This window comes from Somniosus microcephalus, unplaced genomic scaffold (genome assembly GCF_052327205.1).
Source record: "Somniosus microcephalus isolate GS21.2 unplaced genomic scaffold, FLI_Smic_1.0 scaffold719, whole genome shotgun sequence".
In the NCBI taxonomy this organism is placed as follows: Eukaryota; Metazoa; Chordata; class Chondrichthyes; order Squaliformes; family Somniosidae; genus Somniosus; species Somniosus microcephalus.
Window position 1 is genome coordinate 1 of NW_028225906.1, and position 117,614 is coordinate 117,614.

At 52.6% G+C, this 117,614-nt stretch overlaps 2 protein-coding genes across 2 annotated transcripts; one reads left to right on the forward strand and one right to left on the reverse strand.

Annotated features, from left to right (window-relative positions):
- Positions 1 to 1,045: 1,045 nt before the first annotated feature.
- Positions 1,046 to 65,822, reverse strand: LOC147081171 (uncharacterized; the record flags this gene model as incomplete). The annotated part of the gene is made up of 15 exons (XM_085980914.1): positions 65,753 to 65,822; positions 61,148 to 61,232; positions 58,583 to 58,918; positions 55,701 to 55,960; positions 44,776 to 44,928; positions 43,114 to 43,266; positions 40,953 to 41,099; positions 39,467 to 39,604; positions 34,146 to 34,269; positions 30,773 to 30,936; positions 20,303 to 20,527; positions 17,847 to 17,933; positions 13,490 to 13,607; positions 7,176 to 7,220; positions 1,046 to 1,150 (listed from the first exon to the last, which is right to left on the reverse strand). Coding segments are annotated over exons 1-15 (2,161 nt in total), but the record flags the coding sequence as incomplete, so codon positions are not given.
- Positions 65,823 to 75,784: 9,962 nt separating this feature from the next.
- Positions 75,785 to 77,790, forward strand: LOC147081172 (zinc finger and BTB domain-containing protein 12-like). The gene has a single exon (XM_085980916.1). The coding sequence runs from the start codon at positions 75,789 to 75,791 to the stop codon at positions 77,250 to 77,252; it is 1,464 nt and encodes a 487-aa protein (XP_085837042.1). The 5' UTR covers positions 75,785 to 75,788; the 3' UTR covers positions 77,253 to 77,790.
- Positions 77,791 to 117,614: the final 39,824 nt, after the last annotated feature.

The window sequence follows — 117,614 nt, forward strand, 5'->3', positions numbered from 1 at the left end:
AGGGGAAGGGAGAGAGAGGGGAGAGGAGAGAGAGGGAGGGGAGGGTTGGAGGGGCAGGGAGGGGGAGGGAGGGGAGAGGGGGGGAGGGAGGGGAGAGGGGGGGAGGGAGGGGAGAGGGGGGGAGGGAGGGGAGGGAGGAGGGGGGGAGGGAGGGAGGGGGGAGGAGGGCAGGGAGGGGGAGGGAGGGGAGAGGAAGGGGAGGGGAGAGAGAGGGGAGGGGACAGGGGAGGGGAGAGAGGAGGGGAGAGAGAGGGGAGGGGAGAGAGAGGGGAGGGGGAGAGAGGGGAGGGGAGAGAGAGGGGAGGGGGAGAGAGGGGAGGGGAGAGAGAGGGGAGGGGAGAGTGGAGGGGAGGGGGAGAGTGGAGGGGAGGGGAGAGTGGAGGGGAGGGGGGAGGGGAGAGGGGAGGGGAGGGGAGAGGGGAGGGGAGGGGAGAGGGGAGAGGGGAGGGGAGGGGAGGGAGAGGGGAGGGGAGAGAGGGAGAGGGAGGGAGAGAGAGGGGAGGGGAGAGAGAGGGGAGGGGAGGGGAGAGGGGAGGGGGAGAAAGAGGAGATGGGAGAGAGAGTGGGGAGGGGGAGAGAGTGGGGAGGGGAGAGGGAGAGAGGGGGAGAGGGAGCAGGAGAGGGAGTGGGAGTGGGAGAGGGATGTGAGGGGAAGGGAGAGAGTGCGGAGGGGAGAGGGAGAGAGTTGGAAGAAAGAAAATGCTGGCTCTTTGTGAGAACTATTTTTTGCTTCGCGTGGTGGAGTTCAGCTGGTTTCTTGCTCTGATGTTGGAGCCAGGTTGCCAAATGCAAAAGACGGTATAACAGCAGAAACAGAGCAGAGGAACAGGCTGTCCAGCAACTCTTTGGAGGCCGGGATTCAAGGAGCCTGGTCTTGCTGGTTTAACCTGCAACTCTGTTGAGATTTTCCAGTCCAATTTGCTGGCTTGTAGTTTTGACCCTAGAGGTCAAAGGACAGTGTGCCACCCCCTTCACAATCCCCCAAGGAGCAACGTTAAAAGAGGAGGGCGAGAGGTCTGAAAGGATGTTTGAACGAGGCACATACCTGTAGGTTGTGGGGAAAGGCTGCCTTCATTGGGAAGCTCCAGGGACCCCAAGGGGACCTCTGTGTACTCGCTCTGCATCTGGATCCCTCCTGTAGAATTCATCACTGTCCGAGCGAAGAGAAACAGAAGACACACTCTTCAGATCGAGGCCATCGGTAAATGCCCCAGCCTCCTCCCTGGCTGCTTCACTCAACAACAAGGGGGCTCAACACTGGTGTCCCGGTCAACCCTGAACTCAAATCCCACCTCCGGAGCCAATCACCAAAGCCAATCTGCTCCCACAACACTGCGCCCGTCTACCTCATTTCCCCCACACCCACCCCGCTGAAACCCCTACCCACTCATTGCCCCAACACTCAACTGCCCAAACAATCTTCACAAGCCAGCCTCCCTCCCTGTGCTGTGTACCGTTCTGGGCACCGTACCTTAGAAAGGATATACTGGCCTTGGAAGGAGTGCAGCGGAGATCCACCAGAATGTTACCAGGGCTCCAAGGGTCAGATTAGGAGGAGTGATTACATAAACTAGGCTTGGGTTCCCCGGAATATAGACGGTTAAGGAGTGATTTGATTGAGGTTTTTTAGGATTTTGAACGTAATTGATCGGGAACAGACAGAAAGAAACATTTTCCGCTGGTGGGGGGAGTCCAGGACAAGGGGGCAGAACCTTAAAATCAGTGCCAGGCCATTCAGGAGAGATGTTAGAAAACGTTTCTTCACACAAAGGGTGGTTGAAGTGTGGAACTCTCTCCCCACAAAAAGCAGTAGATGCTAGTTCAATTATCTGAGGAAGGATGTTCTTGCCATGGAGGGAGTGCAGCGAAGATTCACCAGACTGATACCTGGGATGGCAGGAATGACGTATGAGGAGAGATTGGGTCGATTGGGCTTATACTCGCTGGAGTTTAGAAGAATGAGAGAGGATCTCATTGAAACTTATAAAATTCTAACAGGACTGGATAGACTAGATGCAGGAAGGATGTTCCCGATGGTCGGGGGAGTCCAGAACCAGGGGTCACAATCTAAGGATAAGGGGAAAGCCATTTAGGACTGAGATGAGGAGGAATTTCTTCACCCAGAGAGTGGTGAACCTGTGGAATTCTCTACCACAGAAGGCAGTAGAGGCCAATTCATTAAATATATTCAAGAAGGAGTTAGATATATTTCTTAAGGTTAAAGGGATCAAGGGATATGGGGAGAAAGCAGGGACAGGGTACTGAATTTGGATGATCAGCCATGATCTCATTGAATGGCGGAGCGCGCTCGAGGGGCCGAATGGCCTACTCCTGCTCCTATCTTCTGTGTTTCTAATTAATCATTTTAAATCGGAGTGCGACAGATTTTGCTAGACAAGGGTATAATGGGATGTGGAGCCAAGGCGTGGATGGAGTTAGGATACAGATCAGCCATGATCTCATTGAATGGCAGAACAGGCTTGTGGGGCTGAATGTCCTCCTCCTGTTCCCATACAATCGTGAGCTTGGCCAAAACTTCCCGCCCGCCACTCAGGTCTCTCTCACCCCCGTCCTCCGCTGCCCCTCCGTCTTCCAACCCACCAGATTCAAAATCCCTCCGTGGCCTTCTCCCAAACTGCTTCTGCGACCTTCACCGGCCCTTCGTCCCTGGGCTACTGCAGGTCGCTCCTGGCTATCCTCACTTGCTGAAGACCTTTTGTCTTGACCCCCACCATCTGAGACCCCCACCATCTGAAACCCCCCCCAGTCACCTTCCCTAAATTCTTCACCACTTGTTCGGTCCTCTCCCACTTCATCCCTCTCGCTCCCAAAGCCTCACCCGCCTGGCGCCTCGCTCGGATAAATCGTTTCTCCTTCAAATATTTATGGCAAGGCCGACGTTTATTGCCCATTCCTAGTTGCCCTACTAAGTGACTCGCTGGGCTTCTTCAGAGGGCACATAAGAGGTTAGCATGCAAAATTAAGGCACATGGGATTGGGGGCAAGGTATTGACTTGGATAGAGAACTGGTTGGTGGACAGAAAGCAAAGAGTTGGAATAAACGGGTCGTTTTCCAAGTGGCAGGCAGTGACGAGTGGGGTGCCGCAAGGATCGGTCCTAGGACCCCAGCTGTTCACAATATATATTAATGATCTGGACGAGGGAATTGGGTGTAATATCTCCAAATTTGCAGACGACACAAAGCTGGGTGGGAGGGTAAGCTGTGAGGAGGATGTCGTGAAACTCCAGTACGATTCGGACAGGTTGGGTGATTGGGCAGAAACATAGCAAATGCACTATAATGTGGATAAATGTGAGGTTATCCACTTGGTGGCAAAAACAGGAAGGCAGATTATTATTTGAATGGCAATAGATTGGGAGAAGGGGAAGTGCAAAGAGACCTGGGTGTTATTGTGCACCAGTCGCTGAAGGTAAGCATGCAGGTGCAGCAGGCGGTTAAGAAGGCAAATGGTATGTTGGCCTTCGTAGCAAGAGGGTTCGAGTACAAGAACAAGGATGTCTTGCTGCAGTTGTACAGGGCCTTGGTGAGACCACACCTTGAGTATTGTGTGCAGTTTTGGTCACCTTACCTGAGGAAGGACGTTCTTGCCATGGAGGGAGTGCAGCGAAGATTCACCAGGCTGATACCTGGGATGGCAGGAATGACGTACGAGGAGAGATTGTGTCGATTGGGCTTATACTCACTGGAGTTTAGAAGGCTGAGAGGGGATCTCATCAAAACCTATAAAATTCTGTCAGGCCTGGACAGACTAGATGCAGAAAGGGTGTTTCTGATGGCCGGGGAGTCCAGAACCAGGGGTCATAGTCTAAGGATAAGGGGTAAGCCATTTAGGACAGAAATGAGGAGGAATTTCTTCACCCAGAGAGTGGTGAACCTGTGGAATTCTCTGCCACAGAGGGCGGTGGAGGCCAATTCATTACATATATTCAAGAAAGAGTTGGATATATTTCTTGAGGCTAAAGGGATCAAGGGGTATGGGGAGAAAGCAGGGACAGGGTACTGAATTTGGAGGATCAGCCATGATCTCATCGAATGGCGGAGCAGGTTCGAGGGGCCGAATGGCCTACTCCTGCTCCTATCTTCTATGTTTCTAACCGCATTGGTGTGGGACTGGAGTCACAGGCCTGAATATAGCACATAAGACGTAGGAGCAGGAGTAGGTCATTCGGCCCTCAAGCCTGCTCCGCCATTCAATAAGATCATGACTGATCTCATCTTGGCCTCAACTCCACTTCCCTGCCCGCTCCCCGTAACCCTAGACTCCCTTATCGTTCAAAAATCTGTCTATCTCCACCTTAAATTTATTCAATGACTCTGCCTCCACAGCGCTCTGGGGAAGAGAATTCCAAAGACTCACCACCCTCAGAGAAGAAATTCCTCCTCGTTTCCGTTTTCAATGGGTGCCCCCTTATTCTGAAACTATGCCCCCTAGTTCTAGATTCCCCCACGAGGGGAAACAAACTCTCAGCATCTACCCTGTCAAGCCCCTTCAGAATCTTATATATTTCAATAAGATCCCCTCTCATTCTTCTAAACTCCAATGAGTGTCGGCCCAACCTGCTCAACCTTTCGTCATAAGACAACCCCTTCATCTCCAGAATCAACCTCGTGAACCTTCTCTGAACTGCCTCCAATGCAAGTATATCCTTCCTTAAATAAGGAGACCAAAACTGTACACAGTACTCCAGGTGTGGTCTCACCAACACCCTGTACAGTTGTAACAGGACTTCCGTACTTTTATATACTAAAGGGGCATTAGTGAACCAGTTGGATTTTGTTTTTTTTTTAAACGACAATCGGAATAGCTTCGCGGTCACTTTTAACGACACCAGCTTTGTGTTTCCAGATTTCTTCAGAAAAACGGAATTCAAATTCCCAAATTGCCATGGTGGGATATGAACTCGCGTCCTGTGGATTAGTAGTGCAGGCCTCTGGATAATAAGTCCAGTAACAAACCCGCCACACGACTGTATCCTCCAAGTACCAGCCCTTAATAATAAACTTTCAAGTCTGGCCGTTGTACGTTGGTGCAGGAACCTTAGGCTCTCTAAGGTTGTTCCCTTCATAACTGAGGGAGATTCTTGATAAGCCTACCGTTACATGACAGGCACTTCAAGTTGGCTGAGCCAAAATTCTAACAGGACTAGACAGACTAGATGCAGGAAGGATGTTCCCGATGGCGGGGGAGTCCAGAACCAGGGGTCACAGTCTAAGGATAAGGGGTAAGTCATTTAGGACTGAGATGAGGAGGAATTTCTTCACCCAGAGAGTGGTGAACCTGTGGAATTCTCTACCACAGAAGGCAGTGGAGGCCAATTCATTAAATTTATTCAAGAAGGAGTTGGATATATTTCTTAAGGCTAAAGGGATCAAGAGATATGGGGAGAAGACAGGGACAGGGTACTGAATTTGGATGATCAGCCATGATCTCATTAAATGGCGGAGCAGGCTCGAGGGGCCGAATGGCCTACTCCTGCTCCTATCTTCTATGTTTCAAAGACTCACGACCCTCTGAGAGAAAAAATTTCTCCTCATCTCTGTCTTAAATGGGCGACCGCTTATTTTTAAACAGTGATCCCTAGTTCTGGATTCTCCCACTAGAGGAAACATCCTCTTCACATCCACCCTGTCCAGACGCCTCAGGATCATATATGTTTCAATCATAGAAACACAGAAACATAGAAGATAGGAGCAGGAGTAGGCCATTCGGCCCCTCGAGCCTTAAGAAATATATCCAACTCCTTCTTGAATATATTTAATGAATTGGCCTCCACTGCCTTCTGTGGTAGAGAATTCCACAGGTTCACCACTCTCTGGGTGAAGAAATTCCTCCTCATCTCTGTCCTAAATAGCTTACCCCTTATCCTTAGACTGTGATCCCTGGTTCTGGACTCCCCGGCCATCGGGAACATCCTTCCTGCATCTAGTCTGTCCAGTCCTGTTAGAATTTTATAAGTTTCGACAAGATCCCCTCTCATTCTTCTAAACTCCAGCGAGTATAAGCCCAATCGACCCAATCTCTCCTCATACGTCATTCCTGCCATCCCAGGAATCAGCCTGGTGAATCTTCGCTGCACTCCTTCCACGGCAAGAACATCCTTCCTCAGATAAGGTGACCAAAACTGCACACAATACTCAAGATGTGGTCTCACCAAGGCCCTGTACAACTGCAGCAAGACATCCTTGTTCTTGTACTCAAACCCTCTCGCTACGAAGGCCAACATACCATTTGCCTTCTTAACCGCCTGCTGCACCTGCATGCTTACCTTCAGCGACTGGTGCACAAGGACACCCAGGTCTCGTTGCACTTCCCCTTCTCCCAATCTATTGCCATTCAGATAATAATCTGCCTTCCTGTTTTTGACACCAAAGTGGATAACCTCGCATTTATCCACGTTATATTGCATCTGCCATGTTTCTGCCCAATCACCCAACCTGTCCAAATCACACTGGAGTTTCTCGGCATCCTCCTCACAGCACACACGCCCACCCAGCTTTGTGTCGTCCTCAAACTTGGAGATATTACATCTAGTTCCCTCGTCTAGATCATTAATATATATTGTGAATAGCTGGGGTCCTAGCACCGATCCCTGCGGTACCCCATTGTGTGTTTCAATCAAGTCACCTCTTACTCTTCTAAACTCCAGCGGATACAAGCCTAGCCTGTCCAACCTTTCCTCATAAGACAACCCTTGCCTATTCCAGGTATCGATGGGTCCGTAACAGTCCAAATCATCCACTTCCCCCTTCTGGGGAGAGGGGGGGTTAGCCAAGTAATCTAATTTCAGAATGATCTAATCTCTGGCAGGTTTGGCAGGCACGGCAAACGCCGAATAGAGGGCTTTCCCAGTCCTCGATTGGGCCTCTCAGCCCTCTGCTAGAGCGAGGGTGGACCCTCACTTTGCTTCACTTCCCACAGCCCCGTCACCCATTACAGACAACTCCCTAAAGCAGGGGTTAATAAAGGGCCGAGACTCGCAGATTCTTCGCACCGAGGACAGTTACAGAGAGGAGACTCGGATCACATCAGCGGGAACACGGGTAAACAGGAAGCTCTCCCCCTCTCCAGGTTACTTGGCCCCCGAAGCTGCCAGAGCGTTCAAGAGCTGTCAGAGTGAAAGGAGGTCAAATGCCAAGCAATTGTGTTCCGTACCTTCTTTCAGTTTTGTGAAATCGGCTGTTGTCTGTCCCACTGAAACTAACGGAAAGAGGAAATCAATGAACGAAACGGACCATAAGAACATAAGAAGTAGGAGCAGGAGTAGGCCATACGGCCCCTCGGGCCTGCTCCGCCATTCAATAGGATCATGGCTGATCCGAACTTAGACTCATGTCCACTTCCCTGCCCTCTCCCCGTAACCCCTTATTCCCTTATCAGCTAGGAAACTGTCTATCTCCGTTTTAAATTTATTTAATGTCGCAGCTTCCACAGCTCTCTGAGGTAGCAAATCCCATAGATTTACTACCCTCCGAGTGAAGAAGTTTCTCCTCATCTCAGTTTTGAAAGGGCAGCCCCTTATTCTAAGATTATGCCCCCTAGTTCTAGTCTCACCCATCAGTGGAAACATTCTCCCCGCATCCACCCGATCAAGCCCCCTCACAATCTTATATGTTTTGATAAGATCGGCTCTCATTCTTCTGAATTCCAATGAGTAGAGGCCCAACCTACTCAACCTTTCCTCATAAGTCAACCCCCTCATCTCTGGAATCAACCGAGTGAACCTTCTCTGAACTGCCTCGAGAGCAAGTATATCTTTTCTTAAATATGGAAACCAAAACTGCACGCAGTATTCCGGGTGTGGCCTCACCAATACCCTGTATAACTGAAGCAAGACTTCCCTGCTTTTATACTCCATCCCCCTTGCAATAAAAGCCAAGATTCCATTGGCCTTCCTGATCACCTGCTGTACCTGCATACTAACCTTCTGTGTTTCATGCACCAGGACCCCCAGATCCCTTTGTACTGTAGCACTTTGCAGTTTCTCTCCATTTAGATAATAACTTGCTCTTTGATTTTTTCTGCCAAAGTGCATAACCTCACACTTTCCAACATTATATTCCATCTGCCAAATCTCTGCCCACTCACTTAGCCTGTCTATGTCCTTTTGCAGGTTTTTTATGTCCTCCTCACTCACTGCTTTCCCTCCCACCTTTGTATCGTCGGCAAACTTGGATAAGTTGCACTCGGTCCCCTCCTCCAAATCGTTAATATAGATTGTAAAGAGTTGGGGTCCCAGCACTGACCCCTGCGGAACACCACTAGTTACTGATTGCCAACCCGAGAATGAACCATTTATCTCAACTCTCTGTTTTCTGTTAGATAGCCAATCTTCCACCCATGCCAGTATATTGCCCCCAATCCCATGATTTTTTATCTTGTGAAGTAATCTTTTGTGTGGAACCTTGTCAAATGCCTTTTGGAAGTCCAGATACACTACATCCACTGGTTCCCCTTTATCCACCCTGTTTGTTACGTCCTCAAAGAATTCAAGCAAATTTGTCAAACATGACTTCCCCTTCGTAAAACCATGACCGAGAGATGGAAGACGAATTAAAGCGCACACGGCACCTGTACGATGGCGTGTAAGGGATGGGCACATACACGGCACCTGTATGATGGCGTGTAAGGGATGGGCACATACACCACCTGTACAATGGCGTGTAAGGGATGGGCACATACAGCACCTGTACAATGGTGTGTAAGGGATGGGCACATACGGCACCTGTACGATGGCGTGTAAGGGATGGGCACATACAGCACCTGTACAATGGCATGTAAGGGATGGGCACATACAGCACCTGTACAATGGTGTGTAAGGGATGGGCACATACAGCACCTGTACAATGGTGTGTAAGGGATGGGCACATACGGCACCTGTACAATGGCGTGTAAGGGATGGGCACATACGGCACCTGTACGATGGCGTGTAAGGGATGGGCACATACAGCACCTGTACAATGGCGTGTAAGGGATGGGCACATACGACAACTGTACGATGGCGGGTATGAGATGGGCAGCGTGCGGTAATGGTAAAATTCACCACACATATACAAGGCCATGCAGTGCGTGGAACCCCACAGCACAGCAAGCCGTTAAGTGGAAAGATGGCAGCTGCCAGCGATGATTCCAAGAGCATCGATCCCAGTCACGGCCGTGCCGCGGCGAGGCAGTGCCCCGGATTGGGGGGGGGGGGGAGGGGGCAGAGTCCGAGCACCCCAGCGCGGAGGCAGACAGTGCAGGTGACCCAGCACGTACCTACGCCATAGGTGGGTTGTCCGCAAGGCCGCTCTCTCAGCTGGTCTTCAGAGCAGTGCTGGGCCGAACCTGCCCATCTCGCCCGCACCCCCAGTGCGAGTACATGCCGTGATAAGAGAGATTGGCGAAAGCTGGTGGGGAATAATTACCTCTAGTTTTGCCAAAACAAAATACAATTTGCAAGCACGGGCTACAAGAGCACGGCGGCCGAAGGAAGTGAGAGACTGTATTTGTTTGGCATGGAGCCTTCAAGAGATTTCGTTTACAAAAGGTAAATCGTGCTTGACTAATCTACTGGAATTTTTTGAGGATGTAACTGGTAAAATAGATAAGGGAGAACCAGTGGATGTGGTGTATTTGGGCTTTCAGAAGGCTTTCGATAAGGTCCCACATAAGAGATTAGTGTGCAAAATTAAGGCACATGGGATTGGGGGCAAGGTATTGACTTGGATAGAGAACTGGTTGGCGGACAGAAAGCAAAGAGTTGGAATAAACGGGTCGTTTTCCGAGTGGCAGGCAGTGACTAGTGGGGTATCGCAAGGATCGGTCCTAGGACCCCCAGCTGTTCACAATATATATTAATGATCTGGACGAGGGAATTAGATGTAATATCTCCAAATTTGCAGACGACACAAAGCTGGGTGGGAGGGTATGCTGTGAGGAGGATGTCATGAAACTCCAGTACGATTTGGACAGGTTGGGTGATTGGGCAGAAACATGGCAAATGCACTATAATGTGGATAAATGTGAGGTTATCCACTTTGGTGGCAAAAACAGGAAGGCAGATTATTATTTGAATGGCAATAGATTGGGAGAAGGGGAAGTGCAAAGAGACCTGGGTGTTCTTGTGCACCAGTCGCTGAAGGTAAGCATGCAGGTGCAGCAGGCGGTTAAGAAGGCAAATGGTGTGTTGGCCTTCGTAGCAAGAGGATTCGAGTACAAGAACAAGGATGTCTTTCTGCAGTTGTACAGGGCCTTGGTGAGACCACACCTTGAGTATTGTGTGCAGTTTTGGTCGCCTTACCTGAGGAAGGACGTTCTTGCCATGGAAAGAGTGCAGCAAATATTCACCAGGCTGATACCTGGGATGGCAGGAATGACGTATGAGGAGAGATTGTGTCGATTGGACTTATACTCACTGGAGTTTAGAAGATTGAGAGGGGATCTCATCGAAACCTATAAAATTCTGTCAGGCCTGGACAGACTAGATGCAGGAAGGATGTTTCTGATGGCCGGGGAGTCCAGAACCAGGGGTCATAGTCTAAGGATAAGGGGTAAGCCATTTAGGACTGAAATGAGGAGGAATTTCTTCACCCAGAGAGTGGTGAACCTGTGGAATTCTCTGCCACAGAGGGCATTGGAGGCCAGTTCATTAAGTATATTCAAAAAAGAGTTGGATATATTTCTTAAGGCTAAAGGTATCAAGGGATATGGGGAGAAGGCAGGGACCGGGTACTGAAATTGGATGATCAGCCGTGATCTCATTGAATGGCGGAGCGGGCTCGAGGGGCCGAATGGCCTACTCCTGCTCCTATCTTCTATGTTTGACATTAAGAGTAACATTAACACAATTAGCTCTACCTATAAGGCACTGAAGCACCACACATCCTTTAATCTGCTTTCCTAAGCTCTAACTACAGAACATAACAGCCTGTTGAGCATAATCAGCTCATTTGGGGCAGACAGTTCCGGCGCGGATATTGAACCAAACGATCAAGCACCAAATTGCAGTTTGGCCGGTGTGCATAGAATCATTCAGCGCAGAAGGGAGGCCATTCGGCCCATCGCGCCCGCGCTGGCTCTTTTGACAGAGCTGACCAATTAGTCCCACTCCCCTCTGACCTTTCCCTATCGCCCCGCAAATTTTCCCTCTTCAACCAGAGGCGACATGAGGGAAAAACCTTTTCACGCAACGAGTGGTTAGGGTTTGGAATGCGCTGCCTGACAGGGCGGTGGAGACAGATTCAACAGTCGGGCTCCAAAGGGAATTGGATAAACGCTTGAAGGAGAGAAGATGGCTGGGATATGGGGAAAAGAGCGGGGGGGGGTGGGTGTGGGACTAACTGGATTGCTCTTCGAAAGAGCCGGCGCAGGCTCGACGGGCCGAATGGCCTCCTTCGGCGCTTTTTAGAAATAAAATTTATTTGCTCCTGGGATGCGGGCCTCGCTGGCAAGGCCAGCATTTATTGGCCATCCCTAACTGCCCTTGAGAAGGTGGCGGTGAGCCGCCTTCTTGAACCGCTGCAGTCTGTGTGGTGAAGGTACTCTAGGGTAGAGAGAAACTATTTCCTCTGGTGTGGGGGGGGGGAGTCCAGAACAAAGGGGGGGGGGGTGCATAACCTTAAAATTAGAGCTAGGCCATTCAGAGGTGATGTCAGGAAGCATTCTTCGCACAAAGGGTAGTGGGTATCTGGAACTCTCTCCCCCAAAAAGCTGTTGAGTCAATTGAAAATTTCAAGACTTGATTGAGATGGTAAGATTTTTATTGGGTAAGGGTTTTAAGGGTTACAGAACCAAGGCAGGTAGACGGAGTTAAGATACAGATCGGCCATGACTATGAAAGGTTTTGATGGAGTGGACACAGAGAGAGTGTGTCCACTTGTGGGAACGAGCAAAACTAGAGGCCATCAATATAAGACAGTCACCAAGAAATCCAATAGGGAATTGAGAAGAAACATCTTTACCCAGAGAGTGGTGAGAATGTGGAACTCGCCACCACGGGGAGTGGTTGAAGCGAATAGTATAGAGGGCATTTAAGGGGAAGCTGCATAAGGATATGTGGGAGAAGGGAATAGAGGGTTATGCTGATAGATGTAAGAAATCACACAACACCAGGTTATAGTCCAACAGCTTTATTTGAAATCACAAGCTTTCGGAGCGCTGCTCCTTCGTCACCTGACGAAGGAGCAGCGCTCCGAAAGCTTGTGATTTCAAATAAAGCTGTTGGACTATAACCTGGTGTTGTGTGACTTCTTACATTTGTCCACCCCAGTCCAACACCGGCATCTCCACACCATGCTGATAGATTTAGATGAGGAAAGACAGGAGGAGGCTCGAGTGGAGCATAAACGCCGGCACGGACTGGTTGGGCCGAATGGCCTGTTCCTGTGCTGTATATCCGATGTAACAGGCTCGAGGGGGCTGAATGGCCTCATCCTGTTCCTACATTCCTAATTTTCAGGTGAGAGGTAGGGGAATATCAGAGGAGGATAGGAGGCAAGGACATACTTGCTCTCGAGTCAGTACAAAGAAGGTTCACTCGGTTAATCCCGGGGATGAGGGGATGGACATATGAGGAGAGGTTGAGTAGATTGGGACTCTACTCATTGGAGTTCAGAAGAATGAGAGGCGATCTTATTGAAACATATAAGATTGTGAAGGGGTTGGATCGGGTGGATGCGGGGAAGATGTTCCCGATGATGGGTGAAACTAGAACGAGGGGGCATAGTCTTAGAATAAGGGGCTGCTCTTTCAAAACTGAGATGAGGAGGAACTACTTCACTCAGAGGGTGGTAGGTCCATGGAATATGCTGCCCCAAAAAGCTGTAGAAGCTACATCATTACATTAATTTAAAACAGAAATAGACAGTTTCCTAGAAGTAAAGGGAATTAAGGGTTACGGGGAGCGGGCAGGAATTTGGACATGAGTCTAGGTTCGGATCGGTCATGGCCCTGTGGGTAGCGGAGCGGGCCCAGGGGCCGTGTAGCCTGATCCTGCTCCTATTTCATGTGTCTAATTCTGTTAGATTCAGGAGATGGTTCTGTGATAGTGGATTGGCGGTTAGGATCAGATCAGCCATGATCTTATTGAATGGCGGAGCAGGCTCGAGGGGCCGATTGGCCTACTCCTGCTCCTATTTCTTATGTTCTTATGCCCTGGAGTCTCCAGGGAGTAAAGATTAATCTCCCGGACAAGCAACCCGGGGAATAAAACCAGAGGGGCATTCAAAGAAAGTGTGTGTTTATTGCATTTGCTTTGATCTCTCCTTTATTAATTATAGAAATATTGGAGGGGGAGAATTAAAATTTTGTTTGACTGACAGTCGAGAATCATCCAATCGGGTGACGGAGAATCTGCGCGTTTTCCGGTTGGCCAGGGGAAGGCGGGGCGTCGCCGGGACGGATGTGTCGGGCGACCAATGGGGGGAGCGTGTGGCGGTCATGTGACGAAACCGAGCACTATCCTACCGAAGGGCCGGGAGTCGTCCTACCTGCACCTTTGACCAGTTTCATGCGATCCTTCCTCCGGCGTTTTCGGGTCGGTTTCACCCATGGACTCTCGCTCTTCCACTTCTTCTTCCCTTTCCTTTTCAGACTGGAGCTGGAGCTCTGCGGAGATCAGACAGCGGGGTCAGTCGCCCCTTACGCAACAGTTACCCGGGGGGGGGGGGGGGGTGGGGTGCGGTCAAGTTACCGGCAGCCCCACACGGCAGCGGATAAGACGCAGGTATAACCCAGAATTCCCGCGGCCCATTTTCCAGTGATACTTGTGTCGTCAACAACAATTTGTACTTATATTGTGCCTTTAACGTGGTAAAAACGTCACAAGGCGCTTCACAGGAGCGTTATCGAACAAAATAAGGAGATATTAGGACAAGTGACCAAAAGCTTGGTCAAAGAGGCAGGTTTTAAGGAGCATCTTAAAAAAGTAGACAGAGGTCGTGAGGTTTAGGAAGGGAATTCCGGAGCTTAGGGCCTTGGCAGCTGGAGGCATAAGAACATAAGAAATAGGAGCAGGAGTAGGCCATTCGGCCCCTCGAGCCTGCTCCGCCATTCAATGAGATCATGGCTGATCATCCAAATTCAGTACCCTGTCCCTGCCTTCTCCCCATATCCCTTGATCCCTTTAGCCTTAAGAAATATATCCAACTCCTTCTTGAATATATTTAATGAATTGGCCTCAACTGCCTTCTGTGGTAAAGAATTCCACAAGTTCACCACTCTCTGAGTGAAGAAATTCCTCCTCATCTCTGTCCTAAATGGCTTACCCCTTATTCTAAGACTGAGACCCCTGGTTCTAGACTCCCCAGCCAGGGGAAACATCCTCCCTGCATCTACCCTGTCAAGCCTTGTAAGAACTTTGTATGTTTCAGTTAGATCACCTCTCAATCTTCTAAACTCTAGAGAATATCGGCCCAGTCTACTCAATCTCTCCTCATAGGACAATCCCCCCATCCCAGGAATCATTCTGGTGAACCTTCGTTGCACTCCCTCTACGGCAAGTATATCCTTCTTTGGTAAGGAGACCAAAACTGTCCACAATGCACGGCCGCCAATGGTGGAGCGATTAAAATCGAGGGTGCCAGAATTGGCGGAATGCCAAGATCTGGGATGGCTGTCAAGCTGGAGGGAGTTTACAGAGATAGGGAGGGGGGAGGGGGGGGGGGGGGGCGAGGCCATGGAGGGATTTGAAAACACGAGGATGAATTTTAAAATCGAGGCATTGCCGGACCGGGAGCCAATGTAGGGCGGCGAGCAGAGGTGGGGGCTGGGTGAACGGGACTTGGCGCGAGTTGGGACACGGGGCAGCAGGGGTTTGGATGAGCTGATGTTTAGGGAGGGTGGGAGGCCGGACAGGATAGCGTTGGAATAGTCGAGGGCCTCCACGGGCAGGCAGTGAGCGGGAAACATAGAAGATAGGAGCAGGAGTCGGTCATTCGGCCCCTCGAGCCTGCTCCGCCATTCAATGAGATCATGGCTGATCATCCAAATTCAGTACCCTGTCCCTGCCTTCTCCCCATATCCCTTGATCCCTTTAGCCTTAAGAAATATATCTAACTCCTTCTTGAATATATTTAGTGAATTGGCCTCAACTGCCTTCTGTGGTAGAGAATTCCACAGGTTCACCACTCTCTGGGTGAAGAAATTCCTCCTCATCTCTGTCCTAAATGGCTTACCCCTTATCCTTAGACTGTGACCCCTGGTTCTGGACTCCCCCACCATCGGGAACATCCTTCCTGCGTCTAGTCTGTCTAGTCCTGTTAGAATTTTAAAATAAGGGGTCGCCCATTTAAGACAGAGATGAGGAGAAATTTTTTCTCACAGAGGGTCGTGAGTCATAGAAACATAGAAGATAGAAGCAGGAGTAGACCATTCGGCCCCTCGAGCCCGCTCCGCCATTCAATGAGATCATGGCTGATCATCCAAATTCAGTACCCTGTCCCTGCTTTCTCCCCATATCCCTTGATCCCTTTAGACTGTGACCCCTGGTTCTGGACTCCCCCGCCATCGGGAACATCCTTCCTGCATCTAGTCTGTCTAGTCCTGTTAGAATTTTATAAGTTTCAATGAGATCCCCTCACTCTTCTAAACTCCAGCGAATATAAGCCCAATCGACCCAATCATAGACTTTCCTACAGGGGGGTGCAGGGGGGGGTTACAAAACATAAAGGAGGCAGAGGGGCCCCCGTTACTGCTCTCCTGCATCTCCCACCAAGCGGTCAAGGAGCCGCAGAAGCTTGGAGCAGATTCCTTGTCTGCCCCGTCAACTGAAGAAAAGAAAGATTTGCATTTATATACGGCGCCTTTTCCTGATCTCGGGGCATCCCAAAGCGCTTCACAGCCAACGAAGCGCTCTTTCAAGCGCAGCCCCAACAGGTTGTAATGTAGGAAACGCAGCCAGCTCCCGCAAACAGCAGCCAGATAAACGACCAGTGTAACACCGCACGGCATAAGGCGGAAAGGGGAATGGGGAGGGAGTATGTTGTACCCCGAGCACAAGAGAACCCGGAGACGAGGAAATCCGTGGGTTTAGAAACATAGAGGATAGAGTTATACAGCACAGAAAGGGGCCCTTCGGCCCATCGTGTCCACGCCGGCCATCAAGCCCCATCTTTGAAGAAATATATCAAGCCCTATATATAGAAGGCAGTTGAGGCCAATTCATTAAATATTTTCAAGAAGGAGTTAGATATATTTCTCAAGGCTAAAGGGAATCAAGGGATATGGGGAGAAAGCAGGGACAGGGTACTGAATTTGGATGATCAGCCATGATCTCATTGAATGGCGGAGCAGGCTCGAGGGGCCGAATGGCCTACTGCTGCTCCTATCTTCTATGTTTCTATTCTAATCCCATTTTCCAGCACTTGGTCCGTAGCCTTGTATGCTATGGCATTTCAAGTGCTCATCCAAATGCTTCTTGAATGTTGTGAGGGTTCCTGCCTCTACCACCCTTTCAGGCAGTGAGTTCCAGATTCCAACCACCCTCTGGGTGAAAAAGTTTTTCCTCAAATCCCCTCTAAACCTCCTGCCCCTTACCTTGAAACTATGCCCCCTGGTTACTGACCCCTCTACTAAGGGGAAACGTTCCTTTCTATCTACCCTATCTATGCCCCTCATAACTTTGTACACCTCAATCAGGTCCCCCCTCAACCTTCTCTGCTCTAAGGAAAACAACCCCAGCCTGTCCAGTCGCTCTTCATAGCTGAAGCGCTCCAGCCCAGGTAACATCCTGGTGAATCTCCTCTGCACCCTCTCCAATGCAATCACATCCTTCCTATATAGTGTGGCGACCAGAACTGCACACCGTATTCCAGCTGTGGCCTAACTAGCATTTTGTACAGCTCCATCATAACCTCCCTGCTCTTATATTCTATGCCTCGGCTAATGAAGGCAAGTATCCCATATGCCTTTTTAACCACCTTATCTACCTGTCCTGCTGCCTTCAGGGATCTATGTACATGCACACCAAGGTCTCTCTGATCCTCTGTCCTTCCTAGGGTCCTACCATTCATTGTGCATTCCCTTGCCTTGTTCGTCCTCCCAAAATGCATCACCTCACACTTTTCAGGATGCTCCACCAGCCCATAAAGGCAGAGTAGATGGAAAACCTGTAAAAAGGGGGCTTTTCCCGGGTGGCCCCGGTACAGCGGTGGCCGTTTCTCAGAGCTGATACCGCCCACTGGAGCTGCGGCACAGTGAGCAGGCAGCCCAGAAACTGGCCGTGTCCCGTGCTGGCAGACAGGCAGGACACGTCTGGTCGTAAAAGGCCCCAAATCAAGGAGCGCGTCTCACGAATCACCACCGCCCTGGCAGCGAAGTCAAGGGCTTGAATCTTTTGTGAGTATTGAGGCCCCACCCGGTCTGAACACAGCGGGTGCAGCTCACTGCCCCCGCCGTTGTCCATTTTCTGTCACTGTGACCTCGGGGGATTGTCAAGCGTTGGAGCGGTGAAAAGAATCACAAATACAAGAGCCACACGGGAGTTTTACATTGTTTGTTGGTTTTTTCCCCAATCCTTTCTCCAACCCGGTTTGAAACTTTCCCTTTTTAAAATCCACCTCGAACCGGACGTGCTTCTGGCATGGACGAGACACGGATTAGCAATTGGTCGGAAGTACTCGATGCGAGCGGTCCACTCGCGACGGGAACCTTTTGCGACGTTGTTTCGCCGCTCTGGAAAATTCCTCTCCGAACCCCCCTCCCCCAAGCGATCGAGAGCAGACCAGGAGCTCACGTGGGCCAAGCGTTATGTAGAATACCTGCTTATATGATGCGACCCCCCGCCCCCCAAGTCAAGAACATTGCAGACACACCCCAATGATACGCGGGAACGCAACGGGAACATACCCTGTCGGAGAGGTTTCCAGAGCCTTCTAGCTCCTCCTCCTCGTCCTCCATGTCACTCAGTCGATCCTCGGCTGCATCACCCTCGGTCTGGAAGAGGAAACATTCGTGGGTCTTTCCAGTTCCTTTGCGTCGCTTACGAAAGAGAGCTGAGGCAAGGACCCCACATACCTCCAGCAAGCTGCCCTCCCGCCCACAGTCTGCCTCTCCACTTCGCCAGTGCCAGTGCAGGGGTCCCCCCAACAACCTTTCCTCTTCTCAGGGGGCGCGGTGGGGAGAAGGAGAGTTTGCTGTGTTTCACCAGACCGATGCTGCTCTGTGCTCTGGTGTGGCTGAGGCTCACCGACTAAAATAACTAGCATTACTATATCGCCTTTCACAACCTCAGGACGTCCCAAAGCGCTTCACAGCCAATGATAGACATTGTGAAGTGCAATCATTGTTGTAATGTAGGAAACGCGGCAGGCAATTTGCGCACAGCAAGCTCCCACAAACAGCAATGTGATAATGACCAGATCATCTGTTCCTTAGTGATGTTGGTTGAGGGATAAATATTGGCACAGGATACCGGGGAGAACTCCCCCCTGCTCTTCTTCAAAATAGTGGCCGTGGGATCCTTTATGTGCATCTACTAAGAGGGCAGACGGGACTTTGGTTTAACGCCTCATCCGAAAGACAGCACCTCCGACAGTGTGGCGCTCCCTCAGTACTGCCCCGCTCCCTCAGTACTGCCCCTCTGACAGTGTGGCGCTCCCTCAGTACTGCCCCGCTCCCTCAGTACTGCACCTCCGACAGTGCGGCGCTCCCTCAGTACTGCCCCTCTGAGTGTGGCGCTCATTCAGTACTGCCCCTCTGACAGTGTGGCGCTCCCTCAGTACTGCCCCGCTCCCTCAGTACTGCCCCGCTCCCTCAGTACTGCCCCTCTGACAGTGCGGCGCTCCCTCAGTACTGCCCCTCTGACAGTGCGGCGCTCCCTCAGTACTGCCCCGCTCCCTCAGTACTGCCCCGCTCCCTCAGTACTGCCCCTCTGACAGTGCGGCGCTCCCTCAGTACTGCCCCTCTGACAGTGTGGCGCTCCCTCAGTACTGCCCCTCTGACAGTGTGGCGCTCCCTCAGTACTGCCCCTCTGACAGTGCAGCGCTCCCTCAGTACTGCCCCTCTGACAGTGCAGCGCTCCCTCAGTACTGCCCCTCTGACAGTGTGGCGCTCCCTCAGTACTGCCCCTCTGACAGTGTGGCGCTCCCTCAGTACTGCCCCTCTGACAGTGTGGCGCTCCCTCAGTACTGCCCCTCTGACAGTGTGGCGCTCCCTCAGTACTGCCCCACTCCCTCAGTACTGCCCCTCTGACAGTGTGGCGCTCCCTCAGTACTGCCCCGCTCCCTCAGTACTGCCCCGCTCCCTCAGTACTGCCCCTCTGACAGTGTGGCGCTCCCTCAGTACTGCCCCTCTGACAGTGCAGCGCTCCCTCAGAACTGCCCCTCTGACAGTGCGGCATTCCCTCATTACTGCCCCTCCAACAGTGCAGTGCTCCCTCAGTATTGACCCTGCGACCGTGCGGCGCTCCCTCAGTACTGCCCCTCCGACAGTGCGGCGCTCCCTCAGTACTGCCCCTCTGACAGTGCAGCGCTCCCTCAGTACTGCCCCTCCGACAGTGCGGCGCTCCCTCAGTACTGCCCCCTCCGACTGCGGCGCTCCCCCAGTACTGTCCCTCCGACAGTGCAGCGCTCCCCCAGTACTGTCCCTCCGACAGTGCAGCGCTCCCTCAGTACTGCCCCTCCGACAGTGCAGCGCTCCCCCAGTACTGTCCCTCCGACAGTGCAGCGCTCCCCCAGTACTGTCCCTCCGACAGTGCAGCGCTCCCTCAGTACTGCCCCTCCGACAGTGCAGCGCTCCCCCAGTACTGTCCCTCCGACAGTGCAGCGCTCCCCCAGTACTGTCCCTCCGACAGTGCAGCGCTCCCTCAGTACTGCCCCTCCGACAGTGCAGCGCACCCTCAGTACGGCCGACAGGCTAAGGCCCACAGGTTGACTTTCCGAATAACTGATGGAACTCATCGTAGGAGAGGCTGTTGAATACGGTGGTCGGGGAGATCTGGAATTGTGGCACAACCACTGCGAAGCAAAGTGCCACAGCACTAGCGGTAAGAGAGAGAGAGAGAGAGAGAGGTGGAGAGAGAAAGACAGAGAGAGAGAGGGAGAGGGAGAGAGAGAGAGAGAGGGAGAGAGAGAGAGAGGTGGAGAGAGAAAGACAGAGATGGAGATGGAGAGAGAGAGCGACAGAGAGACGGAGGGGGAGGGGGGGAGAGGGAGAGGGAGGGGGCGGGGGAGAGGGAGCGGGAGAGGGAGAAGGAGGGGGAGACAAAGAGGGAGACGGAGACAAAGAGGGAGACGGAGACAAAGAGGGAGGGAGTGAGAGAGAGGGAGACAGAGAGAGGGAGAGACATGTACGCTTAAGCCCACCTTGCTGGATTTGTCCGAGTCCGCTCTCCCATCCACCGAGTAGCTGTCATAGAAGAGGCTGAAGTCATCGCCAACCTCCGCATCCCATTCGTCCATCGCTTCCATTGGCTCCGCTTTCCGAAGCTCCGCCTCCTTCGAGAGGTCCAGTACTGGAATGGACCCGGCCACGCCGGAGACCGCTTTCGCCTCCTGGGGGTGGACCCTGCTCACTACACCGCTCAAACTCTGCAAAGCAACACGCACACATTGTTTGAATGTTGGGTTCCCCCACTTACACCTTTTTTTTTTTTTAATTCTCTTTCTCCACTGAAAAGGTTAAAAAGCAATGATGTAAATCGTGAGTGTATATTCCGGAGAAACTTCCTCACACCCCTTTATTTTTGGCGTCAATTGTCTTTTTGGCTCTTCGAGTAAGTATACCTTGGAAAACGAAACTCTCTCGTTTACAGGCAACTGAAGGTGGCATCCAGAAGTCCGGTACAGCACGAGTTACATGCAGAACAGAGGGCCCTCCACTCAGCTCTACACCCAGCCTCATAAGAGCAAAGATCCCCCTCTCTCCCAAACCTGCTTTTTACTTCCCATGCCAGCTACCCTCAAGACTTCAATTTCGTGCCAAATTGGGGGTGGGGAGGAGGAGGAGATGAAAAGGAAAAAAGGAAGACTTGCATTTATATAGCGCCTTTCACGGCCTCAGGACATCCCAAAGCGCTTCACAGCCAATGAAGTACTTTAGAAGCGTAGTCAGTTTTATGCACAGCAAGCTCACACAAACAGCAATGTGACAATCACCAGATAATGGCCCGTAATTTCCGACAGGAGGCTTCATAGAAACATAGAAGATAGGAGCGGGAGTAGGCCATTCGGCCCCTCGAGCCTGCTCCGCCATTCAATGAGATCATGGCTGATCATCCAAATTCAGTACCCTGTCCCTGCTTTCTCCCCATATCCCTTGATCCCTTTAGCCTTAAGAAATATATCTAACTCCTTCTTGAATATATTTAATGAATTGGCCTCAACTGCCTTCTGTGGTAGAGAATTCCACAGGTTCACCACTCTCTGGGTGAAGAAATTCCTCCTCATCTCTGTCCTAAATGGCTTACCCCTTATCCTTAGACTGTGAGCCCTGGTTCCGGACTCCCCGACCATCGGGAACATCCTTCCTGCATCTAGTCTGCCTGCGGGTACCTCCTATCGGAAAAAAACTACGCTCTTACCTGAGGGCTCCCGAGGTACGGACACAGTCGAAATGCGCAGAGGCCCACGTATCCCAGGGGCGCAGGCGGTTCGCAAGCGTCCCTGGGATCACGTGGGCCAGGCCAGCCAATAGGAGAAGGGAATCTCCCTTCATACTTTTGACAGAACTGTCAAAAGTATGAATGGAGATCACCCCAAAAAGACACTAAAACATTAAATACATTTTTTAAAAACCATCATATTTTTAAATTAAGTTAAAATGACATTAAAGTGAAATATTTTAAACAAAAATGTAATTTTTTGAAAAAAATAATTTACGGGACTAAAAATAAACTACCCTTTTTTAAAAGTATTTTTAAATTATAAATGAGTGAAAAAAATTATATATTTTTTAAACTTTTCAACTCTTATGCTGGTAAAAGCAGGCCTTACGCCTGTTTTTACCAGACGTAAGCTTTCTAAGGGTTTTCTGTGGGCGGAGGTTCTGCAGAAAGTGGAACTCCTCCCCCCAGCAGAGGCCTTTCTCCAGGGCAGGCGGCCGGTCTGTCAAGAGCATTCCTGACAGGTTGGAAATGCCGGCTTTCAGCGCATGCGCTTGGCATGCCTGAAACCGGCATTTCCGGTGTCCCTACAGGTGTGTACACAGCCCGTAGGCATCGGAAAATACGGGCCAATTTGTTTTTAGGTACTGGTTGAGGGATAAATATTAGCCAGGACACCAGAGAGAACTCCCCTGCTCTTCTCCGAAATAGTGCCGTGGGATCTTTTACATCCACCTCAGAGGGCAGATGTCTCTTGGTTTAACGTTTCGTCGAAAGACGGCACCTCCGACAGTGCAGCACTCCCTCAGCACTGGAGTGGTGGCATAGTGGTTAGCACTGTTGCCTCACAGCACCAGGGACCCGGGTTCGAATCCGGCCTCGGGTGACTGTCTGTGTGGAGTTTGCACATTCTCCCCGTGTTTGCGTGGGTTTCCTCCGGGTGCTCCGGTTTCCTCCCACAGTCCAAAGATGTGCGGGTTAGGTTGATTGGCTATGATAAATTGACCCTTAGTGTTAGGGGGATTAAATACGTGGGGTTACGGGGATAGGGTGGGATATGTGTCGGTGCAGGCTCGATGGGCCGAAATGGCCTCTATCTGCACTGTGGGGTTTCTGTGATTGTGGGCTCGAGTCTCTGAAGTGGGACTTGAACCCGCAACTTTCTGACACACTAGGCGAGAGTGCTACCAACTGAGCCATGGCTGACGCCTCCCTTCCAATGTACGTTCTTGCCCTTTAGGAAACTTGTTAAGATTCATCAGAAGATCCTTACTGACAACTTCCTGTTCTTGTTATCTGGGCTGGATTTGAGGCAAAAGCTCAGAGTTCAAACTCACTGATCTTCACTACCAACACATGGCCCATGGGCCAGCCTCTCTCTGCAATAATGCGGTCGTCTCTAAATGTCCCAACCCCTTCCACTCGCTGAATCAACCCACCCCCACCTCTGCTTAGCTCCCGGTCTCCAGGTAATGCAAGATTCAGGCCCCAGAGCTTCGCGTAAACCCCGCCCCCGTTCCCCGCTCAGCCTCCTTCGTACTGTGTTATCCAGATAACATACGATGCACTGTGGAGTACGTCAATATTTTTCTCTGGACTGAACCCCACTTTGATAAACTGCAGGAAGTGCGAGTGACCGGTGGCTCGAGGGGGTCAGTTCAGAGCCAGACTCCATATTCCATCACCAGCCGCGCTCCATCTCAATCAATATCCTGATGATCCGTGCAAGTTCACCATAACTGTCCACTCCTTCATTCCAGCCTCACCCCTCTCACTGTGTTGAGACCATACTGACCACGCCGCCTCCTAACCGACATTCACCTTTCTGGTGACCTTCAAGCTGCGGGACACCCGACCTCCCACGACCTTCCATTCCTCCCGCAACCTGTCGGCCTCTAAAACCCAGGCTTTACGTTGCACGCAGGAGAGCACTGGCAACATTACAACAGAAGAACACAAGAAATAGGAGCAGGAGTCGGCCATTTGGTCCCTTGAGCCTGCTCCGCCATTCAATAAGATCATGGCTGATCTTCTACCTCAACTCCACTTTCCTGCACTATCCCCATATCCCTTGATTCCTTTAATATCCAAAAATCTATCAATCTCTGTCTTGAATATACTCAACGACGGAGCCTCCACAGCCCTCTGGGGTAGAGAATTCCAAAGAATCACCACCCTCTGAGTGAAGAAATTTCTCCTCATCTCAGTCCTAAATGGCCGACTCCTTATTCTGAGACTGTGACCCCTGGTTCTAGACTCCCCAGCCAGGGGAACCACCCTCCCTGCATCTACCCTGTCAAGCCCTGTGAGAATTTTGTATGTTTCAATGAGATCACCTCTCATTCTTCTAAACTCGAGAGAATATAGGCCTAGTCTACTCAATCTCTCCTCATAGGACAATCCCCCCATCTCAGGAACCAGTCTGATGAACCTTCGTTGCACTCCCTCTATGGCAAGTATATCCTTCCTTAGGTAAGGAGACCAAAACTGTACACAATACTCCAGGTGTGGCCTCACCAGGGCCCTATATAATTGCAGTAAGACATCTTTACTCTTATACTCAAATCCTCTTGGAATAAAGGCCAACATACCCTTTGCTTTCCTAATTGCTTGCTGTATCTGCATGCTAGCTTTCAGTGACTGGTGTACAAGGACACCCAGGTCCCTCTGAACACCAACATTTCCCAATCTCTCACCATTTAAAAAATACTCTGCTTTTCTATTTTTCCGACCAAAGTGGATAACTTCACATTATATTCCATTTGCCATGTCCTTGCCCACTCACTTAGCCTGTCTACATTGCCTTTGATTCAATCATCTTCACTCGCTCACGTCTCAACTCTTGCTTGTATCTCTACAGATCTTAGCCGCTGGGTTGACCAGGCTTGTGGGAGAAACTGCAGGAGCGCGGTGCGGATCCCACTCAAGAGGACGTGTCGCCGAGTAGCTCCCCTCCAGCGTAATTGGAACTATGACCCAGAACCACGGCCCTTCACTGACAAATCCTCATGGGATTTGGGGTACGCAAGGTCACACAATGCATATTACACACAATGCACAGCACAGAAACAGGCCACTCGGCCCAACTGATCCGTGCCAGTCTTTATGCTCCACACGAGCCTCCTCCCACCTCTCTTCATCTCACCCTGTCGGCATAGCCTTCTATTCCTTTTTCCCCCTCATGTGTTTATGCAGCTTCCCCTTAAATCCATCTATGCTGTTCGCCTCAACCACTCCCCGTGGTAGCGAGTTCCACATTCTCAGCACTCTCTGGGGAAAGACGTTTCACCTGAATTCACTATTGGATTTATTAGCGACTCTTTATGACCCCTAGTTTTGGGCTCTGTGGAAACATCGAACCTATCGAACCCTTTCATCATTTTAAAGACCTCGATCATGTCACCCCTCAGTCTTTTCTATTAGAGTCATAGTGTTATACAGCACAAAAAGACACCCTTCGGCCCATCGTGTCCGCGCCGGCCATCAAGCCCTGTCTAATCTAATCCCATTTTCCAGCACTTGGTCCGTAGCCTTGTATGCTATGGCGTTTCAAGTCTCATCCAAATGCTTCTTGAATGTTGTGAGGGTTCCTGCCTCTACCACCCTTTCAGGCAGTGAGTTCCAGATTCCAACCACCCTCTGGGTGAAAAAGTTTTTCCTCAAATCCCCTCTAAACCTCCTGCCCCTTACCTTGAAACTATGCCCCCTGGTTATTGACCCCTCTACTAAGGGGAAAAGTTCCTTTCGATCTACCCTATCTATGCCCCTCATAGTTTTGTACACCTCAATCAGGTCCCTCCCTCAGCCTTCTCTGCTCCAAGGAAAACAACCCCAGCCTGTCCAGTCTCTCTTCATAGCTGAAGCGCTCCATCCCAGGTAACATCCTGGTGAATCTCCTCTGCACCCTCTCCAATGCAATCACATCCTTCCTATAGTGTGGCGACCAGAACTGCACACAGTATTCCAGCTGTGGCCTAACTAGCGTTTTGTACAGCTCCATCATAACCTCCCTGCTCTTATATTCTATGCCTCGGCTAATGAAGGCAAGTATCCCATATGCCTTCTTAACCACCTTATCTACCTGTCCTGCTGCATTCATGGATCTATGTACATGCACACCAAGGTCCCTCTGATCCTCTGTCCTTCCTAGGGTCCTACCATTCATTGTCATAGTCATAGAGTTTTACAGCGCAGAAAGAGGCCCTTCGGCCCATCGTGTCTGCGCCGTCCATCAATCCCTGTCCAGTCTAATCCCATTTTCCAGCATTTGGTCCATAGCCTTGTATGCAATGGCATTTCAAGAGCCCATCCAAATGCTTCTTGAATGTTGTGAGGGTTCCTGCCTCTACCACCCTTTCAGGCAGTGAGTTCCAGCTTCCAACCACCCTCTGGGTGAAAAAGTTCCTCCTCATGTCCCCTCTAAATCTCCTGCCCCTTACCCTGAATCTATGCCCCCTTGTTATTGACCCCCCTACTAAGGGGAAAAGTTCCTCTTTATCTACCCTATCTGTGCCCCTCATCATTTTGTACACCTCAATCAGGTCCCCCCTCAGCCTCCTTTGCTCCAAGGAAAACAACCCCAGCCTGTTTAGTCTTTCTTCATAGGTGAGGCGCTCCATCCCAGGTAACATCCTGGTGAATCTTCTCTGCACCCTCTCCAAAGCAATCACATCCTTCCTATAGTGAGGCGACCAGAACTGCACACAGTATTCCAGCTGTGGCCTTACCAGCATTTTGTACAGCTCCATCATAACCTCCCTGCTCTTATATTCTATGCCTCTGCTAATGAAGGCAAGTATCCCATATGCCTTTTTAACCACCTTATCTACCTGTTCCGCTGCCTTCAGGGACCTATGTACATGTACACCAAGGTCCCTCTGACCCTCTGTACTTCCTAGGGTCCTACCACTCATTGTGTATTCCCTTGCCTTATTTGTCCGTCCAAAATGCATCACCTCGCACTTTTCAGGGTTAAATTCCATTTGCCACTTTTCCGCCCATCTGACCAACCCGTTAATATCGTCCTGTAGCCTGAGGCTTTCCTCCTCGCAATTTACCACCCCACCAATTTTCGTGTCATCCGCGAACTTACTGATCATACCTTTTACATTCTCATCCAAATCATTAATGTAGATCACAAACAGCAAGGGACCCAGCACCGATCCCTGAGGTACCCCACTGGACACAGGCTTCCAGTCACAAAAGCAACGTTCGACCATCACCCTCTGCCTCCTGCCACTCAGCCAGTTTAGGATCCAACGCGCCAAGGCACCCTGGATCCCATGGGCTCTTACCTTCTTGACCAGTCTCCTATGCAGGACTTTGTCAAAAGCTTTACTGAAGTCCATGTAAACCACATCCACAGCATTTCCCTCATCCACACACCTAGTCACCCCCTCGAAAAATTCAATCAGATTGGTCAGACATGATTTACCATTGACAAAGCCATGCTGACTATCCCCGATTAATCCTTGCCTCTCCAAGTGGAGACTAATTTTGTCCCTCAGAATTTTTTCCAATAATTTCCCTACCACAGATGTTAGGCTCACTGGCCTGTAATTCCCTGGTTTATCCCTGCTACCCTTCTTGAATAATGGTACTACGTTAGCTGTTCTCCAGTCCTCTGGTACATCCCCTGTGGCCAGAGAGGTTCTGAAAATTTGTGTCAGAGCCCCTGCAATCTCCTCCTTTGCCTCACACAACAGCCTGGGATACATCTCGTCCGGGCCTGGGGATTTATCCACTTTTTGGCCTGCTAAAACCGCTAGTACCTCCTCCCTCTCGATGCTAATATGTTCAAGTATGTCACAGTCCCCTTGCCCGATTTCTATGTCTACATCGTCTTTCTCCATAGTGAACACAGATGCAAAAAATTCATTTAAAACCCCACCTACTTCATCTGGCTCTACACACAGCTTGCCACTTTGGTCCCTAATGGGCCCTACCCTTTCCCTGGTTATCCTCTTGCCCTTAATATACTTATAAAACATCTTAGGATTTTCCTTTATTTTGCTCGCCAGTGTTATTTCATGGCCCCTCCTCGCCCTCCTAATTTCCTTTTTAAGTATGCCCCTGCACCTTTTATACTCCTCTAGGGCTTCCTCCGTCTTTTGTCTTTTGTAACTGCCAAAAGCCCCCCTTTTTTTCCTAATGCATTTTTGTATATCCCTTGTCATCCAAGGTTCCCTTTGCTTGTTGGTCCCACCCTTGACCTTTACAGGAACATGTTGGTGTTGTACTCTCTCTATTTCCCTTCTGAAAGCCTCCCACTGTTTTGATGTGGATTTTCCTATAAGTAGCTGCTCCCAGTCCACTTTGGCCAGATCCTGCCTTATCTTATTCAAATCGGCCTTCCCCCAATTTAGAACCCTTATTTCCGGGCCGTCTTTGTCTTTTTCCATGACCACCTTAAATCTCACCGAATTATGGTCACTATCGCCAAAATGCTCTCCTACAGACACTTCCACCACCTGCCCGGCTACATTCCCTAGAATTAGGTCCAGTACCGCCCCCTATCTTGTAGGACTTTCTACATGTTGGCTCAAAAAGCTCTCCTGGGTGCACTTTAAGAATTTTGCACCCTCTAAGCCTTTCACACTCTGACTATCCCAATTTATATTGGGGAAGTTGAAATCCCCCACGATTATTACCCTATTATTTTCACACTTTTCTGAGATTTGCCTACATATCTGTTCCTCTATCTCCCCCTGACTGTTTGGGGGCCTATAGTACACTCCCAGCAAAGTGCTTGCCCCCTTTTTGTCTTTAAGTTCTACCCATATGGCCTCATTAGAGGAACCCGCTAATATATCATCCCTCCTTACAGCAGTAATTGACTCCTTAATTAATATTGCAACACCCCCTCCCCTTTTACACCCCCCTCTGTCTCGCCTGACGATTCTATACCCCGGAATATTGAGCTGCCAGTCCTGACCCTCCCTCAACCATGTCTCCGTGATAGCAACAATATCGTACTCCCATGTGTTCAACAACACCTTCAGTTCATCCACCTTATTTGCAAGACTCCTTGCATTAAAATAAATGCCTTCCAGCCCTGCCATATTCCCTTTTGCCTTCACATATTTGCTCTGCCTTCCCTGCTGACTTGTTTTTTCCTCCGTATTTGGCTGTACATCACCCCCTACTATAGCTCCACTCTGTATCCCATCCCCCTGCCGAGTTAGTTTAAACGCCCCCCAGCAGTGCTAGCAAACCTCCCCGCAAGGATATTAGTTCCCCTCTGGTTCAGGTGTAAACCGTCCGACTTGTACAAGTCCCACCTTTCCCAGAAGCAGGCCCAGTGATCCAGGAAAGTAAAACCCTCCCCCCTACATCAACTCTTTAGCCACGCATTCATCTGCTCTATCCTCCCATTCCTATACTCACTAGCACGTGGCACTGGGAGTAATCCAGAGATTACAACCTTCGAGGTCCTGCTCTTTAATCTGTTACCTAGCTCCCTAAATTCTTGATGCAGGACCTCATCCCCCTTCCTTCCTATGTCGTTGGTCCCAATGTGGACCACGACCTCTGCCTGCTCACCCTCCCCCTTAAGAATGCCCTGTAGCCGCTCAGTGACATCCTTGACCCTGGCACCAGGGAGGCAACAAACCATCCTGGATTCACGTCTACGGCCACAGAAACGCCTATCTGTTCCCCTGACTATAGAATCCCCTGCCACTATTGCTCTCCCACTCTTTTTCCTCCCTTCCTGGGCAGCAGGAGCACCCCCAGTGCCAGGAAGCTGGCTGCTGCTGCCTTCCCCTGGTGAGTCATCCCCCTCAACAGTATCCAAATCGGTATACCTGTTTGAGAGGGGAATGGTCACAGGGGTTTTCTGCACTACCTGCCTACTTCTATTGCTCCGCCTGATGGTCACCCCTTTCCTTTCTTCCTGTGCAACCCTTCCCTGCGGTGTGACCAACTCACTAAACGTGCTATCCACGAACTTCTCAGCATCGTGAATGCTCCACAACCCATCCACCCGCATCTCCAGCGCCTCAATGCGGTCTGCTAGTAGCTGCAGATGGATGCATTTCCTGCACACGTGGTCATCAGGGGCAGTGTCCCTGAATTCCCACATGAAGCAAGAGGAGCACATCACGGGGCTGGGCTCTCCTGGCATGACTTACCCTTTAATTAATTTAAATTAATTTACTATCACCAATTTAAGATATCTCTAAGGCGCTTGTATAGTCGACCACAGTCCCTGCTACACCAGAAAAGACCCTAGTAACTATAAACTACAGAGTTAAAGTTTAAAAAAGAGAAATACTCACCAACCAATCACTTACCTGCTCCCTGGTGACGTCACAAACTGATTACTTTTTACCTCTCTCCCCGCTGCTGAGTTGGTCGGGCCTTGTAGCTGCCGCCGGTTTTCAAGCCGGGCTCCTCCTCCGCTGCTGCTCTCCCCCGAACTGGTCGGGCCTTGTAGCTGCCGCCGGTTTTCAAGCCGGGCTCCTCCTCCGCTGCTGCTCTCCCCCGAACTGGTCGGGCCTTGTAGCTGCCGCCGGTTTTCAAGCCGGGCTCCTCCTCCGCTGCTGCTCTCCCCCAAACTGGTCGGGCCTTGTAGCTGCCGCCGGTTTTCAAGCCGGGCTCCTCCTCGGCTGCTGCTCTCCCCCGAACTGGTCGGGCGTTGTAGCTGCCGCCGATTTTCAAGCCGGGCTCCTCCTCCGCTGCTGCTCTCCCCCGAACTGGTCGGGCCTTGTAGCTGCCGCCGGTTTTCAAGCGTATTCCCTTGCCTTGTTAGTCCTCCCAAAATGCATCACCTCACACTTTTCAGGGTTAAATTCCATTTACCACTGTTCTGCCCATCTGACCAACCCGTCTATATCGTTCTGTAGCCTGAGGCTTCCCTCCTCGTTATTTACCACTCCACCAATTTTCGTGTCATCTGCGAACTTTCTGATCATACCTCCCACATTCATATCTAAATCATTAATGTACACTACAAACAGCAAGGGACCTAGCACCGATCCCTGCGGTACACCACTGGACACAGGCTTCCAGTCACAAAAACAACCTTTGACCATCACCCTCTGCCTCCTGCCACTAAGCCAGTTTTGGATCCAATGTGCCAAATTGCCCTGGATCCCATGAGCTCTTACCTCCTTGACCAGTCTCCCCTGCGGGACTTTCTAGAGCATAGAGCCCCACAGCAAGGATGCAAGCCGTCAAGAAGTCTGCAGACGGGTGCAATGGTGTATCTGTGCAGGCTATCGGTACTCACCGCGGCCCCACCGCCAGTACCCGGCTCGGCCCTGGCCCTCACTCCGGCAATGCCCCGCGCAGATCCCAGCGGGGTCGGCTCCTTGGCCATTTCTTCTTTCAGAAGACTGATTTTCTTCAGGGGCTCTGGGCTGAAGCTTTCGGCTTTCCTCCGCTTGACGAGTCCTGTGCATCGGCAAAGAGAAAGCCAAACTGAAGAGAGCTGGCGTCACACATCCCACCGGGAACAGGGCAATACCTCGGTGTTAATTGAGAGTAAGCAAAGAACTGGCATTAATACAGGACATCAGGGTGTCCCAAAGCACTTTACAGCCAATGAAGTACTTTTGAAATGTAGGAAATTCAGCAGCCAATTTGCACACAGCAAGCTCCAACAAACAGCAATGTAATAATGACCAGATCATCTGTTTTATTGATTTTGATTGAGGGATAAATATTAGCCCCAGGACACCCGGGAGAACTCCCCTGCTCTTCTTCGAAATAGTGGCACAGGGATTTTTTACATCCACCTGAGAGACCAGACTGGGTCTCAGTTTAATGTTTCATCCAAAAGGCGGCACTTCCGACAGTGCGGCACTCCCTCAGTACTGCCCCTCCGAAAATGCAGCGCTCCCTCAGTGCTGCCCCTCCGACAGTGCAGTGTTCCCTCAGTACTGCCCCTCTGACAGTGCAGCGCTCCGTCTATACTGCCCCTGCGACAGTGTGGCGCTTCCTCGGCACCACCCCTCCGACAGTGCAGCACTCCTTCAGGGACTGCCACTCCGACAGTGCAGTGCTCCCTCAGTACTGCCCCTCCAACAGTGCAGCGCTCCCTCAGTACTGCCCCTCCAACAGTGCAGCGCTCCCGCAGTACAATAAGAGATTAGCGTGCAAAATTAAGGCACGTGGGATTGGGGGCAAGGTATTGGGGCAGTAATTCCTCCCCAAACGCGTGAGTACGGAAGGGGTACTCACGCGTCTGGCCGGAGGAAATGCCGGTTTTCAGCATGCACAGCGCATGCGCTGAAAACCGGCATTTCCTGTCCTCTCACCCAAGAGTTGAAGAGGCTAGCGCGTGCGCTGTAGGGGGCAGCGCGTGCGTCTTGGATTTCCTCTGTTTTGGGGGAATTGCGCACGTCTAAAGGCCTCCGGTCTTTACGCTTGTAAAAAGCACACGTAAGTATTTATTTTTACAGGTAAGTGGTGTTTTAGTGCAATTTAGAATTTTTTTTCCACAGGTTTATTATTTTAAAGAATCTACAATAAGGTAAGTTTAGTTTTAGACCCTTTTTATTAAAAATTTATTTTTAAAAAAATAAAAAAATTGTTTAAATTATTTTTTTTAACTTATTTTTACTTAATTTAATGATTGGGATTTTTTTTAAATTTTATTTAAAGTTTAAGTAGTGTTTTGGGGTGCAGTACTTCTCATGAGTTTGACAGTTCTTACTCTCAAACTCATGAATGAAGTTTCCCCTCCCCTGATTGGCTGAACAGTGCTCACCTGATCCCAGCCGGCACATCGCACTAACTACGCCGCTGGGTCAGGTTAGCACAGCGCGCCGACATCAGAACCGGGCCACTGACAGGAAATCCACTGCGGGCCAGGTTTCAGATGTCGGCGCGCAAGGTAAGTGCACATCGGGGGCTTGCACGCGCGGCAAGCCCCCGACACCAAGTTCTGGGCCATTGATTTGGATAGAGAACTGGTTGGCGGACAGAAAGCAAAGAGTTGGAATAAACGGGTCGTTTTCCGAGTGGCAGGCAGTGACTAGTGGGGTACCGCAAGGATCGGTCCTAGGACCCCAGCTGTTCACAATATATATTAATGATCTGGACGAGGGAATTGGATGTAATATCTCCAAATTTGCAGATGACACAAAGCTGGGTGGGAGGGTATGCTGTGAGGAGGATGTCGTGAAACTCCAGCACGATTTGGACAGGTTGGGTGATTGGGCAGAAACATGGCAAATGCACTATAACGTGGATAAATGTGAGGTTATCCACTTTGGTGGCAAAAACAGGAAGGCAGATTATTACTTGAATGGCAATAGATTGGGAGAAGGGGAAGTGCAAAGAGACCTGGGTGTTCTTGTACACCAGTCGCTGAAGGTAAGCATGCAGGTGCAGCAGGCGGTTAAGAAGGCAAATGGTATGTTGGCCTTCGTAGCAAGAGGGTTCGAGTAGAAGAACAAGGATGGCTTGCTGCAGTTGTACAGGGCCTTGGTGAGACCACACCTTGAGTATTGTGTGCAGTTTTGGTTGCCTTACCTGAGGAAGGACGTTCTTGCCATGGAAGGAGTGCAGCGAAGATTCACCAGGCTGATACCTGGGATGGCAGGAATGACATATGAGAGATTGTGTCGATTGGGCTTATACTCACTGGAGTTTAGAAGATGGAGAGGGGATCTCATCAAAACCTATACATTTCTGTCAGGCCTGGACAGACTAGATGCAGGAAGGATGTTTCTGATGGCCGGGGAGTCCAGAACCAGGGGTCATAGTCTAAGGATAAGGGGTAAGCCATTTAGGACTGAAATGAGGAGGAATTTCTTCACCCAGAGAGTGGTGAACCTGTGGAATTCTCTGCCACAGAGGGCGGTGGAGGCCAGTTCATTAAATATATTCAAGAAAGAGTTGGATATATTTCTTAAGGCTAAAGGGATCAAGGGATATGGGGAGAAGGCAGGGACAGGGTACTGAATTTGGATGATCAGCCATGATCTCATTGAATGGCGGAGCAGGCTCAAGGGGCTGAATGGCCTACTCCTGCTCCTATCTTCTATGTTTCTATGTTAACAGTGCGGCGCTCCCCCAGTACTGCCCCTCCGACAGTGCAGCACTCCCTAAGAACTGCCCGTCCAACAGTGCAGCGGCGCTCCCTCAGTACTGCCCCTCCGACAGTGCAGCACTCCCTCAGTACTGCCCCTCTGACAATGCGGCGCTCCCTCAGTACTGCCCCTCCGACAGTGCAGCGATCCCTCAGTACTGCCCCTCCGATAGTGCAGCGCTCCCTCAGTACTGCCCCTCCGACAGTGCAGCACTCCCTCAGTACTGCCCCTCCGACAGTGCAGCGCTCCCTCAGTACTGCCCCTCTGACAGTGCAGCGCTCCCTCAGTACTGCCCCTCCGACAGTGCAGCACTTCCTCAGTACTGCACTGGGAGTGTCAGCCTGGATTATGGGCTCAGGTCACTGGAGTGGGACTTGAACCCACAACCTTTGACTCGGAGGGCAAGAGCACTGCCCACTAAGCCACGGCTGACACATAACCGACAGCAGCACGGTGAGGCTCACATACACACGTACGTACAATAAAAAGCTTTCAGAATGAATGAGGGCGGGGCAGCAACGCGTGTAGAGATGCTGCTAATTTTTAAAGGGCCGCTTCCTTTACCTGTCTGGGCGCCTGCGGCTGGATTAGCCACCACTCTGCCAGGCAGCAACTCAAACTGCAGCTGTGTACTTTGCTTAACAAGACTGGTGTGGCCAGAGTCGCCTTTCATTTCCACAAGCTTTATCTGAAAACAAAAGAAAGCACCACTTTTAACACACCAATTAAATCAAGGCAACTCTCTGCGAGAAAGAATTTCTCCTCATCTCCCCTCTCGATCTTTTCCCCGATGATTTTGAATCTACGACCGCTCGTTATTGACCCACTCGACAGAGGGAATACCTTTCCCCGTATTTACTGAATGGCCCGCTCACAAAATTGCGGGAAGGCAGGAGCTTTCGAAATGTGCAAGTTCTGAGAATGCGTCCCGCCGCTTCTGAATTTCAGCGTTTTCCTGCTTTCCGTCAGGGGAGGAATTTCACCCGCTGCAGGTGCAGAACTGACCAGGTCAACCTGGCCTCAATTTGCTTGTTGGACCCCAACTGCCCGTGGGCCTGCGGGTTAAATCCCCACCCCGCCACCCCCCCCACCAATCCCATCCTTCCATCCCCCACCCAACCCTCGAAAGGAAGGGCCGGCTGGAGAAGCGAGGCTGCGACACCTCCTCCGAACGCAGAAGTGGAAGTGTGGGATTTGGGAAATCTTCCCTGTTTTCATTGGATGGACATCAGAACATAAGAAATAAGAGCAGGAGTCGGCCGTGCGGCCCCTCGAGCCTGCTCCGCCATTCAATAAGATCGTGGCTGATCATCGACCTCAACTTCCACTTTCCCGCTCGATCTCCATATCCCTTGATTCCTCTAGAGTCCAAAAATCTCTCGATCTCAGCCTTGAATATACTCGACGATTCAGCATCCACAGCCCTCTGGGGCAGAGAATTCCAAAGATTCACAACCCTCTGAGTGAAGAAATTCCTCCTCATCTCAGTCTTAAATGGCCGACCCCTTATCCTGAGACTATGCCCCCTAGTTCTAGACACTCCAGCCAGGGGAAACAACCTCTCAGCATCTACCCTGTCAATCCCCTTCAGAATCTTGCATGTTTCAATGAGATCACCTCTCATTCTTCTAAACTCCAGAGAGTACAGGCCCATTCTATACAATCTCTCATCATAGGACAGTCCTCTCATCCCAGGAATCAATCTAGTGAACCTTTGTTGCACCGCCTCCCAGGACCTCACAAAACTAGTGGTCCGGAATTTCTCAAACCCAGCAACCTCTGACTGATGTGTGGCGATATGAAGCGGCCTAAACACGGTCCTGATCCCAAGTTCGGTTTGTCTGTTTGCAAGTCCTACTGGGTGGAGAGCTCCAAAAGAAAGACCTGCATTTCGACAACGCCTTTCACAACCACCGGACGTCCCAAAGCGCTTTCCAGCCAATTAAGTACTTTTGGAAGTGTAGTCACTGTTGTAATGTGGGATACGCGGCAGCCACTATATGCGCACAGCAAGCTCCCACAAACAGCAATGTGATAATGGCCAGATAATCTGTTTTGATCACAGTGTCAGCCGTGGCTCAGTGGGTAGCACACTCGCCTCTGAGTCAGAAGGTTGTGGGTTGAAGCCCCACTCCAGAGACTTGAGCACAAAGCTAGGCTGACACTCCCAGTGCAGTAGTGAGGGAGTGCTGCACTGTCGGAGGGGCCGTCTTTCAGGTGAGACGTTAAACCGAGGCCCCGTTTGATTTTTCAGGTGGACGTAAAAGATCCCATGGCACGATTTCGAAGAGCAGGGGGAGTTCTCCCCGGTGTCGTGGCCAATATTTATCCCTCAATCAACATCACTAAAAACAGATTAAGAAATAGAAGCAGGAATCAGCCATTCGGCCCTTCAAGTCTACGCCGCCAGTCAATGAGATCATGGCTGATCTTCTGCCTCAACTCCATTCACCGGCCCTATCGCCATACCCCTCGATGCCCTTCCTAGTCAGAAATCTATCGACTTCTGTTTTGAATATACCCAATGACTGAAACTCCACAGCCCTCTGGGGTAGAGAATTCCAAAGATTTACCACCCTCTGTGTGAGGAAATGTCTTCTCATCTCAGTCCTGAATGGCCTACCCTTTATCCTGAGGCTGTGGCCCCTGGTTCTAGACTCCCCAGCCAAGGGAACCATTCTCCCAGCATCCACCCTATCAAGCCCTGTAATAATTTTGTATGCTTCAATGAGATCCCCTCTCATTCTTCTGAATTCAAGAGAAGACGGGCCTAGTTTACTCATTATCTGGCCATTATCACATTGCTGTTTGTGGGGGCTTGCTGTGCGCAAACTGGCTGCCGCGTTTCCCACATTAGGAAAATCCTAAGATGTTTTATAAGTATATTAAGGGCAAGAGGATAACCAGGGAAAGGGTAGGGCCCATTAGGGACCAAAGTGGCAATCTGTGTGTAGAGCCAGATGATGTAGGCGGGGTTTTAAATGAATTTTTTGCATCTGTGTTCACTATGGAGAGAGGCGATGCAGACATAGAAATCGGGCAAGGGGACTGTGACATACTTGAACATATTAGCATCGAGAGGGAGGAGGTGCTAGCGGTTTTAGCAGGCCAAAAAGTGGATAAATCCCCAGGCCCGGACGAGATGTATCCCAGGCTGCTGTGGGAGGCAAAGGAGGAGATTGCAGGGGCTCTGACACAAATTTTCAGAACCTCTCTGGCCACAGGGGATGTACCAGAGGACTGGAGAACAGCTAACGTAGTACCATTATACAAGAAGGGTAGCAGGGATAAACCAGGGAATTACAGGCCAGTGAGCCTAACATCTGTGGTAGGGAAATTATTGGAAAAAATTCTGAGGGACAAAATTAGTCTCCACTTGGAGAGGCAAGGATTAATCGGGGATAGTCAGCATGGCTTTGTCAAGGGTAAATCATGTCTGACAAATCTGATTGAATTTTTCGAGGGGGTGACTAGGGGGGTGGATGAGGGAAATGCTGTGGATGTGGTTTACATGGACTTCAGTAAAGCTTTTGACAAAGTCCCGCATAGGAGACTGGTCAAGAAGGTAAGAGCCCATGGGATCCAGGGGGCCTTGGCGCGTTGGATCCTAAACTGGCTGAGTGGCAGGAGGCAGAGGGTGATGGTCGAAGGTTGCTTTTGTGACTGGAAGCCTGTGTCCAGTGGGGTACCTCAGGGATCGGTGCTGGGTCCCTTGTTGTTTGTGATCTACATAAATGATTTGGATGAGAATGTAAAAGGTATGATCAGTAAGTTCGCAGATGACACGAAAATTGGTGGGGTGGTAAATTGCGAGGAGGAAAGCCTCAGGCTACAGGACGATATAAACGGGTTGGTCAGATGGGCGGAAAAGTGGCAAATGGAATTTAACCCTGAAAAGTGCGAGGTGATGCATTTTGGACGGACAAATAAGGCAAGGGAATACACAATGAGTGGTAGGACCCTAGGAAGTACAGAGGGTCAGAGGGACCTTGGTGTACATGTACATAGATCCCTGAAGGCAGCAGAACAGGTAGATAAGGTGGTTAAAAAGGCATATGGGATACTTGCCTTCATTAGCCGAGGCATAGAATATAAGAGCAGGGAGGTTATGATGGAGCTGTACAAAACGCTGGTGAGGCCACAGCTGGAGTACTGTGTGCAGTTCTGGTCGCCTCACTATAGGAAGGATGTGATTGCTTTGGAGAGGGTGCAGAGAAGATTCACCAGGATGTTACCTGGGATGGAGCGCCTCAGCTATGAAGAAAGACTAAACAGGCTGGGGTTGTTTTCCTTGGAGCAAAGAAGGCTGAGGGGGGACCTGATTGAGGTGTACAAAATGATGATGGGCATAGATAGGGTAGATAAAGAGGAACTTTTCCCCTTAGTAGGGGGTCAATAACAAGGGGGCATAGATTCAGGGTAAGGGGCAGGAGATTTAGAGGGGATTTGAGGAGGAACTTTTTCACCCAGAGGGTGGTTGGAGTCTGGAACTCAATGCCTAAAAGGGTGGTAGAGGCAGGAACCCTCACAACATTCAAGAAGCATTTGGATGAGCACTTGAAATGTCATTGCATACAAGGCTATGGACCAAATGCTGGAAAATGGGATTAGACTGGACAGGGATGGATGGGCGGCGCAGACACGATGGGCCGAAGGGCCTCTTTCTGTGCTGTATAACTCTGTGACTCTATTACAACAGTGACTCCACTTCAAAAGGACTTCATTGGCTGTGAAGCGCTTTGAGATGTCCAGTGGTCGTGAAAGGCGCTACAGGAAACTCTTTTCATCCGGCACCGACGGGACCGGCGTGGTGCCGGTTTATCAAAAAGTCCGGATTACAGAGAGGTATAGTAAAAGGTACGAGAGCTCCGTGCACAGCAACAAATCCAGGCTTCCCTGTTGCTTAGCAACAGGTGCAGGAACCCGGCCACAAGATCCAAGCGTCCCTGTTGCTTAGCAACAAGTGCAGGAACCCCGATTACACAGCCACAGATCCAGGAACGGCCACTAATATGAAGTAAAACTTACCTGAACCTACTCCTGAATTTTGCCGGTTAACCGAGATTTCCGGTTATTTAGGTGCCAGTAAATCAAGAGTTTCCTGTATATTTCTTTTGCGATTGAGGGATAAATATTGGGCAGGACACCGGGGATAACTCCCCCTGCTCTTTTTCGAAATAGTGGCCATTGGATCTTTTACGTCGACCCGAGAGAGCAGACGGGGGCCTCGGTTTAACGTCTCACCCGAAAGACGGCACCTCCGACAGTGCAGCTCTCCCTCGGTACCGCGCTGGGAGTGTCAGCCTGGATTTTTGTGCTCAAGTCTCTGGAGTGGGACTTTGAACCCACAACCTTCTGACTCGGAGACGAGGGTGCCAGCAACTGAGCCACTGGCTGACTCTACAGCATCGGTGTTACACACTAACGTAAGAAGAAAACTACTGGGCACTTGGTCTAAGCGTTAAACAAAGCTTTAATCAACTGTTTTACAACATGGAGATCTAGTTGTGTTCTTCACTAGTTCCTGTTAAGAATGTCCTGCGCAAGCTGGGCCCGTGCCCGAGTATTTATACTCTCCCTAGACAGCGCCACCCGCAGGCCGCTCAGTATTATTTCATATAAGTCTTTCTTTCATGAATGACTGATTCATGTCACACACCAAACCCCAAAGAGCACAAGGCTATGGGCTCGGCCCATCCATTCACACCCCTCGGTGGAGTTACACGTTGGAACTGGTGACACCCACTTGCCCACAACCAGTGCTCAACCTTACACGAGTACCACGCCAAGAGCTGGTCTTTGACGACATAAACAGGGCTGTCGCAGCTTCTAACTTATCGAGCCAGCCGATATCGGAGCTGCGTGATCCTTCCTTGCGACGTTACCTGAGCGGGGCTGGGTTTAAACATGGACTTCCTGGCTCGGTGAACCTTCGGCTTCTCCGCCTGGCTCTGACTCTCTGTCGTCGACACCTCACTCCCGACCCGGCCAAGGGTCTCGCTCGGCAGACTCCTGACCAAACTCTGAATCCGTTGCACATCAGGAAGAATTAAAAGGACGGTGAGAGGACTGAATTAGCACGCCTGACTGTTAAGCTTTAGACTCCCGTTAAAAACCCTGCGACGGGTGCACTCCAAGGCACACTCCCACTGAAAGCGCACGTACTTTCCCAATCTTCCCTTGATCTAGTTATTATTCTAAAATGAAGTGCCTTCAGGCAATTGTGTTTCAAAGGATGCACAACCACAGCTTACACAAACTCCGATAAAGTAAGCACTGATGGTCGTTTTTTTTTTGTTTTTTTTAACACCCTGCTGTTTTAACCTTACTGAAAGTGTCTGCAAGGAGCGGTTCCCATTGATTCATTATTCCAAGGTAAGGACACTGTCTCCAGTGACTGGCCCTGGGAATCACTCAGTGAGTTACTCTGGGTCCCGCTTGTAGATGTCATTGTCCAGTAACCGTTTCATAGAAACATAGAAGATAGGAGCAGGAGTAGGCCATTCGGCCCCTCGAGCCTGCTCCGCCATTCAATGAGATCATGGCTGATCATCCAAATTCAGTACCCTGTCCCTGCTTTCTCCCCATATCCCTTGATCCCTTTAGCCTTAAGAAATATATCTAACTCCTTCTTGAACATATTTAATGAATTGGCCTCAACTGTCTTCTGTGGTAGAGAATTCCACAGGTTCACCACTCTCTGGGTGAAGAAATTCCTCCTCATCTCAGTCCTAAATGGCTTACCCCTTATCCTTAGACTGTGACCCCTGGTTCTGGACTCCCCGACCATCGGGAACATCCTTCCTGCATCTAGACTGTCCAGTCCTGTTAGAATTTTATAAGTTTCAATGAGATCCCCTCTCATTCTTCTAAACTCCAGCGAATATAAGCCCAATCGGCCCAATCACTCCTCATACGTCATTCCTGCCATCTCAGGTATCAGTCTGGTGAATCTTCGCTGCACTCCCTCCATGGCAAGAACATCCTTCCTCAGATAAGGCGACCAAAACTGCACACAATACTCAAGATGTGGTCTCACCAAGGCCCTGTACAACTGCAGCAAGACATCCTTGTTCCTGTACTCGAACCCTCTCGCTACGAAGGCCAACATACCATTTGCCTTCTTAACCGCCTGCTGCACCTGCATGCTTACCTTCAGCAACTGGTGCACAAGCACACCCAGGTCTCGTTGCACTTCCCCTTCTCCCAATCTATTGCCATTCAGATAATAATCTGCCTTCCTGTTTTTGACACCAAAGTAGATAACCTCACATTTATCCACATTTAACCTTACTGTAACTTGCTGATAAAAGATCATCAGTCACCTCCCCGCCCACCCCCCCACCCCCGCCCCCCGCCGACCCACCGTACCTGACCGATGCTGGTTGCGAGAAACGACTTCCTTGCTCTGTGAATCTCCGGATACGCCTCCGGACCCTGGACCGTGACCTCCGTCTCCGCGGCAACCTCGATGCCTGGCCGGCCCATCGGCAAGCTCGCCATCTTCTTCGCTAAAGCCTGCGTGGAAGTCAGTCAGAACGGAGGGTCAAAGGGGTAACGGTGGTGGTGATGATGATGGTTAAGACGAGGGTGGGGGAGGAGGCGCAGGGAACGAGGGGAGGCGGGGGGAAGGAGAGGAGGCGGGGGGAAGGAGAGGAGGCGGGGGGAAGGAGAGGAGGCGGGGGGAAGGAGCAGAGGCGGAGCGAAGGAGAAGAGGCGGGGGGAAGGAGAAGAGGCGGGGGGAAGGAGAAGAGGCGGGGGGAAGGAGAAGAGGCGGGGGGAAGGAGAAGAGGCGGGGGGAAGGAGAGGAGGCGGGGGGGAAGGAGAGGAGGCGGGGGGAAGGAGAGGAGGCGGGGGAAGGAGAGGAGGCGGGGGAAGGAGAGGAGGCGGGGGAAGGAGAGGAGGCGGGGGGAAGGAGAGGAGGCGGGGGGAAGGAGAGGAGGCGGGGGGAAGGAGAGGAGGCGGGGGGAAGGAGAGGAGGCGGGGGGAAGGAGAGGAGGCGGGGGGAAGGAGAGGAGGCGGGGGGAAGGAGAGGAGGCGGAGCGAAGGAGAAGAGGCGGGGGGAAGGAGAAGAGGCGGGGGGAAGGAGAAGAGGCGGGGGGAAGGAGAAGAGGCGGGGGGAAGGAGAAGAGGCGGGGGGAAGGAGAAGAGGCGGGGGGAAGGAGAAGAGGCGGGGGGAAGGAGAAGAGGCGGGGCGAAGGAGAAGAGGCGGGGGGAAGGAGAAGCGGCGGGGGGAAGGAGAAGCGGCGGGGGGAAGGAGAAGCGGCGGGGGGAAGGAGAAGAGGCGGGGCGAAGGAGAAGAGGCGGGGGGAAGGAGAAGAGGCGGGGGGAAGGAGAAGAGGCGGGGGGAAGGAGAAGAGGCGGGGGGAAGGAGAAGAGGCGGGGCGAACGAGAAGAGGCGGGGCGAACGAGAAGAGGCGGGGCGAACGAGAAGAGGCGGGGCGAACGAGAAGAGGCGGGGCGAACGAGAAGAGGCGGGGCGAACGAGAAGAGGCGGGGCGAACGAGAAGAGGCGGGGCGAACGAGAAGAGGCGGGGCGAACGAGAAGAGGCGGGGCGAACGAGAAGAGGCGGGGCGAACGAGAAGAGGCGGGGCGAACGAGAAGAGGCGGGGGAAGGAGAAGAGGCGGGGGGAAGTTGAAGAGGCGGGGGGAAGGAGAAGAGGCGGGGGGAAGGAGAAGAGGCGGGGGGAAGGAGAAGAGGCGGGGCGAACGAGAAGAGGCGGGGGGAAGGAGAAGAGGCGGGGCGAAGGAGAAGAGGCGGGGCGAAGGAGAAGAGGCGGGGCGAAGGAGAAGAGGCGGGGCGAAGGAGAAGAGGCGGGGCGAAGGAGAAGAGGCGGGGCGAAGGAGAAGAGGCGGGGCGAAGGAGAAGAGGCGGGGCGAAGGAGAAGAGGCGGGGCGAAGGAGAAGAGGCGGGGCGAAGGAGAAGAGGCGGGGCGAAGGAGAAGAGGCGGGGCGAAGGAGAAGAGGCGGGGCGAAGGAGAAGAGGCGGGGCGAAGGAGAAGAGGCGGGGCGAAGGAGAAGAGGCGGGGCGAAGGAGAAGAGGCGGGGCGAAGGAGAAGAGGCGGGGCGAAGGAGAAGAGGCGGGGCGAAGGAGAAGAGGCGGGGCGAACGAGAAGAGGCGGGGGGAACGAGAAGAGGCGGGGGGAACGAGAAGAGGCGGGGCGAACGAGAAGAGGCGGGGGGAAGGAGAAGAGGCGGGGGAAGGAGAAGAGGCGGGGGGAAGGAGAAGAGGCGGGGGAAGGAGAAGAGGCGGGGGGAAGAAGAGGCGGGGGGAAGGAGAAGAGGCGGGGGGAAGGAGAAGAGGCGGGGGGAAGGAGAAGAGGCGGGGCGAACGAGAAGAGGCGGGGCGAACGAGAAGAGGTGGCAGATATGAAATCGCACCCTCGGACTCGAGTGACGGTAGTACAGGTATGAACAGCCCCTCATTTGACCCAATTAAAACAGCGACAAAATTTCTTCCTTTGTTCTAACGTTTCTCCGACCTGTTCGCCACTCTGCCAGAAGGTAGGTGAAGATTTTTTTTCTCAGTACCTGACTGAAGCTGCCTTTGAGTATTGACTTCCTCGCTCTGTGGACCTCCTGGTTCTCGTCCTGAGCGTGGACTGCGTGCTCTGCCTCCGCCGGTCCAGGGACCTCACCAACTGCCCGCCCAATGGGCAAGCTCGCCAACTTCTCTGCCAGGCTCTGTGCGGAGTTAGACAACGAGAGGGGAAAAAAAACACCCAATCAAATGCGTCACCGTGTGTCCTCGAGTTGAGCAGCGCTCCCTCAGTACTGCCCCTCCGACAGTGCAGCACTCCCTCAGTACTGCCCCTCCGACAGTGCGGCGCTCCCTCAGTACTGCCCCTCCGACTGTGCGGCGCTCCCTCAGTACTGCCCCTCCGACTGTGCGGCGCTCCCTCAGTACTGCCCCTCCGACTGTGCGGCGCTTCCTCAGTACAGCCCCTCCGACAGTGCAGCGCTCCCTCAGTTCTGCCTCTCCGACAGTGCTGCACTCCCTCAGTACTGCCCCTCCGACAGTGCAGCGCTCCCTCAGTACTGCCCCTCCCGACAGTGCAACGCTCCCTCAGTACCGCCCCTCCGACAGTGCGGCGCTCCCTCAGTACTGACCCTCTGACAGCGTTGCACTCCCTCTGTACTGCACTGGGAGTGTCAGCCTAGATGTTTGTGTTCAAGTCTCTGGAGTGGGAGGTGAACACTCAATCTTCTGACTCAGATGGTGAGAGTGATACCCACTGAGCCACACTGTGACCTAAGATACCAAGAAGCAATCTGCCAAGATAACCTGCTTTAACGCATGGATTAAAAGTAAGTTTTTAAGAAGGCGCCGGTCCAGAGCAGGACTGTCGTTCCTCCAGCCGCCAGCTCAGCGGTGTGACCTCGCACCACCCCTCCCACTCTACTCGCCAGTGAGAGCAGCGTACACAGGTAAAGACCCTCGACGAGCTCCCGTCGTGTCTGCTCCCCGCAACCTGCCGTCGACGCTTACAGCAGACGGCAGCTCGGCTGAGGGTAAACCGGGCAGATCTCCTGTCCATTAGCATCACAAAGAAGGGCCTCGTTCGGGTCGAGCAGGAGACCCCCCTCCCTCGTGGGCCCTGTGATTGGCCCACACTGCGTCTGGTCGGTGCCTGATGGAGACCGGCACCTGTCCGAGGAAGGGGAGGAGAGTGTCAAGGGGGGACGGTGACGCCAGGAAGCTGGGATACTTGCTGTTATAAATCTCATCGTCATAAAGAAACTACTCATGAAGTAACACTGGACGGCCAGCTGGTGGCGCCGTCCAAGGAGTATAAATACTCGGGCGTGGGCCCAGCTGGCCCAGGGACATTTTGTAAGACAGGAACTAGTGAAGTACAACTAGACCTCCATGTTCTGAAACAAGCTGATTAAAGCCTTGCTTTATACTCAAACCAAGTGAGTTTTATTACTTCACTTGCTGTGCATCCACCACCAAGAGTGATGGAAAAACTCACCAGGACGCCAGACGGCCGACGGGAACAGCTGCGGCTGAAGAAAACACTTCAAGTAACATTCCCAACACGCTTTTGGGAGGGAGGTATACAGGTACATTTTCTTTTTGCTCTTTTGCTGGCAGACCCCATCCCCACTCAGTCACCTCCGCTTCTTTAAACATTGCCAGAACCGGTCCGACGCTCCGCAGAAGGTGCGCGAGCCTGCTGCTCGCCGTACCTGACTGAAGCTGCCTTTCAGTATCGACTTCCTCGCTCGGTGGACCTCCTGGTTCTCGTCCTGAGCCTGGACTGCGTGCTCTGCCTCCGCCGGTCCCCCGGGGGCCTGGCCCGCCCGCTCAGGGGGCACACTCCCCAACTCCGCTGGCAATCTCTGCGTAGAATTGGGTAAGAGTTGCAAAGAACAGCAGGATTATTGGGCTGGCAGGTGTGGAGGGTACAATACTTTACAGGGGAGGGCACTATATAAATTGAATACCCGAGGAGTGAAAATCCAAACTTAAGTGAATGAAATCTGGGTTCACAATCTCTTATTCCACTCCACATCATGCAGATCCAGGGTGGTCCTTCAACCCTCCAGGATTGCTCTGGAGTCTGCAAGACTGCTTATGGGGAAGCTAGATAAGTACACGAGGGAGAAAGATATGCTGTCTCGGCACCTGCTTAATATGTTACATCTCCAGCTTTTTCCAGTTCTGATGAAGGGTCCCAGACCTGAAACGTTAACTCTGTTTCTCTCTCCTCGATGCTGCCTGACCTGCTGAGTATTTCCAGCATTTTCTGTTGTTATTTCAGATTTCCAGCATCTGCAGTATTTTGCTATTGTCGAAGGATATGCTGATGGGGTGAGATGAAGAGGGGTGGGAGGAGGCTCGTGTGGAGCATAAACACCCACACGGACCAGTTGGACCGAACGGCCTGTTTCTCAACCTCGGTGTCGTATTTGACCCTGAAATGAACTTCTGACCACATATCCGCAGCATGACTAAGATCGTCTGCTTCCACGCCCGTCTCCGCCCATCCGCTGCTGAAACCCTCATCCATGCCTTTGCCTCGACTATTCCAACGCGCTCCTGGCCGGCCTCCCACGTTCTACCCTCCGTAAACTTGAGGTCATCCAAAACTCGGCTGCCCGTGTCCTAACTCGCACCAAGTCCCGTTCGCCCATCACCCCTGTGCTCGCTGACCTACATTGGCTCCCGGTTAAGCAGCGCCTCGATTTCAAAATTCTCATCCTTGTTTTCAAATCCCTCCATGGCCTCCTTGCCCCTCTCTATCTCTGCAATCTCCTCCAGCCCGACAATCCCCCTCGGGATATCTGCGCTCCTCTGATTCTGCCCTCTTGAGCATCCCTGATTATAATCGCTCAACCTTTGGCAGCCGTGCCTTCTGTTGCCTGGGCCCTAAGCTCTAGAATTCCCTGCCTAAACCTCTCCGCCTCGCTACCTCTCTTTCCTCCTTTAAGACGCTCCTTAAAACCTACCTCTTTGACCAAGCTTTTGGTCACCTGCCCTAATTTCTCCTTATGGGGCTTGGTGTCAAATTTTTCGACTTTTAACACTCCTGTGAAGCGCCGTGGGACGTTTTGCTACGTTAAAGGCGCTATATAAATACAAGTTGTTGGTGTTTCTGCGCTATACGTTCGTAAATGTAAAAACAATCTCTCTGCATCGCCGTCCCACCTTGCAACCTGCCGCAAGTCAAGCACAGGCCTGGTTCTGCAAGTACTCCTGTGCAATTAGTTCAGCCCCTCACCGCTGCAGCACATCCATTGTATCCATGCTGTATTCCCCAAATGTATTGAAGACTTGAAGCCAGGTGCAAAACAAAGAGATAGAGATCTTGTAGTTCTATAGCACCTTTCGCGACCTCGGCACGTCCTTTACAGCCAATGAAGTACTTATTGAAGAGCAGTCACTGTTGTTATGTAGGAAACGCGGCAGCCAATTTGCGCACAGCAAGCTCCCACAAACATCAATGTGATAATGATCAGATCATCTGTTTTTTAGTGATGTTGATTAAGGGATAAAATTTGGCCCCAGGACACCGGGCAGAAGGCCCCGCTCTTCTTTAAAATAGGATATTTTCACGTCCACCTGAGGGGGCAGACGGGGCCTCGGTTTAATGTCGCATCCGAAAGACGGCACCTCCGACAGCGCAGCGCTCCCTCTGTACTGCCCCTCCGACAGTGCGCCGCTCCCTCAGTACCGCCCCTCCGACAGTGCGGCGCTACCTCAGTACTGCCCCTCCGACCGTGCGGCGCTACCTCAGTACTGCCCCTCCGACAGTGCGGCGCTACCTCAGTACTGCCCCTCCGACAGTGCAGCGCTCCCTCAGTACTGCCCCTCCGACAGTGCAGCGCTCCCTCAGTGCCGCCCCTCCGACAGTGCAGCCACCCCTCAGTACTGTCCCTCCGACAGTGCGGCGCTACCTCAGTACTGCCCCTCCGACAGTGCGGCGCTACCTCAGTACTGCCCCTCCGACAGTGCGGCGCTACCTCAGTACTGCCCCTCCGACGGTGCATCGCTCCCTCAGTACTGCCCCTCTGACAGTGCCACACTCCCTCAGTACTGCCCCTCCGACAGTGCGGCGCTCCCTCAGTACTGCCCCTCCGACAGCGCAGCACTCCCTCAGTACTGCGCCTCCGACAGTGCGGCGCTCCCTCAGTACTGCCCCTCCGACAGTGCGGCGCTACCTCAGTACTGCCCCTCCGACAGCGCAGCACTCCCTCAGTACTGCGCCTCCGACAGTGCTGCGCTCCCTCAGTACTGTCCCTCCGACAGTGCGGCGCTACCTCAGTACTGCCCCTCCGACGGTGCATCGCTCCCTCAGTACTGCCCCTCCGACAGCGCGGCGCTCCCTCTGTACTGCCCCTCCGACAGTGCAGCGCTCCCTCAGTACTGTCACTATGACAGTGCGGCGCTCCCTCAGCACTGCCCCTCCGACAGCGCAGCGCTCCCTCAGTACTGCCCCTCCGACAGTGCAGCGCTCCCTCAGTACTGCCCATCCGACACTGCAGTGATCCATCAGTACTGCCCCTCCGACAGTGCGGCGCTCCCTCAGTACTGCTCCTCCGACAGCGCAGCACTCCCTCAGTACTGCCCCTCCGACAGCGCAGCACTCCCTCAGTACTGACCCTCCGACAGCGCAGCGCTCCCTCAGTACTGACCCTCCGACAGCGCAGCGCTCCCTCAGTACTGCACTGGGACTGGTGCCAGCTTAGATTATGGGCTCAAGTCTCTGGAGTGGGGACTCGAACCCTCGACCTTCTGACTCAGAGGCGAGGGAGAGAGCGAGCTACCCACTGAGCCGGGGCAGTTTCAAAATGACGGAGAAATGCATCAGTTTTTCAAAGACTCCCGCTAACCATGTTCGGATGACAAGCCAATCGCGTGCGCCTGTTCCCTCACATCGCGATAGGACTTTGCTTCACAACCTCAACACACCCTTTACTCCACCCATCCTCCCCGACAACCCCTCCCCACCGCCAAATTTCTTTATAAAAAAGCTCGTTCGTATGGAAAGAAAATAAAATCATCAGGGTACACCCAAGTCAGCACTATCATCTGCCCTAATCTGCCTCTGTATTGCAATCCCGACCACTCCTTACTTGAAGCCGATATTACACAAAAGCAAAATCACCTGTTTTGTATGAAGTTAATAGAAGTCCCAACACATAGAGTCATAACAGCACAAAAGGAGGCCATTCGGCCCATCGAGTCGGTGCCGGCTCTCTGTAGAGCAATCCAGTCAGTCCCATTCCCCCGCTCTATCTCCGTAGCCCTGCAAGTTTATTTCCCTCAAGTGTCTATCCAGTCTCCCCTTAAAAACTTTGAGTGTCTCCGCTTCCACCACTTCCATCAGCAGCGAATTCCAGGTCCTCATCACTCGCTGCGTAAAAAAGCTTTTCCTCACATTCCCCCCTGCATCTCTTGCCCAAAACCTTAAATCTGTGTCCCTTAGTCCTTGTACCATCAACTAGTGGGAACAACCTTTCCCCATCTAGCCTATCCAAACCCGTCATAATCACCCCTCAACCTCCATTGCTCTAATGAAAACAAATCCAGCTTCTCCAAGCTGTCCTTGTAGCTAAGATCCCCCACCCCCGGAACCATTCTGGTAAATCTCCTCCGCACCCTCTCAAGGGCCTTCACATCCTTCCTAAAGTGTGGTGACCAGAACTGGACACAATACTCCAGTTGTGGGCTAACCAGCGTTTTATAAAGGTTCAGCATAACTTCTCTACTTTTGTACTTCTTCTTCTTATCGTGTCCACGGACAGTCTATACATAGCCCAGCCAGAACTGGACACATTTTTGCGCCTTGTTGTTGGATTCAGCAAGATCTGCAACAGTGCAGGGTTCCTCTAACGATGGGCATTGCAGGAGATGTTGCATAGTCTGTGCCTCAGTTCCACATTACTCTCATCCAACGCAAGCAGGTGCCAAATGGAAAATGGCCACGGGGTCCCATCAGGGTCGGTAAGAACATAAGAAATAGGAGCAGGAGTTGGCCATTCGGCCCTTCGAGCCTGCTCCGCCATTCAATGAGATCATGGCTGATCTTCTGCCTCAACTCCATTCACCGGCCCTATCGCCATACCCCTTGATGCCTTTACTAGTCAGAAATCTATCGACTTCTTCTGTTTTGAATATACCCAATGACTGAGCCTCCACAGCCCTCTGGGGTAGAGAATTCCAAAGATTCACCACCCTCTGTGTGAAGAAATTTCTTCTCATCTCTTCTCATTACAGGAAAGATGTGATTGCACTAGAGAGGGTACAGAGGAGATTTACAAGGATGTTGCTGGGAGTAGAGAATCTTAGCTATGAGGAAAGACTGGATAGGCTGGGTCTGTTTTCATTGGAACAGAGGAGGCTGAGGGGAGACCTTATTGAGGTGTATAAAATTATGAGGGGCCTAGATAAAGTGGATAAAAAGGACCTATTTCCCTTAGCAGAGGGGCCAAAAACCAGGAGGCACAGATTTAAAGTAATTGGTGGAAGGTTTAGAGGGGACTTGAGGGGAAATGTCTTCACCCAGAGGGTTGTGGGGGGTCTGGAACTCACTGCCTGAAAGGGTGGTAGAGGCAGGAACCCTAACCACATTTAAAAAGTACTTGGATGTGCACTTGGGATGCTCGAACCTGCAGGGCTACGGACCAAGAGCTGGGAAGTGGGATTAGGCTGGATCGCTCTTTGTTGGCCGGCGCGGACACGATGGGCCAAAATGGCCTCCTTCCGTGCTGTAACTTTCTATGATTCTATGATCTCAGTCCTGAATGGCCTACCCTTTATCCTGAGGCTGTGGCCCCTGGTTCTAGACTCCCCAGCCAAGGGAAACATTCTCCCAGCATCCACCCTATCAAGCCCTGTAATCATGTTGTACGCTTCAATGAGATCCCCTCTCATTCTTCTGAATTCAAGAGAATACAGGCCTAGTTTACTCAATCTCTTCTCATACGACAGTCCCGCCATCCCAGGAATCAATCTCGTATTGCAAAGCCACTGGATTTTTCTCATTTCTCGTGCCTCACCTTGCCTTGGATTGAAGGTTAAACCTACCGTACTAAAATGCGGTGGTCAGATACAAAAAATAATCAAAAAGCTAACGGAATGCTAACCTTTATAATTACCATTTACACCTTTGATTGCTGTGATTATCTCTCTGCCGAGGTGTGATAAATGGCAGTTAGAAAGATTACCTGTAAACATCTGACATTATTCTCTGACTATATAAGCTGTGTTTTTATGCATCTCTCCACTTCACCCGACGAAGGAGCAGCGCTCCGAAAGCTGGTGATTTCAAATAAAGCTGTTGGACTATAACCTGGTGTTGTGTGATTTCTTACATTTATAATTAGAGGGCTAGAGTATAAAGGGGAGGTAGTTTTGCGACAGCAATACAAAGCCCTGGTCAGACCACATCCGGAGCACTGTGTACAGTTCTGGGCACCGCATCTTTAGAAAGGATATCTTGGCCTTGGAAGGAGTGCAGCACAGATTCACCAGAATGTTACCGAGGCTCCAAGGGTCAGATTATGAGGAGAGATTACATAAACTAGGCTCGTATTCCCCGGAATATAGATGGTTAAGGGGTGATTTAATTGAGGTTTTTAGGATTTTGAAATTGATACGGTAGATCGAGAGAATCTTTTTCCGCTGGTGGGGTGAGTCTAAGACAAGGGGACATAACCTTAAAATCAGAGCCAGGCCATTCAGGAGAGAACTTCGGCGCGCAAAGGGTGGTAGAAGTGCGGAACTCTCGCCCTCAAATAGCTCAATTAATCATTTTAAACCTGAGATCGATAAGATTTTTGTTTGGCCGAGGGTACAAAAGGATATGGAGTCAAGGCGGGTAGATGGAGCTGGGATCCAGATCAGCCGTGATCTCGCTGAATGGCGGAACAGGCTCGCGGGGCTGAATGGCCGCCTCCTGTTCCAGTGTTCCTACCCACGGCCACGGGTGATTATAAACTTGTTCATCTGCTCTGCCCGCTCGGTTTTGCTATCTGATCATAGAAACATAGAAGCAGGAGTAGGCTATTCGGCCCCTTGAGCCTGCCCCGCCATTCAATGAGATCATGGCTGATCATCCAAATTCAGCACCCTGTCGCGGCTTTCTCCCCATATCCCTTGATCCCTTTAGCCTTAAGAAATATATCCAACTCCTTCTTGAATATATTTAATGAATTGGCCTCAACTGCCTTCTGTGGTAGAGAATTCCACAGGTTCACCAATCTCTGGGTGAAGAAATTCCTCCTCATCTCTGTCCTAAATGGCTTACCCCTTATCCTTAGACTGTGAGCCCTGGTTCTGGACTCCCCCGCCATCGGGAACATCCTTCCTGCATCTAGTGGGAGGGGGAGGATCCAGTTGTCGTGGTCCATGTTGGTACCAACGACATAGATAGGACAAGGAAGGAGGTTCTGCTGAGGGAGTTTGAGCAGCTAGGGGCCAAATTAAAAAGCAGAACCACAAGGGTAATAATCTCTGGATTATTACCTGAGCCACGAGCGAATTTGGCTAGGACAAATAAAATTAGAGAGTTAAATGCGTGGCTCAAAGACTGGTGTGGGAGAAATGGGTTTTGCTTCCTGGGACACTGGCATCAGTACTGGGGCAGGAGGGAGCTGTTCCGTTGGGACGGGCTTCACTTGGCCAGTGCTGGGACTAGAGTCCTGGCGGATCATATAACTAGGGCTGTAGAGAGGGCTTTAAACTAACTAGTGGGGGGGAGGTTCCTAGAGAGCAAATAATAAAAATGACAACAGAGAAGGTAATAGACTTAGGTAGCAGTGGGGAAATTAAAAACCAGAGCGTGTCAGGAAGGGGCAGAAGGTATGGAGTAAAAGGTAAAGTAATAAAAAGGGCAAAAGCAGGAACTAAGTGTCACAAAACATCTTTGAAAGTTCTCTATCTGAATGCACGTAGCATTCGTAACAAAATAGATGAGTTAATGGCACAAATAACTACATATGGGTATGATCTTGTGGCCATTACAGAAACATGGCTGCAGGGTGACAATGCCTGGGAATTAAACATACCAGGTTATTTAACGATCAGGAAGGACAGGCAGGAAGGAAGGGGAGGTGGGGTGGCTATGTTAATAAAGGAAGGAATCACTGTAATACAGAGAAATGATATTGGGTCAAAAGATCAGGATAATGAAACAGTTTGGGTGGAGGTAAGGAATAATAAGGGGAAAAAAACACTAGTGGGCGTAGTCTATAGGCCTCCGAACAGTGGCAACTCTGTTGGACGGAGTATCAATCAGGAAATAGTTGAGACTTGTAATAAGGGAACATCTATAATTATGGGGGATTTCAACTATCATATTAATTGGACAAATCAAATTGGGCAGAGCAGCCTTGAGGATGAGTTCATTGAGTGTATTAGGGATGGATTTCTTGAGCAGTATGTAACTGAACCGACCAGGGGGCAAGCAACCTTAGATCTGGTCCTGTGTAACGAGACAGGATTAATTTTAAATGTCCTAGTAAAGGATCCCCTTGGAATGAGTGACCATAACATGGTTGAATTCCATATTCAATTAGAGGGTGAGAAGGTTGGATCTCAAACAAGCGTGCTAAGCTTGAATAAAGAAGACTATGAAGGTATGAGAGCGGAATTGAGTAGAGTGGATTGGGAAAATAGATTAAAGGGTAAGACGATACATGATCAGTGGTGTACATTCAAGGAGTTATTTTACAACTTCCAAAAAAATATATTCCACTGAGAAGAAAAGGGTGTAAAAGAAAAGACAGCCATCCGTGTAAAGAAATTAAGGATAGTATTCGACTAAAAACAAGGGCATATAAGGTAGCCAAATCTAGTGGGAGGATAGAGGATTGGGAAAACTTTAAAAGACAGCAAAAAATAACAAAAAGATTGATTAAGAAAGGGAAGACAGATTATGAAAGTAAATTAGCAAAAAATATAAAAACAGATAGCAAGAGTTTTTATAGTTATATAAAAAGAAAAAGGGTGGCTAAAGTAAATGTTGGTCCCTTAGAGGATGAGACCGGGAAATTAATGGTGGGAAATATGGAGATGGCAAACCACTGAATGAATATTTTACATCAGTCTTTACAGTAGAAGACACTAAGAATATCCCAACACTGGACAAACAGGGGGCTAAACGGGGGGAGGAGCTAAACACGATCAAAATCACTAAGTGGTACTCGGTAAAATAATGGGACTCAAGGCGGATAAATCACCTGGACCTGATGACTTACATCCTAGGGTCTTGAGGGAAGTGGCGGTAGGGATTGTGGATGCATTGGTAATAATTTTCCAAAACTCCCTGGACTCGGCAAAGGTCCCGGCAGACTGGAAAACTGCTAATGTAACACCCTTATTTAAAAAGGGCAGTAGACAGAAGGCTGGAAACTATAGACCGGTTAGCCTAACATCTGTGGTAGGTAAAATTTTGGAGTCCATTATTAAGGAGACAGTAACAGGACATTTGGATAATCATCATTTAATAGGACAAAGTCAGCATGGTTTTATGAAGGGGAAGTCATGTTTGACAAATTTGCTGGAGTTCTTTGAGGAAGTAACGTATAGGGTGGATAAAGGGGAACCAGTGGACGTAGTGTATTTAGACTTCCAAAAGGCATTTGACAAGGTGCCACACAAAAGATTATTGCTTAAGATAAAAAATCACGGGATTGGGGGTAATATTCTGGCATGGATAGAGGATTGGCTATCTAACAGAAGGCAGAGAGTTGGGATAAATGGTTCATTCTCAGACTGGCAATCAGTAACTAGTGGTGTTCTGCAGGGGTCAGTGCTGGGTCCCCAACTCTTTACAATCTATATTAACGATTTGGAGGGGGGGACCGAGTGTAACATATCAAAGTTTGCAGATGATACTAAGATGAGAGGGAAAGTAGTGAGTGAGGAGGACATAAAAAACCTGCAAGGGGACATCGACAGGCTAAGTAAGTGGGCAGAGATTTGGCAGATGGAATACAATACTGGAAAGTGTGAGGTTATGCACTTTGGCAGGAAAAATCGTAGAGCAAGTTATTATCTTAATGGCAAGAAACTGGAAAGTACTGAAGTACAAAGGGATCTGGGGGTCCTGGTGCACGAAACTCAAAAGGTTAGTATGCAGGTGCAGCAAGTGATTAAGAAGGCCAATGGAATGTTGGCTTCCATTGCTAGGGGGATAGAATATAAAAATAGGGAGGTATTGCTTCAGTTGTACAAGGTATTGGTGAGGCCGCACCTGGAATACTGCGTACAGTTTTGGTGTCCATACTTAAGAAAGGACATACTTGCTCTCGAGTCAGTACAAAGAAGGTTCACTCGGTTAATCCCGGGGATGAGGGGATGGACATATGAGGAGAGGTTGAGTAGATTGGGACTCTACTCATTGGAGTTCAGAAGAATGAGAGGCGATCTTATTGAAACATATAAGATTGTGAAGGGGTCGGATCGGGTGGATGCGGGGAAGATGTTCCCGATGATGGGTGAAACTAGAACTAGGGGGCATAGTCTTAGAATAAGGGGCTGCTCTTTCAAAACTGAGATGAGGAGGAACTACTTCACTCAGAGGGTGGTAGGTCCATGGAATATGCTGCCCCAAAAAGCTGTAGAAGCTACATCATTACATAAATTTAAAACAGAAATAGACAGTTTCCTAGAAGTAAAGGGAATTAAGGGTTACGGGGAGCGGGCAGGAATTTGGACATGAGTCTAGGTTCGGATCGGTCATGGCCCTGTGGGTAGCGGAGCGGGCCCAGGGGCTGTGTAGCCTGATCCTGCTCCGATTTCGTGTGTCTAATTCTGTTAGATTCAGGAGATGGTTCTGTGATAGTGGATTGGCGGTTAGGATCAGATCAGCCATGATCTTATTGAATGGCGGAGCAGGCTCGAGGGGCCGATTGGCCTACTCCTGCTCCTATTTCTTATGTTCTTATGTTCTAGTCTGCCCAGTCCTGTCAGAATTTTATAAGTTTCAATGAGATCCCTTCTCATTCTTCTAAACTCCAGCGAGTATAAGCACAATTTACCCAATCTCTCCTCATATGTCATTCCTGCCATCCCAGGTACCAGTCTGGTGAATCTTCGCTGCACTCCCTCCATGGCAAGAACATCCATCCTCAGATAAGGCGACCAAAGCTACACACAATACTCATGGTGTGGTCTCACCAAGGCCCTGTACAACTGCATCAAGACATCCTTGCTCCTGTACTCGAACCCTCTCGCTACGAAGGCCAACATACCATTTACCTTCTTAACCGCCTGCTGCACCTGCATGCTTACCTTCAGCGACTGGTGCACAAGGACACCCAGGTCTCGTTGCACTTCCCCTTCTCCCAATCTATTGCCGTTCAGTAGGGCAGGAAATGTGCCCACCAGCCCTTATGATTGGGACGTTGGAAGCAGCAACCGGGAGGATGGGAGTTTGGGCTATGTACGCGGGCTTGTGGCAGGGGGAAAACTACCTCTCCTCGGCTCACCATTCCTCCCTCTTGCAGCCCAGCCAAGATAGGGCACTCACCGGCGTTTGCGGGGCCGGGGGGGGGGGGAGAAGGCAAGTGGCCAGCGGGTGGCGCCAGAGTGCCCTGTGCGTAAGCGCTACCCGCGCGGGGCTTTGCGCGCGTGGGCGGGCGGGCGGGGGCTCGCTCGGTACCTGACTGCCGCCGGGTCTGGATATCGACTTCCGCGCTTTGTGGACCTTGGGCTTCTCGTCCGGAAGCAGGATCAGCCTCTGCGTCTCCACCGGGACCGCCGCCACCTCGTTCCCCGCCCGGCCGCTCGGCACGCTCAGCAGCTTCATGGCCAGGCTCTGGATGGAATTCGGCGACTTGCTGATCCCGGTTAGTGTCATCTTCGCCCTGTTGGCCCCCGGAGCCTTGGTGGGGGAGGCGGGGAACGTTTTGGCAGCATGACCTGAGGAAGAAAGGAATCATAGAATCAGAAGAGCACAGAAACATAGAAACTAGGAACAGGAGTAGGCCATTCGGCCCTTCGAGCCTGCTCCACCATTCAACGAGATCATGGCTGATCATCCAAACCCTAGCACCTGGTCCCTACACCGACAGCCATCCCACCCAAGCCCTATCCCCGTAACCCCGCGTATTTAATCCCCCCTAACACTAAGGGCCAATTTTTATCATGGCCAATCATCCTAACCCGCACATCTTTGGACTGTGGGAGGAAACCGGAGCACCCGGAGGAAACCCACGCAAACACGGGGAGAATGTGCAAACTCCACACAGACAGTCACCCGAGGCCGGATTTGAACCCGGGTCCCTGGCGCTGTGAGGCAATAGCGCTAACCACTATGCCACCGTGCTGCCATTCGGCCCGTCACGCCCCTGCCGGCTCTTTGAAAGAGCTGTCCAATTAGACCCGCTCCTATATCCCTGCAAATATTTCCTTTTCAAATATTTATCCAATTCCCTTTTGAAAGTTACAACAACTTGTATTTATCTCTAGACTTGACTATTCCGACACACTCCTGGCTGGCCTCCCACATTCTAATCTTTAAACATAGAAACATAGAAGATAGGAGCAGGAGTAGGCCATTCGGCCCCTCGAGCCTGCTCCGCCATTCAATGAGATCATGGCTTATCATCCAAATTCAGTACCCTGTCCCTGCCTTCTCGCCATATCCCTTGATCCCTTTAGCCTTAAGAAATATATCTAACTCCTTCTTGAATATATTTAATGAATTGGCCTCTGCGGCCCTCTGTGGTAGAGAATTCCACAGGTTCACCACTCTCTGGGTGAAGAAATTCCTCCTCATCTCTGTCCTAAATGGCTTACCCCTTATCCTTAGACTGTGACCCCTGGTTCTGGACTCCCCCGCCATTGGGAACATCCTTCCTGCATCTAGTCTGTCTAGTCCTGTTAGAATTTTATAAGTTTCAATGAGATCCCCTCTCATTCTTCTAAACTCCAGCGAGTACAAGCCCAATCGACCCAATCTCTCCTCATACGTCATTCCTGCCATCCCAGGTATCAGTCTGGTGAATCTTCGCTGCACTCCCTCCATGGCAAGAACATCCTTCCTCAGATAAGGCGACCAAAACTGCAAAACGTCCCAAAGCGCTGCACAGGAGTGGTTATAAGACAAAAAAATTTGACACCGAGCCACACAAGGAGATATTAGAGCAGGTGACCAAAACCTTGGTCAAAGAGGTAGGTTTTAAGGAGAGTCTTAAAGGAGGAAAGAGAGGTAGCGAGGCGGAGAGGTTTAGGCAGGGAATCCCAGAGCTTGGGGCCTCGGCAACAACAGAAGGCACGGCCACCAATGGTTGAGCGATTATAATCAGGGATGTTCAAGAGGGCAGAATTAGAGGAGCGCAGATATCTCGGCGGGGTTGTGGGGCTGGAGGAATTACAGAGATAGGAAGGTGGCGAGGCCATACAGGGATTTGAAAACAAGGATGAGAATTTTGAAATCAAGGCGCTGTTTAACCGGGAGCCAATGTAGGTCAGCGAGCACAAGGGTGATGGACGAACGGGACTTGGTGTGAGTTAGGACACGGGCAGCAGAGTTTTGGATGACCTCAAGTTTACGTAGGGTGGAATGTGGGAGGCCGGCCAGGAGTGTGTTGGAACAGTCAAGTCTAGAGGTAACAAAGGCATGGATGAGGGTTTCAGCAGCGGATGGGCTGAGGCGGGGCGGAGACGGGCGATGTTACGGAGGTGGAAGTAGGCGGTCTTAGTTATGCTGCGAGTATGTGGTCGGAAGCTCATTTCACGGTCAAATATGACACCAAGGTTGTGAACAGTGTGACTATTGAATCTGCTTCCACCACCCTTTCAACAACGGCAACTTGCATTTATATAGCGCCTTGAACGTAGTAAAACGTCCCAAGGCGCTTCACAGGAGCGTTATCGGACAAAATTTGACACCGAGCCACATAAGGAGGTATCAGGACAGATGACCAAAAGCTTGGTCAAAGAGGTAGGTTTTAAGGAGCGTCTTAAAGGAGGAGAGAGAGGCGGAGAGGTTTAGGGAGGGAATTCCAGAGCTGAGGGCCTAGGCAAGGCTGAAGGCACGGCCGCCAATGGTGCAGCGATTATACTCAGGGATGCTCAAGAGGGCAGAATTCGGGGAGCGCAGATATCTCAGGGGGTTGTGTGGCTGGAGGAGATTACAGATAGGGAGGGGCGAGGCCATGGAGGGATCTGAAAACAAGGATGAGAATTTTCTCTGACGGTTGTAGGGCTGGAGTTACTATTGAATCTGCTTCCACCACCCTTTCAGGCAGTGCATTCCAGATCAGACACAACTAACTCGCTGCGTAAAATAAAAAGTCTCATGTCGCCTCTGGTCCTTTTGCCAATCACTGTAAATCTGTATCCTCTGGTTGTCCAGCCAGTGGAAACGGTTTTCTCCCTATCTACTCTATCAAAGCCACTAAGGACAAGATGCCTGCCGCCGAGGCGGGAGAAAACTCCTGGGAATAATGAGCGGACTGGTTCAGGACAGTGTCGGCTGGGAACAGAGACGTGTTAACAGAGGGGCAAAGAGGAAAAGTAGGAGCTCTTGGGCTTCACCTGGGAGACCTTTGGTGGGAAGAGGTCCGGGTTGAGATCCTGGCCGACTGATGGTCACCGTGTCAGAGGCCGGCGACTCCAGGCCCAGACGGGGCTCGCCCGATTTGCCCTGCCCCTCTTTGCCCCCCGCCTCTTCCCCTCGGAGGCCTGTAACCGCGACGGCTTCTGGACGATCCGCCATGGGGGGCTTCGCCACGACCTCCTGGCTGGTCCCGGTGGAAGGCGCTTCCTTGCTGCACTGCGAAGCAACGTTTCCCATCACACTTGCGGTGCCCGTCGCGGGATTCGACGCTTGCCCCAGCTTCTTGGAGGCCGTATCCACCGCTTCGCCAATCGCTGCAAAAAAAAATAATAAAACACGGGCACGTTTACTTCCCGGGGCACAGCGTGACGCGTCGCACCATCATCCTGTCGCTGCACGTTCAACTGAGGGAGAAGCTCAGACACCATCCAGGACAAAGCAGCCCGCTTGATTGGCACCCCATCCACCACCTTAAACATTCACTCCCTCCACCACCGGCGCACCGTGGCTGCAGTGTGTACCATCTACAAGATGCACTGCAGCAACTCGCCAAGGCTTCTTCAACAGCACCTCCCAAACCCGCGACCTCTTCCACCTAGAAGGACAAGGGCAGTAGGCGCATGGGAACACCACCACCTCCAAGTTCCCCTCCAAGTCACACACCATCCTGACTTGGAAATATATCGCCGATCCTTCTTCGTTGCTGGGTCAAAATCCTGGAACTCCCTCCCTAACAGCACTGTGGGAGCACCTTCACCACACGGACTGCAGCGGTTCAAGGCGGCGGCTCACCACCACCTTCTCAAGAGCAACTCGGGATGGGCAATAAATGCTGGCCTTGCCAGCGATGCCCACATCCCGTGAATGAATTTTTAAAAATCCACCAAAACCCCAGGACTCTTTCCTGCTATCTTACATCAAGCACGATGCCGCTAAATCCAGATTCTCGGCCCTCCTGCCTAAACAGTGACAGGATCGGAAAAAGTCAACATGGATTTACAAAAGGTAAATCGTGCTTGACTAATCTACTGGAATTTTTTGAGGATGTAACTGGTAGAATAGATAAGGGAGAACCAGTGGATGTGGTGTATTTGGACTTTCAGAAGGCTTTCGATAAAGTCCCGCATAAGAGATTAGCGTGTAAAGTTAAGGCACATGGGATTGGGGGCAAGGTACTGACTTGGATAGAGAACTGGTTGGCAGACAGGAAGCAAAGAGTTGGAATAAACGGCTCTTTTTCCGAGTGGCAGGCAGTGACTAGTGGGGTACAGCAGGGTTCGGTCCTTGGACCCCAGCTATTCACAATATATATTAATGATCTAGACAAGGGAACTAGATGTAATATCTCCAAGTTTGCAGATGACACAAAGCTGGGTGGGCGTGTGTGCTGTGAAGAGGATGCCGAGAAACTCCAGTATGATTTGGACAGGTTGGGTGATTGGGCAGATGCAGTATAATGTGGATAAATGCGAGGTTATCCACTTTGGTGGCAAAAACAGGAAGGCAGATTATTATCTGAATGGCAATAGATTGGGAGAAGGGGAAGTGCAACGAGACCTGGGTGTCCTTGTGCACCAGTCGCTGAAGGTAAGCATGCAGGTGGTTAAGAAGGCAAATGGTATGCTGGCCTTCATAGCGAGAGGGTTCGAGTACAGGAACAAGGATGTCTTGCTGCAGTTGTACAGGGCCTTGGTGAGACCACACCTTGAGTATTGTGTGCAGTTTTAGTCGCCTTATCTGAGGAAGGATGTTCTGGCCATGGAGGGAGTTCAGCGAAGATTTACCAGACTGATACCTGGGATGGCAGGAATGACGTATGAGGAGAGATTGGGTCGATTGGGCTTATATTCGCTAGAGTTTAGAAGAATGAGAGGGGATCTCATTGAAACTTATAAAATTCTAACAGGACTAGACAGACTAGATGCAGGAAGGATGTTCCCAATGGCGGGGGAGTCCAGAAACAGGGGTCACAGTCTAAGGATAAGGGGGTAAGCCATTTAGGACAGAGATGAGGAGGAATTTCTTCACCCAGAGTGGTGAACCTGTGGAATTCTCTACCACAGAAGGCAGTTGAGGCCAAGTCATTAAATATATTCAAGAAGGAGTTAGATATATTTCTTAAAGGCTAAAGGGATCAAGGGATATGGGGAGAAGGCAGGGACACGGTACTGAATTTGGATGATCAGCCATGATCTCATTGAATGGCGGAGCAGGCTCTGGGGCCGAATGGCCTACTCCTGCTCCTATCTTCTATGTTTCTATGTTGATCTCATTGACGCTATCCATGTGGGACTCCATCTTCACCTCTCTGCCCTTTGACATGGCCTGCCAGACGACACACAAATCCCACGGGCACTGTTTGGAGAAGGGGCAGGGGAGTTCTCCTGGTGTACTGGTCAACAGCCCAGCCTCGGCCAACACCACCCAAAACAGGTTGCCGTGCCACTCAGCTCGCGCTGCCTCTTGTGGGATCTTGCTGCGCACAAAAAATGGCTGCCGGGTTCGCTGCCCTAACGACGGTCATTTTCAACGGGCCACCTTACCTCGACTTACTCTGCCGCTGGGGCTCGTCTCCAGCACCAGGAGGCCTGGTTCTGCTGCGGCCTGAACCTTACTGTTCGGTTCCCCCTGAATAAAGAGGAGCAAAGAAATTCAGAAGAGCCGGCAGACAAACAAACTGTCCCGATTTGATGAATCCTCCTCACCATCTCCCCACCCCACCCACCCAAATTTGACACGAGACGCCCATGGGTTCGAGGCGGTTCCAGCTCGTAAACAGACAACCCCTTCTACCTTTTCGCCTTACCTTCCTTCAAACTTGACTTCACCCTGATTTGCAACCAAGAGAGTCAGCCAGTGGCTCCGTGGGTAGCTCTCTCTCTCTCGCCTCTGAGTCAGAAGGTTGTGTGTTCAAGCCCCACTCCAGAGACTCGAGCACCAAATTCCAGGCTGACACTCCCAGTGCAGTGCTGAGGGAGTGCTGCACTGTCAGAGGTGCCCGTCTTTCGGATGAGACGTTAAACCGAGGCCCCGTCTGTTCTCTCAGGTGGATGTAAAAGATCCCATGGCCACTATTTCGAAGAAGAGCAGGGGGGGAAGTTCTCCCCGGGTGTCCTGAGGCCAATATTTATACCACAAGCCACATAACAGAAACAGATGAGCTGGTCATTGTCACATTGCTGCATTTGTGGGAGCTTGCTGTGCGCAAATTGGTTGCCACGTTTCCTTCATTACAACAGTGACTCCACTTCAAAAGTACTGCATTGGCTGTAAAGCGCTTTGGGGGCGTCCTGAGGTCGTGAAAGGCGCTATATAAATGCAAGTCTTTCTTTGGCTCTGCTTTTTATAATCCCTTTGTATTGCACTCTTTCAGTTGGGAGAGCGGTGGCATGGAGTGAGGGACTGGCACAGGTAGGGCAACAGTGCGGAGTTGAAAATGACCGATTGTACTGACCTGACCCGTGACGGTGTCAAAGAGCTGCACTGAAAAACCGAAGCAAAGACGCATGCCACACTGCGAGGCACTCAGTGGAGAGACTACCAGACAAGTCAAGGAACGCTCGAAAACCGAGCTTCAGCTGGAAAATCCTTTCTCTGTATTTGATTGTTGGATATTACACCGTACATACAGCACAGGAACAGGCCATTCGGCCCAACTCTCGCTGCCGGTGTTTATGCTCCACACGAGCCTCCTCCCACCCCTCTTCATCTAACCCCATCAGCATATCCTCCTATTCCTTTCTCCCTCATGTGTTTATCCAGCTTCCCCTTAAATACATCTCCGCTATTTGCCTCAACTCCTCCCTGTGGTAGCGAGTTCCACATTCTCACCGCTCTCTGGGTAAAAGAAGTTTCTCCTGAATTCCCGATTGGATTTTTCAGTGACTATCTTATATTTATGGCCCCTAGTTCTGGTCCTGCCCGCAAGTGGAAACATCTTCTCTATGCCTACCCTACTGCGGGAGTTAGGAATTTAACACTATCCTCGGGAAGAATGAGCACGATTGTGTGATGGTGCCAGAGTCTTTCTTTCAACCCAGCGAGAATGAAGGGAGATTTGGTAATAATGTACATTTAACCACTTATAATTACTGACTGCACGCAGGTGGATATAAACTCCACCAATCCATCATCTATTAACTGCAATTGATCGATGTAATGCTGTCACTGGGCTTCTTTACACCACTGACAAAAGCCTTCAGCCAGTGTGCTTGTTCTCTGACGCTCTCTTTTGATTACCACAAGCTCCCACCAGCATTACCACCACCTCCACCAGCAAACTTGTAACCGCCAGCAACTCGACCCAGTGAAAACATGACATTCTCTCCCCTGAAGGTGTTCACTCCTTGCTGGGCCCGTATTAACCTGACACCATGTCCGAACGACGCATAGAGGAGTCTCGAATGTGACTGTTGATGGGCTATAAGAACATAAGAAATAGGAGCAGGAGTAGGCCAATCGGCCCCTCGAGCCTGCTCCGCCATTCAATAAGATCATGGCTGATCTGATCCTAACCGCCAATCCACTATCACAGAACCATCTCCTGAATCTAACAGAATTAGACACACGAAATAGGAGCAGGATCAGGCTACACGGCCCCTGGGCCCGCTCCGCTACCCACAGGGCCATGACCGATCCGAACCTGGACTCATGTCCAAATTCCTGCCCGCTCCCCGTAACCCTTAAACATAAAAGAGACTTGCATTTCTCCAGCGCCTTTCACCACCTCAGGACGTCCCAAAGCGCTTTACAGCCAATGAAGTACTTTTTGAAGTGTTGTAAAGTAGGCAATGCAGCAGCCAATTTGCACACAGCAAGCTCCCACAAACAGCAATGTGATAATGGCCCAGTAATTCCGGGCCCAACGCGTGAGTACGGACGGGGTACTCACGCGTGGGCCCGATGGAAGTGCCGGTTTTCAGCATGCACGGAAAACCGGCATTTCCTGTCCTCTGAACCAAGGGGTTCAGAGGACGAACGTGTGCGCGCAGGAGTCTGCGCGTGCGCGCTGAAATTCCTTTTTTTCCACAGGTTTGCGCGTGTGTAAGGGCCTCTCCTTTTTACGAATGTAAAAAGGAGACGTAAGGACTTCATTCTTTAAGGTAAGTGGTCTATTACTTAAAATTATAACATTTTTTCCACAGCTTCATTGTTTTTAAGGACTTTACAGTAAGGTAAGTGTAGTTTTAGACCCGATTTCTTAAAAAATTATTTTTTTCAATAATTTGATTAATTGTTTAAAATAGTTTTTTTAAGTTATTTATAGTTTATTTAATTATTGGGATGTTTTTTGAAATTTTATTTAAAGTTAAACTAGTCTTTTGGGCGCCGGTACTTTTCATGAGTTTGACAGTTCTTACTATCAAACTCATGAATGAAGTTTCCCCTCCCCTGATTGGCTGCACAGTGCTCACCTGATCCCAGCCGGCACATCGCACTAACTGCGCCGCTGGATCAGGCAAGCACATCGCGCCGACATCTGAACCAGGCCAGTGACAGGAATTCCAAGCAGGCCCAGGCTGAAGATGTCAGTGCGCCGGGTAAGTGCACATCGGGGGCTTGCACGCGCAAGCCCCCGAACCTAATTTCTGGGCCAATGACCAGATAATCTGTTTTTGTGATGTGGATTGTGGGATAAATATTGGCCCAGGACACCGGGGAGAACTCCCCCTGCTCTTCTTCGAAATAGTGGCCATGGGATCTTTTACGTCCACCTGAGAGAGCAGATAGGGCCTCGGTTTAACATCTCATCCGAAAGACGGCCCCTCCGACAGTGCAGCGCCCCTTCAGTACTGGCATTGGGAGTGTCAGTTGAGGCCAATTCATTAAATATATTCAAGACGGAGTTAGATATATTTCTTAAGGCTAAAGGGATCAAGGGATATGGGGAGAAAGCAGGGACAGGGTACTGAATTTGGATGATCAGCCATGATCCCATTGAATGGCGGAGCAGGCTCGAGGGGCCGAAAGGCCTACTCCTATCTTCTATGTTTCTATCTATGTCAGTCTCGATTATGTGCTCTCGTCTCTGGAGTGGGACTTGAACCCGCAGCCTTCTGACTCAGAGGCGAGTGCTGCCCACTGAGCCACGGCTGACACACACGAGGGTGCATCGCAAGCGAGGCTCCGCTCTGTCCTCACCCGACACCCAGACAGTTCCAGCGCGGGGCGGGCGGGCGATCACTTACAGAGATCAAGAGCAGGAAGCCTGACTGATTTACCCCTTCCACTATCCTGGAGGTCAACTGGGGTAGCACCCTGCTGAAATCAGTAACTCGGCAAAGATCTGGGATCTCTCCAATCTGAATGGCTCAGCAACTAAGTAGTTGGGGTGATTGGTGATGTAAATGTCAAAAAAGTGGAGGCGGGTGGGGGGAAGAGAGAAACCTGTGGGTTGGTGTCAAAAGGCAGTTTGGCTATTTAACAAGTCAACTGCATTGCAAGGCACTGCACTGGAGGAGGATCTGCAGGGTTGTTGAAACCAAGTGTCCTGTAGAGCAAATTAAGTTTTTTTTTGGTGTGGTTGCATTTTAAAACTTTGCAAAGGAACGGAGGTTTAAAAATTTTGACAATGTGCAGTTTGGATGTGCTGCATTGAAGTGGGAGTGAAGGAAAAGAAGAGGGCGACGGAATGGGCTCCAGTTTATTGTCAAATGAAGCCTGCGTGCAAACTGCACAAGCAGAAGGCAGCATGTCCAGCTCGCCCTGGGATGGGAGGGACGCGCAACCCCGAACCCTGTATAGCGACTGCGCCGCACGGCGGCAGCGGGGAGGAGGCCGATGCGCTACACAGGTTCCGGGGTCGGGTGGCAGACAATCGCCCGCCCCGGACCCTGCATAAGGCGCGGCCCGGCAGGCCGCCAGCGGGGGGAGGCGTATGCGCTACACAGGTTGCAGGGCTTCCCCCGGGCTGTCAATCACGCCCCAGCTCCTTTCCTTCCCCTCCCCCGCCGCCGCTCCACAAAGCACCATGGCCGCCGTTAAGTCGGACCCCGCCGGGGAAAAAGGGCTGGGTGGGGTTTTCTTTTTCTGAAAAAGGAGGGAGCCCGGCTGGTGTCGGCGAGAAAGGGGGAGCCGAGGGAGCCCGGGCCGGGCTTTGGATCCGAAAAGAGTCAATCGCTCGCCCTTCCCGCCGGCGGCTCTCTCACCTCAGCATCCAGGGAAGCCATGGCTCCCGGCCCGTGACGTCATCGCGCAGCGGGCGTGGGGCGGGGCCCGGACCCCGGGAAACGGCGGGGCGGGGCCTCTCCTTAAAGGGACCGCGGCGCTTAAAGGAGCACCGCCCACATTTTGTTACAATATATCAAAGACCCTACCCACTCCAGCCACAGTCTGTTCGCCCTCCTGCCATCTGGGAGACGCTACAGATGCATTCGCACCTACATCCGCGACTCTTCGGACGCCCTCCGCCACTTTAACAGTTTCCAGTTTCCTGGCCCCAACCGCTTCCTTTTCACCATGGACGTACAATCCCTCTACACCTCCATCCCCCACCCGGATGGCCTGAGGGCACTCCGCTTCTTCCTCGAACAGAGGCCCGACCAGTCCCCATCCACCACGACCCTCCTCCGCCTGGCTGAACTTGTTCTCACATTGAACAACTTCTCCTTTAACTCCACTCATTTCCTCCAAATCAAAGGTGTTGCCATGGGTACCCGCATGGGTCCTAGCTATGCCTGCCTTTTCGTGGGCTATGTGGAACAATCTTTGTTCCAGTCCTACTCGGGTCCCCTCCCTCACCTCTTTTTCCGATACATTGATGACTGTATCGGTGCCGTTTCCTGCTCTCGCCCCGAACTTGACAATTTCATTCACTTTGCCTCCAATTTCCACCCTTCCCTCACCTTCACATGGTCCATCTCTGACTCTTCCCTTCCCTTCCTCGACTTCTCCGTCTCCATCTCTGGGGATAGGTTATTGACCAATATTTACTACAAGCCCACTGACTCCCACAGCTACCTGGACTACACTTCCTCCCACCCCGCTTCCTGTAAGGACTCTATTCCATTCTCCCAGTTTCTCCGCCTCCGCCGTATCTGCTCCGACGATGCCACCTTCCACACCAGTGCTTCAGACATGTCTTCCTTTTTCCGCAACCGAGGATTCCCCTCTACCGTGGTTGACACTGCCCTCGACCGTGTCAGTTCTATCTCCCGCACCTCTGCCCTCACCCCTGCCCCTCCCTCCCGGAACCACGATAGGGTTCCCCTTGTCCTCACCTTTCACCCCACCAGCCTCCACATTCAACGGATCATCCTCCGGCATTTCCGCTACCTCCAAAGTGATCCCACCACCAAACGTATCTTCCCCTCCCCTCCCCTTTCAGCATTCCGCAGGGACCGCTCTCTCCGAGACACCCTAGTCCACTCCTCTATCACCCCAAACAGCCCTTCCCCTTCGCCTGGCACCTTCCCGTGCAAGCGGAGGAGATGTAACACCTGCCCCTATACCTCCCCCCTTCCCACTGTCCAGGGCCCCAAACACCCCTTCCAGGTGAAACAGCGATTTACTTGTACTTCTCGCAATCTAGTATACTGTATTCGCTGCTCACGATGCGGTCTCCTCTACATTGGGGAGACCAAACGCAGATTGGGTGACCGCTTTGCGGAACACCTCCGTTCAGTCCGTAAGGGTGACCCCGAGCTTCCGGTCGCCTGTCATTTCAATTCACCGCTCCATTCCCACTCGGACCTCACCGTCCTTGGCCTCTTGTACTGTTCCACGGAAGCTCAACGTAAACTCGAGGAACAGCACCTCATCTTCCGATTAGGCACTCTGCAGCCTTCCGGTCTCAATATCGAGTTCAACAATTTCAGATCATAACCTCGGCCCCCATTTCATTTTCACTTATATTTTTCCACTCCTTTCCTTTCCCCCCCCCCCTTTCCTTTTGTTTCTCTCTCACACCTGGCAGCTATCTTTTGCCCTGCCAGCACACTTTACACCTAATCACAGCCTATTACCATCTCGTCTAGCTTCTAATCTCTTTTACTTCTTTTGGTTCTTTTATTCTTTTGTCCGATCGCAGCCCTGCCTTCGATCTAGTTCCTTTTCTCTCCAGTTTTGAAGAAGGGTCAAACCCGAAACGTCAACTCAAATTTCTCTCCACGGATGTTGCCTGACTTGCTGAGTTTTTCCAGCATTTTCTGTTGTTATTTAGGAACAGCTTCTTTCCCAGGGCTGTCATCCTACTGAACTCCACAAATAAACTCTAAAGCCTGCACATCTGCCAATGCACTTTATTATGGTTATGTTTATGTTAATGTATTACAAGCCAAATGTATGTTGAATGTTTAAATGTCTTAATCTAAATGTACACTCTCAGGAGCCGCAAGCCTACATTTCGTTGTACTGCACTTATGCACTAACAATGACAATAAAGTTGATTATGAGATGTATGAGATGTCATAATGTGGAGATGCCGGTGTTGGACTGGGGTGGACAAATGTTTTTTTGGTTTTTTTATTCATTGATGGGATGTGGGCGTCGCTGGCTAGGCTAGGCCTGCATTTAGTGCCCATCCCTAATTGCCCTTGAGAAGATGGTGGCGAGCTGCCTTCTTGAACCACTGCAGTCCATATGGTGTAGGTACACCCACAATGCTGTTAGGAAGGGAGTTCCAGGATCTTGGCCCAGCGACAGTGAAGGAACGGCGATACAGGTCCAAGTCAGGATGGTGTGTAGCTTGGAGGGGAACTTGTAGGTGGTGATGTTCCCATGCGTCTGCTGCCCTTGTCCTTCTAAGTGGTAGAGGTCGCGGGTTTGGAAGGTGCTGTTGAAGGAGCTTTGGCGAGTTGCTGCAGTGCATCTTGTAGATGGTACACACTGCAGCCACAGTGTGCCGGTGGTGAAGGGAGTGAATGTTGAAGGTGGTGGATGGAGTGCCAATCAAGCGGGCTGCTTTATCCTGAATGGTGTCGAGCTTCTTGAGTGTTGTTGGAGCTGCACTCATCCAGGCAAGTGTAGAGTATTCCATCACACTCCTGACTTGTGCCTTGTAGATGGTGGAAAGGCTTTGGGGAGTCAGGAGGTGAGACACTCGCCACAGAATTCCCAGCCTCTGGCCTGCTCTTGCAGCCACAGTATTTATATGGCTGGTCCAGTTCAGTTTCTGATCAATGGTAACCCCCAGGATGTTGATAGTGGGGGATTCAGCGATGGTAATGCCATTGAATGTCAAATGTGAGAAGTCACACAACACCAGGTTATAGTCCAACAGCTTTATTTGAAATCACAAGCTTTCGGAGCGCTGCTCCTTTGTCAGGTGAAGACTTCACCTGACGAAGGAGCAGCGCTCCGAAAGTTTGTGATTTCAAATAAAGCTGTTGGACTATAACCTGGTGTTGTGTGACTTCTCACATTTATATTTATAGAGCCCCCCTTCCTTCCTGCCTCCTGGCCGTCGGGATTATGGCTCTTTGCACTCTCCTGAACATTGCACAAGAGGTTTTTTTCCCCCCTAAATTCATGCAATGGTTGTGCCCTTAAATTTAAAGCACTCTAGCATTTTCCAAAGTCTACCATCTGGTGGTTTCCTCGCTGCAATTTTACTTTTTTCGTCTGAACATTGCTCCCCCCCCCCAACCCCTTGCAAGTAACGTCCAATGAATATTTTTTTTTAGCCGAGCCAAAAAAAAACGAACTGGGGCGGCCCCTTTAATGGTGGTGACGTCAGAGCCTCAGTCTGGAGCACTCCGCGAAGCCCTGGAGGTCCCAGTGCCACACACAAGAAAGAGAAAGGTCCAACCAGATCAGCAGTAAGTAGCAAGGGAGGGCAAGAGGGATGGATTGTTGCAGCAAGATCCCTGCCCTCAGCCTGCATTGCATATTGCAATTGCAATGTCTTTGCTTTGCATTCAAGTCACAGAATTCCTGCCTGTTTTCCAAAAATGATTCCTGCTTGTTGCTGATGTGTCAGCTGGCTGGTGGTGTTGCTGCTGCTGCTGTTGCTGCATCAGCATTTGCGAAGGCAACGCTGCTCTGCTGTGTAAAGGGGTGGAAAAAGACAAGAACTTGCATTTGTATAGCGCCTTTCACCACCCCAGGACCTTTCCAAAAAGTGCTTCACAGCCAATGGAGTACTTTCTGGGGTGCAGTCACTGTTTGTAATGTGGAAAAACCCGGCAGCCAATTTGCGCACAGCAAGCTCCCGCAAACAGATCATCTGGGGGTTTTTTTTTCTTGGCGATGTTGGTTGAGGGATAAATATCGGACCGGGGTGGGGTGGGGGGGGAGAGAACTCCCACTCCTGCTCCACTTTGAAATAGTGGCCGTGGGATCTTTTACCGTCCACCTGAGAGGGTGGACGTAAAAGTGGCCTCGGTTTAACGTCTCACCCGAAAGACGGCATCTGCGACAGTGCAGCGCTCCATAGAAACATAGAAGATAGGAGCCGGAGTAGGCCATTCGGCCCCTCGAGCCTGCTCCGCCATTCAATGCGATCATGGCTGATCATCCAAATTCAGTACCCTGTCCCTGCCTTCTCCCCATATCACTTGATCCCTTTAGCCTTAAGAAATATATCTAACTCCTTCTTGAATATATTTAATGAATTGGCCTCCACTGCCTTCTGTGGTAGAGAATTCCACAGGTTCACCACTCTCTGGGTGAATAAATTCCTCCTCATCTCTGTCCTAAATGGCTTACCCCTTATCCTTCGACTGTGACCCTCCCTCAGTACCGCACTGGAGTGTCAGCCTAGATTTTTGTGCTCGGGTCCTCTGGAGGGTCGCAGCATCAGGCCTGGAGTGTGGGGTTAATGCAGCAGAGCTCGGGATCGGGGTATGATTTCCCCACCCACCCCCCTCCAATGCTTGAGTTTGTGGCTCTGGATGTTTGTTGGCAGGGGCTGCCCAATCTGATGCTGAGTGCTGTCATTTCAGTGACTCCTCACACAACCTCCTCCGGAGTGATTACTTCTGAGGGGGAACGAAGGTTCACTAGATTGATTCCTGGGATGAGAGATTGTGTAGAATGGGCCGATACTCTCTGGAGTTTAGAAGAATGAGAGGTGATCTCATTGAAACATAGAAGATTCTGAAGGGGATTGACAGGGTAGATAGGATAAGGGGAGATTTGATAGAGCCTGGGCCCCAGCTATTCACAATATATATCAATGATTTGGATGAGGGAACCAAATGTAATATTTCCAAGTTTGCTGACAACACGAAACTAGGTGGGATTGGGAGTTGTGACGAGGATGCAAAAAGTTGAGTGAGTGGGCAAATACATGGCAGATGCAGTATAACGTGGATAAATGTGAAGTTATCCACTTCGGTAGGTCAAACAGAAAGGCAGAGTATTATTTAAATGGTGATAGATTGGGAAATGTTGATGTACAAAGGGACCTGGGTGTCCTTGTACACCAGTCACTGAAAGCAAACATGCAGGTGCAGCAAGCAGTTAGGAAGGCAAATGGTATGTTGGCCTTCATTGGAAGAGGATTTGAGTACAGGAGCAAGGATGTCTTACTGCAGTTATACAGGGCCTTGGTGAGATCACACCTGGAGTACTGCGTGCAGTTTTGGTCTCCTTACCTAAGAAAGGATATACTTGCCATAGAGGGAGTGCAGCAAATGTTCACCAGACTGATTTCTGGCATGGCAGGACTGTCGTATGAGGAGAGATTGGGTCGACTCGGCCTGTATTCACTAGAGTTTAGAAGAATGAGAGGGGGTCTCATTAAAACGTGTAAAATTCTGACAGGGCTAGACAGACTGGATGCAGGGAGGATGTTTCCCCTGGCTGGGGGGTCTAGAACGAGGGGTCACAGTTTCAGGATACGGGGTAGGACATTTAGGACTGAGATGAGGAGAAATGTCTTCACTCAGAGGGTGGTGAACCTGTGGAATTCTCTACCACAGAAGGCTGTGGAGGCCAAGTCACTGAATATATTTAAGAAGGAGATAGATAGATTTCTATGCACAAAAGGCATCAAGGGGTATGGGGAGAGAGCGGGAATATGGTATTGAGATAGAGGATCAGCCATGATATTGAATGGCGGAGCAGGCTCGAAGGGCCGAATGGCCGACTCCTGCTCCTATTTTTCTATGTTCTATGTTTCTATATTTCTAGAGGTGTTCAAAATCATGAGGGGTTTTGATAGTGTACATAGGGAGAAACTGTTTCCAGTGGCTGGAGGGTCAGTAACCCGAGGACACCTTACCTGAGGAAGGATGTTCTTGCCATGGAGAGAGTGCAGCGAAGATTCACCAGGCTGATACCTGGGATGGCAGGAATGACGTATGAGGAGAGATTGGGTCGATTGGGCTTATACTCGCTGGAGTTTAGAAGAATGAGAGGGGATCTCATTGAAACTTATAAAATTCTAACAGGACTAGACAGACTAGATGCAGGAAGGATGTTCCCGATGGTGGGGAGTCCAGAACCAGGGGTCATAGTCTAAGGATAAGGGGTAAGCCATTTAGGACTGAGATGTGGAGGAATTTCTTCACCCAGGGAGTGGTGAACCTGTGGAATTCTCTACCACAGCAGGCAGTTGAGGCCAAATCATTAAATATATTCAAGAAGGAGTTAGATATATTTCTTAAGGCTAAAGGGATCAAGGGGTATGGGGAGAAGGCAGGGACAGGGTACTGAATTTGGATGATCAGCCATGATCTCATTGAATGGCGGAGCAGGCTCGAGGGGCCAAATGGTCTACTCCTGCTCCTATCTTCTATGTTTCTATGACACAGATTTAAGATAATTGGGGGGAAAAAAACCAGAGGAGCTGAGGAGAAGTGTTTTTCAGGCCGCGAGTTGTTCTGATCTGGAATGCGCTGCCTGAAAGGGCGGTGGAAGCAGATTCAATAACAACTTTCAAAAGGGAATTGGATAAATACTTGAAAAGGAAAAAAAAAGTTGCTGGGCTGTGGGGAATGGGCAGGGGGGAGTGGGGCTAATTGGACAGCCCTTTCAGGCACTATGGGCCGAATGGCGGCCTCCTGTGCTGTATGATTCTATCTGCTTTTTTTTCCTCTTCTCCCTTAGCGCGGAGACATTCAGGCTAAAAGGTCACTGATTTATGGTTTTCTTGTGAAAATCTATATTAACGATTTGGAGGAGGGGACCGAGTGTAACATATCAAAGTTTGCAGATGATACTAAGATGGGGGGGAAAGTAGTGAGTGAGGAGGACATAAAAAACCTGCAAGGGGACATAGACAGGCTAAGTAGGTGGGCAGAGATTTGGCAGATGGAATACAATACTGGAAAGTGTGAGGTTATGCACTTTGGCAGGAAAAATCGTAGAGCAAGTTATTATCTTAATGGCAAGAAACTGGAAAGTACTGAAGTACAAAGGGATCTGGGGGTCCTGGTGCACGAAACTCAAAAGGTTAGTATGCAGGTGCAGCAAGTGATTAAGAAGGCCAATGGAATGTTGGCTTTCATTGCTAGGGGGATAGAATATAAAAATAGGGAGGTATTGCTTCAGTTGTACAAGGTATTGGTGAGACCGCACCTGGAATACTGCATACAGTTTTGGTGTCCATACTTAAGAAAGGACATACTTGCTCTCGAGTCAGTACAAAGAAGGTTCACTCAGTTAATCCCGGGGATGAGGGGGTGGACATATGAGGAGAGGTTGAGTAGATTGGGACTCTACTAATTGGAGTTCAGAAGAATGAGAGGCGATCTTATTGAAACATATAAGATTGTGAAGGGGTTGGATCGGGTGGATGTGTGGAAGATGTTCCCGATGATGGGTGAAACTAGAACTAGGGGGCATAGTCTTAGAATAAGGGGCTGCTCTTTCAAAACTGAGATGAGGAGGAACTACTTCACTCAGAGGGTGGTAGGTCCATGGAATATGCTGCCCCAAAAAGCTGTAGAAGCTACATCATTACATAAATTTAAAACAGAAATAGACAGTTTCCTAGAAGTAAAGGGAATTAAGGGTTACGGGGAGCGGGCAGGAATTTGGACATGAGTCTAGGTTCAGATCGGTCATGGCCCTGTGGGTAGCGGAGCGGGCCCAGGGGCCGTGTAGCCTGATCCTGCTCCTATTTCGTGTGTCTAATTCTGTTAGATTCAGGAGATGGTTCTGTGATAGTGGATTGGCGGTTAGGATCAGATCAGCCATGATCTTATTGAATGGCGGAGCAGGCTCGAGGGGCCGATTGGCCTACTCCTGCTCCTATTTCTTATGTTCTTATGTACAGTCACAGAATTGGATCCCCGCCCCCCAGCACTGTGTATCTCTGTTACACAGTATTAACAGCGCAGAAACAGGCCATTCGGCCCAACTGGTCGACTGTGTTCCACACGAGCCTGCTCCCACCCCTCTTCATCTAACCCAATCGGCCGAACCTTTTTTTACTAGAATGGTTCCAGGGACGCGGGAATACAGTTACCTGGACAGACTGGAGTAGCTGGGGTAGTTCTGCTTGGAGCAGAGAAGGTCGAGAGGAGATTTGATAGAGGTGCTCAAAATCATGAAGGGTGTAGACGGAGCAAATAAAGAGAAGCTGTTTCCATGTGGCTGAAGGATCGCTCACCGGAGGGCAGAGACGCAAGGTGATCGGCCAAAGAACCAGAGGCGACATGAGGAAAAACTTTTTTCACGCAACGAGTGGTTAGGATTTGCAATGCGCTGCCTGATAGGGCGGTGGAGACAGATTCAACAGTAGCCTTCAAAAGAGAATTGGTAAATACTTGAACATAAGAAATGGGAGCAGGAATTGGCCACTTGGCCCCTCGAGCCTGCTCCGCCATTCAACAAGATCATGGCTGATCTTGGGCTCAAAGCCACTTCCCCGCCCGCTCCCCATAGCCCTTCACTCCCTTATCTTGCAAAGATCTGTCTCTCTCCACCTTAAATGTATTTAATGACCCAGCCTCCACAGCTCTCTGCGGCAGAGAATTCCACAAATTTACGACCCTCTGAGAGAAGAAATTCCTCCTCATCTCAGTTCTAAAAGGGCGACCCTTTATTCTGAGACTGTGCCCCGAGTTCTAGATTTCCCCACAAGGAGAAACATCCTCTCTGCATCTACCCTGTCGAGCCCCCTCAGTATCTTATATGTTTCGATAAGATCACCTCTCATTCTTCTAAATTCCAATGAGTATAGGCCCAGCCTTTCCTCATAAGTCAAGCCCCTCATCTCTGGAATTAACCTAGTGAATCATCTCTGAATTGCCTCCAATGCAAGTATATTCTTCCTTAGATAAGGAGACCAAAACTGTACACAGTACTCCAGGTGTGGTCTCGCCGAGGTTAAGAAGGCAAATGGTATGTTGGCCTTCGTAGCGAGAGGGTTTGAGTACAGGAGCAAGGATGTCTTGCTGCAGCTGTACAGGGCCTTGGTGGGACCGCATCTTGAGTACTGTGTGCAGTTTTGGTCGCCTTATCTGAGGAAGGATGTTCTTGCCATGGAGGAAGTGCAGCGAAGATTCACCAGACTGATACCTGGGATGGCAGGAATGACGTATGAGGAGAGATTGGGTCGATTGAGCTTGTACTCGCTGGAGTTTAGAAGAATGAGAGGGGATCTCATTGAAACTTATAAAATTCTAAAAGGACTAGACAGACTAGATGCGGGAAGGATGTTCCCGATGGTCGGGGAGTCCAGAACCGGGGGTCACAGCCTAAGGATAAGGGGTAAGCCATTTAGGACAGAGATGAGGAGGAATTTCTTCACCCAGAGAGTGGTGAACCTGTGGAATTCTCTACCACAGAAGGCCGTAGAGGCCAATTCATTAAATATATTCAAGAAGGAGTTAGATATATTTCTTAAGGCTAAAGGGATCAAGGGATATGGGGAGAAGGCAGGGACAGGGAACTGAATTTGGATGATCAGCCATGATCTCATTGAATGGCGGAGCAGGCTCAAGGGGTCGAATGGCCTACTCCTGCTCCTATCTTCTATGTTTCTATGTACAGCTGTAGCAGGACTTCCCTGCTTTTATACTCCAACCCCTAAGGAGAAAAACTTGCCAGGATATGGGGACAGAACGGGGGAGTGGGACTAACTTCATTGCTCTTTGAAAGAGCAGAATCGATGGGCCGAATGGCCTCCTTCTGTGCTGTACTATTCTGTGATTCGATTCCTTTCTCCCTCATGTGCTTATTTAGCCTCCCCTTCAATGCATCTGTACAATGCGCCTCAACCACCCGCTTTGGTAGCGTTACCTGCAGTGACTTTACTCTGTGTTTTGGGTTTTCTTACACAGTTTGAAAACAATGGCATCGGGAGAGGTGCTGCAGTTCCAGTTCCTGCACCACGAGGTCAGCGTGCTGAAGAGGATGAACCAGCTGCGCCTGGAGAGGCGGTTCTGCGACGTGACCATCGTGGCGGACCGGCTGCGGTTCCCGGGGCACCGGGTGGTGCTGGCCGCCTGCTCCCCCTTCCTGCGCGACCAGTTCCTCCTCAACCCCTCCAAGGAGGTTCGGGTGGCACTGGCTGACGGCGCAGAGATGGTCTCCCGGCTGCTCCTCTCCTGCTACACCGGGGCGCTGGACTTTCCCTTTAAGGACGTGGTGAACTACCTGACGACAGCCAGCTACCTGCAGATGGACCACGTGGTGGAGGAGTGCCGCCGGGCCTTGTCCCAGTACGTCGACCCCCGCATCGAGATCAAGGAGGACGGGAGCGGGACAGAGGCCCGGGTGGGGAACCGGTGGCCGCCCCCGGAGGGTGCTGCCGCCCCCGGGGCCCATTCTCAGTCCTATTCTCAGGCCCAGTCCCAGGCCTATTCACAGGCCCAGTCCCAGGCCCATTCTCAGGCCTATACACAGGCCCAGTCCCAGGCCCATTCTCAGACCCAGTCCCAGGCCCATTCTCAGGCCTATTCTCAGGCTCAGACCCAGGCCCATTCTCAGGCCCTGACCCAGGCCCATTCTCGGACACAGACCCAGATCCAGGCCCAGGCCCATTCTCAGACCTATTCTCAGGCCCAGCCCCAGTCCCAGGACCAGTCTCAGGCCCAGGAGGAAGCCGAGCTCAAGTCAGAGTCTGAGGAAAACGAAGAGGCCGACGATGTTTACGTCATCATCGACGCGGACTCCCCTGCCAACCCGGCGGCAGAACCTTCCAGAAGCCGGCCCAGAGCGACCTGCCGGACGGCCCAGGACAGCTACCCCGGGGTGCCCTACGACCTCGCCGAGGTCACGGACGAGGACGAGGGGCTCGTGTTGATGGGCGGGGGATTCCCGGACGACGAGGACAGCTCGGCCAGCGAGGGCTGTGGGGCCCTGTACCCGAGGAGGCCCCAGATGAACCCCAGCCCCCTGGCGCCCCCCAGCCCCTGCTCCCAGCCCATCCACTGCACCGAGTGTGCAGAGGCTTTCCAGCACCCCGAGCACCTGGTGGCTCACATGAAGGCCCACAAGCTCTTCATGTGCCCCCGGTGTGGCAAGGTCTTCAGCCAGCGGGTCAACCTGGCCCGGCACATCCACGTCCACACGGGCATCAAGCCCTACCTCTGCACCATCTGCGGCAAAACCTTCACCCAGAACCGCTCGCTCAAGGACCACATGAATCTTCACAGTGGAGACCGGCCCCACCACTGCCAGTACTGCAACATGAGGTTCGCCCACAAGCCCGCGCTCCGCCGACACCTCAAGGAGCAGCACGGCAAGACCACGGCTGACAATTGCAAGCTGGCACAGATCAACCTGGTGGTGTCTGAAGCTGGGCTGTTGTAGAGATGTCCCTCACTCTATGGACTGTTGTAGTGATGTCCCTCACTCTATGGACTGTGGTAGAGATGTCCCTCACTCAACGGACTGTGGTAGAGATGTCCCTCACTCTATGGGCTGTTGTAGTGATGCCCCTCACTCTACGGACTGTTGTCGTGATGTCCTTCACTCCATGGACTGTTGTAGAGATGTCCCTCACTCTATGGACTGTTGTAGGGATGTCCCTCTACTGACTGTTGTAGTGATGTCCCTCACTCTATAGACTGTTGTAGTGATGTCCCTCACTCTACGGGCTGTTGTAGTGATGTTCCTCACTCTATGGACTGTTGTAGTGATGTCCCTCACTCTATAGACTGTTGTAGTGATGTCCCTCACTCTATAGACTGTTGTAGTAATGTCCCTCACTCTACGGGCTGTTGTAGTGATGTTCCTCACTCTATGGACTGTTGTTGTGATGCCCTTCACTCTATGGACTGTTGTAGTGATGTCCCTCACTCTATGGACTGTTGTAGAGATGTCCCTCACTCTATGGGCTGTTGTAGTAATGTCCCTCACTCTATGGACTGTTGTAGAGATGTCCCTCACTCTATGGACTGTTGTAGAGATGTCCCTCACTCTATGGACTGTTGTAGAGATGTCCCTCACTCTATGGACTGTTGTAGTGATGCCCCTCACTCTGTGGACTGTTGTAGAGATGTCCCTCACTCTATGGACTGTTGTAGTGATGTCCCTCACTCTATGGACTGTTGTAGAGATGTCCCTCACTCTGTAAGAACATAAGAAATAGGAGCAGGAGTAGGCCAATTGGCCCCTCGAGCCTGCTCCGCCATTCAATAAGATCATGGCTGATCTGATCCTAACCTCAAATCTACTTCCACTCTCCATCCCACCCGAACCCATGTGATCTCCCGGGAGAGGCGAAAAACCAGATTAAAAAACCCAATGGCCAATTTGGGAGAAAAAATCGAGGAAATTCCTCTCCGACCCATCTAGGCGATCAAAACTCGTCCAGGGGATCACTCTGTCCCTGTATTTCCTGCAGTACTTACCTTCTGTAAGAGGTGATCTCCACCCCAGCCAGGAACAGGCCCAATTTACTCTTGAAGGACTCCTAACTGGCAGCCTGTTCCCGAGGTCTCCACTAATCCCTGTGAATAGAACTATCTCCCGAAATCTAACACAGAATTAGAACACAAGAAGTCGGAGTAGAACCAGGCTACACGGCCCCTGGGCCCGCTCCGCCACCCACAGGGCCATGACCGATCCGAACCTAGACTCGTCCAATTTCCTGCCTGCTCCCCGTAACCCCTAATTCCCTTTACTTCTAGGAAACTGTCTATTTCTGTTTTAAATTTATTTAATGATGTAGCTTCCACAGCTTTCTGGGGCAGCAAATTCCACAGACCTACTACCCTCTGAGTGAAGAAGTTTCTCCTCATCTCAGTTTTGAAAGAGCAGCCCCTTATTCTAAGATTATGCCTCCTAGTTCTAGTTTCACCCATCATTGGGAACATCCTCACCGCATCCACCCGATCAAGCCCCTTCACAATCTTATATGTTTCAATAAAATCGCCTCTCATTCTTCTGAACTCCAATGAGTAGAGTCCCAATCTACTCAACCTCTCCTCATATGTCCACCCCCTCATCCCCGGGATTAACCGAGTGAACCTTCTTTGTACTGCCTCGAGAGCAAGTATGTCTTTTCTTAAGTATGGACACCAAAACTGTATGCAGTATTCCAGGTGCGGTCTCGCCAATACCTTGTATAACTGCAGCAATACCTCCCTGTTTTTATATTCTATCCCCCTAGCAATAAAAGCCAACATTCCATTGGCCTTCTTGATCACCTGCTGCACCTGCATACTAACCTTTTGAGTTTCGTGCACCAGGACCCCCAGATCCCTTTGTACTGCAGTACTTTCCAGTTTCTTGCCATTAAGATAATAACTTGCTCGATGATTTTTCCTGCCAAAGTGCATAACCTCACACTTTCCAGTATTGTATTCCATCTGCCAAATCTCTGCCCACTTACTTAGCCTGTCTATGTCCCTTTGCAGGTTTTTTATGTCCTCCTCACTCACTACTTTCCCTCCCATCTTAGTATCATCTGCAAACTTTTGATATGTTACACTCGGTCCCCTCCTCCAAATCGTTAATATAGATTGTAAAGAGTTGGGGACCCAGCACTGACCCCTGCGGAACACCACTAGTTACTGATTGCCAGTCTGAGAATGAACCATTTATCCCAACTCTCTGCTTTCTGTTAGATAACCAATCCTCCACCCATGCCAGAATATTACCCCCAATCCCATGATTTTTTATCTTGAGCAATAATCTTTTGTGTGGCACCTTGTCAAATGCCTTTTGGAAGTCTAAATACACTACGTCCTTACGTCCTCAAAGAACTCAAGCAAATTTGTCAAACATGACTTCCCCTTCATAAAACCATGCTGACTTTGTCCTATTAAATTATGTTTATCCAAATGTCCCGTTACTGTCTCCTTAATAATGGACTCCAAAATTTTACCAACCACAGATGTTAGGCTAACTGGTCTATAGTTTCCAGCCTTCTGCCTACTACCCTTTTTAAATAAGGGTGTTACATTAGCAGTTTTCCAATCTGCCGGGACGTTTGCTGAGTCCAGGGAGTTTTGGAAAATTATTACCAATGCATCCACAATCCCTACCGCCACTTCCCTCAAGACCCTAGGATGTAAGCCATCAGGTCCAGGGGATTTATCCACCTTGAGTCCCATTATTTTACCGAGTACCAATTCCTTAGTGATTTTAATCATATTTAGCTCCACCCCCCTGGAGCCCCCTGTTTGTCCAGTGTTGGGATATTCTTAGTGTCCTCTACCGTAAAGACTGAAACAAAATATTTGTTCAGCGTTTTTGCCATCTCCATGTTTCCCACCATTAATTTCCCGGTCTCATCGTCTAAGGGACCAACATTTACTTTAGCCACCCTTTTTCTTTTTATATAACTATAGAAACTCTTGCTATCTGTTTTTATATTTTTTGCTAATTTACTTTCATAATCTATCTTCCCTTTCTTAATCAATCTTTTAGTTATTTTTTGCTGTCTTTTGAAGACTTCCCAATCTTCTATCTTCCCACTAGATTTGGCTACCTTATATGCCCTTGTTTTTAGTCGGATACTATCCTTAATTACTTTACTTAGCCACAGGTGGCTGTCATTTCTTTTACACCCTTTTTTCCTCAGTGGAATATATATTTTTTGAAAGTTGTAAAATAACTCCTTAAATGTACACCACTGATCATGTACCGTCTTACCCTTTAATCTATTTTCCCAGTCCACTCTAATCAATTCCGCTCTCATACCTTCATAGTCTCCTTTATTCAAGCTCAGTACGCTTGTTTGCGATCCAACCTTCTCACCCTCTAATTGAATATGGAATTCAACCATGTTATGGTCACTCATTCCAAGGGGATCCTTTACTAGGACATTTTTAATTAATCCTGACTCATTACACAGGACCAGATCTAAGGTTGCCTGCCCCCTGGTCGGTTCAGTTACATACTGCTCAAGAAACCCATTCCTAATACACTCAATGAACTCTTCCTCAAGGCTGCCCTGCCCAATTTGATTTGTCCAGTTAATGTTATGGACTGTTGTAGTGATGTCCCTCCCTCTACGGACTGTTGTAGTGATGTCCCTCACTCTATGGACTGTTGTAGAGATGTCCCTCACTCTATGGACTGTTGTAGAGATGTCCCTCACTCTATGGACTGTTGTAGTGATGTCCCTCACTCTAGGGACAGTTGTTGTGATGTCCCTCACTCTACGGACTGTTGTAGTGATGTCCCTCACTCTACGGACTGTTGTAGTGATGTCCCTCACTCCACGGACTGCTGTAGTGATGTCCCTCACTCCACGGACTGTTGTAGTGATGTCCCTCCCTCTAGGGACTGTTGTAGAGATGTCCCTCACTCTACGGACTGTGGTAGAGATGTCCCTCTATGGACTGTTGTAGTGATGTCCCTCACTCTACGGACTGTTGTAGTGATGTCCCTCACTCTATGGACTGTTGTAGAGATGTCCCTCACTCTAGGGACTGTTGTAGTGATGTCCCTCCCTCTACGGACTGTTGTAGTGATGTCCCTCACTCTATGGACTGTTGTAGAGATGTCCCTCACTCTATGGACTGTTGTAGTGATGTCCCTCACTCTAGGGACAGTTGTTGTGATGTCCCTCACTCTACGGACTGTTGTAGTGATGTCCCTCACTCTACGGACTGTTGTAGTGATGTCCCTCACTCCACGGACTGCTGTAGTGATGTCCCTCACTCCACGGACTGTTGTAGTGATGTCCCTCCCTCTAGGGACTGTTGTAGAGATGTCCCTCACTCTACGGACTGTGGTAGAGATGTCCCTCTATGGACTGTTGTAGTGATGTCCCTCACTCTACGGACTGTTGTAGTGATGTCCCTCACTCTATGGACTGTTGTAGAGATGTCCCTCACTCTATGGACTGTTGTAGTGATGTCCCTCACTCTATGGACTGTTGTAGTGATGTCCCTCACTCTATGGACTGTTGTAGAGATGTCCCTCCCTCTACGGACTGTTGTAAAGATGTCCCTCACTCTACAGAATGTTGTTGTGATGTCCCTCACTCTATGGACTGTTGTTGTGATGCCCTTCACTCTACGGACTGTTGTAGAGATGTCCCTCACTCTATGGACTGTTGTAGTGATGTCCCTCACTCTACGGACTGTTGTAGTGATGTCCCTCACTCTATGGACTGTTGTAGAGATGTCCCTCACTCTATGGACTGTTGTAGTGATGTCCCTCCCTCTACGGACTGTTGTAGTGATGTCCCTCACTCTATGGACTGTTGTAGAGATGTCCCTCACTCTATGGACTGTTGTAGTGATGTCCCTCACTCTAGGGACAGTTGTTGTGATGTCCCTCACTCTATGGACTGTTGCAGAGATGTCCCTCTACGGACTGTTGTAGAGATGTCCCTCACTCTAGGGACTGTTGTAGTGATGTCCCTCCCTCTACGGACTGTTGTAGTGATGTCCCTCACTCTATGGACTGTTGTAGAGATGTCCCTCACTCTATGGACTGTTGTAGTGATGTCCCTCACTCTAGGGACAGCTGTTGTGATGTCCCTCACTCTACGGACTGTTGTAGTGATGTCCCTCACTCTACGGACTGTTGTAGTGATGTCCCTCACTCCACGGACTGCTGTAGTGATGTCCCTCACTCCACGGACTGTTGTAGTGATGTCCCTCCCTCTAGGGACTGTTGTAGAGATGTCCCTCACTCTACGGACTGTGGTAGAGATGTCCCTCTATGGACTGTTGTAGTGATGTCCCTCACTCTACGGACTGTTGTAGTGATGTCCCTCACTCTATGGACTGTTGTAGAGATGTCCCTCACTCTATGGACTGTTGTAGTGATGTCCCTCACTCTATGGACTGTTGTAGTGATGTCCCTCACTCTATGGACTGTTGTAGAGATGTCCCTCCCTCTACGGACTGTTGTAAAGATGTCCCTCACTCTACAGAATGTTGTTGTGATGTCCCTCACTCTATGGACTGTTGTTGTGATGCCCTTCACTCTACGGACTGTTGTAGAGATGTCCCTCACTCTATGGACTGTTGTTGTGATGTCCCTCACTCTACGGACTGTTGTAGTGATGTCACTCACTCTATGGACTATTGTAGAGATGTCCCTCACTCTATGGACTGTTGTGATGTCCTTCACTCTACGGACTGTTGTAGAGATGTCCCTCATTCTATGGATTGTTGTAGAGATGTCCCTCACTCTATGGACTGTTGTAGAGATGTCCCTCACTCTATGGACTGTTGTAGTGATGTCCCTCACTCTATGGACTGTTGTAGAGATGTCCCTCACTCTATGGACTGTTGTAGTGATGTCCCTCACTCTACGGACTGTTGTAGAGTTGTCCCTCACTCTATGGACTGTCGTAGAGATGTCCCTCACTCTACAGAATGTTGTTGTGATGTCCCTCACTCTATGGACTGTTGTAGAGATGTCCCTCACTCTACTGAATGTTGTTGTGATGTCCCTCACTCTATGGACTGTCGTAGAGATGTCCCTCACTCTATGGACTGTTGTTATGATGTCCCTCACTCTATGGACTGTTGTAGTGATGTCCCTCACTCTATGGACTGTTGTCGTGATGTCCCTCACTCTATGGACTGTTGTTGTGATGTCCCTCACTCTATGGACTGTTGTTATGATGTCCCTCACTCTATGGACTGTTGTAGAGTTGTTCCTCTTTTTTTTGAGGGTAAAGAAGAAAAACTCGCATTTCTTTAGCGCCTTTCATGACCTCAGGACGTCCCAAGGCACTTTATTGTCTTTTGAAGTGCAGTCACTGTTGTAATGTAGGAAACGTGGCAGCCAATTTGCGCACAGCAAGCTCCCACAAACAGCAATGTGATAATGACCAGATAATATTTTTAATAGTGTTGGTTGAGTGGTAACTATTGGCCCAGGACACTGGAGAGAACTCTCCTGCTCTTCTTCCAAACAGTGGGTTGGGATCTTTTACGTCCACCTGAGAGAACAGACGGGACCTCGTTTTAACATCTCATCTGAAAGACGGCACCCCCCGGCAGTGCAGCACTCCCTCGGTACTGGTCTTGCGAGTGTCAGCCTGGACTTTGTGAACAAGTCTCTGGAGTGGGACTCGAACCCACAACCTTCTGACTGGAAGGCAAGAGCGCTAACCCACTGAGCCACGGATAACACCTGACGCCAGGTGTAATGGCGTCTCCTCCCGTAGACATGCTGTCGGGGAAGCGGGCACTCGCCTGCTCGGCTCAGTTGCAAAGGTGCTCCTCGGGGTGGAATGAGCCGGAAGAGATTTACCACTCCAGGTGCAGGCCTGAAGGGCGTATAGGGAATTTCTACCCCCGCCCCCCCACCTCCATCAGTTACAATCTCTTCATTATACTGGTTGGGAAATCACAAGCTGGGGGTGCACCATTTCCCCACACGCACGCCAAAATGTTTTTTTTTATTCGTTTGAGATGTGGGCGTCACTGGCAAGGCCAGCATTTATTGCCCATCCCTAATTGATCTCGAGAAGGTGGTGGTGAGCCGCCTTCTTGAACCACTGCAGTCCGTGTGGTGAAGGTACTCCCAACAGTGCTGTTAGGTAGGGAGTTCCAGGATTTTGACCCAGGGACGATGAAGGATCGGCAATATACTTCCAAGTCAGGATGGTGTGTGACTTGGAGGTGGTGGTGGTCCCATGCGCCTGCTGCCCTTGTCCTTCCAGGTGGAAGAGGTCGCGGGTTTGGGAGGAGCTGCCGAAGAAGCCTTGGCGAGTTGCTGCAGTGCATCTTGTAGATGGTACACACTGCAGCCACGGTGCGCCGGAGGTGGAGGGAGTGAATGTTTAAGGTGGTGGATGGGGTGCCAATCAAGCAGGCTGCTTTGTCCTGGATGGTGTCGAGCTTCTTGAGTGTTGTTGGAGCTGCACTCATCCAGGCAAGTGGAGAGTGTTCCATCACACTCCTGACTTGTGCCTTGTAGATGGTGGAAAGGCTTTGGGGAGTCAGGAGGTGAGACACTCGCCGCAGAATACCCAGCCTCTGACCTGCTCTTGTTGCCACAGTATTTATGTGGCTGGTCCAGTTAGGCTTCTGGTCAATGGTGACCCCCCACAGGATGTTGATGGTGGGGGATTCGGCGATGGTAATGCCGTTGAATGTCACGGGGAAGTGGTTACCAAGACCGCAGAAACATAAAATTCCAGCCAGTAAGATTTGTAGCTCTCCTTAAGGAGCCCGTTGTAGTTTATTCTACAGCTCATTGCTGCATCCCTTAGGCCTAGTTATGGGCGTGAAATCATCAGTGTGTATTGATCAATGATTGAATGTTAAATTGGTATTTTTTTAAAGTACATTATTGTTTTTATCTTTGGTGTGTTACAGTTTCAGGCTTTTTATAACACAGTTGTCTTAACACTGATTCCCCTCTTTTTTACCTCTATGATTATCGGGTACGGTGTTTGTGTTACTGTGTTACCAGCGAACGAGCGTTCAAACCCCACCGTGGCTGTTTGAGATTTTGAATTCAGTTTAATAAAAAATAAAATCTGGAAATTATCAGTGAACGTGAATCTGTCGTTTAAAAACCCAAGCCATTCACTGACGTCCCTTCAGGGAAGGAAACATAGACGATAGGAGCAGGAGTAGGCCATTCGGCCCTTGAGCCTGCTCCGCCATTCAATGCGATCATGGCTGATCATCCAAATTCAGTACCCTGTCCCTGCTTTCTCCCCAAACCCCTTGATCCCTTTAGCCTTAAGAAATATATCCAACTCCTTCTTGAATATATTTAATGAATTGGCCTCCACTGCCTTCTGTGGCAGAGAATTCCACAGGTTCACCACTCTCTGGGTGAAGAAATTCCTCCTCATCTCTGTCCTAAATGGCTTACCCCTTATCCTTAGACTGTGACCCCTGGTTCTGGACTCCCCCGCCATCGGGAACATCCTTCCTGCATCTAGTCTGTCTAGTCCTGTTAGAATTTTATAAGTTTCAATGAGATCCCCTCTCATTCTTCTAAACAACCAGCTGTTCTGTAAGATTCGGATCACAGGTCACACACATTACCCTGGGGGGGGGGATTCAGTTGCCTTGCGCCTCCCATTGGCGCCCTAAGAGGTGCAAAGCAACTAGCGCCCGGGCGCGGCGCCGCCGACGCCTCCCGCGAAATTCAGCGGGAGGTTTGCGGCAGCGGTAACCGTTAACGCCCTGCGGCGCTACGCCGCGCCGCCGGCAATGGCGTCATTGCCGTGCGCAACGTCCCGCTTGCGATCTTCGGTAGCGCCCCCTGACTTACCGCCGGATGCTACGTCCGACAGGCCTACCTGCGGCCGGGGCGGCACTAATCAAAGGCGAGGTGCCGGGAGGCCATTTTTGTTGCTGGCCACCTGCCAGCACCTGCCCCCCCCCCCCCCCGTTGCCGTCCCCGGCCTCCTCAGCTGCCCCTCCTTTTGCCAGCACTCCAATCCCTGGTGGCCCAGCTGCGCTAGGCCCCTCCCCTTTAAGAAGAGGAGGAAGGCCTGCAGTACCACGGCGTGACGTGATATTCCCTCGCTTTACAGCCAATGAAGTACCTTTTTGGAGTGTAGTCACTGTTGTAATGTAGGAAACGCGGCAGCCAATCTGCGCACAGCAAGCTCCCACAAACAGCAATATGATAATGACCAGATCATCTGTTTTTGTTATGTTGATTGAGGGATAAATATTGGCCCCAGGACACCGGTGATGCGCTATCAATTACTCATAAAAGACTGAGAGTTAAGAGAGTAACTAAAGGCTTTTATTAACAAAAGAATGAAGGTCTGCCTCGAGTGGTCGACCGGTCCAGAAATACAAAGGGCTGGGGAGCAGTCACCTTTATACTAGGACTTGTGGGAGGAGTCAGCCGAGGCATGTCCAGGCATGGACACAGTGGAATACAAACAGTGGTTTACCACATTCACCCCTTGTTTAAAATTGAGTCCGGCGGGGTGAAGTGTATTAAAAGTTAGTGTATTGGAGTCTTTCCGGAGGACTTGTCTGCCGCTGTGATCGGCGTGGCGACGGCAGGGGTAGTGGAGCTTCCGGCGTCGAGTCCCGCGTAGGCTGTGGCACAGGCGTGTCGTCCTCGTAGATGTCGAGCGGGTCGCTGGGCCCAGGCCTGCTGTCTGCTGGGGCTGGATATCGGATCGTGGGGGGGGGGGTGGTAGTGAGTAGTGGGTTACTGCAGCCCCCGAGGGTGCAAGGTCTCTTATGGAGACTGTGTCCTCCCGCCCGTCCGGGTATGTAATGTAAGCATACTGGGGGTTGGCGTGGAGGAGGTCGACCCTCTCGACCAGGGGGTCCGTCTTATGGGTCCTCACGTGCCTTCTCAGTAGGACCGGCCCTGGGGATGTCAGCCATGGCAGTAGCGATGTCCCCGATGTGGACTTCCTTGGGAAGACAAACATTTTCTCATGAGGGGTGGCGTTAGTGGCAGTGCAGAGCAGTGACCGAATAGAGTGGAGCGCATCGGGGAGCACATCCTGCCAGCGGGAGGTTGGAAGGCCCCTAGACTTTAAGGCTAGCAGGGCGGCCTTCCAAACTGTCGCATTTTCTCTTTCCACCTGTCCGTTCCCCCGGGGGTTGTAACTGGTGGTCCTGCTTGTGGCAATACCCCTAGTTAGCAGGTACTGACGGAGTTCGTCGCTCATAAACGATGAGCCCCGGTCGCTATGGATATAGCTGGGGAAACCGAACAGGGTGAAGAGGTCGTTCAGACATTTAATGACCGTGGCACTGGTCATGTCCGGGCAGGGGATGGCGAACGGGAAACGGGAGTACTCATCAATAATATTGAGGAAGTACACATTGCGGTCGGAGGAGGGGAGAGGCCCTTTAAAATCAACGCTCAGGCGCTCGAAGGGGCGAGTGGCTTTTATCAGGTGGGCCCTGTCTGGTCTATAAAAGTGCGGTTTGCACTCAGCGCAGACTTGGCAGTTCCTGGTCATGGTCCTGACCTCCTCAATAGAGTAAGGCAGGTTGCGGGCCTTGATGAAGTGGAAGAACCTGGTGACCCCCGGGTGGCAGAGGTCATTGTGGAGGGCCTGCAGTCTATCGATCTGCGCGCTGGCGCAGGTGCCACGCGATAGCGCATCCGGGGGTTCATTGAGCTTCCCGGGCCGGTACAAGATCTCGTAATTGTAGGTGGAAAGTTCGATTCTCCACCTCAAGATCTTGTCATTTTTGATTTTGCCCCTCTGCTTGTTGTTGAACATGAAAGCAACTGAACGCTGGTCAGTGAGCAGGGTAAATCGTTTTCCGGCCAGGTAGTGCCTCCAATGACGCACAGCCTCCACAATCGCCTGGGCCTCCTTCTCAACAGCGGAGTGTCTGGTCTCCGGGCCTTGGAGGGTTCGTGAAAAGAAGGCCACGGGTCTCCCCGCCTGATTGAGGGTAGCGGCCAGGGCAAAGTCGGACGCGTCGCTTTCCACCTGGAAGGGGATGGATTCGTCCACTGCGTGCATGGTGGCTTTGGCAATGTCCTCCTTGATACGGTGGAAGGCTAAGCGGGCCTCTGCCGTCAAGGGAAAAGAGGTGGACTTGATCAGCGGACGGGCCTTGTCCGCATAGTAGGGGACCCACTGGGCGTAATAGGAGAAAAACCCTAGGCACCTCTTCAGGGCCTTGAGGCAGTGGGGCAGTGGGAGTTCCATAAGGGAACGCATCCGGTCGGGGTCGGGGCCGATGACTCCGTGTTCCACGACACAGCCAAGGATGGCGAGGCGGGTTGTGCGGAATATGCACTTCTCCTTGTTATATGTCAGGTTCAGGAGTTGGGCGGTGCGGAGGAATTTTTCGAGGTTTGCGTCATGGTCCTGCAAGTCACGGCCGCAGATGGTCACATTGTCCAGATATGGGAAAGTGGCCTGCAACGCATTTTGATCTACCATCCGGTCCATCTCCCTTTGGAAGACGGAGACCCCGTTGGTGACGCCAAAGGGAACCCTAAGGAAGTGATAGAGGCGGCCGTTTGCCTCAAAGGCAGTATACTGGCGGTCCTCAGGGCGGATAGGGAGCTGGTGGTACGCTGATTTCAGGTCAATGGTCGAGAAGACGCGGTACTGCGCGATCTGGTTGACCATATCAGCTATGCGGGGGAGTGGGTAGGCGTCCAGCAGGGTGTAGCGATTTATTGTCTGGCTGTAGTCGATGACCAGGCGCTGCTTCTCGCCGGTCTTAACGACCACAACCTGGGCTCGCCAGGGGCTGGTGCTGCCCTCAATAATCCCTTCCTTCAGGAGCCGCTCCACTTCGGTTTTAATGAAAACCCTGTCCCCGGCACTGTATCGCCTGCTCTTTGTGGCGATGGGCTTACAGTCGGGGGTGAGGTTAGCAAACAGTGGGGGGGGGGGGGGGTGACTCTGAGTGTGGAGAGGTTGCACCTGGTGCGCGGCGGGCAATTTGGAAGCTGCTGGCTGCGGACTGTGAGTGGGGGTAGGGGTCCACCGTACGCCATCGTAACACTTTTAAGGTGGCACTGAAAATCTAACCCCAGCAGGACGGCAGCGCAGAGGTCGGGCAGGACCAGAAGTTTAAAATGATCGTACACAGTCCCGTCTACTACGAGTGTCACCACGCAGTAGCCGCCGATGTCCGCCGACTGGGACTCGGAGGCCATAGAAATCCGCTGGTGCGCAGGCAGGACTGGGAGAGAGCAGCGCCGCACCGTGTCGGGGTGGATGAAGCTCTCCGTGCTCCCAGAGTCAAAAAGGCAGATTGTATCGTGACCATTTACCTTAATGTCCATTGTGGAACTGGCCAGCTGGTGCGGTCTCGCTTGGTCCAGTGTAACGGATGCCAGCGTAGGGGTCGGTGTGTCGCTGCGGGTATCAGATGAGGCGGTGTTGGGGGCCTGCTGCGTTCCGGCTGTCGTCCAAGATGGCGGCGTCCATGATCCCCATGTGGCTGGAGGCGTCCAAAATGGCTGCTGTACCGGTGGTTCGCACATGGCCGGGGAGGCCCAAGATGGCGGCCCGCATGGCCCACACGCGGCGCTGCTGGGGTTCGGGGTGGCTTTGGCCCTGCAGACGCTAGCGTAGTGTCCCTTCTTCCCGCAGCCCGAGCAGATCGCGTTTTTCGCCGGGCAGCGCGCTCTGGGGTGTTTTGCCTGGCCACAGAAGTAGCATTTCTGGCCTTGGGGCACTGCTGTCTGGCCTTGGGACACTGCTGCGGTAGTTGGGCCGTTGCTGGGGTGTGGCTGGGGTGGCACGGCGCTATGAGGCGGTCCTACCGTGTCCCAGGCTGTCATTCCCCGCGGCGTCCACGGTGCAGAGGAGTAGGCATCCATGCCCCGGTAGGCTGCATCCAATGATAGTGCGAGTTCAGAGGCCTTGTTGAGGTCGAGTTCACTCTGCTCCAGCAGTCGCTGTCGGGTGTAATTGGATCTGTGGCCCGCTACAAAAGCGTCCCGGATAAGTTCCTCTGTGTACACGGCGGCCTTTACATCCTTACAACCACAGGCCCGGCCAAGCACAGACAGCGCCTGAAGGTATTCCACGGTCGATTCCCCAGGTTGTTGTTTACGACTCCCCAGAAGGTGCCTGGCGTACACTTCGTTCACTGGGCGCGTGTACTGGTCCTTGAGGAGCTTGATAGCGTCCGCGTACGAGGTCGCGTCTTGGATGACCGAGTACACTCGGTGGTTCACTTTGGAGGTCAGGACATCCAGTTTGTCCTCGTCCGATTTGATTGCTGCGGAGGCGGTCAGGAATTTTTCAAAACACTTAAGCCAGTGAGTAAACTTGGTGGATGAGTCCGCCTCCCGATGATCTAAGTCCAGGCATGCTGGTGTGAGGATCTTCTCCATTATAAAAATTTTGTTAATAAAATTGATGCGCTATCAATTACTCATAAAAGACTGAGAGTTAAGAGAGTAACTAAAGGCTTTTATTAACAAAAGAATGAAGGTCTGCCTCGAGTGGTCGACCGGTCCAGAATACAAAGGGGCTGGGGAGCAGTCACCTTTATACTAGGACTTGTGGGAGGAGTCAGCCGAGGCATGTCCAGGCATGTACACAGTGGAATACAAACAGTGGTTTACCACAACCGGGGAGAACTCCCCCCTGCTCTTCTTCGAAATAGTGCCGTGGGATCTTTTACGTCCACCTGAGAGAGCAGACGGGGCCTCGGTTTAACGTCTCATTCGAAAGACGGCACCTCCGACAGTGCAGCATTCTCTCAGCACTGCACTGGGAGTGTCGGACTAGATTTATGTGCTGAAGTCCCTGGAGTGGGACTTTGAACCCACAACCTTCTGACTCAGAGGCGAGGGTGCTGCCCACTGAGCCACAGCGGACACTGTTGTTGATGCTGCCATTCCCAGTTACACCTCCTCCAGATGGGTCTAGAAGAGGTGTACATGGGAATGGCAGAATCATCAACAGCTGCCATCTGAAAAAATGGGGGCCGAGGTTATGATCTGAAATTGTTGAACTCGATGTTGAGTCCGGAGGGCTGTAAAGTGCCTAATCGAAAGATGAGGTGCTGTTCCAACAAAGCTCAACGTAAGCTCGAGGAACAGTGCAAGAGGCCGAGGACGGCGAGGTCAGAGTGGGAGTGGAGCGGAGAATTAAAGTGACAGGCGACCGGAAGCTCAGGGTCACCATTACGGACTGAACAGAAATGTTCCGCAAAGCGGTCACCCAACCTCTCCAGTGCACTGAGGTGCCTGCTGTACATGGTCCATGTCTCTGAGGCATACAGGAGGACGGGTATCACTGCTGCTCTGTTACACTACACAGTATGTACAGCACAGCAACAGGCCATTCGGCCCAACTGGTCGGTGCTGGTGTTTATGCTCCACACAAGCCTCCTCCCACCCCTCTTCATCTCACCTCGTCAGTAAGTCCTTCTATTCCTTTCACCCTTGTGTACTTGTCTCGCTTCCCCTTAAATGTATCTGTGCTTTTTGCCTCAACCACTCCCTGTGGTAGCGAGTTCCACATTCTCACCACTCTCTGGATGAAAAGGTTTTCTCCTGAATTCCCCAATAGATTTATTAGGCCCTATTTATGGTCCCTAGTTCTGGTCTCCCCGACAAGGGTGCTGAGCACCCTCCTCTACTCCCTCTTCACCCACGACTGTGTGGCTGTTAATGGTTCCAACACCATCATCAAGTTTGCGGATGACACCACGGTAGTAGGCCAGATCACAAACAACGATGAGTCAGCGTACAGGGAGGAGGTCGAGCATCTTGTGAAGTGGTGCGCCGATAACAACCTGGCCCTTAACACCAAGAAAACCAAAGAAATCATTGTGGACTTCAGGAAGTCCAAAGGCGGTAGTCACACCCCCATTCACATCAATGGGGCTGTGGTGGAAAGGGTGGACAGCTTTAAGTTCCTCGGAGTCCACATCACGGAAGACCTCTCCTGGTCCCTCAACACCTCCTCTCTGGTGAAGAAGGCCCAGCAGCGCCTATATTTCCTAAGGAGGCTGAAGGGATGTAACCTGTCACCCCTGATCCTCTCTAACTTTTACCGCTGCACTATAGAGAGCATCCTGACGAACTGTATCACAGTATGGTATGGCAGCTGTAGCTACTATGACCGGAAAGCCCTGCAGCGGGTAGTCAAAACTGCCCAACGCATTACTGGCACCCGGTTACCGACCATAGAGCACATATACCAGAAACGCTGTCTACGGAGGTCACGGTCCATCATCAAAGACCCTACCCACCCCAGCCACAGTCTGTTCGCCCTCCTACCATCTGGGAGACGCGACAGATGCATTCGCACCCGTACGACCAGATTTACATAGATACATAGATACATAGAGATAGGAACAGGAGTAGGCCATTCGGCCCTTCGAGCCTGCTCCGCCATTCAATGAGATCATGGCTGATCTTCGTCTGAGATCATAGCTGATCTTACCAGTTCAGTACCCCGTCCCCGCCTTTTCTCCGTAACCCTTAATCCCCTTAGCCTTCAGAAATATATCCAATTCTCTCTTGAAAATATTTATTGAATTAGCCTTCACAGCCCTCTGTGGCAGGGAATTCCACAGGCTCACCACTCTTTGAGTGAAGAAATTCTTCCTCATCTCTGTTTTAAATGATTTGCCCGCTATTTTTAGACTGTGGCCCCTGGTTCTGTGCTCCCCGGCCATTGGAAACATTCTCTCTGAATTCAGCCTGTCCAGGCCTGCCATAATTTTATATGTTTCGATGAGATCCCCTCTCAATCTTCTAAACTCCAGTGAGTACAAGCCCAAACTATTTAATCTCTCTTCGTAGGTCATTCCCGCCATTCCAGGTATCAGCCTGGTGAATCGCCGTTGCACTCTTTCCATGGCAAGAACATCCTTCCGCAGATGGGGCGACCAAAACTGTACACAATACTCCAGATGCGGTCTCACCAGCACCTTGTACAGCTGTAGTAAGTTAGGAACAGCTTCTTTCCCAGGGCTGTCATCCTACTGAACTCCACAAATAAACTCTAAAGCCTGCACATCTGCCAATGCACTTTATTATGGTCATGTTTATGTTAATATACTACAAGCCAAATGTATGTTGAATGTTTAAATGTCTTAATCCAAATGTACACTCTCGGGAGCCGCAAGCCTACATTTCGTTGTACTGCACTTGTGCACTAACAATGACAATAAAAGTTGATTTGATTTGAAGTGGAAACATCTCTATGTCTACCCTATCAGACCCTTTCATAAACTTACAGATCTCCATCAGGTCACCCCCTCAGCCTTCTCTTTTCTAGAGAAAAGAGGCCCAGCCTGTTCAGTCTTTCCTGATAGGTATAATCTCTCAGCTCTGGCATCATTCTAGTAAATCTTTTTTCCAACCTCTCCAGTGCCTCGATGTTCTTTTTATACTATAGAGGCCAGAACTGTTCACAGTGCTCCAAGTGTGGTCTAACCAAGGTACAGAGACCAGAACTGTTCACAGTGCTCCAAGTGTGGTCTAACCAAGGTACAGAGACCAGAACTGTGCACAATGCTCCAAGTGTGGTCTAACCAAGGTACAGAGACCAAAACTGTTCACAGTGCTCCAAGTGTGGTCTAACCAAGGTACAGAGACCAGAACTGTTCACAGTGCTCCAAGTGTGGTCTAACCAAGGTACAGAGACCAGAACTGTTCACAGTGCTCCAAGTGTGGTCTAACCAAGGTACAGAGACCAGAACTGTTCACAGTGCTCCAAGTGTGGTCTAACCAAGGTACAGAGACCAGAACTGTTCACAGTGCTCCAAGTGTGGTCTAACCATGGTACAGAGACCAGAACTGTTCACAGTGCTCCAAGTGTGGTCTAACCAAGGTACAGAGACCAGAACTGTTCACAGTGCTCCAGGTGTGGTCTAACCATGGTACAGAGACCAGAACTGTTCACAGTGCTCCAAGTGTGGTCTAACCAAGGTACAGAGACCAGAACTGTTCACCGTGCTCCAAGTGTGGTCTAACCAAGGTACAGAGACCAGAACTGTTCACAGTGCTCCAAGTGTGGTCTAACCAAGGTACAGAGACCAGAACTGTTCACAGTGCTCCAAGTGTGGTCTAACCAAGGTACAGAGACCAGAACTGTTCACCATGCTCCAAGTGTGGTCGAACCAAGGTACAGAGACCAGAACTGTTCACCGTGCTCCAAGTGTGGTCTAACCAAGGTACAGAGACCAGAACTGTTCACAGTGCTCCAAGTGTGGTCTAACCAAGGTACAGAGACCACAACTGTTCACAGTGCTCCAAGTGTGGTCTAACCAAGGTACAGAGACCAGAACTGTTCACGGTGCTCCAAGTGTGGTCTAACCAAGGTACAGAGACCAGAACTGTTCACAGTGCTCCAAGTGTGGTCTAACCAAGGTACAGAGACCAGAACTGTTCACAGTGCTCCAAGTGTGGTCTAACCAAGGTACAGAGACCAGAACTGTTCACAGTGCTCCAAGTGTGGTCTAACCAAGGTACAGAGACCAGAACTGTTCACAGTGCTCCAAGTGTGGTCTAACCAAGGTACAGAGACCAGAACTGTTCACTGTGCTCCAAGTGTGGTCCAACCAAGGTACAGAGACCAGAACTGTTCACAGTGCTCCAAGTGTGGTCTAACCAAGGTACAGAGACCAGAACTGTTCACTGTGCTCCAAGTGTGGTCCAACCAAGGTACAGAGACCAGACCTGTTCACAGTGCTCCAAGTGTGGTCTAACCAAGGTACAGAGACCAGAACTGTTCACAGTGCTCCAAGTGTGGTCTAACCAAGGTACAGAGACCAGAACTGTTCACAGTGCTCCAAGTGTGGTCTAACCAAGGTACAGAGACCAGAACTGTTCACTGTGCTCCAAGTGTGGTCTAACCATGGTACAGAGACCAGAACTGTTCACAGTGCTCCAAGTGTGGTCTAACCAAGGTACAGAGACCAGAACTGTTCACAGTGCTCCAAGTGTGGTCTAACCAAGGTACAGAGACCAGAACTGTTCACCGTGCTCCAAGTGTGGTCTAACCAAGGTACAGAGACCAGAACTGTTCACAGTGCTCCAAGTGTGGTCTAACCAAGTTACAGAGACCAGAACTGTTCACAGTGCTCCAAGTGTGGTCTAACCCAGGTACAGAGACCAGAACTGTTCACAGTGCTCCAAGTGTGGTCTAACCAAGGTACAGAGACCAGAACTGTTCACAGTGCTCCAAGTGTGGTCGAACCAAGGTACAGAGACCAGAACTGTTCACAGTGCTCCAAGTGTGGTCTCACCAATGTACACAGACCAGAACTGTTCACAGTGCTCCAAGTGTGGTCTAACCAAGGTACAGAGACCATAACTGTTCACAGTGCTCCAAGTGTGGTCTAACCAAGGTACAGAGACCAGAACTGTTCACTGTGCTCCAAGTGTGGTCTAACCAAGGTACAGAGACCAGAACTGTTCACTGTGCTCCAAGTGTGGTCTAACCATGGTACAGAGACCAGAACTGTTCACAGTGCTCCAAGTGTGGTCTAACCAAGGTACAGAGACCAGAACTGTTCACAGTGCTCCAAGTGTGGTCTAACCAAGGTACAGAGACCAGAACTGTTCACAGTGCTCCAAGTGTGGTCTAACCAAGGTACAGAGACCAGAACTGTTCACAGTGCTCCAAGTGTGGTCTAACCATGGTACGGAGACCAGAACTGTTCACAGTGCTCCAAGTGTGGTCTAACCAAGGTACAGAGACCAGAACTGTTCACAGTGCTCCAAGTGTGGTCTAACCAAGGTACGGAGACCAGAACTGTTCACCGTGCTCCAAGTGTGGTCTAACCAAGGTACAGAGACCAGAACTGTTCACAGTGCTCCAAGTGTGGTCTAACCATGGTACAGAGACCAGAACTGTTCACAGTGCTCCAAGTGTGGTCTAACCAAGGTACAGAGACCAGACCTGTTCACAGTGCTCCAAGTGTGGTCTAACCATGGTACAGAGACCAGAACTGTTCACAGTGCTCCAAGTGTGGTCTAACCAAGGTACAGAGACCAGAACTGTTCACAGTGCTCCAAGTGTGGTCTAACCAAGGTACAGAGACCAGAACTGTTCACAGTGCTCCAAGTGTGGTCTAACCAAGGTACAGAGACCAGAACTGTTCGCTGTGCTCCAAGTGTGGTCCAACCAAGGTACAGAGACCAGAACTGTTCACAGTGCTCCAAGTGTGGTCTAACCAAGGTACAGAGACCAGAACTGTTCACTGTGCTCCAAGTGTGGTCCAACCAAGGTACAGAGACCAGACCTGTTCACAGTGCTCCAAGTGTGGTATTACCAAGGTACAGAGACCAGAACTGTTCACAATGCTCCAAGTGTGGTCTAACCAAGATACAGACACCAGAACTGTTCACAGTGCTCCAAGTGTGGTCTAACCAAGGTACAGAGACCAGAACTGTTCACAATGCTCCAAGTGTGGTCTAACCAAGGTACAGAGACCAGAACTGTTCACAGTGCTCCAAGTGTGGTCTAACCATGGTACAGAGACCAGAACTGTTCACAGTGCTCCAAGTGTGGTCTAACCAAGGTACAGAGACCAGAACTGTTCACAGTGCTCCAAGTGTGGTCTAACCATGGTACGGAGACCAGAACTGTTCACAGTGCTCCAAGTGTGGTCTAACCAAGGTACAGAGACCAGAACTGTTCACAGTGCTCCAAGTGTGGTCTAACCAAGGTACGGAGACCAGAACTGTTCACCGTGCTCCAAGTGTGGTCTAACCAAGGTACAGAGACCAGAACTGTTCACAGTGCTCCAAGTGTGGTCTAACCATGGTACAGAGACCAGAACTGTTCACAGTGCTCCAAGTGTGGTCTAACCAAGGTACAGAGACCAGACCTGTTCACAGTGCTCCAAGTGTGGTCTAACCATGGTACAGAGACCAGAACTGTTCACAGTGCTCCAAGTGTGGTCTAACCAAGGTACAGAGACCAGAACTGTTCACAGTGCTCCAAGTGTGGTCTAACCAAGGTACAGAGACCAGAACTGTTCACAGTGCTCCAAGTGTGGTCTAACCAAGGTACAGAGACCAGAACTGTTCGCTGTGCTCCAAGTGTGGTCCAACCAAGGTACAGAGACCAGAACTGTTCACAGTGCTCCAAGTGTGGTCTAACCAAGGTACAGAGACCAGAACTGTTCACTGTGCTCCAAGTGTGGTCCAACCAAGGTACAGAGACCAGACCTGTTCACAGTGCTCCAAGTGTGGTATTACCAAGGTACAGAGACCAGAACTGTTCACAATGCTCCAAGTGTGGTCTAACCAAGATACAGACACCAGAACTGTTCACAGTGCTCCAAGTGTGGTCTAACCAAGGTACAGAGACCAGAACTGTTCACAATGCTCCAAGTGTGGTCTAACCAAGGTACAGAGACCAGAACTGTTCACAGTGCTCCAAGTGTGGTCTAACCATGGTACAGAGACCAGAACTGTTCACAGTGCTCCAAGTGTGGTCTAACCAAGGTACAGAGACCAGAACTGTTCACAGTGCTCCAAGTGTGGTCTAACCAAGGTACAGAGACCAGAACTGTTCACAGTGTTCCAAGTGTGGTCTAACCAAGGTACAGAGACCAGAACTGTTCACAGTGCTCCAAGTGTGGTCTAACCAAGGTACAGAGACCAGAACTGTTCACAGTGTTCCAAGTGTGGTCTAACCAAGGTACAGAGACCAGAACTGTTCACTGTGCTCCAAGTGTGGTCTAACCAAGATACAGAGACCAGAACTGTTCACAGTGCTCCAAGTGTGGTCTAACCAAGGTACAGAGACCAGAACTGTTCACAGTGCTCCAAGTGTGGTCTAACCAAGATTCGACACAAGTTTAACACAACAGCCAATGTGTTGGAGACGGGGCGGGATTTAAGACAGGACTTAAAGCAAACAGAGTCTATTTACTTAGCAAAGATTCTATTTACAACCTACAGCAAAGAGATCTCGTGTCTGGAACTACCGCAAAGTCTCTCGACTACAGCAGGATTATTCTCCAGCGAAATGCAGCGACTGGAGAATAATTCAATACTGAAAAAAGAAAGACTTGCATTTCTATCGCGCCTTTCACAACCTCAGGACGTCCCAAAACGCTTTACAACCAATGAATTACTTTTGACTTGTAGTCACTGTTGTAATATGGGAAACGCGGCAGCCAATCTGCGCACAGCAAGCTCCCACAAACAGCGACATGATAATGACCAGATCATCTGTTTTTTAGTGATGTTGATTGAGGGATAAATATTGGCCCCAAGACACAACTCCCCTGCTCTTCTCTGAAATACTGCCGTGGGATCTTTTACATCCACCTGAGAGGGCAGACGGGGCCTCGGTTTAACGTCTCATCCGAAAGACGGCACCTCTTGACAGTGCAGTGCTCCCTCAGAACCGCATTGGGAGTGTCGGCCTCGATTTTTGTGCTGAAGTCCCTGGAGTGGGACTGGAACCCACAACCTTTTCACTTGGAGGCGAGAGAGAGAGAGAGAGCGCTACCCACTGAGCTCATTCTCGGGCTGGCAATCAGTAACCAGTGGTGTTCCGCAGGGGTCAGTGCTGGGACCCCAACTCTTTACAATCTATATTAACGATTTGGAGGAAGGGACCGAGTGCAACAAATCCAAGTTTGCCGACGATACAAAGATGGGAGGGAAAGCAATGAATTATTATCTAAATGGAAAGAAACTGCAAAGTGCAACAGTACAAAGGGATCTGGGGGGTCCTGGTGCATGAAACACAAAAAGTTAGTTTGCAGGTGCAGCAGGTGATCAGGAAGGCCAATGGAATCTTGGCTTTTATTGCAAGGGGGATGGAGTATAAAAGCAGGGAAGTCTTGCTGCAGTTATACAGGGTATTGGTGAGGCCACACCTGGAATACTGCGTGCAGTTTTGGTTTCCATATTTAAGAAAAGATATACTTGCTCTCGAGGCGGTTCAGAGAAGGTTCACTCGGTTGATTCCGGAGATGAGGGGGTTGATGTATGAGGAAAGGTTGAGTAGGTTGGTCCTCTACTCATTGGAGTTCAGAAGAATGAGAGGCGATCTTATCGAAACATATAAGATTGTGAGGGGGCTTGATCGGGTGGATGCGGTGAGGATGTTTCCACTGATGGGTGAGACTAGAACTAGGGGGCATAATCTAAGAATAAGGGGCTGCCCTTTCAAAACTGAGATGAGGAGAAACTTCTTCACTCAGAGGGTAGTAAATCTATGGAATTTGCTACCTCAGAGAGCTGTGGAAGCTGCAACATTAAATAAATTTAAAACGGAGAGAGACAGTTTCCTAGCAGATAAGGGAATTAGGGGTTACGGGGAGAGGGCAGGGAAGTGGACGTGAGTCTAGATTCGGATCAGCCATGATCCTATTGAATGGCAGAGCAGGCCCGAGGGGCCGTATGGCCTACTCCTGCTCCTACTTCTTATGTTCTTATGAGCCACAGCTGACACACAAAATGCAAATTATATACGTAGTATCACTCCCAGTCACTTGGAGCAGTGCAGTCTCCAGCCCTGATTGATGGGGGAATTACCCAATCATCTCCATTCTGGGCGGGACTTGTAATAAGAACATAAGAACATAAGGAGCAGTAGTAGGCCAATCGGCCCCTCGAGCCTGCTCCGCCATTCAATAAGATCATGGCTGATCTGATCCTAACCGCCAATCCACTATCACAGAACCATCTCCTGAATCTAACAGAATTAGACACACGAAATAGGAGCAGGATCAGGCTACACGGCCCCTGGGCCCGCTCCGCTACCCACAGGGCCATGACCGATCCGAACCTAGACTCATGTCCAAATTCCTGCCCGCTCCCCGTAACCCTTAATTCCCTTTACTTCTAGGAAACTGTCTATTTCTGTTTTAAATTTATGTAATGATGTAGCTTCTACAGCTTTTTGGGGCAGCATATTCCATGGACCTCCCACCCTCTGAGTGAAGTAGTTCCTCCTCATCTCAGTTTTGAAAGAGGCAGCTATGTAAAAGTCCCTGGAGATTTGTTAAACATACTTCAGGGGAGGGGGTTATTTTCTGTCCCTGCGGCCACAGCCAATCGATCGCCTGGCCAAGGCGCACCAAGGAAAACTGGGCCGTGAGGGTGGAGCCCAAGGGAGATCACCCAACCTTCCTGTATTCGCTGTGCCTGAACCATCCAATAATCCCGGGGCAGCAACGGATAACCTGGGGGAATCACATGCACAAATCCTTGAAGGACAAGTTCAGATGGAGTAGGTTTTGCCAGCAGTCAAAAGCTTTCCCGAACACCAGATTGTCTCCCAGAAGCCGGGAGGAAAACAGCCTTTCAGCTGATCAGAATTGCACCTTTGGAGGGGGAAAACCCGAGGAGAGGTAATATGAACTAAATGGTACAATTTTAAAGGTGTTGCAGGAACAGAGAGACCTGGGGGAATCACATGCACAAATCCTTGAAGGACAAGTTCAGAAGGCTGTTAATAAAGCATACGGGATCCTGGGTTTTATAAGAGGCACAGCGTGCAAAAGCAAGCAGGTCATGCTAATCCTTTATAAAACAATGGTTAGAAACATAGAAGATAGGAGCAGGAGTAGGCCATTCGGCCCCTCGAGCCTGCTCCGCCATTTAATGCGATCATGGCTGATCATCCAAATTCAGTACCCGGTCCCTGCCTTCTCCCCATACCCCTTGATCCCTTTAGCCTTAAGAAATATATCCAACTCCTTCTTGAATATATTTGATGAATTGGCCTCTACTGCCTTCTGTGGTAGAGAATTCCACAGGTTCACCACTCTCTGGGTGAAGAAATTCCTCCTCATTTCTGTCCTAAATGGCTTACCCCTTATCCTTAGACTGTGACCCCTGCTTCTGGACTCCCCCGCCATCTGGAACATCCTTCCTGCATCTAGTCCTGTCAGAATTTTATAAGTTTCAATGAGATCCCCTCTTATTCTTCTAAACTCCAGCGAGTATAAGCCCAATCGACCCAATCTCTCCTCATACGTCATTCCTGCCATCCCAGGTATCAGCCTGGTGAATCTTCGCTGCACTCCCTCCATGGCAAGAACATCCTTCCTCAGGTAAGGCGACCAAAACTGCACACAATACTCAAGGTGTGGTCTCACCAAGGGCCCTGTACAACTGTTAGGCCTCAGCTGGAGTATTGTGTCCAATTCTGGGCACCACACTTTAGGAAGGATGTGAAGGCCTTGGAAAGGGTGCAGAGGAGATTTACCAGAATGACACCAGGGATACGAACATACGGGCCTGCTCCGCCATTCAATAAGATCATGGCTGATCCGATTACTCCACATTCCCGCCTACCCCCGATAACCTTTCACCCCCTTGCTTATCAAGAATCTATCTACCTCTGCCTTAAAAATATTCAAAGACTCTGCTTCCACCGCCCTCTGAGAAAGAGAGTTCCAAAGACTCCGTGAGAAAAAATGTCTCCTCATCTGGATGAGGGACTTCAGTTCCGTGGAGAGACTGGAGAAGCTGGGGTTAGTCTCCTCATGAGAGCACAGCAGGTTCAGGGGAGATTTAATAGAAGTGTTCAAAATTATGAGGGGTTTTGATAAATAGGGAGAAACTGTTTCCACCGGCAGGAGGGTCGATAAGCAGATTTAAGATGATGTCTAAAAACCAGAGGGGGAGATGAGGAGAATTTCTTTTTATACAGCGAGTTGCTGTGATCGGGAACACGCTGCCCAAAAGGGCGGTGGGGGCAGATTCAATAGTGACTTTCAAAAGGGAATTGGGTAAATACTTGAAAAGGAAAAACTGCAGGGTTATGGGGAGTGGGATTAATTGGAGAGCTCTTTCAAAGAGCTGGCACAGGCACGATGGGCCGAATGGCCTCCTATTCTGTACCATTCCATGATTCTAAGTTTTTAAAAATCCATTTGTGGGATCTGGGCGTCGCGGGCAAGGCCAGCATTTATTGCCCATCCCTAGTTGCCCTTGAGAAGGTGGCGGTGAGCCGCCTTCTTGAACCGCTGCAGTCCGTGTGGTGAAGGTGCTCCCGCAGTGCTGTTAGAGAGGAAGTTCTAGGATTTTGACCCAGCGACGATGAAGGATCGGCAATATACTTCTAAGTCAGGATGGTGTGTGACTTAACATAGAAGATAGGAGCAGGAGTAGGCCATCCGGCCCCTCGAGCCCACTCCGCCATTTAATGAGATCATGGCTGATCATCCAAATTCAGTACCCTGTCCCTGCTTTCTCCCCATATCCTTTGATCCCTTTAGCCTCAAGAAATATATCCAACTCCTTCTTGAATATATTTAATGAATTACCCTCAACTGCCCTGTGTGGCAGAGAATTCCACAGGTTCACCATTCTCTGGGTGAAGAAATTCCTCCTCATCTCAGTCCTAAATGGCTTACCCCTTATCCTTAGACTATGACCCCTGGTTCTGGACTCCCCCGTGATCAGGAACATCCTTCCTGCATCTAGTATGTCTAGTCCTGTTACAATTTTATAAGTTTCAATGAGATCCCCTCTCGGTCTTCTAAACTCTAGGGGAACTTAATAATAATAATAGTAATAATAATCAACTTTATTGTCATTGTTAGTGCACAAGTGCAGTACAACGAAATGTAGGCTTGCGGCTTCCGAGAGTGTACATTTTGATTAAGAGATTTAACATTCAACATTCATTTGGCTTGTAATACATAAACATAAACATAATAAAGTGCATTGGCAGATGTGCAGGCTTTAGAGTTTATTTGTGGAGTTCAGTAGGATGACAGCCCTGGGAAAGAAGCTGTTCCTAAACCTGATCGTTCGGGTGCGAATGCATCTGTAGCGTCTCCCAGATGGCAGGGGGGCGAACAAACTGTGGTGGTGTTTCCGTGCGCCTGCTGCCCTTGTCCTTCTAGGTGGAAGAGGTCGCGGGTTTGGGAGTTGCTGCAATACATCTTGTAGATGGAACACACTGCAGCCATGGTGCGCCGGTGGTGGAGGGAGTGAATGTTTAAGGTGGTGGATGGGGTGCCAATCAAGCGGACTGATTTGTCCTGGATGGTGTCGAGCTTTTTGAGTGTTGTTGGAGCTGCACTCATCCAGGCAAGTGGAGTGTATTCCATCGCACGCCTTACTTGTGCCTTGTAGATGGTGGAAAGGCTTTGGGGAGTCAGGAGGTGAGTCACTCACCGCAGAATACCCAGCCTCTGACCTGCTCTTGTGGCCACAGTATTTATGTGGCTGGTCCAGTTAAGTTTCTGGTCAATGGTGACCCCCCGCAGGACGTTGATAGTGGGGGATTCGGCGATGATAATTCAGAAGACTTCCCACCGTGGTTCGGACTTTAGAATTGAACCACTCCGGTGTTGAAGCGAAGACTCCCATTAGCACCACTAAACATATGCCGCAGAGATCCCAGGTGCCGGTTAACGTGTGTTGTAACGCCATTCCCCTGTCCCGCAGTCACACGCAAAAGTTGTTGGAAGCTCTATTTTATTTCGATGGGCGTGAGCAGCACAGCAAGGGTTGCCAACCCTTCAGGATTGCTCCGGCCATTCCCCAGGAACCAAAGATTGATTTCCAGGACACCGCTGCGTGCAAAACCCGGGGAGAAAAATCACAGGTGCGCCTTTGAACACTTTCCCTGATCAGTTCGAGAGGTATTGGAGCTGGGGTAAAAATGGCTGTTTGACCGGGGGGGTGGGGGCGGTTGGAGACGAGAGGGCATGTGGAGAAACCTGCAGGAGTAGGCCCAACCAGAGTTGGCACCTCCAGGCACAACAACAGGGAAAGCAATTGTGTTGAAGACACAGAAAAAAAGAGGGTGTAAAACAGACGTCGTGAATCGGCTGCCCGTTATAGAAACGCTCAAACTTCATTTCCATTAACATTAGACTTCCAGCTCATAAGAACATAAGAAATAGGAGCAGGAATCGGCCAACAAGCGAGACTCTAACCATCTCCCCTTGACATTCAATGGCATTACCATCGCTGAATCCCCCACTATCAACATCCTGGGGGTTACCATTGATCAGAAACTGAACTGGACCAGCCATATAAATACTGTGGCTACAAGAGCAGGCCAGAGGCTGGGAATTCTGCGGCGAGTGTCTCACCTCCTGACTCCCCAAAGCCTTTCCACCATCTACAAGGCACAAGTCAGGAGTGTGATGGAATACTCTCCACTTGCCCGGATGAGTGCAGCTCCAACAACACTCAAGAAGCTCGACACCATCCAGGACAAAGCAGCCCGCTTGATTGGCACCCCATCCACCACCTTAAACATTCACTCCCTCCACCACCGGCGCACTGTGGCTGCAGTGTGTACCATCTACAAGATGCACTGCAGCAACTCGCCAAGGCTTCTTCAACAGCACCTTCCAAACCCGTGACCTCTACCACTTAGAAGGACAAGGGCAGCAGATGCATGGGAACACCACCACCTCCAAGTGAAGAAATTTCTCCTCATCTCAGTCCAAAATGTCCTACCCTGTATCCTGAGACTGTGATAAAATTCTAACAGGACTAGACAGACTAGATGCAGGAAGGCTGTTCCCGATGGCCGGGGAGTCCAGAACCAGGGGTCACAGTCTAAGGGTAAGCGGTAAGCCATTTAGGACTGAGACGAGGAGGAATTTCTTCACCCAGAGAGTGGTGAACCTGTGGAATTCTCTACCACAGAAGGCGGTTGAGGCCAATTCATTAAATATATTTAAGAAGGAGTTAGATATATTTCTTAAGGCTAAATGGATCAAGGGATATGGGGAGAAAGCAGGGATAGGGTACTGAATTTGGATGATCAGCCATGATCTCATTGAATGGTGGAGCAGGCTCGAGGGGCCGAATGGCCTACTCCTGCTCCTAGCTTCAAAGTTTCTATGTGACCCCTCGTTCTAGACCCCCCAGCCAGGGGAAACATCCTCCCTGCATCCAGCCTGTCTAGCCCTGTTAGAATTTTATACGTTTCAATGAGATCCCCTCTCATTCTTCTAAACTCTAGTGAATACAGGCCGAGTCGACCCAATCTCTCCTCATACGACAGTCCTGCCATCCCTGGGCCATTTACTAATATCAGATGCGCGCTGACTTTGATGCACTAGCTCAGGAGGCTCTGGTTCGAATGCGCTTGGGTTTCCCCAGCTTATACTTGGGCTCATTATCCAAAATCCTGGAAACACTCAACTGTCCGAGCTCACCTCCCAAACCCAAACCCGCCACCTCCCAACACCTAGAAGGACAAGGGCAGCAGGCGCATGGGAACACCCATCACCGGCAAGTTCCCCTCCAAGTCACACACCACATCCCAACTTGGACGTATCATCATCCGACCCTTCATCGTCGCTGGGTCAAAATCCTGTAACTCCCTCCCTAACAGCACCGTGGGAGCACCTTCCTCCTTCTTCTTAGGCAGTCCCTCGGATCCGAGGATGACTTGCTTCCGCGCTAAAAATGAGTTCTCAGGTGACTGATGAGTCCAACGCGGCCGAACTTCATTTTAAAGGGGTGGAAGATGCCTGTGTGTGAATTATTTTATCGTGGGGTGGCCGTTGCACACCAGCTACCACACGGGCTTGACAGAGCAAGGTCTTGGTCCAGTGGCAAGGGGGTCCAAGGTGATTAAGAACATAAGAAATAGGAGCAGGAGTAGGCCATTCGGCCCTTCGAGCCTGCTCCGCCATTCAATGAGATCATGGCTGATCTTCTGCCTCAATTCCATTCACCGGCCTTATCGCCATATCCCTTGATGCCCTTACTAGTCATAGAAGATAGGAGCAGGAGTAGGCCATTCGGCCCCTCGAGCCTGTTCTGCCATTCAATGAGATCATGGCTGATTATCCAAATTCAGTACCCTGTCCCTGCCTTCTCCCCATATCCCTTGATCCCTTTAGCCTTAAGAAATATATCTAACTCCTTCTTGAATATATTTAATGAATTGGCCTCTACTGCCTTCTGTGGTAGAGAATTCCACAGGTTCACCACTCTCTGGGTGAAGAAATTCCTCCTCATCTCAGTCCTAAATGGCCTGCCCCTTATCCTTAGCCTGTGACCCCTGATAAGAGACCAGGCTCTGCTACATCAGCCTAGAACACACACACAAACATGCTCCTACTGTCCTCCTCCCTCCTTCAAGCAGGTCCTCTCTGCCTGGGTTTCATAGGCTGCAGTGTGGTCCTCCCGACCGCACTGCTGGTCCACGCTGCGCCACTCCTGGGCTTCGACCTCGCTGCTGGGCTCATCCTCGCTCCTGGGCCTCGTCCTCGCTCCCGGGTTCCGACCTCGCTCCTGGGTCCCATCCTCACTCACAGAGTCATAGAGTTATACAGCACAGAAAGAGGCCCTTCGGCCCATCGTGTCCGCGCCGGCCATCAAGCCCTGTCTATTCTAATCCCATTTTCCAGCACTTGGTCCGTAGCCTTGTATGCTATGGCGTTTCAAGTGCTCATCTAAATGCGTCTTGAATGTTGTGAGGGTTCCTGCCTCTACCATCCTTTCAGGCGGTGAGTTCCAGATTCCAACCACCCTCTGGGTGAAAAAGTATTTCCTCAAATCCCCTCTAAACCTCCTGCCACTTACCTTGAAACTATGACCCCTGGTTATTGACCCCTCTACTAAGGGGAAAACTTCCTTTCTATCTACCCTATCTATGCCCCTCATAATTTTGTACACCTCAATCAGGTCCCCCCTCAGCCTTCTCTGCTCTAAGGAAAACAACCCCAGCCTGTCCAGTCTCTCTTCATAGCTGAAGCGCTCCAGCCCAGGTAACATCCTGGTAAATCTCCTCTGCACCCTCTCCAATGCAATCACATCCCTCCTATAGTGTGGCTCCTGGGTCCCGACCTCGCTGCTCCTCCCATCCCAGCACCTTCACCACACGGTCTGCAGCAATTCAAGACGAAGGCTCACCACCACCTTCTCAAGGGCTACTAGGGGATGGGCAATAAATGCCGGCCTTGCCAGCGACGCAAATATCCCCCTGAATTACCAAAGCTCTACCAAAGAGCCAATGCGTTCTACCGGATGGGCTCCTTCTGTGCTAACTCTATGAATTAAATTTAACAACAGGCAGAAGGGCCACGTGTGCTGGGCACCTGTGGAACTGGACCTCCAAAGAACAAGTCAAGGACTTCAACAACAGCTTGTATTTATACAGCACCTTTAACGTAGTAAATCGTCCCGAGCCTCCTCACAGGAGCGTCATCAAACAAAGCTCGACACCGAGCCACGTGAGATATGAGGACAGGAGGCCAAAAGCTGGTCAAAGAGGTAGGTTTTATGCAGCATCTTAAAGGAGGTAGAGAGGCGGAGCGGTTTAGGGAAGGAACACCAGAGCTTAGGGCCTAGGCAGCTGAAGGCACGGCCGCCAATGGTGGAGCAATTAAAATCAAGGATGCTGAAGAGGCCAGAGTTGTTAAGTTTTATTTAAAGTTTTATTAGTTACAGATTATTTGTTTAATCACCCAAAACCAGAAGAGTACAACAGTGACTGCCCTTCAAAAAGTACTTCATTGGCTGTAAAGCGCTTTGGGAAGTCCAGTGGTCGTGCCAGGCGCTGTAGAAATGCAAGTCTTTCAGGTGGGAGGCCGGATCTGAGGCCAGTGGCTGGCCCCGAGGTAAGATGTCAACTCCGGAGCGCTGGTGGTCGGCCCGGCGCTGGCGGTTGCCGTGGGGACGGGAACTCCGCGGCAGTCGCTGCTCGGCCCGACCCGACCCGACCAGCGGCGGTGGAGCGGAGGAGGAGAAGCGGTGAGTGAGCGAACGGAAGTCGGGGGCTGGGGCACCGAGGCGGGGGCCCGAGGGCCGGCTCACCAAGCGGCCCCGGGTCCCGGGGCATCATCACACGGTGCGGCGCAACTTCCCGTCCGGTTCCTCCCCTCTGATCCCCCTCCCCCGAATCCCCCTGATCCCCCTCCCCCCTAATCCCCCTCCCCCCTGATCCCCATTCCCCTGATCACCCTCCCCCCTGATCCCCCCTCCCCCCTATCCCTATCCCCCTCCCCTGATCCCCCCTCCCCCCTGATCCCCCTCCCCCCTGATCCCCCCTGATCCCCCTCCCCCCTGATCCCCATTCCCCTGATCACCCTCCCCCCTGATCCCCCCTCCCCCCTATCCCTATCCCCCTCCCCCTGATCCCCCCTCCCCCCTGATCCCCCTCCCCCCTGATCCCCTCCCCCTGATCCCCCTCCCCCCTGATCCCCCTCCCCCTGATCCCCTCCCCCGTGATCCCGATCCCCTCCCCCTAATCCCCCTCCCCCTAATCCCCCTCCCCCTAATCCCCCCTCACCACCGATACCCATTCCCCCCTCCCCTTGATCCCCCTCCCCCTGATCCCTGATCCCCCTCCCCCTGATCCCCCTCCCAACCGATCCCCCTCCCCCCGATCCCCCTCCCCCCGATCACCCTCCCCCTCCCCTCTGATCCCCATCTCCCTCCCCCCTGATCCCCATCCCCCCTGATCCCCCTCCCCCTGATCCCCATCCCCCTGATCCCCATCCCCTCCCCCTGATCCCCCTCCCCCCTGATCCCCATCCCCCTCCCCCCGATCCCCCTCCCTCTAATCCCCCTCCCCCTGATCCCCCAATCCCCCCTCCCCCTGATCCCCCTCCCCCCTGATCCCCATCCCCCTGATCCCCATCCCCTCCCCCTGATCCCCATCCCCCGATCCCCCTCCCTCTAATCCCCCTCCCCCTGATCCCCCAATCCCCTCCCCCCGATCCCCTCACCCTGATCCCCCTTCCCCCTGATCCCCCTCCCCCTAATCCCCCCTCCCCCTGATCCCCCTCCCCCTGATCCCCCTCCCCCCTGATCCCCCTCCCCCTAATCCCCCTCCCCCTGATCCCCCTTCCCCCTGATCCTAATCCCCCTTCCCCCTGATCCCCTCCCCCTGATCCCCCTGATCCTAATCCCCCTGATCCCCCTTCCCCCTGATCCCCCTTCCCCCTAATCCCCCTCCCCCTGATCCCCCCTCCCCCTGATCCCCCCTCCCCCTAATCCCCCTCCCTCTGATCCCCCCTCCGCCTGATCCCCCCTCCCCCTGATCCCCTCCCCCCTGATCCCCCTCCCCCATCCCCTCCCCCCTGATCCCCCTCCCCCCTGATCCCCCTCCCCGCTGATCCCCCTCCCCATCCCCTCCCCCGCTGATCCCCCTCCCCCCTGATCCCCCTCCCCCATCCCCTCCCCCGCTGATCCCCTTCTCCATCCCCTCCCCCCGATCCCCTCCCCCCTCCCCCTGATTCCCCTCCCCCGCTCCCCTCTCCCCCCACTCCCCTTCCCACCTCCACTTCCCCTTCACCCACTCCACTTCCCCTTCCCCTTCCACCCCCGTTCCCCTTCCCGTTCGGCGCCCGTTCCCCCCCTGCCCCCCTTCCCCCGGCTCCTTTCCCCTACCGCCCTTCCCCCGGCTCCTTTCCCCTGCCCCCCTTCCCCCGGCTCCTTTCCCCTGCCCCCCTTCCCCCGGCTCCTTTCCCCCTGCCCCCCTTCCCCCGGCTCCTTTCCCCTGCCCCCCTTCCCCCTGGCTCCTTTCCCCTCCCCCCTTCCCCCGGCTCCTTTCCCCTGCCCCCCTTCCCCCGGCTCCTTTCCCCTGCCCCCCTTCCCCCGGCTCCTTTCCCCTGCCCCCCTTCCCCCTGGCTCCTTTCCCCCTGCCCCCCTTCCCCCGGCTCCTTTCCCCTGCCCCCCTTCCCCCCGGCTCCTTTCCCCTACCGCCCTTCCCCCGGCTCCTTTCCCCTGCCCCCCTTCCCCCGGCTCCTTTCCCCTGCCCCCCTTCCCCCGGCTCCTTTCCCCCTGCCCCCCTTCCCCCGGCTCCTTTCCCCTGCCCCCCTTCCCCCTGGCTCCTTTCCCCTGCCCCCCTTCCCCCGGCTCCTTTCCCCCTCCCCCCTTCCCCCCGGCTCCTTTCCCCTGCCCCCCTTCCCCCGGCTCCTTTCCCCTGCCGCCCTTCCCCCGGCTCCTTTCCCCTGCCCCCCTTCCCCCGGCTCCTTTCCCCCTGCCCCCCTTCCCCCGGCTCCTTTCCCCTCCCCCCTTCCCCCGGCTCCTTTCCCCTCCCCCCTTCCCCCGGCTCCTTTCCCCTCCCCCCTTCCCCCGGCTCCTTTCCCCTCCCCCCTTCCCCCGGCTCCTTTCCCCTCCCCCCTTCCCCCGGCTCCTTTCCCCTGGCCCCCTTCCCCCGGCTCCTTTCCCCTCCCCCCTTCCCCTCGGCTCCTTTCCCCCTGCCCCCCTTCCCCCGGCTCCTTTCCCCCTTCCCCCGGCTCCTTTCCCCTGCCCCCCCTTCCCCTGGCTCCTTTCCCCTGCCCCCCTTCCCCCGGCTCCTTTCCCCCTTCCCCCGGCTCCTTTCCCCTGCCCCCCTTCCCCCGGCTCCTTTCCCCTGCCCCCCTTCCCCCGGCTCCTTTCCCCTGCCGCCCTTCCCCCCGGTTCCTTTCCCCTGCCCCCCTTCCCCCGGCTCCTTTCCCCTGCCCCCTTCCCCCGGCTCCTTTCCCCTCCCCCCTTCCCCCGTCTCCTTTCCCCTGCCCCCCCTTCCCCCGGCTCCTTTCCCCTTCCCCCGGCTCCCTTCCCCTCCCCCCTTCCCCCGGCTCCTTTCCCCCTTCCCCCGGCTCCTTTCCCCTGCCCCCCTTCCCCCGGCTCCTTTCCCCCTCCCCCCTTCCCCCCGGCTCCTTTCCCCCTCCCCCCTTCCCCCGGCTCATTTCCCCCTGCCGCCCTTCCCCCGGCTCCTTTCCCCTCCCCCCTTCCCCCGTCTCCTTTCCCCTGCCCCCCTTCCCCGTCTCCTTTCCCCTGCCCCCCTTCCCCCGTCTCCTTTCCCCTCCCCCCCTTCCCCCGGCTCCTTTCCCCTGCCCCCCTTCCCCCGGCTCCTTTCCCCTCCCCCCTTCCCCTCGGCTCCTTTCCCCTGCCCCCCTTCCCCCGGCTCCTTTCCCCTCCCCCCTTCCCCCGTCTCCTTTCCCCTGCCCCCCTTCCCCCGGCTCCTTTCCCCTTCCCCCGGCTCCCTTCCCCTCCCCCCCTTCCCCCGGCTCCTTTCCCCCTTCCCCCGGCTCCTTTCCCCTGCCCCCCTTCCCCCGGCTCCTTTCCCCCTCCCCCCTTCCCCCCGGCTCCTTTCCCCTCCCCCCTTCCCCCGGCTCCTTTCCCCTGCCCCCCTTCCCCTGGCTCCTTTCCACTCCCCCCTTCCCCTGGCTCCTTTCCCCTGCCCCCCTTCCCCCGGCTCCTTTCCCCTGCCCCCCTTCCCCCGGCTCCTTTCCCCCTCCCCCCTTCCCCCCGGCTCCTTTCCCCTGCCCCCCTTCCCCCGGCTCCTTTCCCCTCCCCCCTTCCCCCGGCTCCTTTCCACTGCCCCCCTTCCCCCGTCTCCTTTCCCCTGCCCCCCTTCCCCCGGCTCCTTTCCCCTGCCCCCCTTCCCCCAGCTCCTTTCCCCTGCCCCCCTTCCCCCGGCTCCTTTCCCCTGCCCCCCTTCCCCCGGCTCCTTTCCCCCTTCCCCCGGCTCCTTTCCCCTGCCGCCCTTCCCCCGGCTCCTTTCCCCTGCCGCCCTTCCCCCGGCTCCTTTCCCCCTCCCCCCTTCCCCCCGGCTCCTTTCCCCTGCCCCCCTTCCCCCGGCTCCTTTCCCCTGCCCCCCTTCCCCCGGCTCCTTTCCCCTGCCCCCCTTCCCCCGGCTCCTTTCCCCTCCCCCCTTCCCCCGGCTCCTTTCCCCTGCCCCCCTTCCCCCGGCTCCTTTCCCCTGCCCCCTTCCCCCGGCTCCTTTCCCCTCCCCCCTTCCCCCGGCTCCTTTCCCCTGCCCCCCCTTCCCCCGGCTCCTTTCCCCTGCCCCCCTTCCCCCGCTCCTTTCCCCTGCCCCCCCTTCCCCCGGCTCCTTTCCCCTGCCCCCTTCCCCCGGCTCCTTTCCCCCTCCCCCCTTCCCCCGGCTCCTTTCCCCCTGCCCCCCTTCCCCCGGCTCCTTTCCCCCTCCCCCCTTCCCCCGGCTCCTTTCCCCCTGCCCCCCTTCCCCCGGCTCCTTTCCCCTGCCCCCCTTCCCCCGGCTCCTTTCCCCTGCCCCCTTCCCCCGGCTCCTTTCCCCTGCCCCCTTCCCCCGTCTCCTTTCCCCTCCCCCCTTCCCCCGGCTCCTTTCCCCTCCCCCCTTCCCCCGGCTCCTTTCCCCTGCCCCCCTTCCCCCGGCTCCTTTCCCCCTGCCCCCCTTCCCCCGGCTCCTTTCCCCTCCCCCCTTCCCCCGGCTCCTTTCCCCTGCCCCCCTTCCCCCGGCTCCTTTCCCCTTCCCCCCTTCCCCCGGCTCCTTTCCCCTCCCCCCTTCCCCCGGCTCCTTTCCCCTGCCCCCCTTCCCCCGGCTCCTTTCCCCTGCCCCCCTTCCCCCGGCTCCTTTCCCCCTGCCCCCCTTCCCCCGGCTCCTTTCCCCTCCCCCCCTTCCCCCGTCTCCTTTCCCCTGCCCCCCTTCCCCCGGCTCCTTTCCCCTGCCCCCCTTCCCCCGGCTCCTTTCCCCTGCCCCCCTTCCCCCGGCTCCTTTCCCCCTTCCCCCCGGCTCCTTTCCCCTGCCCCCCTTCCCCCGGCTCCTTTCCCCCTGCCCCCCTTCCCCCGTCTCCTTTCCCCTGCCCCCCTTCCCCCGTCTCCTTTCCCCTGCCCCCCTTCCCCCCGTCTCCTTTCCCCCTCCCCCCTTCCCCCCGGCTCCTTTCCCCTGCCCCCCTTCCCTCGTCTCCTTTCCCCTGCCCCCCTTCCCTCGTCTCCTTTCCCCTCCCCCCTTCCCCCGGCTTCTTTCCCCTGCCGCCCTTCCCCCGGCTCCTTTCCCCTGCCCCCCTTCCCCCGGCTCCTTTCCCCCTTCCCCCGGCTCCTTTCCCCTGCCCCCCTTCCCCCGGCTCCTTTCCCCTGCCGCCCTTCCCCCGGCTCCTTTCCCCCTGCCCCCCTTCCCCCGGCTCCTTTCCCCTGCCCCCCTTCCCCCGGCTCCTTTCCCCTCCCCCTTTCCTCCAGCTCCTTTCCACTGCCCCCCTTCCCCCAGCTCCTTTCCACTGCCCCCCTTCCCCCGTCTCCTTTCCCCTGCCCCCCTTCCCCCGGCTCCTTTCCGCTGCCCCCCTTCCCCCGGCTCCTTTCCCCCTTCCCCCGGCTCCTTTCCCCCCTTCCCCCGGCTCCTTTCCCCTCCCCCCTTCCCCCGGCTCCTTTCCCCTCCCCCCTTCCCCCGGCTCCTTTCCCCTCCCCCCTTCCCCCGGCTCCTTTCCCCTCCCCCCTTCCCCAGCTCCTTTCCCCCTCCCCCCTTCCCCCGGCTCCTTTCCCCTCCCCCCTTCCCCCGGCTCCTTTCCCCTCCCCCCTTCCCCCGGCTCCTTTCCCCTCCCCCCTTCCCCCGGCTCCTTTCCCCTCCCCCTTCCCCCGGCTCCTTTCCCCTGCCCCCCCTCCCCCGGCTCCTTTCCCCTGCCCCCCCCTTCCCCCGGCTCCTTTCCCCTCCCCCCTTCCCCCGGCTCCTTTCCCCTCCCCCCTTCCCCCGGCTCCTTTCCCCTGCCCCCCTTCCCCCGGCTCCTTTCCCCCTGCCTCCCTTCCCCCGGCTCCTTTCCCCTGCCCCCCTTCCCCCGGCTCCTTTCCCCTGCCCCCCTTCCCCCGGCTCCTTTCCCCTGCCCCCCTTCCCCCCGGCTCCTTTCCCCTGCACCCCTTCCCCCGTCTCCTTTCCCCTCCCCCCTTCCCCGGCTCCTTTCCCCTGCCCCCCTTCCCCCGGCTCCTTTCCCCTGCCCCCCTTCCCCCGGCTCCTTTCCCCTGCCCCCCCTTCCCCCAGCTCCTTTCCCCTGCCCCCCTTCCCCCGGCTCCTTTCCCCTGCCCCCCCTTCCCCCGGCTCCTTTCCCCTGCCCCCCTTCCCCCGGCTCCTTTCCCCTGCCCCCCTTCCCCCGGCTCCTTTCCCCCTGCCCCCCTTCCCCCGGCTCCTTTCCCCTGCCCCCCTTCCCCCGGCTCCTTTCCCCCTGCCCCCCTTCCCCCGGCTCCTTTCCCCTGCCCCCCTTCCCCCGGCTCCTTTCCCCTGCCCCCCTTCCCCCGGCTCCTTTCCCCTGCCCCCCTTCCCCCCGGCTCCTTTCCCCTGCCCCCCTTCCCCCCGGCTCCTTTCCCCTGCCCCCCTTCCCCCGGCTCCTTTCCCCTCCCCCCTTCCCCCGGCTCCTTTCCCCTGCCCCCCTTCACCCGGCTCCTTTCCCCTGCCCCCCTTCCCCCGGCTCCTTTCCCCTCCCCCCTTCCCCCGGCTCCTTTCCCCTGCCCCCCTTCCCCCGGCTCCTTTCCCCTGCCCCCCTTCCCCCGGCTCCTTTCCCCTCCCCCCTTCCCCCGGCTCCTTTCCCCTGCCCCCCTTCCCCCGGCTCCTTTCCCCTGCCCCCCTTCCCCCGGCTCCTTTCCCCTGCCCCCCTTCCCCCGGCTCCTTTCCCCTGCCCCCCTTCCCCCGGCTCCTTTCCCCCTGCCCCCCTTCCCCCGGCTCCTTTCCCCTGCCCCCCTTCCCCCGGCTCCTTTCCCCTGCCCCCCTTCCCCCGGCTCCTTTCCCCTGCCCCCCTTCCCCCGGCTCCTTTCCCCTGCCCCCCTTCCCCCGGCTCCTTTCCCCTGCCCCCCTTCCCCCGGCTCCTTTCCCCTGCCCCCCCTTCCCCCGGCTCCTTTCCCCCTGCCCCCCTTCCCCCGGCTCCCTTCCCCTCCCCCCTTCCCCCGGCTCCTTTCCCCTGCCCCCCTCCCCCCGGCTCCTTTCCCCTGCCCCCCTTCCCCCGGCTCCTTTCCCCTGCCCCCCTTCCCCCGGCTCCTTTCCCCTCCCCCCTTCCCCCATCTCCTTTCCCCTCCCCCCTTCCCCCGGCTCCTTTCCCCCTGCCCCCTTCCCCCGGCTCCTTCCCCCTGCCCCCCTTCCCCCGGCTCCTGTCCCCCTGCCCCCCTTCCCCCGGCTCCTTTCCCCTGCCCCCCTTCCCCCCGGCTCCTTTCCCCTCCCCCCTTCCCCCGGCTCCTTTCCCCTCCCCCCTTCCCCTCGGCTCCTTTCCCCTCCCCCCTTCCCCCGGCTCCTTTCCCCTCCCCCCTTCCCCCGGCTCCTTTCCCCTGCCGCCCTTCCCCCGGCTCCTTTACCCTCCCCCCTTCCCCTCGGCTCCTTTCCCCTGCCCCCCCTCCCCCGGCTCCTTTCCCCCTTCCCCCGGCTCCTTTCCCCTCCCCCCTTCCCCCGGCTCCTTTCCCCTGCCGCCCTTCCCCCGGCTCCTTTACCCTCCCCCCTTCCCCTCGGCTCCTTTCCCCTGCCCCCCCTCCCCCGGCTCCTTTCCCCCTTCCCCCGGCTCCTTTCCCCTGCCCCCCTTCCCCCGGCTCCTTTCCCCTCCCCCCTTCCCCCCGGCTCCTTTCCCCTCCCCCCTTCCCCCGGCTCCTTTCCCCTCCCCCCTTCCCCCGGCTCCTTTCCCCTGCCCCCCTTCCCCCGGCTCCTTTCCCCTGCCCCCCTTCCCCCGGCTCCTTTCCCCTTCCCCCGGCTCCTTTCCCCTCCCCCCTTCCCCCCGGCTCCTTTCCCCTCCCCCCTTCCCCCGGCTCCTTTCCCCCTCCCCCCTTCCCCCGGCTCCTTTCCCCTGCCCCCCTTCCCCCAGCTCCTTTCCCCTGCCGCCCTTCCCCCCGGCTCCTTTCCCCCTCCCCCCTTCCCCCGGCTCCTTTCCCCCTCCCCCCTTCCCCCAGCTCCTTTCCCCTGCCGCCCTTCCCCCGGCTCCTTTCCCCTGCCCCCCCTTCCCCCGGCTCCTTTCCCCTGCCCCCCTTCCCCCGGCTCCTTTCCCCCTCCCCCCTTCCCCCGGCTCCTTTCCCCCTCCCCCCTTCCCCCGGCTCCTTTCCCCCTCCCCCCTTCCCCCGGCTCCTTTCCCCTGCCCCCCTTCCCCCGGCTCCTTTCCCCTCCCCCCTTCCCCCGGCTCCTTTCCCCCTGCCCCCCTTCCCCCGGCTCCTTTCCCCTCCCCCCTTCCCCCGGCTCCTTTCCCCTGCCCCCCCTTCCCCCGGCTCCTTTCCCCTCCCCCCTTCCCCCGGCTCCTTTCCCCTGCCCCCCTTCCCCCGGCTCCTTTCCCCTCCCCCCTTCCCCCGGCTCCTTTCCCCTGCCCCCCTTCCCCCGGCTCCTTTCCCCTGCCGCCCTTCCCCCGGCTCCTTTCCCCTGCCCCCCTTCCCCCGGCTGCTTTCCCCTGCCCCCCTTCCCCCGGCTCCTTTCCCCCTCCCCCCTTCCCCCCGGCTCCTTTCCCCTGCCCCCCTTCCCCGGCTCCTTTCCCCCTGCCCCCCTTCCCCCGGCTCCTTTCCCCTGCCCCCCTTCCCCCGGCTCCTTTCCCCTCCCCCCTTCCCCCGGCTCCTTTCCCCTTCCCCCGGCTCCTTTCCCCTGCCCCCCTTCCCCCGGCTCCTTTCCCCCTTCCCCCGGCTCCTTTCCCCTGCCCCCCTTCCCCCGGCTCCTTTCCCCCTTCCCCCGGCTCCTTTCCCCTGCCCCCCTTCCCCCGGCTCCTTTCCCCTGCCCCCCTTCCCCCGGCTCCTTTCCCCTTCCCCCGGCTCCTTTCCCCTGCCCCCCTTCCCCCGGCTCCTTTCCCCTCCCCCCTTCCCCCGGCTCCTTTCCCCTCCCCCCTTCCCCCGGCTCCTTTCCCCTCCCCCCTTCCCCCGGCTCCTTTCCCCCTGCCCCCCTTCCCCCGGCTCCTTTCCCCTCCCCCCTTCCCCCGGCTCCTTTCCCCTCCCCCCTTCCCCCGGCTCCTTTCCCCTCCCCCCTTCCCCCGGCTCCTTTCCCCTCCCCCCTTCCCCCGGCTCCTTTCCCCCTGCCCCCCTTCCCCCGGCTCCTTTCCCCTCCCCCCTTCCCCCGGCTCCTTTCCCCTCCCCCCCTTCCCCCGGCTCCTTTCCCCTCCCCCCTTCCCCCGGCTCCTTCCCCTTCCCCCGCTCCTTCCCCCCGGCTCCTTTCCCCTTCCCCCGTCTCCTTTCCCCTGCCCCCCTTCCCCCGGCTCCTTTCCCCTCCCCCTTCCCCCGGCTCCTTTCCCCCTGCCCCCCTTCCCCCGGCTCCTTTCCCCTCCCCCCTTCCCCCGGCTCCTTTCCCCTGCCCCCCCTTCCCCCGGCTCCTTTCCCCCTGCCCCCCTTCCCCCGGCTCCTTTCCCCTCCCCCCTTCCCCCGTCTCCTTTCCCCTGCCCCCCTTCCCCCGGCTCCTTTCCCCTGCCCCCCTTCCCCCGGCTCCTTTCCCCTGCCCCCCTTCCCCCGGCTCCTTTCCCCCTTCCCCCCCGGCTCCTTTCCCCTGCCCCCCTTCCCCCGGCTCCTTTCCCCCTGCCCCCCTTCCCCCGTCTCCTTTCCCCTGCCCCCCTTCCCCCGTCTCCTTTCCCCTGCCCCCCTTCCCCCGTCTCCTTTCCCCCTCCCCCCTTCCCCCCGGCTCCTTTCCCCTGCCCCCCTTCCCTCGTCTCCTTTCCCCTGCCCCCCTTCCCTCGTCTCCTTTCCCCTCCCCCCTTCCCCCGGCTTCTTTCCCCTGCCGCCCTTTCCCCCGGCTCCTTTCCCCTGCCCCCCTTCCCCCGGCTCCTTTCCCCCTTCCCCCGG

What these genes read in the sequence shown, in the direction of transcription:
- LOC147081172 (XM_085980916.1), top strand. Translation starts at nt 75,789, where the DNA reads ATGGCATCGGGAGAGGTGCTGCAGTTCCAGTTCCTGCACCACGAGGTC.